This window comes from Anas acuta, chromosome Z, assembly GCF_963932015.1.
Source record: "Anas acuta chromosome Z, bAnaAcu1.1, whole genome shotgun sequence".
Lineage (NCBI taxonomy): Eukaryota > Metazoa > Chordata > Aves > Anseriformes > Anatidae > Anas > Anas acuta.
Genome location: NC_089017.1, coordinates 58507029 through 58651207, shown reverse-complemented (window position 1 = coordinate 58651207; position 144179 = coordinate 58507029). Strand labels below are relative to the sequence as shown.

Genomic DNA, 144179 nt, shown 5'->3' with positions numbered 1-144179 from the left:
TATGCACAAGCTCTGATTTACTACTTTTTAACTCCTGCTAATTAAAACACTGAATCTGTTTATCCTTTCTGCTCAGACATGAAACAAAGGTTATCAGAAAATGCATGGGGCAAAATTGGTCACAAATTATAATATGTTAATTGTACAATCACACCAATATATACTCGTGTTGAGGGAGAAGAAAGCTGACAGACTAGTGGAAAAAATATCTAGCCCATCCATATGAGATTTGCACTGATGCAAAATATTGGCAAAGTTGCTTTGATTTTGACTGATAAGACCAAGATTATAATCAAGTCCAACAGCTAGACTGAAAGTCAAGTGTTACTCAGCTGTAAGAACATATAAGGTGTAGTTAAAATCCCTAAGAGACCAATGCTGGTTTTACCTGCATAATGACCAAAGTAATAGTGCAGAAATTATACTGTGAGATAATAGAAAACTTTCTCTTACAACCTGTGGTGGAAATACTCTGCAGATCGAAGTGTGTGACATTGTGAAGGACATCTGTGATTATGAGAAGCTGCTTGTGTTATGTAATATAAATCACTCAAGCATGGGCATCCAACCAGAATATGACTTTCCAGTTCATGTGAGGAGTAATTAGATTGACGAGAGAGCGTCACAGGCAGAACAGTGAAATAAAATAAAATGCACCAACAGTGCTTGTGGACAAAACAGAAAATAAGGCTGAGCATGTGTTACAGGTTCTCTCTGTAATGTTCTTACAATTTTAAGGGTGATTCTCACATGACTTTAGCCTGTCACAACTGCTTCATTTCCAAGCTCCACAGCACTAGCATTGTAAGTGCTCTTATAAACATATGTATAATGGGTACTTTCAAATGTATATTCATGTGCCAATTTGTATTACAATTTTACTCTTCTTCATTCACGACAAATTAAATTCATTCCTGTGCATCCTTCTGGTAATGTACAATTAGCATCCTGAGACTGCAATCTATTTTTTTCTCTTAACTTGCAGGCGGGTCTGAAGACAGCAGGTAAAACCTACCTTATCCCTTTAAAAATGATCTTTAATATGGATCTGAATGCCACGTAAATCAATCTATCCCATAAACTGTGTCTCAACCTCTTTAAGCATATCTCTGTGTTAGTTTTAACATCATTATGTCCCATTGTGATGAAAATGGACTTTCTGTGTCCTATGATAATGAAAATAGCCACTTTATGCAGTTTTTGCCTGCAATTATCCAGGCTTTTCTCAGACTCTAGAGAAATCTAAGCTAATTGCTTTGGGACATTTGCTACATTTCCATAAATTCTTTGTTAATTTTTCATGAGAAACTGTTATTGCAGTTGGCCTTAAAGTTCCCATTGTATTCAATAATGTAAAGAAGTCATTATGAAAACATAACCAATTCACTAGTGCCTCCATCAAAGCTATGCTCTTTTTATCTACATGTATTCTCAGGTGAGACTGAATGACTCATCCAAACCCTTCAATGGATCTTTTTTGTGTTTTGATGCAGGCTTTTCTTCATCTGAGCTTACTCAAAGCAAACCTAAAAGTGGTTCTATGTGGTGCATGACCTTGTCATTATAGGACATGATTTGAGTCTGCTTTATCTGACAGTTGGCTATGGAATTGCTTTTATACCTACTCGTGAAGCCAAAGACAAAGAATTCTGTTTTAAGTGACATGGTAGTAATAAAAATGAGGCACATTTCCAAGGGAACACTTCACCACTTGTGATGTTGTATTTGATTTATTGATTAGTCTGAACTCAAAGTCACGATTTCTGTAGACTAGAAACAACAATAAAATATTAATCTGAATCCATTGCAGTGCACTTTGTGCAGATATCCAGTAATACAAACACAAGTTATATTCCAAGCAGTATTGAGCACTGCTTATCAAGATTGTTTTTTCTTTCTTTACTCACCTAGAGTACAGTACACTGGTGTATGTTTTCCTCTGCAACATTCTCCTGAAATGAAAGTTTATGAAAGATTATGAAAGTTGTTATATTAATTAGATGAAACACTACAAGACAGTGAGGAAGAATAAATTCAAATGAGGAGTTCTGGGGTAACTGCAGGTCGTTGCGGACTTCTGAAATAACAGCAGCTGTGGGCAGCTGGCTACAGCTTGTCAACTATTTTGCAGAAATAATACTGCACAAATCAGAAAACAAGAACTTTCAAAAGCATGGTTAAAGTTGTGTTATCGACTGTGAAAAAGTATGCCACTGTCTTCTGCAAGATGCAGAGTAAAAGTAATGACTGCATTGAGGACAAGCTTCTCAATATAAAAAAAAAAAAAAAAGAAAAAAACAGATTTGCTTTATTTTGGTGGTGCTGTGCTAGTTTTCACTCACTACAACACCAGCCTTGATGAGGTTTGAACAAAAGCATCAGTGCAGTCCAACAAGATGCCACTTAAAAGTCCCTGAACTGCAAGAAACCTTCTTGGCTCTCCTAGAACCCTGAAAAACACTAACTCACAAAAGTAAAATAAAATAAGTAAATAAAAAGAAAAAATGCAATAAAATACAATAAAATACAATAAATAAAATACAATAAATAAAATAAAATAAATAAAATAAAATAAAATAAAATAAAATAATAAAATAATAAAATAATATTGAGCCTGTTGCATTTGCATTTTACAGATTTCCACCATTCAGCTCTTTCTGTTGTGATCATAAAATATTGACATCTTCGTAATCAGATATGTGTCACTGCCATCTCTGAAGCAGTTCATATAATTTTCAGTGAAAGACACACTTCTACAATGATTTTCCCTGACATATTTTAACAGAAGAGAGAGTGCATTTCTGAGGAACAAAAGGAAATGAAGAAGAGCAGGGTGAAAAAAAGTTGCCCTGAAAAAATAAGGATAAGCTAGTGTTTTCCTAGTTAGAGAATATTGCTTAGTGATATGATTAATGGAAAGCACAGGTTTTCTTGATATCAATAGCAACCATTATATGCTAGAACTGGATCATTTAATGACCTATATTTCTCTAAGGTCCTCTAATGTCTGATTGCTGAAAAAGGCAAGGGATTGTAAGCAAACCTCAAAAATCTCTAAGGTTTGACTCAGAAACATGCTCACAAATCCCATTGCTTATCCTAAGCTTTTCTAAACCTCTTTCGTGTGGTAATGAAGCAGAGGATCATTGTATGATTGGATCTCTTTTTTCTCTTGTGGGTAGGTGGTCTAAAATAAAAGAAAACCAATACTGCTTGTGATATTTATCTTAATCTGAAGAAAGTAAAATGCAAAATTTTAAATAAGTAACATGGTACCACTTTTTACATTTGCACAAAAAAAAAAAAAAAATAGTACATCTGGCTTCAGTATTGTTTCCAGACTCAGGTTTTTCACGTTTTTTAGTGGATTCCCTGTTCTGAAGACTATTGATTCAAGAACCGTGCCCTTCCCATGCTGCTCAGGGGCTTTATTCTCTGAGGAATAAACTGACTTGAATGGGAATATTGGCAGCATATGGCACTGCTCAGGACATCTGAAGTGGATGGTTCGTTATATGGGAAGAAGATTTACTCTTCTTTAGCTCTCATTGTTGCATGCGCTTTTGAGCAGCACACGCCCTCTAACTCTCCAATATGGCAATTTTACTGCTCCCGTTTTTCTAGGATTTGCTGCCCTGATGCTAATAGAAGTGAAAGAAACAGTACAGCAGCTTGTAGGCTGGGATTTTAACTACTAAGCTGTTGGGGTAATTTGTTTTCTTTTGTTTTGTTTGTTTTGTTTTTCTTTACTGCAGTGGTAGCAGAAATAGTGGGGGGGTGTTACTAGGAAGATAAATCTTCTGTGTATTTAACTTCTAATATATGTGAACAAGGAGTATCTCTACTTTATCCAGAGCGCTGGATGTGTGTTTTTGCCCAAGAGGTACAACCACCCTCTCCACATTCTTCCATTCAAAATATGATGTGCTTTGAAAGAGAGAAATGACTGGAAGGCCTTCTGTCATCCCCAAAGTCTACACCTGCTGAAAGACTAATGGACTTACCAGCTGGTCTGCCTTTCTTTAATCATCTTCCCGCCAACATCTGCTCCAAGCAGCAAAGCCAGCTCCATGTGCTCAAAATGGCCGAGGGAGGAGGGAGGAAAAATAGATCTGCTGGTGGGGTAGGGGACTGCTATTTCACATGGGGTGTGAGAGATAGGAAAGTACAGTTATGTTTTTCCCTTTGGGTTTGAGCAGAGTGAATTTGATGAAAGGGTGATTTTGTGTTAGAATTGGGCTAAGCAAAGTATTAACTGAGAAGGGTGGGACAAGGATCAGTGGAAGAGACATGGGACACAAAATTCTGCAGACTAGGAGACGAGATACAAACTTCTGTGCCTTCATGAAAAGCTGTGAACATCTGTGTGTTTACAGATGATTGTAGTGGGAGCCAAAGGACAGAAAGGAAAGAGGAGTGGGGAGGTGCAAATGCAAGGAGCAAATCCAAGTCTTCTTGCTCAGGAGAACAAAGCCAATGTTTCTTGTACAAACACTGCTTCGGTCATGCAGGAAAAATGACTCTTAGCTTCTGGGGACTAACTGAATGTTTTGGCTGTGCTTCCCTAAGCAAGTCATTCTGCTTCATTTGTACATGATAATTGCAACAGGCTTTACAGCTTGTAGTCCCCTTACTGTTAAAGAAAATTTCACATGGACCAATTTAGGCCAGAAGGCCAGGTTTATTGTATGTTGATCATGTTCGCAAGCTCATATACAGGCTAGATAATTTCTTCTTTGGTAGCTGAGTCTTAATGGTGTTTTCTTTTACATGCCAGCTATTTTCTAGCTTTTAAGTATTTTGTCACTCTGATATTGCCTGAACCATGAAACCTAATGAAGTGATTACATAAGCTAGTGAATATGGCTTGGTTCTTCTCTCTTTTCTTTGCTAGAGTATCTGTTAAATACATGAGCAAAAAACAGCTCTCTGACCTACCAGCGAAAAATAATAGAAGCAGGAGCATACACACTCGGTAAAGTAGCCTTAGATTTTTACATACACGTTAGTGTTTAATTTCAGTCTGTCAGACAATTAAGAAGATTGTTTAGGTAATATTTGTATAAAAGGCATGTATAAAATTTTCACTGAATCATTGGCTGGGTACAAGACTGATCACCAAAAGCAAAGCAAAACCCAAACAAAGGTTTCCATTCTCACACCAATTATTCTATTCTGATCAGCTGAGTGTATGGAAATATCCCTTGACATGCATACACACAGTACTGATTTCCCTGTAAGTAAGCGCAGTCCACCACTATCACATTCCAATTACATAGCTGTGCTATGAAGACAATTGTTCACTGAAAGCTGTTGGGAAGGCAAAGTTCACATGCCTTTAAAAACAAAACAAAACAAAATGTAAACTTTTGACTGTTAAAGTTCATTACGCTTCCCACTGCTCTTCACTTCAGTGAAGGATCTCACAGGAAAGCTGTTACAGCAATGAAAAACCCATTGCTTTACATGGTGCTGTGTTTGCAAATTCCCTGTGGCTAGTGCATTTCTTTCTCAAACTGAAAGAAATGAAGTGTCATGTACATCACGTTGTTCTTCATTGCTCACATTCCTCTTTGTGTTTACCAGAATTTTTCATCACAAGAATGCAAGAATGGCACTTTACTTAAAGATGGTGCGCTATGTTAAGCAGACAGTATTGTCATTATTTAGCTGCTATGGTAGACTGTGGATGCAGTCCTGTTGATTTTATTAAAGAGGTTGTCAGGATCTATAATTCACACATCATTAACCGCTTCATTAAAACTACAGCAGCTCTGTGAGCCCTAAACTTGTAACAGTTTCAAGACAATACAAGTAAATGCTCACTGTCTGAGACATGCAGACATCTCCAGTGACTTGTTCACTGGATAGTTAAAAGACAGTGTTGGTTTTTAGGAAATACTTTTTTTTCAAACTATAAGCATGAATGCATAAAACATGTTCACTTAGAATTTATTTAATTTAAGTTAAAAGCATTACTTTGCAATGAGGTGTGCATTCTCACATCATCAATCAAAAAATAAAAGGCAATAACATACCAAAATGTACAGTCATTTAAGCATTTTCATATGGTTTAAGTTTTCTTTACTGGAATATGAAGCAGCCGGTGTCCTGAAACAATGTGAAGGAGAACACTAACAGTCGTGAGCAATGTGAATCATATTTATTTAAGAACTTAAAATTAATGGAGCATTAATTATGTAGAGATAATTTTTATTTCCCTATTATTTTCCCAGAGTCCTTCTATATTTCTGTTTTGCTAAAGTCAGTGTCTGTCCCTTGTCTTCTCTTTCCCTCTTTCACTAGACACCTCCTTCTCTTTCCCCACTTTCTTTGCTAGAGCTACCCACTCAGACACAAGAATATACCATGGATTTTTGAGCTGTGCTTTGGAGCCTGGTCAACTTGAGCACATTTGGAACCAAGCAGAAAGATTTGCACTTCCACCCATAAGCTGTGGAAGCCTCATGGGTGGGATGCATGTGCAGCTCTCACAGCTCTTTCACCCCTCTTTTCAGAGCCACCAGCCATCCCCCCTTACACTCAGGGAGGCTTTTGGTAAAGCTCTATGGTGTCCCCATGAATTCAGATCCTGTGCACCTGTCCTATAGGCTGCCAGCCTTCTCCCACACTTCCATCACCCTGAGCACCCCAGCCCGATGGTCAGCCCCACAGGCACCCCTGCAGATGCCCTGACTCAGAGCCACCAGGATGCTCTGAGCTTGTGTCCCAGTAGGTCTGGACCTGCATTTCTGGGACCAAGCGTGTTGCACTGTGGTTCTGCAGCAGACTGGCATCCATAAACCAGGGTTCTACTCAAGCTACAGGCACTACCTTTGGCATAAAGAGCCAAAATCTATATTGTTTGCAAAAAGCAAGCAAAAGCTGAGCAGATGTCTGGAAAGCTGGCAGTCTTGTGGGAGTCTCAGTCCGCTGTTATTGTTAGAGGTAGGGTCAAGGGAAGAGCAAACCCAGAGCTATCACAAGAGTAGGGCTGCCCAGGGAAATTGACTGTTCCCTGGCCATCACACTCTATGGGTTTTTATCACCTTCTTTTGGAAGGCTGCTAAACAAAATAAATAGCCCTTATTGTATGTCTTATTATCGGTCCAGGAATGCTATGCAAAGCATAATTGATTGATGTTGTCCTGAAAGTCCATTTGAGTTTTGCTAACTTTGAGTTTACAGCTTCACTGAAAAATTAAATAGCATATTTTTGCCATAAAGTAAATCTCTGGATAAATGTACTGTCAGCAAGCATATTGTACCTTTCTTGGAGTCAGTATGTGAATATCTCTATTGACATTTTTGTGGAGAAATAAGTCAAATTTTATTTTCAGAAAGTTTTTCTCTTCTCCTTCCCATTTACCTAGACAGATAAACAGATGTATAGATAGCTTTCTGATCAATCATGCTAGATTCTTTCAAGGTTAAATCCCAGGTCTCCAGGGGAATGCATTATTCTCTTTGCAAGATGTCAATATTTACAAGAATGATCTAAAAAGGAAAAAAAAAAAAGGCATTTTTTTCCAACAGCACATTGAATCATAGAATCATAGAAGATCCCAAGTTGGAAGGGACTCATAAGGATCATCAAGTCCAACTCTTACATTCCATTCCATTGCTTACAACTATTTTTGCCGGGACAGAGCAGTTCATGATGGTCACCAGCTATAATATGCTCACAATTTATTGGGATGTCTGGGCAGTAAAACTGTGGATTGGGTTGAGATTATTCTTTCCATATTTTGGTATAGTAGTAGTTACTGAGAAATAAAATCAGCTAGGGTTAGTAGTCTTTGTCTTTAGCCCCTTCAAAACATGTCAAATATGACAAAACTGGCTTTTGTAAAAGAGGAATGAATGAGGAACTCTGGTTTTATTTATTTATTTATTTGTTTATTTATTTATTTTCTGTAATTATGACTGGTGAGTATTTGTGCTCTCGGCAGAAAAAGTGCTTGTTATGTTGGGAACCGCTAGATCTTGACATACCAGAAGGCTTGTCACTGTGTAAATAGTTAGAAGCCAAGATTTTTATTTATTTATTTTTGCCATGACCTTGCACTGACCTCAGCCTTGAGGTAGGAACTTCTTTGCAAGAGATAAACATTAATGCCTTCCTTTCTGTCCAGGACAGATGGCCTAAGACATGGCAGTAAATTCAATCTGCTCAAGGACATTCTCTGGCAATGAAGCCAGCCTACAAGGAATGGCACACATCCTTTCCTTTAAACTATCTCACTGCTCATGACAAGTTGGCCAAACCTGTACCCACAGGTTGTGCAAAGTCACAAACCATGCCCAGCACAAGACTGCTAGCTGGTACAGACTAATCTGGGCTGAGGCAGCCCTGGTACCGTCCGTGTGGGTGGCTGAGCCTAGTGCCTAGATCTGTTCCCCAGCACTCTTTCATTTCGCAGTATACCATATACATGTAGCAAGGGGGCTGCTTCTGGTGCTGTCCATTTTTTCTGGGGAGTAAATCTACCCATTCCATGTTCATTTTACCTAGAAAACTTGAAGGAAATACAAGCAGTGACCTCTTAAAGGAAGGTCAATTGTTACCACAAAAGCTTCTGAGCAGTCAGATTGTATTCATACATTTTCCCAGCACAATTAGTACATTCCTTTCACAGCCTTATCCTTTCCCTGAAACCTGTATTCATTCTTAAGCTAAAAGGAGATTTAAAAGAGAAGAGAAGAGAAGAGAAGAGAAGAGAAGAGAAGAGAAGAGAAGAGAAGAGAAGAGAAGAGAAGAGGAAGAGAAGAGAAGAGAAGAGAAGAGAAGAGAAGAGAAGAGAAGAGAAGAGAAGAGAAGAGAAGAGAAGAGAAGAGAAGAGAAGAGAAGAGAAGAGAAGAGAAGAGAAGAGAAGAGAAGAGAAGAAAGAAAAGAAAAGAAAAGAAAAGAAAAGAAAAGAAAAGAAAAGAAAAGAAAAGAAAAGAAAAGAAAAGAAAAGAAAAGAAAAGAAAAGAAAAGAAAAGAAAAGAAAAGAAAAGAAAAGAAAAGAAAAGAAAAGAAAAGAAAAGAAAAGAAAAGAAAAGAAAAAAGAAAAGTCAGATATTCCTAACTGACCTGGCAGTGTGGAGGGTTGTTTGTGTCTAGAGTCTGGATGACAAGAGGCTTGTATCTATGGCAAATCAACATGTTGTAAACGCTACAAAAAGTTAGCAAGGCTTAATTAATTAGTCCCACAAGATAGCATTGTTGACTATCTGGGCAAGTCAACAGTAAAATATTTTTCCTAAAAGATCATCCAACTTTGCAAGAGCTGAAAATTCAACAACTTGTGATTATGGGCTGCAAACAAAAACTCATAGAACTCATCATGAGAAAATCTTTGTCACATATAATTGTAAAAAAAAAAAAAAAAACAAAAAATGTGTTTGAAAAATAACAAGGAAAAAAATGTCTTTCCAATAAATAAAGAAAAAAATAAAAGAAAAGCTGCCTTGTCCCTCTCATGCAATTCCAGAAACCTGCATACCTAACACAAAGATACTGTGAAACAGGCAAGTACATCTTTTTTTGACTTTTTTTTGTTGTTTTTTTTTGACCATGGGTCATTTTACTCAGCACCCGGCCTGATGGCTGCAGATGGGTCCCTATCTCCAAGGGGAAAAAGGATCCTGGGCCAGGAGCTGGTGGGGCTCATTGAGAAGGCTTTAAACTAGGTAAGATGGGGGATGGGGCTGAAACAAGGCTTGTTGGAGTTGTGCCAGGGGGAACAATGGCAAGGTTGGGGGATAAGGCAATGGCCCAGCTGAAGTGCATCTACACTAATGCACACAGCATGGGTAACAACCAGGAGGAGCTGGAAGCCATCATGCAGCGGGCAGGCTGTGACTTGGTTGCCATCACGGAGACGTGGTGGGACCACTGTCATGACTGGAGTGCTGAAATGACTGGCTATAAGCTCTTCAGAAGGGACAGGCAGAACAGAAAGGGTGGTGGTGTGGCTCTCTATATTAGATAATCTTTTGATGTTATGGAACTCGAGGCTGGGAATGACAAGGTAGAGTCCCTCTGGGTTAGGATTGGCGGGAAGGTCAACAAGGCTAGCGTCCTGGTCGGGGTCTGTTATAGACCGCCAAAACAGGACAAGGAGACGGTTGAGGAGTTCTACAGGCAACTGACAGAAGTTGCGAAATCGTCGGCGCTTGTTCTCATGGGGGACTTCAACTTCCCTGACATATCCTGGAAGCACAACACAGCCCAGAGAAAGCAGTCTAGGAGGTTTCTGGAAAGCCTGGAAGATAGCTTCCTGACACAGCTGGTTAGTGAGCCTACCAGGGGTGGTGACCCGCTAGACCTTCTCTTCTCAGACAGAGAAGGACTGGTGGGAGATGTGGTGGTCGGAAGCTGTCTTGGGCAGAGTGACCATGAAATGATGGAGTTCTCTATTCTTGGCAAGGCCAGGAAGGGGACCAGTAAAACCGCTGTATTGGACTTCCGGAGGGCTGATTTTGAGCTGCTGAGGACACTGGTCGGTAGAGTCCCTTGGGAGGCGGTTCTGAAGGGCAGAGGAGTCCAGGAAGGCTGGGAGCTCTTCAAGAGGGAAATCTTAATGGCGCAGGAGCGGTCTGTCCCCACGTGCCCAAAGACGAGCTGGCATGGAAGAAAACCGGCCTGGCTCAACAGAGAGTTGCAGCTTGAGCTTAGGAGAAAAAAGAGGGTTTATAATCTTTGGAAAAAAGGGCGGGCCACTCAGGAGAACTACAAGGATGTTACGAGGCAGTGCAGGGACAAAATTAGAAAGGCCAAAGCTCATCTGGAGCTCAATCTGGCTACTGCCCTTAAAGACAACAAAAAATCTTTTTACAAATACATCAATGCAAAACAGAGGACTAAGGAGAATCTCCATCCTTTACTGGATGCCGGGGGAAACCTTGTTACAAAAGATGAGGAAAAGGCGGAGGTGCTTAATGCCTTCTTTGCCTCAGTCTTTAGTGGCAATACCGGTTGTTCTCTGGATACCCAGTACGCCAAGCTGGTGGAAGGGGATGGGGAGCAGGATGTGGCCCTCACTATCCACGAAGAACGGGTTGGTGACCTGCTACAGCACTTGGATGTGCACAAGTTGATGGGGCCGGATGGGATCCACCCAAGGGTGCTGAGAGAACTGGCGGAGGAGCTGGCCAAGCTGCTTACCATCATTTATCAGCAGTCCTGACTATCGGGGGAGGTCCCAGTGGACCGGTGGCTAGCAAATGTGATGCCCATCTACAAGAAGGGCCGGAAGGCAGTCCCAGGGAACTATAGGCCTGTCAGTTTGACCTCAGTACCAGGGAAGCTCATGGAGCAGATTATCTTGAGAGTCATCACGCAGCACTTGCAGGGTAAGCAGGCGATCAGGCCCACTCAGCATGGGTTTATGAAAGGCAGGTCCTGCTTGATGAACCTGATCTCCTTCTGTGACAAAGTGACGCACTTGGTGGATGAGGGAAAGGCTGTGGATGTGGTCTACCTTGACTTCAGCAAGACTTTTGACACTGTTTCCCACAGCATTCTCCTCAAGAAACTGGCTGCTCGTGGCTTGGACTGGTGCACACTTCATTGGGCTAGAAACTGGCTGGATAGCCGGGCCCAAAGAGTCATGGTGAATGGAGTCAAATCCATTTGGAGGCCAGTCACTAGTGGCGTTCCCCAGGGCTCGGTGTTGGGGACGGTCCTCTTCAATGTCTTCATTGATGATCTGGATGACGGCATTGAGTGCACCCTCAGTAAGTTTGCGGGTGACACCAAGTTAGGTGCGTGTGTCGATCTGCTTGAGGGTAGGAAGGCTCTTCAGGAGGATCTGGAAAGGCTGCACCGATGGGCTGAGGTCAACTGCATGAAGTTCAACAAGGCCAAGTGCTGGGTCCTGCACCTGGGGTGCCATAACCCCAAGCAGAGCTAGAGACTGGGAGAGGAATGGTTGGAAAGCTGCCTGGTGGAGAAGGACCTGGGAGTATTGGTTGATAGTCAGCTGAATATGAGCCAGCAGTGTGCCCAGGTGGCCAAGAAGGCCAATGGCATCCTGGCTTGTATAAGAAGCAGTGTGGCCAGCAGGGCTGGGGAAGTGATCATCCCCCTGTACTCGGCTCTGGTGAGACCGCACCTCGAGTACTGTGTTCAGTTTTGGGCCCCTCACTACAAGAAGGGCATCGAGGTGCTTGAGCGAGTCCAGAGAAGGGCGACAAAGCTGGTGAGGGGTCTGGAGAACAAGTCCTACGAGGAGCGGCTGAGGGAGCTGGGCTTGTTCAGCCTGGAGAAGAGGAGGCTCAGGGGCGACCTTATCGCTCTCTACAGGTACCTTAAAGGAGGCTGTAGCGAGGTGGGGGTTGGTCTGTTCTCCCACGTGCCTGGTGACAGGACAAGGGGGAATGGGCTTAAGTTGCACCAGGGGAGGTTTAGGTTGGATGTTAGGAAGAACTTCTTTACCGAAAGGGTTGTTAGACATTGGAACAGGCTGCCCAGGGAAGTGGTAGAGTCACCATCCCTGGAGGTCTTTAAAAGACGTTTAGATGTAGAGCTTAGTGATATGGTTTAGTGGAGGACTGTTAGTGTTATGTCAGAGGTTGGACTCGATGATCTTGAGGTCTCTTCCAACCTAGAAATTCTGTGATTCTGTGATTCTGTGATCTACAACAGTTACGCGAATACATATCCCATTGGCAAGGTATCATCATCATATCGTTCAATAAAGGAAGTAAAGTCCATGCTTAATCAATGTAAAAGTAAAGTGCAGCCCAACACAACCTTTTTAATTACAAACATATAATAATAACAATAATTAAAAAAATAAAAAATAAAAGGTTAAAAAGGTATATGCCATATTTTGGCCAGAACTCAGCATGTAATGTTAGCCTTCAGCGCTCAGACCTTACTGCTGCATAGGTCTTAGCTCTCAGGTCACTCAAGAATCAGTGATGGTCTAGATGACCAGTATTCTGGGCTAAAAAGACTTTTGGTATGGCCTCATGTGATAGCCCTTAATCACCTGCCTTTCTGATGGGCAATGTATATACCTCCCTTGCTCATTCCTTAATTCTCAGCTTATTCATAACAGCGAGGAAGTACAAATTACTTTCATTTTTCATTTTTATTTTTATTCTATTTAAGACTTTTAGCTCTGATCAGACTCTTCTCAAAACTGAAATCCCTCATTTCTGACCATTTTCATTCCACATCTTGAAACATAATGACCAAAACAAACAAACAAAAACAAAAACAAAAACAAAAACTACAGGGCAAGGCTGACTGACTTCTTCCCATTGCTCTGTAGAGTGGGATCATTACTTCATGTTTTACAGACTTTGCTGTTTCATATCCCAGCATGGTGTGTTGTTGCTTTCACAATAGCATGTCATTGTTGACATTGTTCACTTTGATCTGCAATAAATCCCTACAATACCTATCCACTACCTCTGCAGTTTATTTTTACTTACCTAAGTACTTCATTTTGAAAATGTTTTTCAGTGCTTTACCTGTTCTGTTATGATTATTTAGCATTACTAGAAGGACATTAAACTCCAAAAATGAAGGCAAAATGTGAAGATTCAGCTGAAGAAAACAGCTATCTCAAACTCAGAAGTTTTTAACTTTTACTTAATATTTTGTGTGTATTTTTTATTCCTTGCACATCCATGAGGCACTAAATCAATCCAAACATTTCCCAGTGTTGTCAAACACTGTATATTCTTCATATATTAAAAGTAGCAAAGAAACCTTGTCTGAAATCCATCAACACAAACCTGTTTTGCAACCAGTAGACTTTTTTTTTTTTTTTTTCTGTTCTAGAAACTATAAAACGGTAAAAAGGGAAAAATATTTTAAAATTAACCCCTTACAGGAAGGCATTAGTCATAGCATAGAAATGTCATTAAAAAAAAAAAAAAAAAGTAAAAATAAAAATAATAGAACAGAAACCTCTTACTGGAAAATTTTAGACAGTAGAGTACATTTGCCTCTACTCTAGGTCTTGTCATAGCCATATAACCTTCCTAACAGTAAGTTTGTGGTCTCTTGGGTAACATCAGAAAGATGTCTAAAGAAGCCAGGTGAAGAAAGGAATCCAGAGATGGTGTTTAAATTTTTCTCATTATAATGAGTTGTGAATAACTATAAATTAGGACGTACAGAACACAATTAAACATACATAGTGTTACTTCTCTTACATTTTAGCCTAGACTAGAAGCACCTGTCTTGTGAGGACAGGCTTCTGGCCTGGATGACCTGGCTTCAATATGTTTGCTATTGGTTCGCTATTGTCTTTTTGTGGGGAGGTCAGCTTGTAGGTATGCCAATGAAAGCAAAGCCAAAGAAAGAACTCTTTCACCTGGAACAGATCTTTTTTTTTTTTTTTTTTTTTTTTTTTTTTTTTTTTTTTTTTTTTCCGACTTGGAAGGAAGCCAGAGGGAGGTATTTTGTGGGGCATACGATGATTACATTTAATGCATATGCTGACACAGAAGGTGTGTCCATGCTCCTCTTCCAGTCTCCCAGCCCATGGCTGTCCAAGCCCTTTGGCCAGCACCCAGCCTGCAGGCCCTGCGGAACTGCATCTCATGCAGCTGCCAGGAAGGCAGGCCATGCTGACAGCCCCATCCCTGCTGTGCACCCCAGCTGGAGTGACCGAGTCCTTGAACAGGTTGCCCAGAAGGGTGGCAGCGCCTCCATCCTTGAAGAACTTGAGAATCTCAGCGTGACAGGGTCCCGGGCAACGTGCTCCAGGAGGCCCGTGCTTGAGGAACGGGCTGGACTACGTGATCTCCAGGGGTCCCTTCCGAGCTCAGCTACTCTGTGCCTCTGTGAGCCTGTGATGAGGTGACACTTTTGGACTCTGAAGGTGGCTGAGCTTTGAGCAACCAAAGCTCTTGAATATGTACACCACCTCCCCACCTCCACCCCCTTAAGCAAGAAGAGATGAGGAGCAGGCAGAAAGCTGTTGGGTTAGGACGAGCAGTTAAGCAGGGACAGGTGACCTTATCGTGGGGGTCTGCTACAGGTCAGTTGACCCTGAAATCCAAGCAGTTGAGGTCTTCTGCAGGCAGATAGAAGCAGCCTTCCTTTTAGAAGCCTTGGTCATCACGGGAGATTTTGACCATCTCCATATCTTTTGGAAAGACAGCACAGCAGAGAATAAGCAATCCAAGAGATTCCTCGTATGTGTTGATGTTAAATTCTGTACTCAAGGAATAGAGGAGCCAAGGAGGCGAGGTGCCATGCTGTATCTTGTTCTCACCAAGGAGGTGCTTGTTGTGAATCTGAAGGTCAACGTCTGTTTTGGCTGCAGTGATCATGAAATGGTGGAGTACAAGAGTCAGCAAGGAGGAGTACGGCAAGCTCAGCACCTCAGTCTTCAGTAGAGCTGCCTTTGGGCTCTTCAAAATTCTGCTTGGTCACGTACTGTAGGATAAGGCTCTGGAGGGAAGGAAGAAGGGCCTAATAAAGTCAGACCACTTCCTGCAGGCTTAGGAGTAATGCATCCCAGTAAAGAGGAAGTCCAGCAAAAATGCCAGGAGGCCTTCATAGATGAACAAGAAGCTCAAACGCAGGCATAACAAGGAAGTGTACAGAAGGTGGAAGCAAGGACAGGTGATGTGGGAGGAATAGGGAGACAACGTCTGAGCAGCCAAGGATCAAGTTAGGTAAACTAAAGCCCAGATAGCATTGCATCTGACAATTTAGGGACATCGAGGACAACAAGAACAGCTTCGACAGTATGCCAATAACAAAAGGAAGGCTGGGAAAATTGTGAGTCCTCTCCAGAAGGAAACAGGAGAAGTGGTTATCCAGGACTTGTAGAAGGCTGAAGGACTCCACATTTTTTTTTCATTGCCTCTGTCTTCACTGGCAAGTGCTCTAGTCACATAGCCCAATTCATAGAATCCAAAGGCAGGGAATGGGACTATGAGGTACCACAGACTGTAAGAGAAGATCAGGTTCAAGAGCATCTAATGAGCCTGAATGTACAAAAGTCCATGGGACCTGATGACATGCATCTGAGTGTCCCAAGGGAACTGGAAAATAACGTTACTAAGCCACTGTCCATCATCATATTTGAGAGGCTGTGGCAGTCTGGTGATGTTCCCACTGATTGGAAGAGGGAAATCATATGCCCAATAATTTAAAAAGGGAAAAAAGGTGAACCTGAGGAACTACAGTCCAGTCAGTATCACCTCTGTGCCAGGCAGAATCATGGAGCAGATCCTCCTGGCAACTGTGTTAAGGTACATGGAAGATCAGGAGGTGATGGGTGACAGCCAACATGGATACACTAAGGGCAGATCATGCCTGACAAATCTAGTGGCCTTCTGTAACAGGGTTATGGCATTGCTGCATAAAAGAGCAACTGACACCATCTACCTGGACTTGTGCAAAGCATTTGACCATATCCAGCACAACATTCTTCTCTCTAAAATAGAAAGAATAGAATTGCCTTTTGAACACTTGCACACATTCTAAAAATCCAAAGATTTTTAGCACGTTACGATAGTTAGCTGTTTCAACCCAATGATTTTAACCATAACCAGTTTACTCAACTCTGTTCTTACTGCATGTTTTACATTCAATCTTGGGGAAAACAAACAAACAAACAAACAAAACCAAACACTATCTTTCAAGGCTGAAGCTTGGGAATAAAGCAAAAATCAGCAGCCGAATGTAAACTTACATATTATAATCTGTTATCCAAGTCCTGGAACTATTCTACAATTTATAAATCTAAAATGCTTATGGGGTTCTGTCTATGTGGAAACTGGAGTCCCAAAGTAGTCTGAACTCTAAATCAAGGGTAACCTGAACAAAGACACATGAACTGCTGTAATCTCTCTGCCATATGTGCTTTATAAAATTCTTCTATGGCACCAGTGTGGTAATATGAATCCAAACTATTGACCTACTGGATTTCAGCCGTTTCTCTAAAACAAGAGATGCCCTCTACTTTTAACTGTGTCTTCACCATCAACAAGTTTAATATCACACAGAGGTGTATAGATGAAACTGCTCAGAATACTTTTAAAGATTGCAATGAAAGACAATCACTATAAATATTTTTATACATCCCCATCACCAGGTACTGTGCACTGCTGTTTTTCTGGAATCCTGCCCAGATTTCTAACCTAATCCTGGTGCCTGACAGCATACACCAAATTTATGTATACATCCAAGATGTATGTAATACACAGAACATGCACACTAAACAAAGCATTTCTTACACATGGCAGTGGGATAGCGTGACCCTTACAAGTCTGAATAGTGTCATGATTTTTTTTCTTGTAAACTAGTGGCCTTTGTGCTTTGAATCCTTGCAATTGGTTTTTGGATTAAGGTTAATCTAACAGAGCAATACTTTGTCCACAGGTAAATAGGTTTTAGACAAATGAAAATAGCAGTGGCTTTAAAAGTGCCTTTTCTGTCATGGATGTAATGTGAGGACAACTAATTCAAGGTGATAATGTTAATGGAGGTTGATAAAGTGTTTGAGCAGACATTTGTATGGATTTATCAAGTGAAGCATGCATCTGAAATGCATTAGAAAATGATCATCTCACACTGATTAAGGATGTAAAATTTCTTTCCATTGAGACGTGTTTTACACCTGGGAGGCTGCACTGAGTCTTGCAAATAGCTTAAGTATTTCACAGGCAAATTATGTGTTTCTCACTTCTGCATGTTCTGTCACTAACTGAACAGAGATGCCAGAAATCTCAGCTCTTGAAAAGAGAAGAAAAGAAAGGAAAGGAAAAGAAAAGAAAAGAAAAGAAAAGAAAAGAAAAGAAAAGAAAAGAAAAGAAAAGAAAAGAAAAGAAAAGAAAAGAAAAGAAAAGAAAAGAAAAGAAAAGAAAAGAAAAGAAAAGAAAAGAAAAGAATAAAACTGTCATTGTTTTTCTGTCCAAAACAGCCTTTATATTATGAACCAGCCTTTTTGCAAGTGCTCTGATACATTTTGAGATGTTTCTCTTGTATTCCCTTAGCAAGCTATGACACAGCTAGATAGACATGAGGAAACTTCAGCCTTGTGAACACTTGCCCACGAGAGACATGTAATCCCTGGCAGCAGTGCTTAATCACATTCCTTAGTCAGGTGTCAAACAGAGCAAAGGCACAAACACACAAGCAAGTTTTGTTTAGAGGACCTCAAAAAACCAGCCAAGTGGCAAATTTGGACATCTGTGCTAGACTGTGGCTGTCCTGTTTTTCCAGTCTAATCTGTCAAGATAACCATTTCCCCATTCTCTTAAACAAACACAGACTTCCTTGTTTAAACACTGCAACAGTTCTAACAGAGCACAGGTTTTAATCATTCTCTGCTAAGTACACTAGCAAGAGACTGCAAAAAGAAACAAAACATCTTAAATGTGAGCTGTTGATTTTGCTCTGTGCAGAAGAATAGAGCATGCAACCCTCAAATTTCAGATGGACTGTAAACAGTGTGCTGTAAGAAAAAGCTGCAGCTTAAAAAGATACAAGCTCTTTTTTTGGCCTTTCAGTTTAAAGGAGCAGCTGAATTCAATTCTACTCTGACAGAATAATTAGAATGGGGGGAGGGGAGGGTTCATTTTTCTTTTCCTATAGGGTACACGTTCCTACAGATTTTCTCTTCTACTCAGATTATATTAATGTAGCATTAGTGAAAGGTTTTCCATGAGTAATATAATCATAAAATATGATAAATGTTGAACTATAATCATTCATATTTAGTCACTGCTTTTAATGCCAAAATCTAGGAAGAAATAAGGTGTCATTCACAGGAAATATAGATACACAAATGAATCCAATTAAAATCAGTCCTTTTTTTTTTTTTTTTTTTAATAAATATATATTCAATATTGACTTATCTTTTTTATTCTCTTCAGGCTTTTTCCCTCCCTGTTCTTTTCTATTAGTTCTGGTTTATTTTATTCACTTCTGTATTATTTATTTATTTATTTATTTATTATTTTTTTTGTTCTGCACATTGTTCTCTTGCCCTTCTCTTCTGTAACTATTTGTTCTTTTTCTCTTTGAAAGGAGCATTTCTCTTCTCATTCATTCTTCATTGCTTTTATGCCCAGCACCCATTACTGACCCACACACACGCTTCTCTCTCCTTTTCCTATGATCTTACGCTTCTTTTCTTTTCTTTTGTCTGTTTCTTTTCATTGCATTCTATTGTCTCTTTCTTACTGTCCCCTATCACGTTCATCCTTATCCTTTATCCCCAAGGTCTACTTTTTCTTGCCATTGAATCTCTCCTTTTAACTCTTTCTCAGTACGGGATTTCCCCACATCCTATTTCCAACATATGGTGCTTCTAACCTCTCATTCCTTATGAGGTCTCTCTTCCTGTCGTGCTGCAAAGGAAATATTTCTACTGACAGAAATACTACTCTCCCATCTTTCTTTTTCACCTTTTGTTCTATTTACACTACAGCAACAGCTGAGTCATATCACATGCTTGGAAATCAGTCTGCACAGGGTTTGGATCTTGTGATTTCCCACACAAATAATTCTGATAATTTTCCACCTGTGAGTCACCTGGGTGTACTCTGGGTGTGGGTTCTGGTTTGCGAGACTCCTTTTCCCTCGACAGAAGAAGGGTCTCAGCCAGGTCCATGCAGCAGCCCCCCATCACAAATTTTCCCATATAGCTCATACAGACTTCCAAGCGCTCCTCTTCTGTGGCTCTCTGGTTGAAAATATTAAAAAAAAAAAAAAAAAAAAAAAAAAAAAGTCTGCAGAGGGATTTTTAAAATACTTTATTCTTGGATAATGCAGAAACCACACCAATCCATGTACAAACATGAACCCTGCATATATCTCTTGGCCAGAGTTAGTTCTTCCCTCTTCAGTTGTTCTTCAGGTTCAATTTATGACTGAGGCAGCTGCACACCTTTCCTCTTCTTTGTTACTCTCCTGTTTTACAAGGATGGTTCTTCAGTGGGGTAGGGAGAGAGGTCAGATAGGTCTGAGAAGATATCTATCTTCAAGTAAGACCTGTTCACCCTTGTCAGGTTACTCACCACTTTTAATATCCTAGCCAGATGCCCAGCTCTGACTTCCATTATCTTAGTCTGTTGACAAAATATGTCATTTCTCCTGTATATTCAGGATAAAAATAATTAAGCAACTGGTTTTACAGCACAAAATGGGATGAAACAATCCAGAAGTAAAGTGTCATGTGCAGTGAATCTGAAATACCGTGTATTTTGACAAAATGAGATGCAGGTAAATTCACAAAAATGTTGTGATTTCTTGCACAGTAATGTATAGAAAATGCTTCATCACTAGTGTATGGACACTGGAAAAAGAAAGGCACATACCTGGAAAATGTTTCTCCTACCCAAAAGGTGCAGTGTGCTGCTCAGATCAGTACTTCAGATTAAATAAAATAATAATCCTTAGGTACTCCAGTGGTATAGCTACCATTCTTGCTCATCGCTAAATAATGCCAATACCCAAACAAACACTAAGGAAAAAAAAAAAAAAATTAGTAGCTAAGGATCATAAGTAGCCCAGATCTGGAAAGAACCAGAAGCTATTCATCACAGTCTTAGCAGGCATAAAGTCTTAAAGACTTGGACACTGGAAATTAAAAGAAATTGTAGTCATATCCCCATGAGACAGGAGTGAAAAAGAGATCACTGAACTAACTGGAAAAAGGACCTAAAGAAACAGCAAGCCCTGGTTCGGGTCTTTGTCCTAGGTCTGACTGTCTCAAGGTAAGTTTCCCTCACATGGGAAATCCAGACTTGTTTGCTACAGGGGGTCCCTTTTAGGGACCAAGTGTGGAACAGCTGGTTGTCCATAGTCTCAATTAAAAAACAGACATTTTAGAGCTTCTGCAAAGAATTTTAGCAGCACCTACATAGAAATTCTTTTTGTTGCTGAAGTGTGACCATCCTTAGAAAATCCTTGAATCCAGAACTTATTTAAAGACAGACTTTAAAAATTTCTAAAATTGCACTGTACTTCTCTGTGCTTGCAAAGATGTCTGCCCTTGAGTCTTCTATACATGCTATAATCTCAGCATTGTACAAAATAAATTGCATCCTTCAAAATTATGAGGTCTGCTTTGGGAAACCTACTGTAGATTTCTCATGTCTACTGTTTTGAGGTCATCCATTGAAGCAACACGTCACGGGTGAGTTGTTTTCCACGTAGTGTTAGAAATTCTGCTGAGGGCTTTTATGTTTATGCAATATTGTGGTGTCTTTCCTCAGTTCTGACAAGGAGACTAACAAAACCATGGAAGGATAATGAATTAGAGACACAAAATCCAGATTTCCTTCCATATTTTCCTGCTAATCTTGCCCTGCAAAGTCGTTAGCTAAGCAAGTTCATAATCCTTCAACACTTGCACATTCTGCAATTACTAATCACCTGGAGGAATTTATAGCTTGGGGAAAAGAGCATAGTTCTAAGAAGAATCCAAATATTAGTAACATCAGTGAGGACTGATGTTACAAAGCAGTTTCTCACAAAGGGAATGAATATTGTCCTGAAGGTTTAAATGTCAGAACATTATGTGGGGAAATGCAAATGGCCATATCACTCAGTGAAAAGATGAGGTTTTCATAAAACTAGATGCAAAGTGTGTGAAGCGAGGAATTCAGAGAAAGACAGAACAGACTGTAAGCAAGAATGAGAATAGAAATAAAAACTCCAGAGGCATCTGAATGGAACTAACATCTACAAAGGAGAAATGTGAGAATGAAGAAATAGGACTCCAGAGCACCAGGGCTGTCAGACATGGTATGTGACACTGACCATCCAGATTTCAACCTGGTGTCCAGTCTAGGACAGAATTTGGCCTGATGTGGCCCAGGACTGGCTTGCATTCCTGCTAGGGCATGCTTCTGGCTCATGCTCACAGTGGTGACCAGGGCCTTTACACAGTCTGACTTCAGCCCATGCCTTTGCCTGAGATCACTGTGTCCCAGGTACAGGACTTAAAGCAAGCTTTGTTACACCTTGTGCCATTCTTTATGACCAAACCATCCAACCTGTCTACGTCCTGTACAGCGGCTCTTCCTCCCTCTGTACATAAAAGCTGCTACTACTTTGGTGTCATATTCAAATGTTACCCTTGGTAAATATATGTTGGCTTTTCCCAGTTGCATTCTTGTCCTTTGGGTGCTTGAATGCAACTCACCACGAGATCTGTACCACAGTTTTTTCAGGGAGTGCAACATCCTCTTCTCAGGCTTGAAACATCCTGGATCTGTATTTGCTCTGACCTGCCTCTGATTGCCTGGAACTGTTATCTTCAGTTTAACACCCTATGTATTGGAAGGACACAAATGGGGTACCTCTAAAGTTTGTGTGTATCACTTGGGAAGATGACATGCAAAATGACATTCTAGAAGCAGGTGCTCCTGTGACTCATTTAGTCCCTAAAAAGCCCTTTAAGAGGTTCATTTGGGTCTTAGAGCATCCTGTATTATAGCTCAAGGCTGAGCTTACAGTATGGCTTTTGGAGGGGAAAGAGAAGAAGCTACCCAAGAAGCTGCGCAAAATGTCTTCAGTACATAGGCCAGGTCAAGCACTAATTGTACCTCTCCCTTTTTTGTCATGACCCAGTATGTGTCCAGCACTGTGTTGCCCACCCACACAGGCATACATTATCTGAGCGTCCTCTGGTGAGGCCCTTAGTACTTATAACATTGGTACCTTCACACGCATGCCCTGTTAGGACAACATACACATATACTTTGTGGGTTTTGTCTGTGTATACATCAGGCTGTGAGTGAGCACTCTGACTCACAGAGCACTCTGTAAGGCTGTGAGTGGCTAGGATGTTCTGACTTGCACCTTGTCGTGGCTGTTTCTCTCTGTTGAGAGAAAGAAGGTAGAATGAATATTTGTTTGATAAACTCAACAGAAGAGGTACCTGAAGGCATGTCTTATAAGGCAACACAAAAGGAATCATACAAAATACTAAAACCTACTTTGAATATTTTCTAACAGAAGAAATAGGTTTTGCAGCATAATACAATAGTAAGGGAATAAAGTTATCACTCATATATTTCTACCATTGTATATCTCTGCCTTTACTTTCAGGCAACGTAATTTAAACTGTTATACTGTACAGATACCATGTAAAGTCACAGAAAGGCTGCGTTCTTTTTCAAAAGGTGAATTTTAGCACTTCAACAGTAAGTCAGATTCAAGAGCCATGTTGGCACAATCAATATAGTTTTGTGAATATTTAGCTTATTATCAGCATGAATAATTAATTCAATCGAGGTAGACTCCTTTAAAAAACAATTTACTAAGCTGTCAACCAATACGGCAACAAAACACTAGGAAAAGCTTGCTAGGAAATACTTGCTAAGAGGTACAACTTTAAAAAAGAATTAATTATTAGATTAAAAATATGATAAAAATACTTTTCTTCTGAACAGTGTGGTTCAATTGCCGCACTGTCTTCACAAAAATTCACAACTGTGAAAGATGTGTGGAAAACAAATGATTTTGTTATATATATATATATATATATATATATATATATATATATATATATATATAAATGTAACTCCCTACAAGAGATATTTCACACCTAAAATAAATGTTAAATGAATGTATTGCTTACTTCAGAATGATTTAAATATTCCTCAATAATTAATGTGCTGCTGTGCTAATGTGGCATTATAGAGAAGAACTAATTCAAAGGCAATTAGTAGTATCAGATGAAAGTTTTGCTTTGGGGACTTTTATTATTTAGGAGCTATTTTTTATCATTAATTTAAACTCAGTGGCTTACATTTGAGGCCGTGTGGCTGTGGCTGCCTGCTACATGCATGCATGCTCTCCAGCCCGCCAGCCCGTACAGCCCAGAGACAGGGACCCCAGAGCAGCTTTCTGCATTCAGGCTATCGCATGGGTGTGCAAACATTTTTAACCCTGCCACCTCCTTGCTATTGTAGCTAAGATATAAAGGAAGAATGCAGCGTCCTGGCTTTGTCTTGCACTTCAGTCCTATGGAGACTCCAAAGGTTAAGAATGAGGAAAATTAGGCAGACAGTCCTGTGTGGCCCAGAGAAAGACATGCTCTTCTGTGGGGGCCAGGTCCCTTTACATAAATGGGAGAAGGCTCTATGAATGAGATCATTTTGACTTCCTCTGCTCACATGCTAATGCGGGCTTTCTTTCCTTTGGCTGAAGCAGGTCAGCCATGCAGCACGGTTCAGCGCCGCATTGTGAAACGTTTCCGAGCCCCTGGTGCCCGCGCTGTGACTCAGGCCTGACGAACGTGACGTGAGAGGGCTTCTCCCAGCAGCCCAGCATCCACGGAGCCCACCTTGGTTTTCCCACTGAGATGTCTGCAGACCAGAGACCAGCAGGATCAGGAGGAACCATGGGTAGAGGGTTTGATTGCAGGCCACTTCTCAAGGGCTTATTAAAATGAGATTTGTGTGTGCCCTGCCCTCACTGAGAGCAAATTAAATTTTAACAGGGTGCAGCTATAGCGTTTAGGAGTGCCAGCCATCACAGACAAGTGACGGAAAAATCAGACAGACACACTCTTTTTCCTGGTGTTTACTTGGTGGCTTTTTTTAATCCTTGGATGACTTTGCCCTCAAATTCCTGTACAGTTTGCTCACTGAGTTATGTTCACTCCAAAGACGGGCATCCAGTTTCCTCTGCTTCCACAGCAATCATCAATTCAAGCTAAAATGAAAGGGTCAAATTCAGAGGCAAGCAGACAGTGGTGTAAATTTCTTGTTAGTGAATCAGTCCAAATTTGTGAAATTCTTTGTTATTGCACCAAAGTCATCCCTGCTTTAAGTGAAAACAAAGTCCATTAATTTCTTCGGGAATGGCATGTTTTTTACCCTCTGCTTGATTCTTTGGGTCAGATTACCTCTATACCCTTGACATGACTGTGAATTTGGATTAATTATTAATTATTAATTGTTGTTAATTATTAATTACTTATTTGAACATAAATCTGTATAATTCACTGCTGAGAGGGGAATGGGGCTGATGTGGGAAAAAAGAAAGCAAAAGACGAGTTTACATCTATGTATGTGTGCATATATACATACATACAGATATGTATGTATATATTTATACATATGAAATTTTAAAAAGTATACTTAAAAACAGAATATATCACACAATAAAAATAAGAGAAACAGAAAGGCAAATATATGTCCTTTACTGTGGAATTACTTCTAACCATAAGCTTTTTTAATGAGCCTTCGTTCATGGAAACTTTGCATCAGCTGCAATTTTCTCCTCTTTTTCAAAAGACATCTTTAGAGACGCTTTATCATATTACAAAACCACTATAAGAGTCCTAAATCCTTATGAAATGGATGCATTAGTCAGGGTAGGTCACTTTTAGCAGTAATGTTGTCAAGGACAGCCTCAGCTGCTCTTTTTTTATTATTTATTTTCACGCTGTCCAGATTTGCTTGATATTGTTTTGCATTTTTAGCCCTGTTATCTCTGAAAGCCAGAATGAAGCATTATACCACAGTCATGCTATTATCTCTGAAATATATGTGAACAAAGGCATATTCAGAAGTACATGCAGTTTGGAGGAAATACTATATTCAACACTGGAAATATTTAATGGATCAGATTCTGTTCAGTCCCTTTAGGCAGTACCGTCTCTTCCCCACACATGCATAAAATTAATATATTTTTAAAGGAGATTTGCAGGTATTTAGCTCTACGTGCTTGCCTGCACAAGAGCCTTATAGAAATCCTGTTATGCCTAGAATTAATTTGTGAACAAGCTGAAACAGGATGTTAGCACCTACAGCTGTAAAGACCACTGAACTATACGCTTTATACATGAGGAGTCACTCACATTTCCTGCAATAGAGACCAATATACATTTGAGTGGACTGCAGTCTCTGAACTAAACACTGGAGCTTGAGCTGCTGTTATGTATCTCTGCAAGAAAAGCTAGAGCCTGGTTTGCAGTCTGCCACAGTGCTTCCCATTCGACACTCACTAAACATATGTTTTTGAAATGGTGGAGAATTGTAATAAATTCCAGGGCTGTAGATGGGAGGACGCGCAGCCTGGACTCAAATTCTTGGCTCTGAACACTTTGGATTTCAGATTTGGATCATAATCTAAGCAGACAGTCAATGTCAGATTTGCTGTGGTCAGAGTCTCATGTGAGCTGCCAATTGTATTTCCTATCAAGAGACCAGGAATTTTATGAAAGCAGCTGTTCTGGAGAGATTTTTGCTATTCTCCAGGCTGATTAGAGCTGATTTGTCTTTATCTACTTCATACCATACTCAAACTTTGGGAAATGTACTTCATTATCCTCTTTGGAGTGACTGAGAGAGTAATCATCTGTGCTATCACCAGCAGACTGGTAAGACTCAGCTCACCTTCCCACTTTGCTCACTGGTAGACTCGCATCTGTGAAATAGCAAAATGGTGGAGGAGATTTGCATGGTGTTGTGCCTCACATACCATCAGACAGAGGAACAGCCACTCAGTCCCACGCCAAAGGCTCCCTCTGCAAGGGAAGGCTGTGCTCCTGCTGTGGAGCCCTGTCTCTTCTGCCAGAAGCCATGAGGACATCAAGAGCCACGCACAGGCTTTGGAGGGTGTCAGACCTCAGGTATGCAAACCAGCAGTTAAAACCCCAGCTGGTCTTTGCAAAACTCATATTGTGCACACTGATGGATCATAGTACTGAAATCACTTCAGTCCAAGCTGATGAATGCTGAATTGCTTCAATTTCTGCTGGCTTTTAATGGTGCCCTTGGGGGCCACTACTCTGTTTGGAATGAACTTCCTAGCACACACACTGTCTACCCAGCGTGTGCTGTAAATACAACATCAGTCAGACAGTTCTTAAGGAATTGTTAGCCACTGGCTGATTCTTTAGATCTAATCACCTACTCTTGAGAAACCTAATTAAAAAAACTTGTTAAAAATTTCTTCCAACGCCATGTGAATAGCATCTGTATCCTTCCCCTTGTATTCATTTGTAGTACAATGGCCCCAAATATTCATTTGTAAGGACAAGATTTGAAAAATGCTGCTGCTGCTGTTGAACCAATGTACACCCTCTTTTTGGCTAAAAGGCACTGTCTTAGTTCAACTTTCAGAACAGAAGGCTGAAGGGAGACCTGACTGCTGTCTACAGCTACTTAGTGGGAGGATATAGGGAAAGCGGAGCCAGACCCTTCCCAAAGCTGGACAGGAGTGTGAAAAGAAACAACAAACACAAGCTGGAACATGGGAAACTTCAACTAGGTAAAATAAAAACAATTTTCACCATGAAGGCAGTGAGACACTGAAAGAGAAGCCTGGAGAGGCGTGGGATTTTCACTCTTGAATATATTTAAAACTCAACTGGACACAGCCCTGAGCAACCCCATCTGACCAGACCTGCATCAGGCTGGGTGTTCTGTGATTCTAAGAGCAAACCAAGGAGGTGGGTTTAATAAAATACAGCTGTGGGAACCTGTTTCTGATCTTTGTTGGGCTCCAAAGAGTGTCCTAAGACAGTTGTGCCTCATCTGTCTATACAAAATCACATGACATTTCATACTGCTAGATTAAAATGTCCAAATACCCATCATTTAGCAACTTTAATCTCTTCCCTGCTGTATGCAAACACAAAAGGCACTTCCACACTTGGAATTTCTGTCAGGGGAAGTCCTGCCTTACAAGCCTCTTAACACAGCCTTTTGGGGGATCAACAATCATATGGAAAAGGATGATTCAACCAGATCACCCAAGTGATATTGCCTAGTTGGTTTTCCAAGAGCTTCTTGACAGGGTTTTTCATGCTGCTGTAGTTAAACTCAGCAGGCAGCTAAGTGCCCCAGCAGCTCATTCTACCCACGTAGTATGGGGGAAAGAATCAGAAAGGTAAAAGCGCAAGAACTCATGGGTTGAGATAAAGACAGTTTACTAGGTAAAGCAAAAGGCGCGCACGCAAGAAAAGCAAAACAAGGAATTCATTCACTGCTTCCCATCGGCAGGCAGGCATTCAGCCCCTCCCAGGAAAGCAGGGCTCAGCACGCGTAACGGTTCCTCAGGCAGACAAATGCCATCACTCTGAATGTTCCCCCTTTCCTCCTTCTTTACCCCAGCTTTTATTGCTGAGCATGACGGTATATGGTATGGAATATCCCCTTGGTGAGCCTGTGCCAGCAGTCCTGGCTGTGTCCCCTCCCAGCTCCTGGTGCACCCTCAGCCTCCTTGCTGGCAGGACAGCACCAGGAGCTGAAACTTCCTTGGCTCTGTGTAAGTGCTGCACTGCAACAACTAAAAACTTCAGTGTGTTATCACCATTATTTTCATCATAAATCCAACACACCGCATTGTGTGAGCCTCTACAAATAAAATTAACCAGCCAAAACCATGACAATGTCCACCCCTTGTTCCATACCATTTATGTCATGCTCAGGTCCCATACTTTCCAATACATACTCATTAATCACCACCCTTGAATAAACAGATATTATTTTCTTAGTCTATGGACCACCCATATGAAATGTCCATAAAATGTCCATTAAAAGTCCACTGATTTCTTTTAGTCCACGACTTAGCTTCTATCTGTTACGGTGGTCGCTCAGGACAGGAGACGTGGTGTGTTGCGTGGAGTTATTGGACGCCAAAGTCAGCTCAGGTCGGGTCACTGCTGTACTTGCACTGCTTCTTGTGAGGCTCATCCTCTCTTGATTCGAGTGTTTCCTGCTACAGGAATCCTGTGATCAAGGTTTACAACAGTTTGAAGGCATATCCATCACAATCTCCACCCCTTGTCCTTTTGGACCAGGCCGTAGGGTTTAGCATTGCAGTGAACTCATCCCCTTGCCCCTGCTCCAGCCTGGGCTTCTCCACTGGCCACTGTCCCTTAGAGGTGTACCTGCTCTGGAATGGCCTCATTCAGGAGCCACAGTCCCTTCCAAAGTCTACCTACTGTGTTGTGGACTTACCCATGGCCACTAATGCCTTGAGGTCTACCTGCTCTGGTAGTAATGGGCCACACTCACTTTGAGGTGTTCCTGCTCTGGCACAGCCCTTTTCACTGGTCTCAGACACCTGTTCTGTCATGGTCTTATCCACAGCCACAGACTTCTCAGGGTGTTCTGGCATGTCCTTATCCATGGGCCCTGCAAGGTGTACCTGCTACACAGCATGGACTTCTCCATGGCCGCAGACACTTTGGGGTGTATGTGCTCCCATGTGGACTCACCCACAGGTCACAGTCCCTCTGACGTGAATTCAGTCTGGAGCTCCAGCCTGCCTAGTACAGCAGCAATGAGAACGAAAACAAGAACAGCAGCAATGATCTGGCCATCCAACAGCCCCGGAGAATGGTCACGGCTGATATCAAAATGTTCCCAGGCACAGCAAAGCAAGATACTAAGGAGTAGAGCAAATGGCAGAAGCAGAAGCAGCCACTGACAAGCACTGGACTCTAACATAAAGTAAGGCAAGCAAGCCCCATGGCAAGCATGGGAGCCAGCCAATTAGCAGCTAAACAGCTATAATATTTTCACACTCCAATCAAATCTGTCATCATCTCCAACCTTTCATGGCATATGTTGGGCTCCAGAAAGGACTGCTGTAGTTTAACCTAGTGGGCAGCTCAGCACCACCCAGCTGCTCACCCACTCTCCCCAGGTAGATGGGGGAGAGAATCAGGAAGGTAAAACTGAGAGAACTCATGGGTTGAGACAGAGACAGCTCACTTGGGAAAGCAAAAGCTGTGCACACAAGGAAAGCAAAATGAGGAATTCATTCACTGCTTGCCATCAGCAGGCAGGCGTTCAGCCACTCCCAGGAGAGCAGGGCTCAGCATGCACAGCGGTTCCTTGGGCAGGCAAACACCATCACTCCGAACATCTCCCCTCCCTCCTTCTTTACCCCAGGTTGACCATGACACCACACAGTATGGTACATCCCTCTGGCCAGCCTGGGCCAGCTGTCCTGGCCGTGTACCCTCCTGGTGCACCCACAGCCTCCTCGCTGGCAGAGCAGCACCAGGAGCTGAAACGTCCTTGGCTCTGTGTGAGCACTGCTCTGCAAAAAGTGACACATCCATGTGCTGTCACTGCTATTTTCATCACAAATCCAAAACACAGCATTGTGTGAGCCTCTACGAAGAAAATCAACTCTGTCCCAGACAAAACCATGACACATGATGGCTTTTAAAGAAACTCACCAGCGTAGAAGTGCACAGAAGGAAAAACTGGCTAAAACCCAGGAAGCTAAAGGTATGAATAAAAGGGGAGTTCTCACAACGGGAAGATGGATATGTGTCTCCACAGCTTAACAATTATATTAGAAATTAAAAAGGTTCAGGGAAGGATGGCAAGAATGATTAATAGTCTCCATATAGCAGGGAAAAAATAAAGGAGAAGAAAAAATGGAAAAAAAAAAAAAAAAAGATTAGTCTGGAAATCTTCAGTGAGGGGAAAAAAAGATCACTTAAGGGAGAATATATTAAAGTCTATAAAATCACAGGAGGTGTAGGAGGAAGATGATTAGAACTGAAATTGGTTTTGTTACTTCCAGTACAGGAATCCAGGTCTACCAAATAAAGATAACAGGCATTGCAGTCAGAGCGCACAGAATGTCTTCATGCAATGGCCAGCACACATGGTAAAATCCTTGGCAAGGGACACTGTGAACACAAGAAGTTTCTATTGCATTCAAGAGGGGAGGGAAGAAGCAGCTTAAAAATGTTTGTACGTTATTACATAGAAAAAACACAAGGGGGTCGGAAAATACCCTGGAAGAAAACTGCCAGAAAGCAGGAGAGTGTTGGCATGGTTGAGTATCCTCTTCGTGCTCTTTCCCATGCATCTGTTTGTGGCCACCAGTGATGACCAAGCTAGCCAGATGTTTGGCCCCGTGTTCCTTGACCTCCTCTCTGACCTTCCTTCACCCCGGGTACTGCAAAGAGCACCGAGCAAGCAGGTTCCCTGGCCACAGGGCCACCCCGCATTGCTCAGCATGGACGTGTGCCTGGGGACGTTGTCCTTCTGCCTCCAGCGCCTTCGTGTCCTGGGGTGGCCTCCTGGCTGTCCTCCTGCGCAGCATGCACCTGAAGGCTGCTGCAACTCTCAGCTTTGCATTTCAGCCCTGGAGCTATACCTTGTCAGACCTGACATGCAGGGAGAGGGGAAGTAAGGCAACTGTGTTGCCTGGACCTTTCTGCTGCGGAAGCAGCTGGAGTTTCAAGAGCATTCACGTGCCTAGAAAGCTCTTCAAGGGAATCTCAAAATGTGCTTTGCTAGATAGTTGCCAGATGCCTAATTCCCCTTGATTTCACTGTGATAACACTTGTGGAAATATGTATCTACCTATCTACATCTTTAGGTGCTTAAATCTCTCCAGTGTGCTGACCCCATGCCCTCCAGAACTTAAAAATAACTTTGCCTAATTGGACCCCTACTTGACCCCATGTGGCTTGAGGCCCGCTCTGCCTGCATGGGATGACAGGGCAAATGAAAATGTATTAATCTGAAGTGAAAAGCACTTATTGCAGATGGAGTGGGGTCCCTTGAGGAACGTTTCTTATCCCAAAGTTATGGACAGGCAGAGCAATTTTAATATTAATACTACATTTTAAATAATAGAGAAGCTGTGAGATGTTCAATTCATGGCCTAACAAACTATGAATCACGCTTTTGTATGCCAGATTAAAGGACTGCAATCCATAACTTTTCAAGGTTCTCTAGTACAACAGCGCTATCGTATTAAGCAGGAAGCTGCTATCCATTTGCTTTTTGTCCTCAACACAACCAAAAAGAAAGAAAGGAAGAAGGAAAATGACTGGGACAGAGCTCCGTTTTTAAGCAGGATTGAGTGGACCATGCTGGAGTATTTGGAGGGCAGGGTAACATACTTTCAGTGGGAATACTAAATCCTGACACAGAACAAAAGAGCTCAGAAATAGAAAACACAGAGCGGGAGACACAAAGTCCACCACATGTGCACGCGCCAAAAGTGACCAGGTCACTGGGAGACACACATGTATGTGTGCTTGTTCAAGGGTTCTGCTGTGTTCTTCTCGCAGGGAGCAGTTTTGTTACCGGACCTGGCCATTCCCATGCTCAGCACATTCACGATTCATTCCTCTGCCTTTGCGGTTTTTTGCTTTGTTTCATTTGTCGCAACGTCAGCTGCTGTTAGCACATTCTCTGGCTCCTGATCTGCTGGAGATGTCTTCTAGTCCAATGCACCTGCCCTTGGCAGCTCTGAGCTACAGGTTACAGCTCTGGAGGAGAGGGAGGCATGGGGGAAAGCCTCCTCCTGCCTGGCCAGCCGACTGCTCGGCGTGCAGCACCAGGTGCAAACCATGTGTCTTCAGCAACGCAGGCGTTTGGTTAGCTGTCTGGATGAGCCTACGCCAAACATTTGGATTCAGCAAGTTTGTTTTCAGCCTTTGTGGCTGCAGCCCTGCTCCTGTCCAGTGCTCCTCCCCCCACTATTTATTCAGCTAAAACACATAAAACTCTTGTCAGTGCAGCAAGGGTGGGATTAGTTCCTTTCTTCCCTCTTCCAAGAGAAGCATTGTTTTACAAGAAGAAACAGCTTGTGTCCAAAAGTAAATAGGTTAGCAAAATTGCTGGTGTCAACATGAGAATCCTCCCTTCCTGTGCAAAACAGCTCATTCATTTGGGTGGTTAAGAAAGAAATTAGGTGCCTGATTTTAGATGCCCATGTCTGGAATTATTGGCCTAAAGTCTCAAACTAACCCTTCTTGTGCTCTAATTCAATTCATATCAACCTTTTTTTGCACAGCAGACTGGTGAATCCTTCAATCCTTACAACGGATGTTTGTTGTAAACAACAACAACAAAAAAATCACTACTGCAACTTCAATTACAGTTAGCTAAGCTCAGCAGTGTGCTGCAGGTATCTTTGCTTGATATTTCCTAACTAAACGGACACGCACATGAAAGGGAAATAAAGATCCCCACAAGCCGCGCCAACCTCATTTGAACATTAGATTATTCACTTTCCCAACTAATCAATAATTGTTATAATTAAAATTGATAGCTGCAAATAACATGACAGAGTGCTGCTGCCAGAATACTGATTGTGTATTTGGCTTGGAAAGATAGGCAGTAGCGTGGAACACTTATTTTCCAATTTGCTTTTAGCTGTGTGCAAATTGCTTTAGCTGTATCCAGCTGATTTAGACCTTGCCTGGAGGTACACTAGATTAATTGGGAGCCACACATTCATTGCTTACAGAATGGACTCTGTAATTGGTGAAATTTGTTAGTGCCAGTTATAAAATAACTATATAGTTCTGCTTTTTAGTTGTCCTTTCGTTACTCTTTCAGGAAGGGGGAAAAACAATTAGAACCTTTCAGACAATCAAGATTGCTTTTAAGTCTTTATGTAAAACTGCCAGTGTGACCACAGTCAATATTTTATGCAAGCAAACATTAGTGTGAATATGGTATTGATTTTTTTTTTTCAGAACTGAAAAGCTCTTCAGCACACACAAAGAGAGATTTTTTTGTCCTTGTTGTGACTGAACTTTAGATAATGAAACCATTATGTTGTTACTACCCAGAGCTTTCAAAAATAACTTTTTTTTTTTTTTTAATTTTAACTAGCTTGTTATTAAACAGTAGAAAAATTCATTGTTATTTGTTGACACCCAAAAGCATTAAAAAAAGACTGTGGCCACAGCTTTCCTTAATCCATACTCCTCTGTTGCTTGTGTGTATGTAATTGGTACATGTAAAACCTACAGCGAAATATATAAATAACTCTACAATGGATTAATTCAGAATTATTCATTCTTGCAATTACTGATGAATCTAGGAGTCAAGAGCCATGACCTACATTTATTTCAGTTTCCCGTGTTATTCATGGCTTTAGCCTTAAAAGGAACAAGCAGTAAACCAGCTACTTCTCCTTACAACAGCTGCAATCTCTGGAGATGTCCTGCATCCTGCCTGTGGTGCAGAGCACGATGCAGTTTCACACAGACAGGGCTCAGGTGAGGCCCCAAACACACCCCTTTGTTGTGAGGGGAAAAGATGTGGCTAGCCCACTGCCACCTTTAGGACTAGGTTTTGATTGCTCAGGACACACAACCAGGCTGCAAAGACGAGAGCCTTGCACAACTCTCATTTACAGTTCCTGTGGTCACACCTTTCCCTTGCACACGTCAATCGAGCCTGTTGTAGTTAAGCTCCAGATGCATGCTCCAAAAACACTCCATAGCTTCACAAGTACTGGCAAGCAGGCAAAGGAGAGGCAGCCTGTTAGTGGCCTCAATTAGGAAAAAAAAATTACAAAGTTCACACCTTATTGAACATCTGAGAGTCCAAACAGGCAAGAAAGCCATTGAAATCTTGTCTTTACTAGCTGCAATTCTCATAGAACTACTCGTTCTTTTTCAAGTCTCTCTTTCTTGGTGATTAGTTAGCAATTTACTTTTGATGGTGTTAGAAGATAGGGGTAATTCAGCTGTTGATTCAAGTACAGCATCTGACCTTGATGCTATATTAGGGACTAAATACACCAGCTGAGCTAGGGGCAAACGCATAGTTTAAAAATGGGGTTGGGGTGTGTGAAAGGGGTGAAGAGGTCCCTCACTGCCATAAATGCCCTGATAGACCTTCTCCTGAAACCAGTGTCGTGTTTGCTTTACAGATGTCACATACAGAGATTTTCAATGCTCATCCATACACTAGTCAAAAGAGCTTTAGTGCAAGTTACAGGGGTAACTGCATTGATAGATAACTCTTTGAAACCAATGACCTGGGCTGAAATTTCTTTTCCTTTGTATCTGGTACCAGATGCTGCCAAGAATCTGGATGGCCTGTGAATGCATTTTGTCTTTTTAAAGAAATAGGGGGAAAAATGTGGAAGTTGAACACCTTGAAACTTTTTTCTCCTTTTCACATGAACAAGATCTCAAAACAAAACAAAACGTTACTAAATATACATGGCACTTAATCACAATATCACAAGAAGTGTTGAGGTTGGCAGGGACCTCTGGAGGCATCTGGTTCAACTCCCCAGCTCAGGCAGGGACACCTAGAACTGCTTGCCCAGGACTACAGACAGCAGCTTTAGAGTATCTCCAAGGGGGGAGTCTCCAGAGCCTCCCTAGGCAACCTGTACTCAGTCACACATACACCAAAGGAGTGTTTCCTCCTGTGCTTCAGTTTGTGCCCATTGCCCCCTGTCTTGCTACTGGGCACCACTAAAAAAAGCCTCGCTTTGTCAAATGTTATGATAAATAATACGAAAGTCTAATATTAATTTTGAAGATTCAGCTGAGGCCTCCTTTAATGCTGCATGCTGAAGTCCTAATTGTCCAAAAATGTAGCAGCCAAAACAAAAGCGTCTAGTAAGATCAAAACTATCATGTCTCATTACGGAAATACACTTCTTAGAGAGAAAAATACTCTGGATGGATTCTCAAATGTTTATCAGCCAATTAATGAGGAAAAATACAGGTCCTTTGTACTGGTGGCTAGTAATCTAATACTGCCATTTCCCGGGTCCCCCAAAAATATAAGAATTAGATCTACTTAACAAGAAAACACAGAGAATAGTACCAAAGTTTTCAACTTACTGCCATGACAGGAAGTGCAAACGGACAAACACACTTCTGGTTTGACAGATAGGTCTCCTGGCTGATAATGTTCTCCTCTGTGATAAAGTTCTTTCTCTCTATAAAAGAGGAACTCCTGTCTTCATATGGCAGACAGAAAAGACTGGTTCTTGCTGTAAAGCAGCTGGAAAACAAGTGAAATCATCTTCCTCTGAGAGAGGGGAGTTGCCTGTTTGTAACATGACAGGTGTAGTGCCTTCTAAAGACAAAGCTGTCATGGCCAAGCTTGAGCTCTGAGGTTACCTCATGCTTTATCTTGTCTCATTTTCTGTACATTGTTTGGACTTAATAACCCTCACCACTCTTGAGATAAATACCACATCTCTTGATGCTGCAGACCTGTACCACTGAAGAAAACAAAGTGTACTGAGACGGCAGCTCAAGAGCCAGTAAAATATGAGCCTGCAGCGGGTGCCTGAGCACTTTACAAGAGTCAGATTGGCTCTGAGGGTGCTTGATCCACATTAGTTACATAAAAAAGATCTGCCTGTCCAGTGCCAATGCTTTACTATGAGGCATTGCAGCCCTTGGTATCAGCATTTGCTCTCTACACCCTTGGTGCTCACCTGTGCTTGCTCAGGTGACTTGTGCAATGCCACTCACTGTTCCCTGTGCTGCTTGGGTGACCCTGCTGGACTTGTGACTATCCAAATCCCTGTTCCAGTACAAAGTTTACCATGGGAGTCTGTAGGGCAGACTGAGAAGTTTTCAGTTGGGTCACTTTTATGTCAGTCCTGTCCTTCCTACACATCAGGGCCAGTTTTAGTGATTCCCTCCTGTTTCTTTATATATGTTTAATGATCTACCAGCCCAATGCACAGACATGTGCGCTGCTCTTCTTTAACAATACTGAATTTTGGTACATCCATCACTCAGGAAAGCAAATCCACTTATAAGTGAGACATTTTTAAAAGCTCATGATCAGGTGCAGAGATAAAAGGCCAAATTTGAGCAGTTATTACTAACCTAGAGAACTATTTTATTGCCAATGGGCTTAAAAAGAAAACCATAAGAAAATTAATATCAAATAATGCATGTGTTATTTATACATGACCCTTTAATGAAGGAGATAGTACATAAACATCCGAGTGGACTTGCACGTGTATATACTCAAGGAAGAAATAAAGACCTATAATGAGAAGCAATTATTGATCTGTCTCAAGGTCCCAAATCCTTATCTGAGTTGTAACAGCAGAACTCACCTGGAACTAATGAGAGGTACTCTAGCATAAAAGACAGAGATCTCTTTCCTGTGATTTTTGGTGTTTTCTTATATGATAGTTTCATCCGCACCTTGGTTCTTTAGAGCAGTAACTTGCTATAGCAAAGCTGGGGACAGACTTGACAGATATATTGGGCTGACATGGCAAAGTTTTGATAGCAGGGCAGCTGCAGGGGTGGCCTCTGGGAGCAAAGCCCAGCAGCTGCCCCATGTCAGAGCAGAGCCAGCTCCAGCTGCTCCAAAAGGGACCGGCCATGGGCCAGAGCCAAGCCAATGAGCAACGTTGCTTGGGCCTCTGTGAGAGCAGATTGAAGAAAGGGAAAAAATCTGCTGGGCAACAGTAGCTGACAGAGAAGGGGGAGAACCAGCGTTGCAGACACCAAGGTCAGGACAGGAGGTGCTGCAGGCAGGCAGCAGCAGTTCCCTTGCAACCTGTGCAGGGAGAGGCCCCTGGTGGAGCAGGCTGTCCCCCTGCAGCCCATGGGTCCCCCATGGAGCAGATCTCCACGCTGCAGCCCCCCCATGGGTGGAGGAGCCCCCGGTGGAGCAGGTGGATGTGGCCTGGAGGAGGCTGCGGCCCATGGAGAGCCCCTGCAGGAGCAGGCCCCGGGCCGGAGCTGCAGCCCGTGGAGAGGAGCCCACGTGGAGCAGGGAGTCTGGGGGGAGCTGCCCCCACCAGTGGGGGACCCGTGCTGGAGCAGTTTGCTCCTGAGGCATGGATGGACCCCGTGGGACGGAGCCGTGTGGGAGCAGTGCTTGAAGAGCTGCTGCCTGTGGGCAGCCCCCAGGCTCAGTTGGGGAAGGACGGCATCCCTGGGAGGGACCCCATGGGGGTCAGGGGCAGAGAGGGACCATGAAGGAGCGGCAGAGACCAAGTGTCAGGGACTGACCGCAGCCCCCATTCCTCATTTTCCTGCACTGTTTGGGGGGAGGAGGTGGAAGAAGGTGAATCAGGGGGAGTTTTTTTTAGTTTTAGTCCTCCTTGCAGTAGTCTGTTATTAGTTGGCAATAAATTACATTAATCTTCCTTATGCTGAGCCTGTTTTGCCCATGATGGTAATTTGGGAGTGATCTTCCTGTCCTTATCTCAACTTATGAACCTTTTTTCATCAAATTTCCTCCAACACCCCTTCTGAGGAGTGAGAGAGTGGTGTGTTGGTACTGAGCTCTCCACTGGCGTTAAACCACCACAGTATGTAAAATGGAAACTGGCCATCTGAATTCAATGAAATCACAAGACAGCTACAGAGGCTGAGCATTTGGCAAATTCTCTGTTAAAGGAAGCCAGATTATTTGAAAGCAGAATGATCATGAAAGGGCTCAGCAGACACTTGAGGCAAAGCCTGGTACTAAATTGTTACGTTTCAAAGCATGGCATGGGGAGACATATTGTATCATTGACATTTCAATGACCTTTTCTGTATGGAGCTCTGCTTAAAAATCAGTGGCTTGATCAGGCTCATCTCTGTGAGCATTTAAACTGATGTGGAGATGGAGGTGGGGAAAGGTGTGAAGAAAAGGCCATTAAAAAGCCTTGCTCTGGCATGCATAAGCAATGGAATAGCAGAACCGTCAGCCCTTCCTGCAGTCCATCTAGCCCCTTGATCTGCTTCTTCCCACTGTCTCCTGTGGAACACAGAGACCCAAAGGAAGAAGGTAGAGTCAGGTTTTTGAAGCGACCAGCAGCGCTGAATAGAGACTTATCAAGGAGAAACTGGTTCTGACAAGGAAGCTACCCAATTTGAGCACACATATTAAAGGCCAGCTCCTGTTAAAGCTAACTGCAAAGCTTATCCCTTTCAGTCACCTGTGCTGGATATGGAGAGGAAAATTTTCCCCTCTCCCCTCAAGTTTTTTCTAGTGTCTTGTGGACTCAAGTTTATATAACAGAAAATCAGAAAAAATGCAAAGAAAAAGAGGAACTTTTTTTTTTTTCATTGCAGCCTGTTAACTACATAAGAAGTTCTTCAATCAGAAAACTCTGGGGCTTTTTATCCCACCTCATTTCCACTGTTCTGTAAAGAGTCTGACTTGAAACACACACGCAAAATTCCTCTTTCAACTTTCTTTTGACTAATTAAGAAAATATTAACGAGGGTCTGACTGAAGCACATTTCCTGCATATCCTTCTATTAGAAACAGCCCCAAACCAAGTCCAACAGCAACTACACGTCCTTGTTCACCACTGCCAGGGTATGGCCAGCAGCAGGGGTTCCCCTGGGGCCATCCTGGTCTCATCACACCCTCCTCAGCCAGGAACTACAACCATTTACTCTGCCCGTCAAGATGTATACCTTAAAATTAGTCTCTTGTGTTTAGGGTTTAAACGAGCTTTCAGAGAATCTTTGCTTCCTGATTCGTTTTTTTTTTTTTTTTTTTTTTCCCTCCATCAGGCACTGCTGTACCATTCAGTTTCATAAAGAAATTCTGAAGTATTATGCTGAAAGCTATAAATAAGCACTGTTTTACCATCAGCAAACTCGAACAACAGAAATCATGTAACTAACATACACCATTATACCACCCCAAAATACTTCACAACGCTACTGAAACTACTACAAAGCTACCAAAACATTACTACAGGTACTGGCTTCGTTTTATAGCAGTTCATTTGTCTATAACAACATATGTATTCAAAGTCCCCAGAGCATTTTTCTTTATTATGGTGGAGAATAACAAATTTTCTGCTTGATAAATATTGTCAGGTAGCAAGTAATAATTACCTTTGTGAAATCCTAAGTTTGTTAATTTATCAGCCTAGACAAGAAGTTTCAGAGTTGCCACTGAGGTTGAGAGTGCTATTTAGCATGTGCTGCTTAAAATTACTAACAGACACCATGAGGATTTAAATGGTATTCTATAGGCATTAAAATTCCTTACAGAAATGGTTAAGGAAGTGAATAAATAGTGTCTTTGAAAAGCTTTCCCATTCCTCAAAATGAAACAGATTCAGCTAGTAAACAGTGGGTATGCCAGAAAGGACTTTCCATGCTCTCTGGTAAAGCAGAATGTTTACTGGGTAAGTAAAGACATCCTGAATATGAGCTGAAACACACAAGTTATTAGACTTCTTTTGTTTTCCACTTTCTGTAAAAAAAGAGTATCTTTTAAAGCTTGTGCTCTAAAGAAAGGGACAAAGAGAATAATGAAAACAATACAAATCAAGACCTAGGGTTTTTTCCACATTAAACTGAAGTGGATAGATTATTCTGCTACCAAAATTCAAATGTACACTTGAATTAAATCATCATGTATTTCTAGATAAAAGTAACAAGTAGGACTTCCTCAAAAAAAAAAAAAAAAAAAAAAAGCTATCTGACTTTCTGAGTTTAGACAATATTGACCTAATTAAAAACCTACATCAAGAAAAACTGTAGTTCATGGTAATGCTGTAGAGCATTTAATACAGAAAGCTAGGTAAAGGTTAAGACTGAAACAAATGAAGAAAACACGTCTTTCTCTAAAGTAGAGCAAAGCTGGCTCATTAAGTAATGACTATGTACCTCCAGTTCTCTCTGATTCAAGGAAGCTTTAGACTTCCTATATAGGCTTGATATCATTCCCAGTTTTCGAGGCAGTAATGGTTTTAACATAGCTCTCAAAACCATAAAGTCTTTTGTCAGTTATCTTAAGCTCCTTGTTAGTAATGGTCTGCTCTAACTACTCATGACATCTTGTACTATCATCTACCTGATGTTAGAAGCATCCATTGCTATTACTCAGAAAGAGCTATACATATGACCATATGACCTACATTGTGGGAATTTGAAGTGAAGCATGTTTTGTGTCCCAAACACTTTATACTGAAGAGACAGGCTACATTAACACAGCATAAAACAGAAAAGAAAAAAAAAAAAGGTCAAAGAAGGGAACATGATAAAATAAAAGATCAGATACTAATGAAGAGCTGAGATTGCAAATGTATGCAGAAGGATTTTAGCTGCACAGATAGAACAAGTAAGTTTTGATGATATCAAATGGAAGTAAGCTAGAGGACTTATTAAGTGGCCAAATAAGGTGAAGGGGAGAGAAGGAGAGAGATGTGGAGAGAAAGAGGAGTAAGAGAGAATGGCAAGCAAGTATTAGAATGAGATTTTATTGCAGAATGAGGACGGTACATCTGTAGTTGTGATAAGAGTGCAAGACCATGATGCCAGAAGGAAATAAGCACTAGATTCCTTGCACAACTCTCCCACTCCTTCCGTGAAAACAGACAGGGTGGAGAATTGCAGAAGGGCACCATGGTGTTGTTTATGCCATTTTTTGTGCTATCAGTGATACCTGGTGTATTTTAGGATGTATTAACAGATTCTCTCATCTTATATCCTCTGAAAGCACATGCACTGCCAGCAATTGTCAGAGACTTAATGACCCGATGATTACATCCAACCAACACACCCTTCAGAAGCAAAGGAGGGGATGAGATGGCACAGAATTAGCTCTATGAGTTCTTAGGTGTTCACTAAAGTGACCAGGGAATCTAAAAATATGAAACTGGAAAAATGTTTCAACTGGGCTCCACTTTCAATGGTTCCCGTCTAGCCCTGCTAGTCACCCAACACAGTCAGTTAGACCCTTGTCTTATCTGAGCGTCTAGACCTGTAAGATTAATCAAACCAACAAACCAACCAACCAAGCCCTCTCCATTCACATCTGTTTTCCTCCCAGTGCAAGCACCACAGGCAATAACTCCCTGGCTGGGGTTTTGGGTTGGTGTGTTGATAGGCTCCCACTGACAGACTTTTCTTTCCTCTAACTGCATGCCATGGACAGGTTAGAAACTCACAGAAGTCACTGTAATACTAAAGCCCTTGTTCACCTCTACGAGACAGCTGGCAACACCCGAGTGAAAGATAGAACAGGGTCACTGACTGCAGCTGCTAGCAGAGCAGAGTGGTAAGGGTGTTAGCTGGAGGTCACAAGGAGCACAAGCCCTGCCTGTGGAAAACAACAGCACAGATACATCTGTACCATGCTGCTTCAGCTGCCCCCTTCCAGTGACCAGCTTCTGTAGCCCTAAGTTCCCAGGTTTATAAATTGTCTTCCTCATACTGCTGCTTCAGTTTGCTCATCCTTTGGATACACAAGGATGAAATGATTACAGCAGCTGCATGTCAAACTTGGACATGCAGATGGATATCTTTTGGCTTTGGGGAGTTATTGAGCCAGCTGCACAGCCTTTAAGGAGGTCAGCATGGCAAGTGCTAAATTAAAAGGAAAGTTATGAAGACAGAGGGAAAAGAATAACCTTAAGTGGAGGAAGACAATAAATGGCAATGCCTGTTAGCCTCTCTTACAAATTTCAAGGATATAATAAAGTTATAACATTAATTATAATTTTAACTGCTGCTTACCCCGTATCAATCAGAGTAATTCATTCCAGTTACTTACAACACTATATTAAACCACACTAAATCAAAATCACCAATAGTGTGAATTTATAAGATCTGTTTTGCTGCAGAAGCATTAATGGTCTAGACTGAAAAGAAATCAATGGTACATTTCAATACAAAAAACGTCTAAGTTTTTAATATAGAAGTAATAAGGCACTTATTTTTCAGGAGTTCTGCATTCACAATATCCCCATCCACAAAAAAAAAAACAAAAACAAAAAACAAAAAAACACCTCTTCCTTCCCATTTTTGATGAAGTTAATTCGTAGTATGTCACCACTGTGAAACTTCTGAACGTGTTCAGAACAAGATGATAGGAGTAAGCCATAGATGAATAATGTGTAGTAAAAATCAATAAACCTTATTACTAGTCACTATGGGAACTTATTTTATGCCTATAAAAATAAAACAATTATACCAATATGAATGGCAGATTCATCATAGTAATATAAAAAGTCCAAGTGTGCTTGTCTGCTGGGAATCTTTAATTCATCCTTCTGCATTAAGTATTCACAAGGCAGGAGAAACGGAACCGACTTCATAAACAAGCTCTAACTTCTAGTAATTCACCCTGCCAAAAAAAACAAAACAGTAAAACTTTAAAAAACAGTTTTGACTACTAATATAACTGGGATACGTAGGAAAGGATAGAAGTTAAAGCCTCAAAAACCTGACCAGTAAATCTGACTTTTTTCAAGTCATAATTAGTGTTTTCATATTACTGTGTACTGTGTTTAGTGCAATTAAACAAACCAGGTGGTATAGCCACAAAAAATATTTATTTTGTGGTAATACAAGTACCAATGGTTAAGCACAGCAATGGCCTTTTTCTTTTGCTCTACATGTCCTCAGTTTTTGTGCATCTATTCATTTGGGGGGGTGCAATACAGATATAACAAAAAAAAAATCACCTGTAATTTATAGTACACAGAGCTGTGCTAAAAAAGGCAAATCTCTAATGCCTTTTGGAGTACCTCTAATATCACCCGAGGCTACTATGGGCCTTTTCCAAGCCTACTGGGGTCAGCAGAAAGAGGTCCAGCGCTATCACCTGGCTTGGGTCCCGCATAGGCCCTGGGAGAGGAGAGCACTGCGGGCCCGACAGGGCAGGCAGAGGATCGCTGCAGGGGCACACTGGTAACTGAGCCCCAGGGAGCACTTCTGAGACAGACCAGCAGTGGAGTGGCAGCTTCAGGCTCTGCTATCTACACCTACGACACATCTTTCAAAGTGGCCCATAGACACCAAGAAAGTACAAAAACAACTTTTTTTCTTTATTCTGATTGCCAAATTATTTAAGGCAGGTATAAAAATGAAAGCATTCAATATACATTTTACATAAAATAAACTAGATTACAGCATAAAACAAGTAACCAGGCAATGGCATTAAAGTCTCTCTTCTAAAACTGGATAATTGTAAACATTAAAAAAAAGACTGCAGGACTATTCAAGTAATAGAACAATCACAGATGTCTTCTGTTATGCAGGCTATTGGTTATCTGCCATTCAAGATTATCAAAAAAGACATTTCATTATTCACAGATGCTCATTATTTTCCATTTAAAAATTTTACATTATGTACAACACAGTTTTTGTGGTACTAAGATCCCCATGCCTTCCAAAGGTATATTTTTCACAATACACAATTACAATGAAACAGTGAATACAGTAACATTTTACACTGATGCATCTTAATAGGAGCCACCAAATAGACATCTACATTGTACCAAAGTGTCATCACAGTTAGCCTCTCTGAGAGCTTGTGGGAAATATCAGAAGGGTACGCAAGGTTCAGGCACACTGATACATAACATTATTTATTTACAACTTGAAAGAAAAAAAAAAAAAGAAAAAAAAAGAGAAAGAAACAAACAACCTTTTGCGGTTAACACTTTCTAAACATGACAAATACATTTCTCCTTTTACTATGTGGTTTGCAACTTAGCAGCAGACCCTGTGTGCGAGCCTGGTTATTGATACAAAAAAAGTAAAGAATATATATATATTTTTATATATATATGTATATATATATACGCATATATATATATAAAAACAGAAGTCTAATTACAGCAACATTTGTTACTCTGTGATAAAATCTGCAATTTACAAAAATGAAATGACTGGTTTTTGCCTGCCATTAAGGCATTTCAAATTAACACCATGGAACTGATGTCTGTAATAAAGCGCTTCCTCATGTGATCCAGTCACATGACAATGTACATCTCCAAACTCATCATTCTCTGAAAAGAGAAAGAAGAATGTTTTAGTATGCGGTGTCCTCTTTTCCTAATGTTTTCTGCACCTTGGACAAACACTGTGAAATGAGACCTGCACAGTGCTCTCAAACCCAAGCAGGAAAGACATCTAAGCCACGTCCTTTTCCCTCCCCTGCCAGGAACAACATACTCGCGAGTAACATGTGCCGAGATCCATCTCCTGGGCTCTGAAACCCTAGCATGCATCACCTCTCTCAGAAGTAGAAACCCTTCTCATTCGAGTAATTCCAGGTGAGAGCCTTACATGGCCACTTGTTTTCAGAGTCAGCATTCAGAAAGACATCCATAACCACAGAACTTTATAGTACTACCTAGTACATCAAACTCCAAGACTTAACATGGCAGTAATGAGAAAGACCCTACTGTTAAAGGCGTTTTGGGATTTTCAGTTGAAATGGGATCATTATTATACACAAGAGTCTCTTTCCTCTTGAAGGATAAGGATAACAGTTAGAGGGTTACTTCTACTGAAGTAACTTCTACCTAGTAAATGCCTGAGAGGCGAGAGTACAGTACTGGTATGTAACTTTAAAATTATATAATCTTTAATGGATACCCAAGCAAACCTCTCTGACAGTAAAATCAGCAAACCAGGCAGACTTGCAGATTAGATAAACTCTTAATTTTTCCTGGATCTAATACAATGGATCTGATTGAATACTACATTTAAAACCCTTTAAAAATTACAATAAACAAACAAACGAAAAACCACAACTTACAATTTCACAAAATTTCATTTTACCTTAATAATACCAACACTTATAGTCTATGTAAAATCTCAGAAGGCAGACTACTTGCTCCCTGTTCATGATCTATGTTACAATTAAAAGACGCAACATGACAAAATGAAGAGAAGAAAACTATGAGAATATGAGAAAACTATGAGAATATGAAAAAACTGTGAGAAACTTAAAGAGAATAAAACTATGATTATCCCAAAGTCCCAGCCAAGTCCTTCCTCCTTAAAAACTACATCACACAAGGAACTTTAGACCAACAGAGGTTGTAAAATTTATTATTTGCTTTCTCCTCTCTATGTTAAAAAAAAGTAACTTAAGATTTAGTGGCTATTTACCTTCTTTGTGCAGGAAACATACCAGTTGCAGATGCCTGCGCAGCCACCTGCTGAGTGGCAACAAGGGCAGCAGAGGTCAATCCTGAGGGAAGAAGAAAGAAGGAATGTTGATGTACTTCTGGATTTAATGCATTTTTGTGAGAAATGGTAGGAAGCATCTCCAAGACAAACAGATAAACAAACAAACAAAAAACCACCATCTGAAAATGTGTGTGTGTGCGTGTGTAACACTACACGAATGGCAAATGTTTTGGGCAACAGTATTAAGGAAATCTACCCAGTATAATCAACTTGGCTTCTTATAGTATACCAAACTGTCCTTGATAGATATTTTACAAGAAAATACAGCATTCCTACTGATTGTATTCCTTTCCAAGTACTGCACTGCATGCTGCTAAATGGTTTGTATGAATTCCTGAATAGGAAGCTCAGCAGAAGTAATAGGTACCAGGAAACAACAAGAATCAAAAGTCACAGTGAATTACAGAAACGACATGCCAGCTGCTCAGAATACAATACTTTCATAATAACTTATCATTTTTACAGTTTTCCTACTGAACAAGCATAATGCATCCCATAGCCATATGGAATCACTGAATCAAACTGAGAAATTTCAAGACTTTTACACAGGAAAAATAGCTGCTGAGGCACCAAGTGAACATAATGAATTAATGTCATTTTAGCCAGCAATTGTGATAGCACGTACTTTGCTGCATGGGAGGAAACCTCCTTTTAATTTAGCTAGAATCCAGGCTTAGTGAAAAACAGTCAAAGACTGGTATAAAACCTAGGGAGAATGAATCGTGTCTTACTGTGCTGCTTTTCCCTGACTGCAACTTTGTGCACTGCATTTGCAAAAATACAAAGAGTTCTCTTTCAGACAATCAAATTATAACACACGCAAGCCCTTGTGACTCCAATGCCTTGTACGTAAAATATGCTCATTATCAAACGCTTCTGTCTTTGCTATATTTCTTCCATTCCTTACACAACTCTAATTATACAAAACCAAGGTTGTTTGGTTTGTTTTTCACTGCCTTTCAGCCAGTTAATGTCAGTCTGCAGTAGGAATCAAAACATTCATGTGAATGACAGCCTAACTGTTACATCTTCACTAATGTTCTAAAACCCAGCTTTGCTAACAAAACTTAGTATTTCTCAGGCATGAAGTTATCTATTTGCTGTTAGCCCTCACTGTGAGTTTCAAAGCCTTCTTCCTAAAGGTAAAGCATTTCTGATTTAACAAGGGGATTCAAAATGCTTCATGTAGGTATGACTTGCAATGTCAAGGTAATGACTTCACATGGTGAGCTAATGCCATCACTGGAAACCTTCTTCTGCTCACCTTGAAATGGGTCATACTGTCCAGGTATAAGTGGGTAACCCATCCCAACATGTGTGTGATGGTGTGTATGGAGATGTCGCTGGCTAAAAGGAGAATGACGGTCTCTTTCCCTTTCTGCTTCCCGTTCACGCTCAGCTGCTGATTTTTCCACGGGCTGGCAATAAAAGGTGAAAGCAAACTGATATAAGACTTTTTCTTTAAAAAGGATAAAATCTCAACAAAAACACACTCACCAATATTATGTGGCAATGACATTCAAATGATGAAGCTTTTTTTTTCTGATGAAGAAGTTTATATAACATTTTATTTGCATTTGTTTCTAATCTAAAGCTTGTGTCTCTGACTAATGGAAGACTTTCTATGAGCAGAAATTTCGAAGCAACACACTGCAGCATGAAGGCTTCCACCTTGCTGACCTCTAGTTTTGGGCACCCTTATGCTTGGCTGACTTGCCAATGCCTGAACAACCTATTTAAGCTGCTGAGAGCTGATGTAAATGAATCCTCAGCCCTCTTTAAAGCACTCAGGGGATCAAGCCTGCCTGAATAGCTAGAAAGCCCTTTCAAAAATAGAATCAGTCAGTGACTTGCTCACAGTTAAAACCAGCACCAATTTTTCTGGAAGTGACATAGCAGTGTTTGTGCTAACACGGAAATCTTCAGAAATTGGAGCTTGTAATGAGCTATTTGGAAATACGGCTTCACCAGCTTCATGGTAAATACAGCAAATTGATATTATGAGATCCCACAGCCCATCTTCTCATTTCATTATCTGTTTCCAAACAGGAAATAATTATTAACTGCAATAAACCGTGCACCAGGAGGTACCTCTGGATCTTGGTTTCTATACGAGTCCATTCATTTAAGTCAGAAAGACCCTGAGCACAGAACCCTGTTATATGTGTCACTTCCAATTTGCCACAGAAGCACTGTGACTTTAAATTGGTTTTATTTTAAGCAATACTCTAAAGAAGCATCATGCATTCGAAGCCTGATGTCCGACTGTGTGCTTCTTAAAATTGTGCTCTTTACCCCTCCCCAAAAGTACTGCTCCTTGGTAACAACAGATGAAGCCTTACAACAGGGGACTTGCTGCGATACTGGTTGGCATGCTGCTGGAGCAAATCCAGTGCTTTGGACTCAGTGGTTGATTTTGCGTTGATGCTCGGGCTGGTATTGACTTTCTCTGCCTCTTCTCTCCCTGACATCTTCCCGTAAACTGGGTAATGAAATCCTGGAGAGAGATAGGCCCCTGTAGGTAAACAATAAATAGCACATCAAGTTACTGTTTTCATATTTTGGATATAGAGAGGTAGGAGGAAGGGATACCAGGACAGGGGGTAACATCAAAAATGAATCATGTGACTATCAAATGGTATCTTTGCTTCTTTTTTTTTTTTTTTTAAACCTACTTTACACTGATGAATGGAGGCTATAAAGAGGGTTGAGCTGATAGCCATTTCAGACATTTATGGGTCCTCTTTAAGTGAAAGGAATAGTAACTATAATGGTTCTGACAGTAAGTGCTTAGAATATTTTTATAGGCAATAAACTATCTGTCAGTCTAACAGCAATAGCAGACTGTCAAGGGTTGGGGAAACTCTGGCTGGAAATGGTGACAGTTCATAAAAGGAACATCTTGTATTAAATCAGTTTCATCTACAGAACTTTACCTAGTGGAAGCAGAAGCAATACAAATGTCACCCACAAAGCTTCTAATTTACTCAAGCTACTAATAGAAATAGTAAAATGCAAGCTTTACTGCACTTTGAGCGTGTAAATCTTAACTAGTGTACAAGGCAAATTTCAGAATACATACCAGGATAGCTGTGCATTAGGACAGGAGAGACTGCACGATAGGCTGGATGGTTGGGATCGTACATCTGTGGATAAGGATAAGCATGCAAGTACTGGATATATGACTGATGCTGACTCATTGGTGAGGAAACTGCTACTCTAGCACCCCGAGAGTCCTTCCAATTTACAGGAGTCTTTCGATCATCGTTTTTTATCTTGCTCTCATCCACTGATTGAGAATCAGAACGCTTGACCTCTTTAGGCTCCTCTTTAATGCTTGCTAACGAGACAGGAAGGTTAGGCAGGGAACTTTCCTTGTTAGGTGTTTTTCTAGGGCTGTCTTCTTTTAACTTTTTCTCACGATCAAGTTCTTCTGATTTTTGCTGATCAAGGTATTTGGGCTGATAGACATAATGATGCCATGTTCGTGAATCTGGATCCTAATATGGAGGAGAAAACATTTTTTTTTTTCTGAACTTATATACTGAAATAAAATTATTATTGATATTCCCATATTTCAGTTAATGTACTTTTAATAGCTGTTTTAATAACATAACTGTATTACACAGAGGAGAGGTTTGCTTGCTACAGGGTGCCTTGAGCTCAAAGTCAAACCAACATTCCCATGAAAGAGCAAAAGGCTATTATCAAAATTTAATTCAATTTCTTCATCTTCTATCCTTCTTCATGCCTTTAACTAGTTTAATCATGAAATACATATGCATTGTATCGAAGTTCTGAGACCACACTGTTCATAAAACATTTTAATTAAAGCCCACAGAGATATTTTCCCACTAGAGAGCAAAAAATATCTGTGAACCACAAAATTAAAGCTGCCTAATGATATGCCAGAACTCTTAGATTACCTGGAACAATGAACTTGAAAAATGTATCTAGCTGGAAAGATGCTTGTGCTGTCCCTGATATTACAAACATTCACGAATCAGTGGAAGTCAGACATTTAGGCAGACTTCCTCATCTGACAGTCTTACTTTAAGTTTGTAAAACTACACATGTTAAGTATTTACAGGATCAAGACCACAAGGTTTAGGGAACACATACAGGATATCACAAATACATTTTTGCTTAATACATTACACAGAGCAGTTTATAAACATGTTACAGAATTAAACAGATGAGTTCTTTACCAGACTACATCAAATCGGTATTGAACAATAACAGGAAGACTTTGTTGTGTGTTTGTTTGTTTTTTTTTAATGCAAGATATGCAAGAGCTAATTGCAAACACTGTCTCCAACAGATACACACTCATGGCACATGCAACGGAAACATAAGAACTTGACGCGTGGACTGTCTGGTTCAAAAAATCATTTGAATCAGCAGAAATCTTCTCCTACCCAGGCCTGTACCATCCCACTTCCTTTAGAGCTCCCTAACTCCCATTCACCTGACCCCACTGTATCTTCAAAGGCAGACTGTTAGGGTGAAGTCTGGGATGTACCGTACACCAGAACATGAAAGCATTGAGCATTGAGGCTCCAGTTCAGAGCACAGAGGCAGTAACATTGCCTGGAATGAAGGAAATCTGACATCTAGGAAGGTCAGCATGAGCCACTGGATGAAATTCTGGTTCCACTGAAGTCAATGGCAAAACTATCACTGACTTCAATGGAGAGATGATTTCATCCATTGTGTAGGTCTGTAGGGGCTGGAGGTTGGTTGAGGACAGAAGGGGAACTTAACTGTTTCAAAAAGGTCACCTTGGGTTAAGATAAAGAGCTGAGCTTCAAGCCAACTCTTCAAAGAACCAGCTCACCCATCTTTTGTAAATGCCAACTGTCATTTAACAAAAAAAAAGAAACACTTCAAACCATGTTTCGAATCTACTTTAAGTCTTCTCACAATGAAAGCTGCTTATGTTGCTTGAAATTTCTCATTTCTGAACTAAGCAAATTGCTTACAATTTACATCTAAAAGAGAAATCTAATTCTATTTTATTCATGCATGTAATTTAAAATAGTCTATTCAGGTCTTAAGCCTGGGTTCTGTCACCACCTTGCTAGATTTTTTTTTTCTTTTCAAACAGCTCAACTGAGATGTCTGTTGGTCTATTCACAGACTACATTACTAACCAGCAAGAAAAAAAAGGATGGCAAAGCTTGTTTGACTGCAAAGGTAGAAGAACATAGCAGAATCAGATACAAAATCTCCCATGATTTAAGGATAAACCAAGACACTCTTGTTCCATTTCCTGTGATCTCACCTGTTTAAATCTCGTGGTTGGATCCACTCCTGTTTGCTTCATGGAGTCCATAACAGATTTCATCTCCACAGCCTCCTTTATGAGCTGATGGTTTTCCATTTGCTTGGCTTTGAAACTGTCAGACTGAAGCTGCTGCTGGTGATTGGAAAGGATCTGTGATTTGCTCGTCTCCTCAGCTTTGTTAGGGACTGAAGACCCTATTTTAGTGTTATTTTTGCTCGACTCTGGAGTTGAAGGGGCCTTTGAAATAGTAGCAGATGGAATATTTTTCTGCTTGTTATCGTCCTTTCCAATTTCCTTCAAGGGGGGTTCATTCTTCCTTTCACAGTCCCTCCCAGTTTGTGCCATTTTCTGTTCTGCTAGTCGCTGGTCCTCATAGTATTTTTCATACTGCTGTCTGTAAGCAGGATTAGAGGCCATTAAGGACTTTTGGTCCATATAGAGCCCATAGGCATACTGTCCATAATAAAGTGACTGAGCAAGTGCAGGGTGTCTTTGCGTTATTACTGACTGATGTTGTGGCTGCAAATTAGAGGAACTGCTTTCACTTTTCTTGGGATCTGACAGTTCTGCCTTCTCTTTCTTTTCAGCCTCTTCCTCAGCCTCCTTTTTGATCTTCAGTCCCTGTGGGGTGCTGCTGTTCCCAGCTGCTGGGGTGCTGACCTGTCCAGAGTGCATGTAACTTGGAGAATAATAAGGATCGTAGCCATGGTAATAGGGAGAATGGGACTCTTTCGCTTGAGCCGATTGTGCTGTGGTTGAAGAATGTCCTTTTACAACACTGTCCTTATTAGAAATAATATCCGAAGGAGAGCTGGCCTTTGACCTCATGCCCTCTGACCGGCTGTCGGAGCCACCGTCATCAGCCGCATCAGAGATATCCGAGTAAGCAGGGCTGTTGGTTTTAGCGGCAGCGCTATCTGCACCATTTTGTGTCAACACATGCAGTGGCGCCATCGAAGATTGTCCATTCACCAAAGTGCTGCATTCCATCCTGGAGGCACTCCCTATAGAAGGGCTGGGAGCATTGTCTGTGAACGTGTAAACCTTATCAGCTTCAGCCTTAATACTCGCCATCCTGCTCTCTTGAGACTCGGAAAGTCCATTAGCTAACACTTCATTCTTGTTGAGATGGTCCTTTAAAAAATGTCCAGATAAATCTTTCCCAGACCCTTTTGAATCCTCTAGCTTTCCCAGCTTAGAATCCATCTTAGGGCTTCCAGTCTCTTTGCTTTCTTTGTCCTTTAGCTTTCGCTTCTCCTTTTTCTTTTTGTCTTTGAGTGATGTGAGAGCTGGGTTTACAGTGCTTGGCTCTCCCATAATTGTGGGCTTTGGTTGAATAGGTTTTAGCGGAGGGCTCTTTGGTGTAGCCTGAACAACAGTAGTTGTTAGAGAGGGCAGTCCCGGTATTGTCCCTGTAGTGCTGGTTGTAAAGGCTGTAGTAGGTATAGCTATTAACTGGGGAGGAGTCGGTGCTGGCGCTGGGGCAATGGGCCTGGCTGTTTTCAGTTTGGAAAGGTTTTTATCCACTTTGCAATTATTAGCTTTCTTGCCTTTATCACCCATACTCTTCTTGTCTATTAGCCCTTCAGCCTCCAGTTTTGGCATTTCAGTTTGCAAATTGCCATCTGCTACAGAGCAATTATCCAGTGTGGCTGCCATATTAGAAATTACTGGAAGGCTGTTCAATTCACTGTTCAGACCTTTCTTTTTGCCAGAATTCTTGCCAGTTTTGGAACCGATAACTGAACTGGGGCCATTGCTGGTCAGTTCCCTTTTTCCCTTGGGGGTCCCTGGGGTAGTGATAGAGGAAGGAGATGTCGGTGCTTTTAGCTGATCAAAGCCTGGCAAATTTGTGCTTGGCTCACTGCATTCAAGTGCCACATTACTCAAAGCTTCTTCACAGTCTGAAATTTTGTCTTCACTGTCAGGCTCAAACTCCAGTTTGTTTTCTGGGTCTAAATGTGCATGAGCCTGGTGGTATCGTAGTCCATTAATGTGCTTGTACTTTTTGTTGCAGTTGGGGTGAGGACAGTCAATCAGCACTGGAGAAGAGCAGCCTTGGTCCAAAAAAGTAGTCTCTGGTTTCCCCTGTGGGGTGGTGGGAGTGCTTCTAGAGTTAGTACGAACACGTTTTCCACACTTACTGTCCTCCGAACTGGAGTTCAAGTCTAGCTCCATTGGAGGCTTACTTTTTCTCTTGTTTGTGGATGAGGGGCTGGCTTTGACTTCATCCACAGCGCAGTTTGGGGGTGTCCTGCGCCCACTTGAGTTAAGGCTGCCCCTCCTTCCCTTCCCATTAGCACCACCTCGATTCTTATTCTGAAGTCCTCTAGACTCGGTAAAACTCGTATCATTTCCAGGTACAGCTGCAGCTGCAGCAGACCTTGCCCTCTTTCCCCTGCCCCGTCCTCCTCGCATTTCCAGGTCACTTGTTGGAGATTCACAGAACCTATATATAAACAAGAGCAGATGTCATCAGCAGGAGCTGTGAACTGAACAGATACCAAAACAACACCATTTCCCATAACAAAACCTTTATTTGCATTAAAGGAAGGATGTCCTTTTAAATGAGAATGTAACAGTCTCAGAGGGAATGTGATAAAAAAAAAACAAAAATGGTAAAAACAAGACCAATTAATTAGTTGAAGAGAAAGCTTTTTGAAATCCGCAGAAATGTATTTTTAAATTGATTCCCCCTTTGTCTGAATCCCATGTATTTCCCCTCACGCTCAAAAATACAAAACAAAAGGAAATAAAAATGCCCACCCGCATGTCCCCACTTTTCAGCGTGGAAAAGAGAATTACCCATTTCATGGCTGTATGTTTTCAATTATATCCATTTGTTTTTTATTAATGTCCACATAGTCTCTGGGCAGAGACCGAGGGTAAAAACACAGCAGAGAAAAAACAGACTCAGAATGATTGCCTACCTGGGAGGGGCCCAGTCATGCTTCGTGCAGTCCAGCAGCGTTCCCACATAAGTCTTGTTCCTCCATGTAACGTTTACCACCAGGACACCTGCCAGTGGGAGAAAAACAAAGTATTATCACAGTCAGAACAATAACTGAGAGGGGTTTTTCGTTTTGTTCTTTTTTTTTTTTTTTCCACGTTTTTTCTTTCCCACAAAGCAAGAGCTTTATTCTCATTCGCTTTCAAACACTGTGGTCTATACTCTTCCTCTTTTCTGGTTTCAGTGACCTCAAGTTAAAACCCACAGGAAAGAGAGCAAACGATAAAGAACATGAATGTGTGTATAAATGTGTGTGCGTACGTGTGTGTGTGTGCGTGCACGCCTATCTGTGTGTTCAATCAAGATACAGCTGACAGAAGGAAATGGTTTTTGCCATGTCCTGTTGTAAAACGGCAACACTCACCTCTTAATTTTGCTATTATTGCACATAATTGCTTTCGTTTGGCAGCCAGCCAGCATAAACTGAGCACCAGTTACAGTGTTTAAATCAGTAGGTGACTGAGAAGAATCTGCTCTGCTTTGAACAATATGATAATGACTCTTCTATTTATTTGAAATTGCATATATCCAAACACACAAACACACACACAGATGCATTATAAGTTTTGTTCATCAGACAGAGATGTTTATTATTTGCCTTGCCTTTACTCTGTGCGAAGTGTGGGACTAGACATGAAATCTCAATCATGTAGTATGGCTAAGAGAAACCACTAAACAGATACGTAGAAAGAGGACTCCTTTTAAAAAACGTACTGTCACTTAATTGCTTCTCCACTTATGGCTTCTTTTAAATGCAAATACACCTGTCCACCTAAAGCTGACTTTGAATTTTGGTGGAGGGGGATGTCATTTAAACATTTTCAGGCTCCCCTCAAACCCTTGCTCGCACAGATAATTTATGGCCCTGTGTACAGAGCAGCCAATACAATGACTGCCTTACTCCACTGGCCACCACCACTGACAAGCACCAGGTAACAGCTCTCTCTTCTCATCAGAAGGTAACACTGAAATGGAGCGGCGGGCACTATTTTACCCAGCTGATTGGCACGGTGCAGCCTTTTGGACCTGTAGGAGGCACTGAGGCTGACTTGCAGCCCCGTGACTCGTTTTCCCTTTGTGCTGCCCATATTCTGGCTCTAGCTTTTCCATTGCAGCTATAACAACGGCCCCGTGCCAGGTGTCCTGAGCCTGCCTGCTTGGTGTGATTCCTAATTCTGCACAGTTAGGAACCACACCGGTAGGGAGGCTGCCAGCAGTGCCTGGTCCCGATGCAGAGCGCTGCAGCCTGGCCTCATTTCCTGGCCTGGTGCCGTGCCAGCAGACCCGGGCACGTGCCATGAAGGAAGGCCTGCACATGGAGCATTATTTTGGGGCAACACATCTCCCAAAAGGGCACCCTCAGCGCCCCATCTGGTAGTACCACCATGCCCCACTCCCTCAGCACGCTTTCCTTTTTCCCCAGCTAGCTCACCTGCCTCCTGTTGTTAAAATGCAATGGGCACTTCAAACAAAATAAAGGTATACCTCTAACGAGTATCCACCTCCCTCAGTATCTGAATTCTTGCCTCTCTCTGTATGCGTGCTGTATTTGTAAATGAATTTATGTAAGAGCTGCTACCCATTAGAAAACACATAGTTTGTTACCTGTTATTAGAGCAGAGGGCAAAAAAAAAAAAGACGTGGAGCAGGCGTAACAATAAAACCCTGAAATCAATAAGCATCTCAGTAATTCTTAGAAGACATTCAAATGACCTTCAAGTGTAAGAAAGTCAATATTTCAAAGCAAACATAAGTAAGTTCCTCCCTTACAGTCAGTTGCATTTAGCATCTCATTAATTTTGTTAGTCTTAGTGAAGGTCCCAGTATGTAAATAGGAGGGAAGATTGATCCCCACGCCGTGTTAGAGTAACCATGGTACAGAATACATTTCCCTTCCCTAATGAACAGCACATTACTCAACCACAGGTAAGATTCTACAGAACAGGCAGTGAAAGTAGCTCATTTAATCTTCTAAAATTATCACAGAAATGGGTCAAAAGAATAGAAGTAACGTGGGAGGTAGAACTGACCCCTAAGGCAACATGCAACTGGCAGGCTTATTAGACTAAAGCACTGGGAAATGAAAACGGATATGAAGCAGGTAAGTAGTCTACTCTGTATGCTAGAGGCATGACCAAAGAGAAGGTATTATTCTTGCTGCACCAGTCAGGGTGTACTGTTACAGGCTTCTTTGATCCAAAATTCTTGTCCTAGCACAGAACTCGAGCACAAAACAAGAGCCTCTGCTGGCACTTCCTTCCAGGTCTCAGAGGCAGCAGACAAATTGTACCACAGCAGTCTTTTGTTCACCTCCAAATAATGCATCTGAGCATACAGAGCAGGAATTCATAGGCACACTGGCCATTCTCTTATCTGAGCATGTGTGAGCTCTGCATGCACTGCTCTATCTCATGAGGTAAGCAGTGTATCACATGCAGGATCAAACCTCTCTGGGGCTGCACCAAGTCATAAATGTAAGGAGCCCCTGTAGTGAGGAACTCCCCAGTACATTACACTGTACATTAGACTGAAACAATCTTTTAACACTCATTTCCTTAGCATTGTCTGAACAAGACTGAAAATGTGAGGGCAGTCTGAAAATCCCACAGGTTTCATAATACCTGAACACAGCAATGTATTTTCACTTGAGGAAAAAAAAAAAAAAAAAAGCCCCGAAGGCTTTAACTACTTAAAATAAACACTACTGAAGAATGGAAGAAGAAAAGAGATGTTTGTAATGCAGTGTTAACAAAGGGTATTTGGGCTAAGACTCTAATTAAGGAAACCTGGTCAAAAGGTCTAGTCCAGTTTTTGTGAGGTAGAGTCAAACAATTGTGAATATACATACATAATATACAAATGTTTCTTCTACCAAGTAATGTCATCAACTCAGCTTGAACAATTACCAGAGCACAATTAACAAGATTTGGATTTAATAGAGAGAAACTTATCCCAAAACAGGAATGTAAATTTCTTGATTTAATTCATTTATCATTCCATGCACAAACTACTCAACTATTCACTTGCAGTATTCCTGAAATTAGCTGTATTCTCCACAGTCCTCAGTGTGAAATATGCTAAATTAAAGTAGCCAAGAATAAGAAATCATCTTCTGAAAATTTCAAAAGTTACTACCAACGCTACTCTTTATCATCAAGGAGTGGGCACAGTAACTGGTTGACTGATAATGCTCAGGGATTGCCAAATGCAATCTAATACAGGGAAATGGGGTCATGTTACTTAGAAGCTTTACAATTCAATTCCCCTACCAGTCAGTACCTTTTCTGCCAAAATCCATTATTAGCCAAGATAGGATCATACACAATCCTTAATGTAAGGTGACAGTCACACAGAATGTTACCTAGTGCCCACTGCTGTCAATGGATGTTCCTCCCTTAAATCAAGGGGAATCTCTGTAGCCTGTTAGCAATAAAAAGGCTTTATGTATTTTATTTTTTTTCCATGTTGGATGTATCATTATGAGCTTTTTTTCTTCACTCATCATATTCATAATCATAACTCAGGTAGCTGGACTCCAGGCAAAAAGTAAGCCAATGCTAGCTGGGAAAATCTAACACGTGCCTAGAGGACCAAGAAACAATTTTACATAAGCAAGTGACAATTTCTACTCAGATTTTATTAAGGAATGAAAGGTCACATGTCACAAAAGTGATTAAAATTACTTTCAGAAAGGAAGAAGCACTTTTGAAGCATTCTGTGAATGTGATACATCTTTCCTTTCCCTACATTTCCTTCTTTTCAATGACCGAACACCAAAAAGCAGCACTAAAATGTCATTGGCTATTTACTATTAATTATATCATAAAAATTTGGAAACAAAGAAACCAATATTATTACTTTGCTGTTTAAAAAAAAATAGCCATGTTCTTTTACATTTAATCTAACAAATGCAGGTGCACCGTCTTAACATAGAAAAATAATTAGTACAAGAGATATTTAGCACCAAGCCAGGATGGTGTGCATGTTAACTACCTTGATATGGCATTTCTAGCAGCTGTGCTAAGCTTGTAAAGATCTACCCAAATCTCTTAAGATACATGTACACTGTAGTAGATGTTCTTTCACCTAAAGAAAAAAGGTTTTGTAACTTCATTTTCTGCAATTAACACAAACCAAGGATTTTTATGCTTCGTAGTCAAAGTTCTAAAAATGAGATTACATGGCTAGGAATCAATTACCCTGTTAATATCTTAAACGCAGGGCACAATTTTTTGAAAATACTGGCTTTAGAAAACAAACACATTCAAAGTCCAGTGTAAGTAGACATTAATTAATCAGTCTGGAAAGCCTGACTTAACGTTTACAGCATAGGCTACTTTTGTTTTCAGATCACAGCAACTGCTAAAAAATTCTGTTTTAGTTCAAGCTGGTTATTTTCCTAGAAAACTCAAAGATCAGTTATCTGAAAGGGTGAATGGGTATGTCTTCACTTTTTTAAAAGGAGCTGTTCCCTCTATTCTTAGTAGAGAATCTGACCCAAAATTAACTTCTAAATTCTGGTGAAAACTGCACAAGGTCTTTACTGAACACTTCTGTAACTGATTTACTGAAGATTATCCAGAAGATCTTCCAAAACTAGGAATCATTTGTTTGTTGGTGTTTGTTTTTTTTTCTTTAATTTTTTTTTCAGTTACCAGAAACTACTGCTTAAACCTAAAGGAAAACTTGTCCTAAATTCCCATTCAGTTAACAGTTCTGCCTACTGCCTATACTATGCTATTTATTTATTTTAGATGATTTTGCTGATGGCAAAGGAAGACCTGCCAAAGTATACAGTGCTTTGCAGTCATCATAAGATTATTTTTTTAAAGTTTAGTATGACATTCCTGCAGCAATATTCCTGTTGTATACTATGTCTTCAAAGTTGAGATGCAGCTCTCAATATTGACAAGGCATTACATCATCATTTGACACAACATTATAACAAAATCAGTTCCTCCTATCTTTATTATCAGTGAATCCACAAATTTGTTTGCAAACCAAATTCCATTTGACTTTTGTCCCAGCTTTAATAAGTACAAATAATACAGACATGCACAGGGTAGCCAAACCACAATATATATCCATCAACAGTGAGCACACCACCACCAAGGATTAAACACATTCTATTCTGCATCTGGCACAACGAATTTTTTAATCCCACAAATATCTGTTTGACATCACTGTTCTAACACCAACTGAAGTATTTCAAGTGCAAAAAGCAGGCGGATGAAAATCTACAACCTTAGGATTATCTCAAGCTTTTTTATTACTATTTGTTTAGTAAGAGCAGCATAACTCATTTGCCTCACAATATCCACCACATCGTCATAAATTCCTGATCCACATATACACCTGCAATTCATTCAGGCATGAAAAACACAGAACAATGTTTATATTAGACTTGCAATGCAAATGGCTTATATTTTCCTGATTGCTTTCATCAAGAAAGTAATCTAAAATTAACAGTTGAAACACTCTATGTATAAAGTCAAGTCTTCTACGTTGAATGCTGATCTTGTAGACATACAGTTTATTTACTACTTTAATCACACTGTCTAGCATGGCACAAGAACTTAACTGCATCTACAGCAGGTGCACATGTAACAGGCATCAACATCAGGAAGTCTGAGAATGTAATGACTGTCAGGTGGCCTAGAAATGCAAGACTTCTTTTTTTTTTTTTTTTTTTTTAAAGTGCTCTACTGCTGGGCTGGATGTTTGAAAAGTCACTTTAACCACATCCTGTAATCAAACCATCTGGAGCACAGATCCGCAATTAGTCATCCTGGACATTGGACTTTATCTGAACAAATACTGTATAGCAATGAAGCTGAGAAGATTGGATAGCATTAAGGAAAAGATGCATAATGAATTACTGTTGGTGTAGTCATAAACCTCTGAGACACTTAGCTGTGGTGTTAATTTAGTATTTTATGAAAGCATAGTAAGCTTAAAGGTTAAAAGGGCTGAAAGGCTAAAAACTGCTATTTTAGATCATGTTGCCCTGCTGGTGGCTAAAGCAGGCTGGTGTTATTCTGGCCACATAAATTACAGCAGCCTCTTCAACAGCATAACAAACTCAGCTCACATCCATGTGACTTCCAGTAAGTTCTGAGTAATGTCAACCTAAATTTGACACATACTTTATTCAACAGCATGCCCTTTCCTTCCCTCTTTAGTATGAAGTCATCAGTACAATGTATTTAAAGTTGCAACCACCACCTTAGATTTAAAAACTGTGTTATACCTTTAATGAGATACAGGCAAAAAATATATTCCCTGGACTTGCATGACTGTCATTTGTATTCAGAAAATAAGCATCAATTAATCAATTACAGGGTGAGTACCTCTTGAAGCCATGGAGTCAGGCCAGCAAGGAGACAACCTTTGCATGCCACCTAATAAAATGTTATTAATAAGAAGGTTTATCCCAGAGCGTATAGAAGAATAAGCATTGAAATAAACGAGTAAGGCCTGTTCCCTCACAAGCCCAAGTGCTTAATACGCAGAAGAACACACAGCCACTTCCATCACTGTCACATCCCCTGCAGCCTTTGTTCTGAAGTCTGATGAGCTGTATTGATTTGGGAAAATCATTTTGCTTCTTGGAAAACTAGACTCTAGCTTATTCACTGCCATCAATTTCTTTCTCGTGAAGACAGTTGGTCAATATTCAGTTGACTGGTCAGCTACAAGAAGCTCTGCTTTCTTTCCTTTTTAGTGCCTCCCTAGTAACGTTATTGTTTTTCAGCTTTATGATAAAAGAAAATAGCACGTTAGAAGACTTCTTGCTAGGGGTGACCTGAAATGGTAACGCCTCCAGACAAAGCAATGACCAAAATGCTAAAGATAGGTTGGCTCTCTAAGACTGGCAACATCTAATCAATAAGATTCATTATCAGTAATAACAATAATTATGGCGTTGTATTTTTTTCAGTGTATGTTTCTTCTAAAGACTTTCTGCTTAACAAATAGGAACAAGCAATACCTAAATACAAATGGACAGCTGAAAGAAAACCAAATGGTCCTAATCAAATACAAGGCTATACTCATTAACAGAGCAACAGAAGATGCAATGAAAACTGTGTAATACCCTCACAGAAAGTACATCAGATTGGGTCTCACATGGCTTGTAGGTTTATCCACAACTGAATAGTTCTACTAAAATACAAGCTACTTCGAGTGGTGACTTTGAAAACTATGAAGCCACAGAAACCAACATAATTTTCTCCTGTCAAATTTATATGAAAGTGATTAGATTTTGGCAGGACTAGAAAAACTTGTGGATAAATTGCTGTTACACCTCTTGAATGTCAGACCACATATGTGTTTACAGGAAAAAGTGCAATTAATGTTATTATAAACTAACCATGGGTTTCTGACCTCCAGAGTACAACTAAGGATTTGTTTTTATACAAACCTTACCTTTTCTTTGGCCAGTGTAACTGAACCACCTCACTGTTCCAGTGACGCTTGAGAATAAAACTGCAGTCTTACACTATTTCAGTTGACACTAGAAATCTAAGTTGAAAATCCTGTAACATCTGTGTGTTCTGAGGAAAACCAAATCTGTTTCAGAAATAAAGTATTTTGTTTCTAGCAGATTCTTTTTCTCTTTTACTTCAGTAATCATAACTGTGATTCACATACTCTGACACTAAAAGATGTCACTTAGTCAATTTTAGAAGAAAGAAATGCTATTCTGTAATCCCGTGAATTTCCCGCTCCCTTCTCAAGGACTGTTATTTCAGCTCCTACGTTGTGGTACTGTGGAACACACAGATATTCTCCTGCCTTCTCATAGAGTGAAACAGGAAAAAAAAAACACATGCAATCCACTGCTTGTACTTGTAATGCTAGGACCATATGTCACTTGAGATAAGCAACAGAACACAGGGCTTTTCAACTCATCTGTCACACTTACTTCCTGCAGTTTATATTAATTACAGGATCTCTTCAGCTAGTTATTTCTCTCCCAAAACTCTTTCACCCTTAAAAGCAAGTAAATAGCAAAGCAAAACCAGAGTGAAGTGTAGGGCAAATCGTTATTGTTTAAATATGAGAAGTAAGACCAAAAAGAGAAAAACATTTCTTCTCACCCTGACAAACATTCAGGAGTTCCTTTAATAATTATCTGCCTTCTTCCTATTCTTCATCTCTGACTCTAGACCACAGAAATACTGTTTTCATCAGCAGACAGACTGTTGAGAAGCAGCTGCAGAAATAGGGAAGCTGGTATATATTTATGTGTGCATGCATCAATGCATGTGTGTGCATCTATCTCAACACACACACACAAAGGAAGCCTTAAAGAGCTTACACTTTTCTTTCTTTCCTTTTTTTTTTTTTTCCTTCCTTACAGGAGTACTAGGACTTCTTAATAGAAGTTTGTGTCCCAGCTCTGAACTCTGCTTCTGCAGGAACCATTCACTTGGCAAGTAAAAAACAAACAAATTACAGATGACAAAAGGCACCTATAAAGCGCCAAGTGTCTCTGGTGATTAGTCCTCCAGTGCTGTACATCACGATAAAGACCTGCCAGGTGCAAACAGTGCTACAATTATTTATCAAACAGTAGAGCAGCTAATGAAACATTAAGGAATGGGAAAGGGAAGAGAGAGAGTTTGTGGGAAAGAAACAGCATGGATAAAGAAACAATTCCAAGCCCAAACCATGAAAATGCTTCCAAATCTGTAGGCTGCAGATACCAGAATTGCAGTAGAGCCAGGCAGACAATTCTGCTCAACCTCAAAGAGCTGCTGCTGATCCATATACCTCATTGGGATTGAGAAGCAGAGCCTCTTATAAATTATGATGCTTTATTTAAAGTCAAAGCATTTATTTGCTTTTGTGCCAGCTTTGGATCCTTTTCATCTCCAGCTACCAGGCCCAAGAGAGAACACATTCCTGTAGCTCTGCTGGCAGCCAGCTGTGGCCTCAGTAAATCATAAAGCCTCCTAACAAGCCATTCTTTACAAAGGCCAACTGCAGTTACTAGACATGATAACTTCTCTATTATTCCACTCACTGGAATTTAAAATAGTAATTTTAAGCTGCTGGCTGAAAACACTGAAATCTACTGACCTGCATTCTACCTGTGCACATATGCACGTCTGTATGTGTGCCTGCGTGAAGCATTGCTTACTGCGTGAAGATTTCTCCTCAGGGTAAGTAAGGGAAAAGGATAAGTAAACACCTGAGGTAGACACACCCAAGACAAAGGGGAAGAAAAAAGGCATTTGGGATTTATTTCACAGAACTCCTTTAAGATTTCTTGCAGCAGCTAGCAGGAGACAAGTACCTCTTCATTTGTTCAGTTTCTGGGGTTTGCAGAGACATGTTTTATTTTTGTGGAGGCAAATTTCTTTAAGACCTTAATATAGGGACACCCTACTGTGAAATTTCACAGTAAAATTTATACAACTAAAATCAATGTATATTCAAATATGGGGCATGTATTAGAATACTGCAAATATAACCGAGAATTCTCTCTCTTCTACTTCCTTCCCACCCATGCACCTAAAAGGAATCACTTAACTACGTTATGGTGAGGCCCACCATTTCCTCTGTGTAGGAAAAGCAGATTGAAAACAAAACAAAACACTTTTGAAGTCTGATGCCCTCCTTCATATACAATTCTTACATATTTGCTTCACTTTAGGGTTTGGAGTAACATTACTTTAAGGTCTGTTGTTCCTATAGTTAGTGGATGAAAAAAAAAACAATGTCTGAAACTCCACCTTCCAGATTTCAAAACCGCAAACAAATATTATGCATTGCCAAGCTCTTAAAAAAGGATCTCAAAAATGAAGGTGGCTAAGTGCTACAATTTTTACGGATCCTTTCCCACAGACTACTTTTTTTTTTTTTTTTTTAATTCCCTTCAAAAACATCAGGCAGTGTTAAGCTTCCTACTATAAAATTCTTATATTTTACTAGGGGAGAAGAAGACCAGAACATGTACAAGTATTTCAGTAACACACGTAAAACACCAGTTCTTTTTGGTAAACAAGCCTAATGAACTATGACTAATAGCGTTCTCCTTGAGCAGAAGAAACGTAAAAGGGCTTTTGTTAGCATCTACTGAAGCGAAGTAGTCATTTCGCTGGGACAGAACAAAAGTTAGCTACTTATCAACTGACCAGCTTCAATAGATGTCACAGTTCTGCAGAGCAGTTCACTGTGATTTTCTTTTCCCTGTTTTAAATTACCTCCCAAGTGGGTAAACTAGTAAAATGTCTGGTTAACCAGTTGACTTCTCCCAGCTGTTCCATCACTACTGAAGCAATGCCAAGGGAAGTTACCAGCAAACAGATTTCCCATTAGTGATCAGTACACTTTCTGCTAGGCTTCTCTCATTTTGCCAGTCATTGCATGGACGAATTTCCTTCAAGTGTCCTTCATGCAGCACGTCCCAGTTTCTCCCCTTACTGCTAAGAGCTAGCCTGGTTTTCCCTGATCGGCTGTGAACTATGCCTGCTACTACAGCCTCACTTGGCTTTTTTCATGCACTAGATCTGATCCACCTTTGACCTTCTTAGGTTTAGAAACAAAACCATTCAGACATAGAGTACAAGCCCACGTTCCACAAAATGTAAATAAAATCTTAAGAGTTCTAGGAATCCTAACATAATCAGCTAAAATTTCTTTTGGCAATGAAACATCCCTCAAATGAGCATCACAGGCATGCCCTCCCTCATTCAAGTACAGCTAATGTGATGACAGAATCACATATTTCAGCATTATTAAACTATTTTCCCATGTCATTAAAAGAAAAAAAGAGGTTGGAATGTCAGACATGACTTAATTCCTTCCCTGGTCAGACAAACAATATCAAGATAAAGCTCGCTTTACTTCAGAATCCACACACAAATTTCTGTATGAATTATAGACTGCACTTTGGCCTCATCTGAAAAAACGCTGGCCCCCGAGGCTGATAAGCTGTGACCCCAGGTGGCACATCCAGCCCCTCACAAGGGGCAGGGACATTATTGCTTTGCACTGAGGACTGCAGCGTGAGAGCCGATCCATCACGCTCCCTGACAGCTTTTACAGCCTCCTCACATTCGGCCCAAGTCAAACTCCACGGCTCCTATTGTTCACATGATGCTTTTTTTCCCTGCTCTGATGAAGTTAGGGCAAGTCCAAGGCTTCAATGAGAAAGAAAGGCTATTGTGAGCTGCCCAGAGTTTATTGACTCTGAGCTGTGCAACAATGGCCCAGAAGCCCTTTGCCTGAAAGTTACACATTCCTAATTGCTAATCATCATCACGATTCTGTACATCAGCACTTAGACACAGATTTGCATGAAAGAAAGGTGTAACTAACATTCAAGCAGATAGCCTCATCATCTTTACACAGTAAAAAAAAGATCTGCTAAAATGCACAACGAGAACTATAACCTTTCAGCCTCACAGAGCTGTCATACAAACGCCGGTATGTTCCCTAACATTGCAAGTGTATTAGAAAACCAGTGACCAAAACAGATTTGATTAAAAATATCCCTCGTGGAATCATGATAAGCTAACTGCAGACAAGCGGGTTATGTTTTTCTTTACCCTTTCTACAGCATTGTAAGATCAGCATCATGTTGTGCTCAAAACGGAAAAACAATTTCAGAACTGACTTGGTGTCATTGCTTCTCCCCAGCGTTCTCCTGAGGTCTAAAGATCATTTAAATGCAACAATGACAGAGAACAATACTGCACTGTCTTTGAAAACATTCACCCGTAATTATTACAATTATTTTTAAATAACTATGTATCACTTTAGTTGCATGCATAAATCTTACTACCACCAACAGGCCATTTACACTGTCATAATGTGCCGTCACCACATGTTCAGAAAACCCTTTTTTGTCTAAGAACTTCAACATTGCTTAACATGACCGGATTTTACAGCTGGCAGAGTTCCATGCCTTTTTTCCTCTTTATCAGAGTTAAAACTGGAAAGAAGAAAAGGAAAGGGAGGATAAAACAGCTTGCAAAGGACTTGTTTTGATAGGAGTGGAGCTCTTGATCAACTACTAGCAGCCAAATACAGTAACTCCAGAATTCAATTTTCCTGGATACTGAATAAGCAGAAGGAAGAGACTGTTTCTTCTTTTAAACTTAGCTGTAGCTTTATATGATTCTGCCATTAAAAAAATAAATAAATCCAGCCTTTAGAAAGGTTAATCTCATTTTAAATTACAGAATAGCATTTGATAGACATATGTAAATATTTAGTTACTTTCTTGAACTAAAATATCGCTATTAAGATAGTGAGGGGCACTTCCAATTAAACTGGTTCATCCACGTATTTGTTCATGCACTGACTTCACAATTGGACGGGAACTGGTACGATACTCAGTTTGAAAGAACAGCAGCTTCCTTCTGCTAAATCCCCTGATACAGCAGCTTGCTCTTTCAGCTGTCATTCAGTCCAGCACGGCTTTTCATACAAAACCAGAGGAGATCAAGTGCAGACTAAAGGCTTGTTTCAAATGAAGGATTCCCCTCCCTCCCTGGATTTCAGCTGAAAGCATATTTACACCCTGAAGAATAAGAAGAACTCGTAATTTGTAGTCCATCAAATAGCGCATTTTCAGATTCTGGTGAAGATTAAGTTTCACAGGTATCTAGGTGGATACCAGTAAGCAGTAAGAGAAGCACAAAGAAGCCCTAGTAGTGCTGGAATAGCATAATAAAAAATAAAATACAGCCAGCCTTTCAATTTATTTATATAACTACTGTGGATCAGTCACAGTATTAGTAACTCAAGTTTTTACCTATACGAATATTCTCCTATTTCCTTTCTTAAAAACAGTAACAATGCATGCAACATCACACTTCTTGTCTCTACAAGGAAGTAAGATGTGGCTGAGAAAAAAATAGCAAAGAAGTGTTAAAAGGTAAGTGCTGTAGCACCCAGAACTGCACTTGCAGTGTAGGTTAAAAAAAAAAAAAAAGGATTCATGTTTACAGTGCTGTCAATTAGATATCACTCACAGGCACTGCATTCAGCTCCAGATTTTTTTTAAATGGAAATAAATGTAATGCTATTCTTGTCAACTTACAAAGCTGAGAAGTAATGCTGCTATATTTAATCTAAACGATGTTTTTCATGGGTGCTCTGTAGGATGAATGATATCTGATTTAGAAAAATGACAGTGATTTCGCTGAGCTTTCCAAAATCAACACCCATTTTAGTTGAACAAAACAAGAGGCTGCTGAAGCACATTTGTCTCTCTGATGATGTATATTCACTAAGTACAGCCCATAACCCACCTACTCACAGCAGCTTCAGACAGTTAGCCTCACCCACAGCTCCTTGCAATTTAATGAACAGTCATATCCAACAAATCTCTTACCAATAGCCTGACAGTAGTTATTCTTTTAGACTCTAGGCCCAAAAGAGAAATTTGTCATTGCTTAAATAAATTTTACAGATGTAATAGATAAAGGCAATAAAGAAAACAGGGCTTTTATAAAACAAAATTGACAGAGCAGAAAGCTGTTCCTCTAGAATGTGCATTTGTGTGCGCAGGCGTGCTGGGCTTGTGTGTACTGAAGGGAAATAGACAATGAAGGTTAGGAAGCACGAAATTACAGCCTTCTTTGCCTTCCAGGGAACGTAAATTTTATTCGCAGGGTAAAAGCCATGGTTTTCAATCTGCATGTGTGATCAACAGAAATTGATTTCAAGGAGATTTGGGGGTATTTAACTTATTGCTCAGAGATGCAAATCCCATCTTGTACAACCATTATTGTAAAAATAGAGAAAAAAATGGGTGATGTTTCAGGGCTCTGCTTAGACATTTTCATTTTTCAGATGTTCACAGCTCACTAAGCTTTCATTTCAAATAAGGACCTGTCTATACTGAAGAACCCAAATAAAGCTGTATATGTTCCGTATGTTTTAATCCAGTGTAAAACTCTTACTCAATAATACAGCTTAAATGAAAGAAATTCTTGAATATGTTTGCCACTACGTAGCACACCCATGCTAATGTTCCTCCTTAAATGAGGAGGAAAACAGTGTTTAAATGCTTCAGTAAACATGGCAGCAGCACTAATGTGGATGCAGTGCTGAAAAGTTTTTGGAAATGAATAAAAAGATTCCTTGGCTTTGGCATGTCTACTGCATTTCACAGAGGCTTTCTTAAAATTTTGTACCTCTTTTTTGATACTTCAACACTTATCGTGAAACCAATCAGGTAGAAAACTGTTGTTGTTAAATTAAGAAATCACAAACCACAGATTCTTGAGCGTAGTATGTCATGTTAATACATTATAGTATGAAAAATCTCTCTTAAGTGCAGCCTTTTCTAACAGAAAACAGATCTATTCTTGAACACAGATGAGCTTCCCCTGTGTCAATAAACACAAATTGACTCTCTTTGAAACACAGAGGAAACTGGTTAATTTCTATCTCAATAAAATTTATGAAGCAATAAAAACTTTGTTGTACAAGCTGTGTGGTTTGTTTCACTTCCTTGTCACATGAATTAATGAGGAGAATTCTTCCCTTCTCTCAGACTCTTCACTGTTTCACAGGCTCTCACTGGAAAGGGCACCTTACAGTGATCAAGAGACCCTGGAGTACAATTCTACTTTCCAGTCCTCACCTCAATTTCTTCCTAGAATTTGGCACTGAACATTTTAATTTCCCATCTTTGTGATGACAATATTTGTGAACTTGATTGCCACTATACTGTGAATTGTGCTTAGTTATACAGTCTGAATGACACAAAAAGAAATGGCATGTCTGAACTATGTAAACATCACCAGAATGAACTAGTACAACCCTTAATCCTACTTATGATACTGAAAATGTCAGCTAATTTGTCCTGCAACCCCTGAATAAGATCAAAGGGGGGGGGGAACTGTACTGTCTGAAAATATGTGCCTATAAGAGCGGGAATAAAAAAGTCCGATGAAGATTTTATGTATAATATTTAGTCAGATTAAGTACAACTCTTCACTACATGTTTTATTGTCGTTTGTCTTCTCTCTGACCACATGAAGAAAGCCGCTTTTGACAGGCCACAAAAGCAAGGCTTCTGGGAATGTTTTGTTCTCTCTCTTCAAATCCTCTGATGCATTAATTTCCTGACCTCTCTCCTAATACAAAACTACAGCTCACTCTTTACACAATCATCTTTGTCAGAATAACTTCTGCTCAGACAGCAGCTAATCCACCAAAGCTAATGGCTTCTGTCAGGAAGGAAGCAAGTGAAATGATGCTATCACTACACTACATGGATAAATCTACATACCTCAGGTGGACCTCTCCTTTTGTCAGACAGGAGCACCATGTACCAAACACATATGTAATCTAGCTCTCTCAGTCCCAACATGGGAACATGGTTCCATTAGCCAGTGCATTTTTTTAATGGTGAGATTAAACCACTGGAGACTGTGGGCCTCACTGGGGTGGGAGACAAATGTATGAAAGGTCTTCTCCATTGCTCTTGATCCTCTACACTAAAGGTGACCATCTGAAGCCACAAAGAAATCAGCAAAACCAATACTGCCTTCCCCCTTCCTTAAGTACTTTCTGTGTAATGTTCATCAAGAGATTAAAGGAGCTTAGAGGGAAGGACAGAGTGGAATCATGCAGAACCAGGAACAGAAGATGGCAGCGCTGACAGAGTGCTACCAGGTCAGCCCTCTGTATACCTCCACCCACCGCTCCCAGCAATGGGCCATGTCTCTGAACTGCAGACAACCAAATACACTAACAACAGATGTCACAACAAGAAGTTTGTAACGCTTCGGGAAGGTGTGAAAGGAATGACAGTTGGCTGCCTTTCGCATTGCTTCAGCAGAAGCCCCCCTTTTCGCCATGAAGGCAGCCGAGGCTGTGGCACCATTTCCTCACAGGTTCGCCTCAGCTACATGGATTGCAAAGGCTAGGTTTCCTCCTCACGGTCACTCTTCTGACAGAGACTGAAAAGACAACTACAGATTAAGGTAAAACCATGCATTTACGGTAACTGCTGAGGGCACACGAGAACACGGAGATCCTTCTGCCTCTTTTTGGGAACTTAACAAAACTAAAACTTTTGCCCATTACTGAGCAGTTGTTTTCTCCTGGAAGATTTTTCCTGTTCTGGCTGAAGAGCCTCTCCAAAAGTCATTTTGAGAAAGAAATGTTAAAATGACCGATGAAAAAGCCACAGGAGAGGGACAAATTGCTTTTGAAACAAAGATCAACAACAGAGATAGAGGACTGCAGATTTAGTAACAGGAAATGATATATTCTTCTCACCAAAGACCCAAAACCACCTAAAATATGTACCAAAATACTCAATCAGAAGTATAACTAGATTTTTAATGAATGTCCATGAAAAACATCTGTAGAGGATACGCAAAATGCCTTTTTCCCTTCACCATATGACAGACAGTCCAGTTACAGTTTGCATCTTTTTTAGGAGACATCCTCATTTTCTTTGCAGAGGCTGATGCGCTATATACATAGTCAGAAACAGCCTCTCTTAGGAGGAAATCCCTTAGGGATAGGCAGATGTAAGGCTGCTTGGCGAACTGAATCAGACTTCAAGGGAAAAAGGCTTGAGGACACAGAAAAACTGCTGCAAAGGAAACCCACAACCTCAGCTTTTTGTGGTCTCTTCCCAGCTGACAGGATTGGTAGGCTGGTAGAAAACTACTGCCTTTATCCTTTCATTTGTGAGAAGGGTGAGAAGATTTTGAAAACTGAAGGAAAGGGATACCATGAAAAAACCTCTTGAGCACAGATTCTCTGTTACCAAGCAGCTCCATTCTAACTTCCCTTCAGTTTTGCAAACTCTTTTAAATTTATGTTTCTTTCCTCTGAAAATGTCTTTCCCCCTCTTCATAAAACTACTTAGTGACAGAGAAATATTTCTGAGAACACAATAATCTGATTTTGGTCCATCAGAACTCCAAGATTTACCAAATAATTTATGAAGAGTATTAATATAGGCTTTTTTTTTTTTTTTTTTTTTTTTTTAATTCTAATAAGGTCTTGAAGGCATATCAGAATCATAGCTTGAAGCAATCTGCTTTTCCTCAAACAATAATACACTGAATTACTATTCCTTTTGGTAAGTTTCTGTTGTTCTGAAAAGAAAATTCTTGACCAATGGAGAAACTAATGAGAACCTTAAACTTCATAAAACTTCATGGAAAAAAAATAAGGAAAGAAAACTTATTATCTTATCATTCGTTAGTACTTAATACACTGATATAAAAAGACAGGTATTTTATAAAGACATGAAAGAAGGACTAGTGACTTCACAGCCTCTTCAGGTTTTCTAAGATTCAGAAAAGGAGGTTTGTTTCCAGGTTTGTTTACAGGTTAGGCCATAAACAAATCCACTTAAATGGACAATTCCCATGACTGTGTCTTCTAATCTCAAAGACAGTGCAAAGGAGACCTTTAGAAAGAGCCCAAATGAGTGATGAACAGGAGAGAATATTGTTTGGTAAAGCTCCCTATGAAGTCTCTTTGTCTGCCTTATAAAGTCATTCATGGGGAAAACACCACAAAAACAGGAAATCTTAAATACTGTCCTGATAGGTGACAGGAAATAATGGAATGTATGAGAAGAGTAGGAAGACTCTGAGTGAAAGTCTGTCTTTTTATGGCTGGCTGCCAACTCTATTATGGACACCATAAATAAAATATACCTGGCCATATATTTGAGACCTTGAAGACATTTTTTTCTCCTCTCCAACTAAAACTCAACATACAGACAATAACCCTCAAAAGAAACAAACAAAAACATGTTAACACATATTTAGTGCTGAAAAAATATTACATTGAAAATAATTTGAAAAACTGAAGGAGATGAGCAGTATATCTTTATTACTCTCCAAACTGAAACCAACAGCTGCCCTCACAGAAGGAAGATTAGCGTTATTTATGCACCTCACTCAGACTCAATGGTACTCTTGGATCTCAATAGGCTGTATTATGTCTGTAACACTTCGTTCCCTCATTCTTCATCAGACAACTCTAAAAGATTGTTACAGCAAAGCAAAGGTTACTGGAGAAGTGTCCTTTGAAATTATGAGATATTTACAAGCTTCGTATTGGTATGAAGAACATAATTTTAAGCCAAGCACAGAGGTAACTTTCCAGTCAAGAACACCTCCGCAGTCTTTTTTTTTCCCCTTCAGCTGTATAGATTCAACAGTTGGTCTCCTCATTACTAGGCTGTCCAAAGGAGAGTCGTTCTCTGTTCCATATTTGGTCCTCATGATTAATAACTGACTGCTATAATTTATATATAGCCCTGGTTTAGGCAGCATAATTTCCTTTTTGCTGACATTTTTAAATGTTTCACTAAATGCTGTTCAACTAATTTTAAAAAATAAAGGTGACACTCCATGTCCTAATTTCCTAGAAAATTCCTGTGTGAAAAATAAAAATAAAAATAAAATAATAATAATAATAAAATAAACTATAGATTATCTTGCTCTAGGAAATACAGAACTATAGAGCTGAGAAGTCCAGTTAGTCCACCCAGTTGGTTCTTGACCAGCATCAGCCTCTATCCTGAGAAATGTTTTCACAGTTTTTTCCTCTAACAGCAGGTTTCACAAGCCACCAGACAAGCTATTCCAAAGCCTCATTACCCTTCCTGTTAGAAATGCTTTTCTAATGTCTGACTTGAGTCTCTCTTGCCACAATTTAAGGTCAGTATTTCCTGTCCTTTCTGTGATGGTCACAAAGAACAGAGCAACCTGTGATACACCACCTATCTCAGATCTCAGCTGTTTCAATATTCCCCTTCCCTCAACCTCCAATCAAAACAACAAAAAATAGCAAACAAACAAAACCCTGAATTAACTTATTTTCACATTGAACATTTCACTGTTATGATGTATTTTCCAACCTAAGCTGTCTTTTGACTTTGTTGGACAAGATTTGAGTATAAATAGAGTTTGGGGCAAAATGGAAACTAATTGAATCCTGTGGTTAGGAATATAACACTATTAACTAATTTATTTCCACCAAACCTGTATTTCCAACAAAAATACAATGTAGCTGGCCTGAACTTTCTGTTGTAAACACTTAATGCTACAGCAACAATTAACTAACGTATATTTTTTCAAAAAGGTTTTCAAGGAATGGGTTTAGAGGGGAGGGTTTTTTAAAAAAAGACCAAAGAAGAAAAACTTGCACAGTCTTTTTTTTTCTTCTTCTTTTCTTTTGCACTGCTTAGAACAGAAACCTCTTGTGAGGTCTTCTAAAATAACAATTCAGCAAAAAGTGAATGCTGAAGCCACTGAGTCAGCCCTTATAAGCCCTTTTTTCAAAAAGCCAGCTTTCAATGAGTCTATTTTAAATGTTTCCACCATCCCCCCCAAGTTATTCTTATATAAAAACTTTCCCTCCCAACCCTTTCTCTTTGGAAATTTGGTAACCATAGTTTCTGTATCCTGCTGAGACTTGATATGTAGAGCTGTATTCTACCTGCTATTAAGCTGCTGATAGCAGTGTTTCTGTTGCAATTTATGAGAAATGTCAGTTGAAGGCAGAGAGTATTGTACACACTATATTTTCCCAGCTGGATACCTCCGTGAGCAGAAAGCAAAAACATGAATACACATGCTCCATACGTTTGGGGAGGGGAGGGGAGAGACTGCAGGGAATAAAGGCTGCAGGTTAGGTGTGATGTTGGGTGGTCTGAAACTGGTGGAAGATGAACGTGTGAATAGGAAGCTACCTCTAACAATATCAGGAAACACAGAGGTTCTTGGTGCAGTTGTTGATGCTGTATCACCAATAGGGAGGTCACTCTGGAGATCGCTCAGACGCCTCCCTTCCCTTACACAAACTGAATTGTTGGATTTTGAACGCAGTGACATTCCTCTGTTTGTTTCTCTCACCCAGGCCTGCAGCTTCTTGTTTAATGTTTAGCACGAAGACCTTTTAATCCTGAACGCTGCTTAGCCGTTTCAGCGGTAATTGTATCTGAGGGTATTGTGTTTTCTTTCTTTTGTTTTTCAGTAGAGTGAGAACCAAGTCACCAAACACAGGATATAAAATCATGTCTTAACTTGCTCTTCAGGATCAGTTTGCTTACTTCAATGATAGTGATATAGCAATATACTCAGTGGTGAAAATATCTGAGCCTTTCCTGGATAACAAGGACAGCAGCTTTCATGTTTCTTCATCGCACAGACAGCTAAAGGTAATGGACCTTACCAGAGAGAGGAATCAAAGTCCAATTCAGCACAGAGTGAATGGGAATTAAAGCAAAATGCTGGCTCTGTCTTCTAAAACCACCACAGGGCCATAACACTTTCTACACCAGAAAGCATTGAAGATTACAGATGAAAGTATTCACTGAAGATTACTACTCTGCAAGAACTGCCTCCCTGGAGATCAGAGTTTTGTGGCCAAGATTTTTCCTCCAGAGTACAGTATTGAAATGAAAGTGTTCAGGCAAATAACATAACAAATCCCTTAGTTTATGCCTCCACAGTCCACACTATTCAGAAACATTCATCTATTGATGAAGAACTACTCCAGATTTAAAAGTCCCGAGTAAAGAAGACAATGATTGTTACAGCAGCAAAATGATTCGTTATGGAACATGCGTTGCTCCCATAGCATGTGTCTTCCCCAAAGTTACCAACTCTTGCCACTACTAACTGGCTTCCAAATTTGCAATTAAACTTTGTCATCCCCCAAATCACCTCCTCCATTAGAAGACTGGAACTGAAAATCCCAAACCTACTAAAGTTAAACTGCTCACAGTCAAACTGAGGATAGAGCCAATTACCATTTAAATAACAACATGAAACTCTTTGAAGAAAAGGGCTTTTGATCTCCAAGTTTCAAATGCTGAACAGTTTGAATCCGAGTTCTTTAAATTTCCAGGGAAAAAGCTAAAAAAAAAAAAAAAAAAAAAAAAAAAGGGACTCTGACCCAGGCTGTCATTCATGTACTTAAATCCCTAACATTTTTTACTGTTAAATGTAGCTGTCTTGGCATGTAATTAGTGGCAATATCATCATCAATATCACGGTTATTAAATGCTTAAGTAACTTTTCTTTCAGGTCATTCTAGTGTGAGGGAACAGGGAGTAGCAAACAGGGAAAGGAAGAAAGGCCAAGAGTGAAATGCAGGTTGTATTTTTCATCTTTCTCTGTATGGAATGATAAATTTCAAATTTCCAAGTATTCATCAAATCACACTTTGCTGTTAATATGTATTTTGCAAATTTGAATGCCTTGTTAATTTCAAATTCAAAATAGTGTAAGGTCAAATGGCATTAAAAATCTCATTTGGGCAGAATGATGAATGCTGTTCCTTTTGAGTGACAGAGTCAAACAAAACTGTATTGAACTGCAGTTCAAATTTCTGTCATTTTTTAATGCTTTCTCTGGAGAGCTCGGAAGGAATGATGCTTTAAAAAGTGCTTTAGCCTTTGACAGCCTATGGAGTTTGCTGATGTCACACTTCCTAATTGACACAACACAGGGTCTGCACAGCACATTGCTACAACATTTGTTTTACAAGTGCACATTTCACAGGAAACCAACGATTAATTTCCCAAAGACTTACAGGCATACATTTCCAAAAAGGGAAAAAATAAAACTGTTACATATCCACACAAATCAAAATTCACAGAATCATGGCAGCTAGCCAGAGAAACTACTCCAGGTCTGCTCTCCCATCTGCTTGGTCTGTTAACTATCAGAGAATAAAATCAAATTGCTCCTTCTGCAACTAATTCTGAGAACTCCTTTAAAAAAAAAAAAAATTCCATGATGCAACTTCAGTAATGCAGAATGCCTTACCATGATCAATAAATGCCCTAGCACAGTGCAATGTAGACAAAACAGCTCAGAAATAAATTCCCTCCCCAACCATGGAAAAGGTGCCGCAGCAAGCCATCATCGCTGATCACAAAAAGACCTCTTGATCCCTGCAGCAGACTGAGCCCTCTAGCAGATGAGCTCAGCCAAATCTTGATGCAGTGGGAGATGTTACCTGCTCTTGCATATCTACCCCCACCCTTTGCTTGAGACTACAGCCCTTGGAGCAAGAAGGGTAGAAACAAATACATGCCAGATCCTTGGTCACTTCCAATCACATTATTAAAGTAAAATGAAACTGTCACTGGCTTATGCAGGTTTGTAAATTTGCTGGCACTGGGAAGCATATGCAATCCTTGCTGTTGCTTCTCCTAAATGGGAGGTAACCTACACAGATCAACAGGCTGAGCAGTTGAGGCTGATAACACCTTCAGCCATTTGTCTGCTGGAGCCCTTTGACAAGTAATTCTCAGTTTATGGCAGTGTACCCTCTCAAAATCATTATTTCTTCTTTTAATCTATAAATTAAAAGCCCATAGACTTGCATAGCTTTTCTACGTCTACCATTGCAATGGTTTACAGTAATTAATATACTACAGGTTTCTACTTCACAGATTAAAAAATAATTTGACTAGGAGCACTTTCAACAGCTGCCCATAAATCAGCCTGCTCTGCTTGTAAAGTTCAACTCAAGAGTTATTGTGTCTATTGTGCATCTTAAGGTTCAAAGAAAGATTATTCATGCATTCATTCATAGCCAAGAATGTATCCCAGCAATGAAATTTACCCTTCAAAGCTGACCCAAGCTTAACCACCAGGCTGACTAAATAATTTAATTGCACAATGATACGCTATATCCCTTTTCTGAAGATTGCGTTTTTGGTGAATCAAGCTAGGTTTACACCAGTGGTATGTTAATGGCACAAATTCGAAAAGTGTAAGCAGCTGCTGTCCACAAACATTGCCAAAATGAATAATAGGAATGCAAACAAATCTCCTGGTACACAGTTAGGTTTTTTAAAGTATTTAAAAATTGTAGGGTTATAAAATTGCTTCTGTGGAAGAAAGAGGCAGAAAATAGATGAAAGCAAAGCTGTTATTTACAGACAGCCCCTAATAACTGAGTAACGTTGCCAGTATAAGAACATTAATTCTGTCACCTACTTTTCATACCCACCAATTTATTTTCCTTTCTATGTGGGGTTTCTGTGACTAGATGTAATCACAAAAAGAACAGCGAGTGTTCTTGTAACATTCAAAAAAGTCAGAGGAGTCCCGGAGCAACTTTCAAGAGAAGCTGTCTGGTTCAGCTAATTCAGTAAACATTCCAGCCCTTCCTAGCTACAACAAGCCAATGCAGCTAGACTGAAGATTAAGCAGAAGGATAACAATTACATTGTGTGCTACTGCCAGCGATGCAAAGACTCTAAATCTCCTTGAAGCTGAAAGCAAATTAGCAGCTTTGCCTGCATCAAGCTGTCTGTCCAAATGGAGGTTGGTTTTCACAACAGTATTACTAACTGTGCCCCTTGAAGACAGCTCTTTGGGGATACAAAAACATTTTCTCTAAGTTATTTCCTGTCAATTCCTTGTCTAGACCAACAGAACAATTTGTAACCTGATCACCACCTACAGTCTTGAAGCAAAACCCCTGAGGAGTCCCTCTCCCTCCGTATTTTTACTCACTTTGTAAGTAACTTGATTGGACAGAATCAAGATAAAAGCAAAGAAATTGACTTAGTCTTATGGTTCCTGTTTCATAAAAACACACCACCAATTGGTAAATCTGGGCTTCTACAGTGTTTCTGGTCGACACGAAGCTGTACCTTACAACATGGAGGTTGAGGCCTCCAAATCTTCATGTTCTGGAGAAGGGAAAACTCAAAGAAACGAGTCTGAACAACTTTTGGGACACACACAGACAAAGTCTAGGAGACTACTTTCAAGCAAGACATGAAGGTTTGTTATGGGAAGTTTGCAAAAGAACTATGCTGCAAGAAAATGTGTGTTGTTAAATGGGTGCCTCAGGCTTCCACACGCTGGATCAGCCCAAGTTGGAAGCACTGGGGAGATGTCTCTGCCTTGTACCAGCATTTGTGAGCACAACTTTGCTGCCTTCTTTTCCCTTGTCAGTAAAATGATGTTTGAACATCTCGACTACAGCTGTTGCCAAAACAGGCTGACTAGCCAGTTTAATTAGAAACAAAATATGCCATTATGTTTCAAAAAACAAGGCCTTTCCTTCCCACTCTGGAGGAAACAGGGCTTAGCTGGGGTGTGCAAAAAGTTGGCTGTGTTGAGAAAGTTCAGAGAGTGGCTACTGTCAAAGAACTAAACTATATAGCCACTTAAGAGATCTGATGTGCTTATAAATACTGAATTCTTAATTTTTATAAGACTAACAAAAGACTTTTCTTTCCTTCATACAGTAAAGAAAAAATGAAAGACTTTTCAAATCCATGTGGACCATGAATGAAATATTGTTTCCCTATTAAAGAATTCATATAAAAATAATCTGCATTTTCATTAAGTAACAAACAGTAGCTTCCACTGATTGACCTTCAGGTTTGATTATGGCTAACACAAGTCCCTAGCAGGGAACAGTTCCAACCTTGGATGATTTGTCCACCTCTCTTTTTTTTTTTTTTTTTTTTTTAATTGCTCAAGTTTATAACCAGTGCTGCTTCTTAATCTCAAACTGAATGAAATTAACTGATAGCTGGAGGTTCTTTTGATGAAACCGGCTTGGAGGCAGACAAACTTGTACCGGTTTCATAGCCAACAAGAGTGGCTTGAACAAAATTTCTGAAGAAGCAAAAATTAATTTCTTGCAAAACATTTTCATTAATGACAGAATCTACAGAAACATTTTTCAGAACTTTAATAAAATTGTAGTGAATAACCTACATAGCATACCTTTTTTAAAATCAGTAACACACATTAGAGCAAAATGTGTTACTGACTCCTCTACAAATTGACATCAGCTAATCCCTTCCCTAAGGAAAACTGCTTCCTTAGTGAAACCTGAGACTGTTCTTTCTACTTCTAAAATCTCCTAACTACGGGGAGGGGGGGTTAGGGGGGGTCATACAGCCTCAGGCTTTAAAAGATCCACAAAAGCCAGCTCTGTGTGAATACAAGGTTAAGAAGTATAGGTTCAGTCACTGTAGGGGAAAGTAAACAGGCAGTAGAACATAATTACTTGTTTCAACCTACTTAAATGCAGAAGTTTTAAAGTGAGTGGGGGGAAAAAAAAACATCTCTAGATTAACTGAAGATTGATCTGGAACTGCTTCTCCACAACACTCGTCCTCAGTGTTAGGAGCAAACATCTACCTACAATTAACTTCAGCTCCTTTCTTTTGGAGACCTCTATACCACTGGCTAAGTCACTGGAAAAAGAAAAAAAAAAAAAATAGGCTGTTCTAGCTGTTATGACTATACAGAAACAAACAAACAAACAAAAAAACTCAGACAAAACAAAATCACTTAAGTACACTAAAATATCACATAAAGCAAAGCCCTAAGAAACTTCCCAAGGAAGCTTAACAACTAATTGACATCTGTCAAAAAAAATGTAGGAAAAAAAAGGCTTTTCTTAAATATCTCTTAATTAATTTATTTTTTAATGATTGAATCCTTAGTCAGGGTAGTAAATTGACGGTGTAACTAGTTCTATGACTTTTTTTTTTTTTTAACCAGGCGCTATTTATTCCCTTAAATCTCACAGAGTTTGGAGATATAAAATTAATGAATCTCAATTGTGGTTTCCATTGCAACACTAGCTTTAACAAATCTAGAGCCAGTTTTTCAGTCTAAATCAAGAAAGCTATTTCCCTTGAGCTTTTCTTTTTCGATATTCTACTCTTTGTCTTCACACTCAACCTCTACCTTTCCTGTCTACCTGTCTCAGAACAAAAACATAAACTGTAATCTTTTAGTAACCCTGAAGGCCAAAGGCCTTTTCACTGTTCAAAATTCTTAAAACGAGGTTTTTGTTCCATTTTTTGGGATTGTCACCAACAATTCCAGACTGGTAGCTAGTTACTACCACATCATAACAATTGGAAAGAATTATGAATATATACTCAGGGTGACAAAATTTAAGTTTCCACTGATTCTAAAAAATGAAAAACTGCATGTTAGGCTACACGCTGGTCTTGTGCAGGCAAGCTAATCCCAATGCCAAAAGCATCTTTCTGCTACACAGCTTAAACATATATATGTATTTTAAAAAAAATTTAGTTCTTTTATTAAACTGGTATTTATCTGAGTTAGTGAAAACATAGTCCCGTAACAGAGAGAATTCTCATTCACCACCCTGTACAACATGAGCAGTACATAGGAACACAGCAAAACTAGAAGACCACAGCTTGTCCGAACTAGTTAAACTATGTACAAAATTTGAGTGACTGTGAGAACATCTTTAAATAAGTGGTTTAATCCCTGAGCCACACCAGTTAAAGGTATCATTTCAGTTGTGCTTTTATTCCTCACTCCAGTGATATTTATTCAGTAAGAAAACACTTGCACGCATACACGCTTTCTTCATTAGCAGTCAATCTCTCCCCCCTGCTATCCACAAATCCAAACGCCACATGTTGCAAGCATTTTGTATTGGAATGGGCTCACTACTAAGCAATCTGCTGCTATTGAGATTTTGCTTTTGAGCAGTAAATGCTCAAAACTCTTGCTTTTCTTAAAGCAACTCCTTCAGTCTTCATAACCTCACTGCTTGAGCAGGCTCAGTTTCACATTCAAATAGCTCCAAGCAAATGTTTCCAACCTCAATTATCCTCCTTCCTTTTTCTATGCACCCTCCCTGCCCCCATATGCTTGTTTGTAAAAGGGATAGTTTTCTATGTATGTACAAGCAGAGCAGGGAGTCTTCCTCTGTAGCAGTCTGCCAAGACACAGCTTTTTATGTAAGCATTGTCTGGAATTTGGATGGTTTTGTGTTTGGTTTTTTTTTTTTTTTTTTCATCCTCTGCCTGGGGTTATACCAAGATGGTTGCACCCAACCTCACTGAGCTGTAAAATGTGGCATTTGCCAGCTCTCTGCAAACAAACTGGCTGTTACTAACCCGGATAAATAAGACACTTAGGATACTCTCGGTCAGTTACTGCAACTGAACTGTGGCTATGCTCTGCTTAGCATCACATCTCTATCCCTAAGAGTGGAGCAACAAGACAAGCACTGGGCAGTAAACAAATTACGCACCCCCCGAGCCGCAGAGATGCGCCGCGTCTATAAACAGTGCTGTAGGACTAGCGCTACTTACAGCCTGCAGTGTGCGTATGTTCAAGGAGGAAAGCTGACATTTAGAAACCAAATTTAACATTTAACGTAACAGCATATTTACACGTTCGCTGATCTGAAGCGATGGTGTAAGGAAGGAATGGAAAGGGGCAATGAACTAGCTGGATTTCTCCACTGTGTTAAGAAAGATGGAAATTCACAGTGGTTCTGTTTTCATCTTTTTTCTCTTTTTTTTTTTTTTTTATTACAGAAATTCACTAATATGTGATGCACTCTATTACCTAAACAAATAGCCTTAAACTTAAATTACTGTTCAAATGAACAAGTAGTTGAGCATTTCTGAAAAAAGGCATGTTATGTAAAAGAAACAGCATTAAACTTGAGGTCAAAATATCTCCTCCTGACCTACAGCTCTGCCAGCAGGGAACATTCATTATCTATTTTGCATCTCTCTTTCACTGAGAAGGTTTATACTGACATCATTTATCTACTGTTTGCTGTGAACTAAGAGCCTGCAAAGGTTTGGTTATCGTAGGCTGGCTGATTCATGGCAACTCATTAAAGTCACATCAACTCAGCTGTGTACACCTGGCTCGGAAGAGCTGGTCCCAACGGCTTGAAAACACTTTAAGTAGCTTCTGTGGATAACACAGGGGTTTGCCTCTAAAATTATTATTCGCTCCAATTATTTAAGGTGAAAACAATCAAATAGAGGAGAAGTAGCAGACTAATTGGGAAACTGAAGGGTGCACGTAACAGTTTGTTCAGTCAGAGAGTTCCCTTTTTGGTTGTCTCAGCATAAGCATTTTTGCTACAGACATGCCACAAGAATAAAGTATGTCAAAATGCAGCTAATGCCATACTGGCTTAGTCCAAGCACTCCTTGCCTCCCAAAGAGGCCTGCACTACGTGCTGCAGACAAACACACGAGAAACACTGCAGAAGCCAGTTATATGGCAACATCAGGATTCACATCCATTAACAAGCACTACACCGTAAGGACAGGCACAATGGTGAGGTGACCAAGAAGGTCCCATAGACACAACAAACCTCAGCACACCTACTCCTAAACCCCTCTCATGGTCCAAGTCCTATAAAATTATACTCTTAAAAAAAAATTTCTCAGATAGCCTCCTTTGGCTCTAGGACACAAAGCATGACCTCCCAAGATGTCTCTTGCAACACAGGTACGGTTTCCATAAAACACAACACTCTCTTTTCATCATTTCTCATGTGCTATGAGTTTCCACATGACACATGCCAAGCGTCAGACTTCATGTACCTTACCTAATCCACTGGGGCAGCAGAGCTCTACAATTACAGATTTCAGGCTTCGTTAAGTCCATTCATTTACTGGCTCTGATCTCACAGACAAGAGAAAGAGGAACAGTAAAACATAACATCTCAAAATATAAACACCTGTGCAGGCTTTTTGTGGTCACATACATTTTGATGATACTGGCTGGCACTCACACATGTCAGCTGATGGCTCTCCTAACAGCAGAAAAAAAGCTGGGTTTAGCTTTTTTGGCTAGCTACATGAAGGGAACATCTATCTCCTCCATGAGCTGCTTCTCCCTAACACAGACAAACCAAGCATGATGTTTGAACAGAGAACATCTTTGTGCTTCTGTCCCATAAAAATACCCGGTCTTTCAGTTCTGTACTGAACACGGTGGTTAAGAATACCAAGCTGCTACTTCCTGTATTCAGCAAGTTAATGCTCAACATTACACATAAAGGGCAGAATACAAATGCACCCGGCTTGAAAGCTTCTCTGTTTTTTTTTTCCAACTGTATTGCTTGGTTTAATAAATGACATTACCTCTCTCTGTAATCCTTGCCTGAGCTCAAGACAACAGTCTTGATTAACCACGTTTATCTGAATTTTTATGTATTATCGTAAGGTTCTTTGATAAAACATATTAGAAAAAACAACAACAACAACTGAATTTCTGCATTTGTTTACTTAGATATTTGACAGGGCTTTCAACATTACAGGTTTCATTGTTTCATCATGCCTTTGCATATGTGAAAGTAGGAAGATGTGGTTGTTAAACCACAAAAAAATTGCTAAGGGGAATCAAAGGCAGCCAGACTACTTCTCATTCTTCTAATGCTATTTCTATACTCACATACACACCCTTACTTATACACACATGTATGAACACATACATAACCAAAGACATTTAAAACAGACTGTGTTCTTTCAAAACAGCATTTTGCAAAACCAACACCACCTAGTACGGCAAGGAGGAATTAGCCTTAGTTCTGAGCAACAGGCATGTTTTCAAAACAACACCTATGCATATTAGATGCAAACATGGCTGAGAAAACCACCCACAAGTATCAGCATGTCTCTCTGGGTTATCTAAGTGTTCTCCTTTCTCCTGGAAATTTCTGCAAAACAGTGTCAGAACTGATGCTAGCGTAAATCTGGAACACCGCAGAGGTGATCCCATCACATTTCTGAGATCCAATATAATTAAATTTCAGCAAACTTCAGACTCCTGTTTCTGACACCTGCCAACTAGTCTTGAGTTATAAAATCAACAAGCAAACACTTTGAAAGATCCAACTCATTATTCCATTATTTATTACTGAACAACAACAGCAACTTTTACCCAAGCTGCACAAGAGGAAGAATGTTGATGCAGCAATGCGAGAACTCGAGCGCTGCGTGTTGACAGCTTGTTCTGCACACAAAGGCAGCAAGGTGACGGATGGCTGTCTCCTACACAGTTTTCAAGCAAACAAGACATCATCAGAACTAGTGCTTCTCACATCTAAAGGCTAACTCTATTACTAGACGCTGAACCAAAAACAGGACATGACCCAGGGCAACTGCGTGTGAGAAACAAAACAGAAAAGCGAGCTCTAAGCAATTTAGAAAGTTGGTCGGTGGTTTCCTTTTTTTCTGGGTCATTTTTATCTCCTCCAGGCAGTAAGAAACAATTACTGCTCTCTTCAAAACTGTTTTCCCAGAAGATAATTACACCATTTAGCAAGTACCTGATTCTAGATAAACCTTATTTTTCAGTATGGAAATACAGACATTTAGCAGTTGCTTCCCAAAGCATCACAAAAACAACCAAACAACAAAATACACTCCAGTAACACCACCAAGCTGCTTTTTATGACGGATTTTTACTGCTACTGGATGGTAGCTCTTGGCATCAAATGTCCAAATCATCTGCAAACTTTCAGGTTGATTTTCCCACAACCATTTCTCATTCCACTATTATACAATAACCCCAACTAGTTCCTTCCATACAATTTCTTTTTCAACCATTTACACCACTTCAGATACGTTTTCAAGTTATTTAAACAAGGATGTTACACTGAAGAAAATGTATGCATGATACATACGTAGAAATTAAACACTACACAACTGAATAATGCAACTGAGAAATGCTCACATGATAATAGCATTCTCAGGCAATTATATTAGTAACACCACAGCTGTGGTTAGTTACAAAGCCTTGTAATAAAATATGACAGAATTCAGATACCAGCTTCACCTATACACATCTTAAGACTAAAACACTCAGTGAAGAAGTCTGATTTATTGTATCTGCCGATTAAATCAACTGAATAGGTTATCACAGAGTAAATGAAAAGAGCTGTAGTAACAACACTCTCTTAATCAGCCATTATTTTGTCTGATATCCAAGGATGTTTTTTTTTCCCCCCTTTGGAGCAATTATCTTAAAAACACGAGTAGTAAAACCAAACATCATTCTTCTTGTGACTTTGAAGAAACAATGCAACAGAACTTCAACATTCCTAAAAGAAAACTGGTTACTTCAGATACTGAAAACCTTCAAAACATGCATTCATGAGACAATATCTTCTCTTCTAGAAAGCATGTGGTGGAATTAACAAAGAGTTCTATATAAACCATTGGATTTCACCTTCCTGTACTCACTTTACCTTTTTTTTTTTCTTTCTTTCTAAATAACTATGTTCACCACATCCTTTCTGTGTTTGCATTCCGAATGCTAGCTGCTGCAGCATATGATGTCTGCTCAGCAGCACATTTGGTTCATAGTTCCCATACGCAATAGTGGTTATGCAGACATCCTACAAGCCTATTCTAATCAGCTTATGACTCATCTTCAGAGTGGCTAAATCAGATACAAAATTCAAATATCTCAAAACACAAGCCAAGGTCAGAAATTTTCATACCTTAGCTTCTTGTTGTTGGTGGTTCCCTAAAACAGCCATTGGATTTATAGACAGCTAATTAGATGTCAGTCTGCATGAATGTTTTTATTAGGCTTTGGAAACCAGTGAAGGGAGTAAATATGAAAAAAACATATGTATATCACAAAAGAAATTCGTATTTCAATTGGACATTATGAACAACAAGATGGTTTTGTATCTCACGAGCTACAATGATTTCAGTTAGAGTATTCTGGATCTACACCAATTTTAGCAAAGGTCGTGTTCTGGCCTAATTAAAGTCAGAATCGTAACTGGAGAAAATGAGTATCTGATAATCATCCTTCTGTTAAAGGCAAATAGAAGACCCATCTGCACCCTGTTTTCTAAAATTTGGCAGAAATGGCTTTATGCAAGCTGCTACATAGTTGCTTTCATGAATGTGTCAGAAAATTTGAAAACAGCTAAATATATACATATATGTGTGTCCCAAATGTCAAAACCCAATTAAAATGCAAAACCGATCATTAAGAACTAATTTTTCATAATAGAGTCTTGATTGTGAGCACTGGTTTGGAGGAAAAACAGAATACAAGTTATGATATTTTCTTCAGTTAAGCAGAGTCTGAAACAATGCAAGACCACAGTACAAACTGTACAACACAAAATCCTATCAATTATCTTCAGTCGCTAAAACTACACGCTAGCATTTAAAATCCCACTGCTTGGATCACTGTACTTATTCATAGATGTAGACTTGCCAAACAGTATTTGTAAAGCTGTGAAAACAGGCACATTCAAAACCATTACACTTAAACATGCCGTCATTGAACTCTGAGTTGTTTCAGAAAATTGTTTTAGACAAACCGGGAAAAGGTTAAGGGAGTTAATTTCTATTAAATAACAAGAGCTTTTAAACCAGTGGAGTGCTGAGAAACTGGTAAATGGAATGTCATCCTGACCAGAATGCACTTTTTTTTTTTTTTTTTAATACTTCATTTCTGGTGCCAAACCTTTAACAAGACAGGCTTCTTAAATTCAGTGGGGGTCAGAAGTTTAGTTTATTCAGCAAGAATAACACTATTAACGGCTACTGCTCTTTCATGTCACCACAGTTAACGCCCACACATTCCAACTCCGGTTAATACAGGCCAGTCAAGGAAAACTGGAGTCGCTACAGGCAGTCATCTCTGCAGGGATATTTTAAAACAGAATTTATATTGTGCTTTAAAAACAATCTAAAAGGATCAATCTACCTTATGAATCTGCTGTAGACATACAGAGAGAAAGATGGATGGATGAAAGCATATACAAGCGAGTAAATCTGACTCTATTGATTTTTGAGAGGACAGTGCAGAGCACTTTGGTGAGGTCTTATGTATCACTGCAAAGGACCAAATGCCATTAAACGTACGTCTGCAGGATGTCAGGATTTATCACGAAGCAATGCACCGCTGTATTCTTTCATTACATCCCTTAGTAAATAATCTTGTTCTCACTGTTGATGGTGGTAGACCACTAACAATTAAATGATCCTCAAAACAAACGTAAGAGTAATCAAAGGAAGACTCTCACGCAGCTCTAACTGGAGAAATCCAGTACTGTCAAAACAAAAACTGCAGTAGTTTAGGGGATACATGCAGTATTTTTAATATTAACAAGAGAATAAAAATGAGTTTTAGAAAACAAAAATGGAAAAATCTGCATATCACAGCATAATCCTCTTTCTACTTTGTTCTAAATCATAGCCAATCAACATTTAGAATTCCCTGAAGCTCTCCAGCACTCCTACTTGGCCAAATGCCTTCAAAGGGTATTAAAGAAATCAGTCTGGCTTAGATAGCACTTCTTCACCAGATGGAACATCTCTCTTAGAACAAGGATGTTTTCCTCTTAAACCACGTTTCAAACAACCAAAATGCAAATGACTATCACAGCATCAAACAGAATTTCTGAAGGGTCTCTGGGGCCTCTATTATTATATAGTGGCAGATTTTTCGATCATAGTATCTGATATCCAAAATACTCGGCTTTCTAAGTTTTCATGTGAAACATTCACATATCCACTCCTCTCACATACACTCTCCTCATGATTTGCATTTAAACAGCATATTTTTGCTATTCTGTTAGATTTTTATTCATACGCATTTCTCAATACAGAAATAGGAAACAATTCCATTGTTTATCGGGGTTACATGGCAGGTCATTTGGAAAAAGATGACTGCTTAAATAATAAAAACCTGCCATTTGTTTTTTAAAAGAAAAACCCACTAGCTTAGCTAGCAGCTGTGCCTGCCACTGTACATTATGATGTCCCAATAGACGAGCAAGCCCCCGCACAGTACCCAGGCAGAATCTCCTCCTTGTTAACATATCTAACAGACAAGCCTAATGGAAAAAACAATTTACCTTCTTCGGTTTCATGCCACACAATTCCTTCCAAGTTCACGCTGGTCCCAGGCTCACAGGGTCCAAGGCATTCGGGTTCTGTTACAACTCCAATCTCGCAAGTATTTACACCCACTGAACGAGTCCGTACCAAAAGCTGCTCGACTGGTGCTGCAATATTGGATGAAGATGGGGAAAAGTAGGAAGGCAGAATCTGAGGTGTGATACTGCTGGAAATCGGAGGTGGAGGTGCAGGCACTGTAAACAGGGGATCAACCTGAAAACAATAGACAAACTTACTATAACGATGCTGTGAGATTTAAAAAAAAAAAAAAAGCTAAAAACAAACAAAAGAAAATCCAGTTTGCTTGGACTGCATTTGCATATGCAGGGATTTGAAGTAGCATTGGTAATTTCAGTTTTATGAATTTAATTTTGTCAACATCAGCCCAAATGCTGCACATGAAAAATTATGTACAAAAATATCTATCATGCTAAACAAGGCAAATTGCTACGTTTCTACAAGACTATTCCCTGTTGTCACAGACAGCTACTATAAAATAAACGTTTTTGGGTTTTGTTTTGTTTTTAAGAAGAAAGGATTGAGGACACTTTTTTCTTGGTGCTGACAGAGACTGATTTGTGGATGGAAATTAATTTTGCAAACTGGCAACTTCATTTTCTATTTAAAGAAAAACATTTATAAAGACAGAACAAAGACACACAAATGACATTTTTTTCATCTGCATCATCGAGAAATTAGTACTTGGAACAATTCTAATACCCAAATGCCATCAAATATAATCTCTTGTCTTCCAGCCACTTAAAATGCATTAGGATCACCCACCTAACAGCTTACAGATAACATTTATGTCTTTCCACTTGAAATAACAGATGAGGACTTTTACAGGAATCTATCAAAACCATATAATATCTAAGGGCTTCCAAAACACATACATGGAAGAATACAATTTGCCAGACAATCAGCCTGTACACAGAAAACTCATATACAGTCAATGTGTCTATATGGACTTTAGAAGTTATCTTTGCTGTATGACTTTCAGCGTACCCAGTAGTACATTTTCTGTACAAGGATCTTGCCTGAGTGTTCTTAGTATTTTACTATGGTCATAAGGTCTTTTGAAACTGAAAAGATATAAGGATTGTACCCACTAAACTAGCTGAAACAATTAAATGTGCCTCCTAAAATTCATGTATGTTTGCCCTCCTGGATCATAGACACCACAGCCCAAAATCCTTCTTCAGTCTGACAATTCAGAAAGATAGCTTTCTAGCTGCTTTCAAATTGATGATTAAATGTCTTTAAGTCTAGGTTTTTAATTCTGGACCTCTGTAAGAGGGCTTAACAGGAAAGAGAAGATGACTCACTTCACACCGTCATCTAGGTCTCATTCAAATATATGTTAACATCGATCAAAGTTAATTCTGCATTGTCTTAAAGCCCAATTAGCAAATGGGAGGCAACGAGGAAAAAGTACTAAAGAGTATTTATTATCCTTCTATCACATATCCTTTGGATCACATATCAGATCACTCATCTCATGGACAGTTTTGATAATGAGAAAATATAATGGAAATCTAAAATGATAAAGGTAAATGGCCTTTGTAAAAATTAATTCTTTTGCTTTAAGCATTATTCATACAAACAGAGGGCCAACTTTTAATTGTGCATGCAGGTTCTGAGTGAGCTAAATATTAAACAAAAGCATTTGGTATGATCTTTGTATGATGAGCCTGGACTGTAATCTTGATTATACTAGAACCAGGGAGAAGACAAGAGAGACCTATAGTCACATTCTTCCCCTATAACTTTTCTTCACTTGGGAGGAGGAGCTCTTCTAATTTAAGACAGTAATAGGACTTTATATAGGCCTTTTTATTTAGGAATAATTTTCAGGTTAGAGATAGAGCAAAGCAAAGAGGAAAAAAAAAAAACAAATCAAAACACGAATACTAAAAGTATCCATCAGGTGTAAAAGCCTACTAATACCAACAAAACACTACCCAGCACAAGCAGTTACTGTGGCACAAAAACAACACAGCGTTGCAGAGATATCTTCACTCTTTACAACACCATGCTTGCAGAGTCTGAGGACAAACACACGCCCCTTGCAGTGCAGACATGAGTGCACAGATGCAAATCATGCACTAAATGGCCCCCAGGAGCAGCAACTCTCTTGCAACATCTAGCAGTAAGCGCAAAACATTGACCCGTGTGCCTGGTCCGAGGGGACACGGGCTTTGTGCTATGTGGACAGACTGCCTCATGGGGCTCTGTCAGTGTCTTGCCATCGGCGTGTACCCTGGGGTGCTGTTTGGAGGAGTACTCAGCCCTCAACCCACGTCATCACAAGCCAGAGGAGAACTGGGATCTTCAACCAGCAGGGCAGTGCAAGGGAGCCTGGTGCTTTAGGAAAGCTAAGCCTTATAAAACCTTCATAAAATGAAGAAACGCTATTGAATGGCCTGCTTCATGGTTTACGTGGTGTTTTGTAATGCTGTGCAAAATCTCCTAGTCCGCTTGCAACATCATTCTTCCATAAAACATGCTCACCAGAAAGACAGAGGAAAAAAAAAAAAAAAAAGTTTGCTATTACCAAACTAAACTAGCAAATGTTTTAAATGGATGCAGACTAAACTGGAAGATGCGTCTTCTGCTTTCCATGTCTTTTAAACGGTAAAAAGCAGCTAAAAAGAAAGCACGGATCTGACAGTGTAGCCTATCAACTTCTTTGTTACGAGTATTTGTACTTGGCTCTGGCTTATTTAGAACTGCTGATAGATGTCCATGTTTTCCACGAAAATGACTCCTACGGGACAAGGCCAAAGAGTGGCTGCTACAGAGAAAGGGGCTGCTGCTGTGCTACATCCGAGCACCAAGCCTCTGGCTGAGAACTCGGTGGACATTAACTCTCCCTGAGGTTCGTGAGAGCTGCACGAGTACGATGACCTTACTCATACCACAAAATACACGGAGCGTAAATATTGCTTCAGTTTTCCATGTTTTAAAACGACCCCATCCTGTTTGATAACCGTAATGCCAGCAGAGTGGAGTGGAGGCTCTCAGTGATAGCTGTGGTGACATGGTTGCTGTCAAGAATCCTCCAAAGGGCACTGATGCGAGCTATTAGAGGCAAAGAGGGAGGCAGGAAGGCCGCCATCTCCAGTGGAAAACAGGCACATAAGACTAACATCTGGTGGTGGCAGACTGTCAAACTGAGGAAAGTTAATGTCAAGAACAGACGCTCTGCAGTTTCTCACTGTTATTTCTGCATGATTATTCCCAGGTGTTGGTGCATACTGAGCAGTAGCCTTTCTGTTTATCACACAATCCAATATGAGAATGAAAAGCTAAATCTGAGGAGGGTTATTTACATAGATGCTCTCTTTATACACATAATCAAAGGGCTCCAGAAAAGACTGAAATATTCAAGCAATATTTTCTTCATTCACCTAATTCCAAGAGCTTTTGAGAGCTGATTAGTAACAAAGGCTACAAAGCTGGAGTGTTATTCATGGCAGCTTTCCACTGCCAAGTGTTTGATTGTATCGGAGAGCTATGGCTCTCGGTAGCAGAAAGCTCACAGAAAATGAAGAATGCCTGCCAAGCACTGTAGTCAGTGCTCCATGGAGTGCTCCTCTATCTGAACATGACAAAAAATATTTCGGTGGCAGCATGACATTAGCCTGTACATGGGAAAGGGTCTGGATAAGAGAGGAAATGCCACTCTAGCTACTTTCTAATACACAGACCTTCTAATAAACAGGCTTTTCCTTCACTTACACAGCCACTTTAGATGCTGTAATTAAATAACACTCATCAAAACTCGTCTTTCCAATGCAATGCAAGTTTCCAAAATCATGTTTGCAAATGGATATTTGATATTCTTTGCAGACAATTTCCTGCGGACCTATGGGCAATGCTGAGCGCAAAGAAGGCAGTGCACAGATTTGAGGGGACTTCCTAGATGGGCAAGCACTCAGCATCCTACTATTGCAATCAACCGTATCATACTCTGATTCCTCCAGGGGTGGAAGAATGTCAAGTCATTCTGGGACAGACTCTCATGTATTCCCATGGGAAACCCACATGAATCAAAGAGAAGCAAAATCTCAGGAACATCTACGGTCATGTGCACCATGCCATCTATTTATCTGACCAGAAACAAATTCACAGTATTGCTCAAAGTAAACTCCCTTCTCAGAGAGATTTACGCAGATAACATTTAATCATACTACCACATGAATGTATTCTATATCTATTCATATCTATGTCCCATCCGTGGAGGCATTCAAAGTCAGGCTGGATGCGGCTTTGGGCAGCCTGCTCTAGTGGTTGGTAACCCTGCCTGGAGCAGGGGGGTTGAAACTAGATGATCTTTAAGGTCCTTTTCAACCCAGGCCACTCTACGATTCAATGATTTACTTCAAGAATTTACTTCATTCATTTCAACTTTGAAAACTTTCAGAGGGCATCTGTCTAAAGCGTGAAATGTCTCTGTCATAGTCATAAAATGACAACAAGTAAATAGCTGCCACACAGCCAGGCCATGTGATGTGAACCACTGAAGTGTGCAATCACATCTAGAGCCATGAAAGTATGTGTAGTTTTGCCTCACTAATGAAGATACATCTTTGAAGATAAATTTTAATGAAGATAGAGTCTACTGGCATAAGACCATACAGGGTCATACGCCACCCCAGTGTCACCCACCACGTGATTCTGAAATGCACATGACAAAAGCCATTCAATCCATCTACCAATATACAGACCAGAGAAAAGTCCAGGTTTAAGAAGCAACTTTAAGGCTCAGGATAACCTCTTGCAAGAAATTATTGCCTTCTAAATTGAGTAACATTTACTACAGGCATTGCCAAGTGGGAATGTCTGCAGTAGGAGAAACAATGCAAGAAGAACCTCTTCCAGACGTAATTTGGGGTACACCTAAAAAACAAAGACTGCCTCTTTGCAAAACTAAATCAGTCCTTAAAAAAGACACCAATGGAAGACTGAAAGAAATGAGAAACCTCCAACCTTGAATACTGACAAGATCTTTAGTGTTATTATTACTCCACATGTCTGAAATGAAAAGCAGGAAATAAAGGAAATCAGGCCTATATGAAAGTCTTGCTTCTCACCAAATTGCTTTTCCTAGATTTCACAGTATAGGAGAGATTACCTTGTTTTTATATAAAGTATGCCTGCTCTACCTTAATGCTCTAAAGCAACAATGACCTTAGAAGACCTCATTCTAATCTGATTTATGATGTTGTGAATGAGAAGTAATTCTAATGAAATCAATGAAAACTACTTTGAAAGAAAACAAATGTGGGAGAATCTGACATGGAAAAAATGTTGGTGTGCTCTGGAGTGTGTCTGCCCTTCTCAACATCTCACATAACCCTTTCCCCACGAGAACTTACGTCTAAAACATAAAGCTAGTCTTTCATATTCTAGTCTGTTATCTTATGCATATTTGTTACCCTGTAACAAAAATGACCTCCATAAAGAATATTGGTTTTATCTGAAAAATACCAGTTAGATCTCAATTTAGTATTTCTTTCATTCAAACTCACTCAAGAAGCCATGAAGAAGAATTTTTACTCTGTACTTAACAGAACTGATGTTTATTGTTGTTTGTTTGTTGTTGTGTTTTGTTTTTTTTTTTAAATAGTACTAAATTGTTCCCAGAAGTAATTATACCTTTGAAACATTGGTTAATAATAAAGATGCTGTATTTATTAAAACATACTTACTGGCTAATATAGGCATTTTAGGAAAACAAGTTTTCTATATCAAATTATTGGGGAAAAGGTCAGTGTTGTAAAAAACATGTTTAGAATATAGGAAAGAATAAGACACATGTAGAGATCTATTACAAACCTTACATGCAACATACAGGACAGTCAGAGGTAGTAAGGAAATTAGTGAAATTAGTTATTTTGGTCAACTTATTTGAGAATCACAGGAGCTTGAATATTAAGGAAGAATGAAGGAAATTCAGACTGACTAAATTGCATCCAAATTTTAGACTTAAATTCTCAATTCCAGAATAATCCATAAAATATGCTTTCCCAATATTGTAGTATATTGACAAGAAATCCAAGATGTAATTGTGTTAAACTGAATAACACAAGTAGCATCTAAATAGAGACTCTAAGTATTTCCTGTACTTAAAGTGAACTTCTCCACTGAACTCAACTGAAAGCTGGGGAAGGAAAAAAAAAAGAAGAAAAAAATAAAAAGAAAGAAAGAAACTGAAAGGACATTAAGGGAAAATAGCCCCTTTTTTCCCCATACATTATCACATCACTAACATCTGGAATAACTTCTGTATTCTGAATATGAAGCCAAAAAAAATCCACTTAAAACTCTTACATTATTTTCTGTAATGGGAAAAAAATACTGCTTCTATTCAAGTTTTTATATGCCACTCCAAGTAACTGCTAAAGAAGCAAACACAGTCCTGCAAAGACAGTACCTTTTGATAGTTATGTACTCTTTATGCATGCAGACCTTAAGCCCTTCTCACTCTGGACAGCACTGTATCTTTGGCTGTTCCACCAATACTATACAGGTAATATTTCTTAGGACAGCACTAACATACAATGAAGAGCATGATGAGAACTGAAAGCTTTAAGTAGGGTTTAGTGCAGAGAAAATGGTGCCGAACACCAGGCGTGGAAGCCACCTTGTCCTCTCTTGTACCTCCTGTTCTAGCTCAGATGCTTGGGATTTCCCAGCGACTTTCACCCATTTTACTGTGGGAAAGATGAGCATTTGACAGCTGCCAGAGATAGCCTTCTGCCAAGGGCTGCATCTGTGAAAAACTGTATGTCAACTCAAACGTTTGGCAGAGGCCTGGGAGGATGCCCAGATCACCACCTGCAGTTTTCTAGTGAAGACATTTCTCCTCTTTCAGCCCGAGAACACCACACTCATTGAGATAACTTTGCCCATAGGTCTCTAGAGCAGCCTTCTCCACTGCAAGTTGGTTTCTCCTACTCAGCAGCTCAGCCTGCACTTCCAGTCTTCAGTCACCACACGGCTGTTTTGCTAAGCCTTAACAGAGAACAAACAGCACTGAACCTCTCTCAAGATCCCTGTGTTGTCCACAGGGACACACACTGTTCCACTCATCAAGAAAGGACATTTCTGTGAACTGCTTGGATTCACAGAGCGTGCACAAGATGATCTCCAGTACCAGACAGTGTCATGTGACCAAATATGGTAAAAATCCAGGCACTGATATTTCCTAGTAAGGGATTAGGTATAGCTGTTTCTAGTTTTGTGACCATTTGGAAGAGGTAAACTATGACAATGATGGTTTTTGTCTAAACAAAATGACAATCACTGCTTCTTCACAAGTGTTTGCTTGACTCAACCCTGAAAAACATAAGGTATTTCCTTAGGGAAATGCATTGTACTGTTGCATTTCTTTTCAGGTTTTCATTCCCTCTCCAAGCAAATCTTACCACAACCCTACGACCCTGCAGCAGCAGTTAACAAGATTAACAAAAGATGGTTTCAGTTAGTCAACAGTGTCACTGCAGCTCTGGTGGAAGATCTGCCCTTGCAGCAATTCCAGTAGGGATACAAAGAATCAATCTAGTTTGGTCATTTTTGTTTCCAGGAATCTGCATTGCATAATCCGGACTAAAGCAAGACTCTGAAGAGAGCAAGAGAACCTTTAGTCAGGCTTCTTCACACTTCATTGACTTCCTGTACATTGATATGCCAGCATTACATTTTTTGTTTCCTTCTACCCATTTCTTGACTACTCTCCTTCGTGAGTTTGAAGCCTATACATTGTGATTCAGGCTGCTGATTCTTCAGTTCATTAATTCACCTCTATAATCCTCAAACAAAGAACTAAACTTCCCTGATGGTCTATGTATACAAAAACCTTTTATTTGTCTAACTAGATTCTTACAGACGATGTTTTTAGCGTGTTCTGAATATTAATCGTTTCACTTCATGGACCTGTATTTATCTGTGTCTACTGACCCCAAAACTTCTAACTTAGCTAGACCTTAGATGAGACAGGTGAATCTTCCTACAATATTGTCTTAGGTATCTCACTTGGGCTTTTGCATAGAATGTAGGATCCTGCCTTGGTTAGTTCTGCTCTCTCTCTCATACAACATTTCATGGTATTAGCTATAAACACTACAAAGCATCTGATACCACGCCCCAATACTATCTAAAGAACAAGTCATTATTACTGTCTTTAAGAATGGGACAGATGCATTTATGATTTTTCAGCAGCTCACTGAAGAAAACAGTTTTAAAATGACCTTTCAGCTTCCAATTTCAGCCTGGTAATTCTACTGAAAAGGAAGCTGAATCATTATTATTTAGCTATCCCTACAACTACGTGCTGTTGGAGAATTACAGTTAATAATAATAAAGTCTTACTCTCAAAGTAAAAAATAATAAAAAAGAACAAAAAAAAAAAACAAAACAACCAATTCTCCATCTCTCCCAATTTGGAATATTTACAATCTCTTAGGGAAAGTCAATTTATTGTAACACTTTTTTTTTTTTTTTTCCCTTTCAACTGGTGTATATCTTTACTCTGGTGTAAATCCAGAGTAGTTCCACTGAAGCAAAACTAATGGCAGAATTTGGATTGCAGTGTTTGTTTTTACCAGCTACAGGGGTAATCAGCATTTCAAGTAATTTTTTATGTGAAGATTTTTAAGAGGAAATAATCCTTGTGAGGAGGAAACTGCTAATACTTATTTCATTCAGAATGCATTTTTTTCCTCTTTCTACACTGAATATGGCACTGACACAAAGTGTCCAATAATCCTTAATGAAACTAAAGGATTAAATTTGCAATATGAAGACAAATATAAGATCTGCAGTTAACACTGAAGACTTCTGTAAATTTACTTACCTACTTGCCTCAGTTTTGAGACAATTCAGTCTTGGCAGAGAGTAGAAACCTAGGTTTAGCATTCTTTTAAGTCTTTTTTCATGAAACTATCTACACTATAGGCACCAAATCATCTGGTTACATGCCCTGGAACAGACAGCTGAAGCCTACTCTTCCTGTGGCTTAACAGCAGGCAACCTTGAGATGCCTCTTCTCATGTCCCTACCTCGAAGACATTTTTTCCTACCGATTTTACCTTAGTACCCAGGGATCCTCATTAGCATGTTCTCTAAGCACCCAGCACAGACAAAAGTTTACGTTTGCAGACTTTCAGCAAAGGCTTATCATTTCTGTCTTGCTGAGAAAGAACAGAGCCATGGAAAGGACATGGTTTCACTCCACAAATTCCAGATACCATTACTGAAACACCTTGTGCTTCAGCACATCAGTCTAACCTTTAACTTCCCCCTTTCACACGCTGTCTCATAGACTATTTTACAGTCTAGCAGTGATCAACAACTGCTGCAAATGAAGCTTCCTTTCTGTTCAAATAGCAGAGGAAAGCATTAGCTCAAATATTCCACATTTTATGTGGCATTCTACAGTCACCTTCTATTCTCTGCTCTGCCTGAATTGTACACATGCTTTTTACTCTGTTCACTGCATGATGAATTTATAACAAAAAGAAACATTTCTGTGCATGATAGAAACTCAAATATTTTGTTCAACTGAAATAAAGAATAAAACTAATCTAAGCTGTCATGAAATCATGAAACGCCCCTGGCAGTTCTATCAAAGTATATAGACATGTACAGATCCTTTGAAGAAATGAAACTGCAGTTTATCAAGTGTGATTTATAAGCAACACAGATTTAGCTAGGAGATAACACTGCTGTCTAATCATTAGTAGTCAGACAACAGCCATGTGAACACATCAATTATGGGCCACTGCCAAAAGCCCTTGAGATCCCAGAGATTAACAGCCAATCCTCTGTTTTACAAGCTTACATCAAAAAGAATATTAATAAGAGGAGGGGCGATGTGAAAGCTTGTCAGAGTAATTCACGCACTAAAACAAGGCATTTTTCCCTTTGCTCTGCCTTGAACTGGTCCATGAAAAAAGCTGGCATCAGCTACAAAGCGCAAAGCTGCCAATTTCTCAGAAAATGTTTTTCATTAACATATGGGAAGTTGTAAAAGGCTGCAAAAGCTCTATTTGGTGGATAAAGGCGACAACTTCTATGCATTCCTTTCCTGAATGTATCAATTATACAACCTCAATCATTATTCAGATATTTGGAAATGAACATCCACGCACAGGAGTGTTTGATGGCTTCTCTCTCAAAACCAGAGCCATTTACTATTATAAACAAATTAGCCAGCCTTACAGGCATCCATTTACTCTGTCTCACTAATGACTTACAAAAGCTAAAGCAGAAATACTACCAAATCAGGTTCACTTCAGTCTTCAAAGGTGTGGGAAAAGATCCCACAAATGTGCCTTTCTTTCTGACTTGTATGCAGCGTGGCTGACAAGAGGTTTATTTTTCTTCCAAGCAAATGAAGAGAAACAACATGAGAATACAGGAAGACAAAAGCAGCTACGTCTCTGTAAAAATGCAAACATGGCTATTGAGATGGACCTAAACAAGCCTACCACTGGCGTTTCAAATGCTGCAAAATGAACTGCCTGAAAGCACAGCATGCTGCATGGCACCAGGTTCTCAAAGATCTATCGCCCATGGATTAGCAGCTGACAGAATTTTAGAAATACTTTGTATGTTATCCTAGACATGGTTTGGGAACATGTCCACTGTTTTCAAAGAAAAGATTCTCTCTGATACATGTCCAAAAAAGATGTATGTCTTTTTTATGTCTAGTAGGGACTCCATGCTGTGAGAGGCCACCTTCAAAAAACCTAAGTCTTTAATTTTAGTGTATTCTCTTGTGTTTCATCTCTATTATTTTACGAGGACTGCCAATTTTGAGATGATTGTGTATTAGCTGCTTAAAAGCTAACCTGGGAAAACATTTATTGGGGAGATGTCATCTAAACCAATTGCTAACCTTCATAAGAGTAACATAAAATAGGAAAGTGATTCAGCCATGGTGAATGAAATATAAGCTGATGAAATACAAGAAGAAAAAAAAACTTCTTTTTTTTAAATGAAAATATGTTAGATTTATTAAGAGGCCGTGTTCTTGTTCAGCTGGCCGAGACAGGAAATTTATCTTCCAAGCATTCTCTCACATTGTTTTCAATTTTGCATGAACTAATGCAGACTAATACCAAATGTGGAACTTGGCGTGCCAAGTGGCATGAGTAAGGTTTGACAGGAGTAGCCTTCCAACATCTAGCAAATTACAGAGAGAGACTTTATTTATTTTTAGACTGAGTTCAAAGAAGCATCAAGATGTTCTAAATTTTCAACTTAAAGACATCATTTACGGAGAGTGATGAGCAGTCTGTGTACAAGTCTTGGACACCCCAAATGCCTCAAATCAGGCAATTAAGGATCTCTTAAATCATTGTTGGAAAAAAAAAAAAAAAAAAAAAACAGTTTAAGGGCACAAACAAATAATATGGTGCCTGGATCAGCTGGGTCTTAACAGAAGAGTAGAAAGAGTTTAACTGACTCATGACTTTTAGATTTGCTCCTGCTATGCCTCCTAACATGCTATCAATAAATTCAGGGTGCAATAGCTAGTGAAAACAAAAATTTTCATAAACCAAGTGCAAGGCAGAACTTAAATCAAGTAACCCATTTTTGGTGGTGATCCTGCACAAATGCTCTGCGGGTTTTACATTCTACAGTTCTCAAGGAAGTGTGAAAATGAGATAGATAGGAGTGCTGTAAAACATGGAATGCTTGAGAAGATAATAGTTGGATGATATCCCCAACACTGAGCTCCTGATGATGCATAACGGCAGAATCTTTCTTCCAAGCAACACTGGCTTCTGTTCAAATTCACTTTTAGAAAGTCGCTGATACACTGGTTTTCAGCACTGTGTCAGGCTCTAAACACTTATTTGATTTAAGACAGTGTTAATGACTTAGATAATCACACAGTTTTATAGTTCTATAATGTACTGTGCTATAAAAATTAAACCAGTGTTTATTACACCTCTGCTACTTTTACTTTCCTTCTTATTGCACCAACTCTTAAATGAGTTAAAGCAAATACTGTACAACAATAAAACATAAAAAGTGCACTGGTTGACAACGGTTCCCAATATGTAATATGGTATTTTAGTTCAAAGCCTACTCTCAAAGTAGTTCCAAACACTACTTTCAGATATCAAAAATGACAACATTCTTAATTCAATTTTGAAGGAGCTATCCAGTCTGAAAATGTAGAAAACACTATCAACACTTAATTACCTTAAAGTGATACACATTAAAAATGGAATTACCTGGCTTGTAGTACTTTAGGTAACTAAAATGTAATTAGATTGGATGGCTACTGTATTTATTTACTGCTGGAATTTCATTCCTGGCAGACACTAGAAACAATGTAGTCATCTTTCCTTTTCATGTTTGAAATGGTTGAAACACAATTCAATCTGTGTTTCTGCAAAATTATAGGTTTTTACATAGTCTCTTTGATGCCAACAAAATATTTATGTGACAGATCCTGATACTGTACTGTTAAAAATGCATTGAGAATAAAGCTTCCTTTATCACCTCAGTATCAATATGACTAATGGTCAACCAGAAAAAAAAAAAAAAAAAAAAATGACTGCATGATACCCAAAGACATGCTTGTATGTTGAGGACAGAGAAATGAGAAAAATGAACACCAAAAATAACCTTGGAAAATATGTGAGAAGTCATCTGCGGCAGAGATAGGGTCAGTGGATCTTTGAATACAAGCACAGAACTTCATACACACGCTTACACTGAAAACTAACATTTCTATTTAAAAAAGGGGCAAAAAAAAACAAAACTCTTCAATCTCAGTATACATAACACAGAAAATTCTTCACTCTCACATGGCAAAGGAAAAGGTATTTACTCTACCTTAGTCTGGATTAGTTTGAGTATTTACTTAAGACTGACCACTTGCTTTCATTACCGTTCAAAATTAGAAGAGAATCACCGAGCATTCTATTGAAATTAGTGTAACAACACTTAAAGTCTGCATAGTATTTGTTGCTGCCTGAAAAATGGATATAGCACCTGTCCCAAAACCAATGATATTAATTCACCCACCCAAATCATGTTAAAGAGTCTGATGATAATGCAGGAATGGATGCTGTCAGTGCTTATGGCATAGTATGACTACGTTGCATGCCATGGTGCCATCAATTTCCTTTGTGGTTCTAAAACTTTGAAAGGCTGAAATAAAAGACATACTTATCTGGGTCTGAATTTAGGCTCTAAAAGCCTCTTCAGATGGAGCTATTCAGTATGGAGATATATTGGTAATGTTCAGTAACTTCATAATCTTTCCATCTCAATTTCACTGTCTATAAAATGGCGGCAGCATTGCTATTATGAAGCTTATCACCAGCCTGCATACTATATTTAATTAGAACTTAAAACACAGACCTGATGGCAGATTTTCAGAATATCTCACGAATCGAAACAACAGGCCAGATGTTCAAAAGAACAAAGCACGCTGGGTGCACGGCTTCCCCTCAGATTCTCTTATAATGGCAAAGGTAGGTGCTAGATTGTTGAAAAATCTTACCATAGCTGTAGGTGTTAACCACATAAAAACCTGCCTTTCAGAAATGAACTCCTAATGACTACTTTGCTTTGAGATCCTTGGAAGAAGAATGAAAGAAACAAGCATTGAACTATTTAGACTTAATTCCTCTTTTCATTGCCATAAAAGGAATCTGGAATTTGGTCTTCCATCTGTTTGGGGGCAAGGAAGAGACTGTTTCTTGGCTTGCTTTTTCCTTAGTATCACACAGAAAGTCTTCTGTGTTGTTTTTTTTTTGCACCCATTCGTTCGAAGTAAAATGAAGAATGAAGAATAGAGATCGAGCAGGATGCCAGTGGATAAATATGACAAATTAAGCTACGCTTCCTTCTCCCACACACAAGCCTTCAGCTTAGTCCAGCACATCACAACAGCACAACAGAGGAGAATGTATTGGCTTTTTCTGCTACACTCACATTTGCATGAAAAGGAGCAGTCAAATGAAAATTAAGCACTTAAACAGCTTAAAAAGCACTGGTTCAGAATACTGTACTTCAATAAAACATTCATTGTTATTCAATGCTTGGCAAATGACATTGCCATCAAATACTAGTAGAAGAACCGTGAAGAATAAATGCTATCTGAAAAAGAGGCTTGTACTTATGCAGCGCTAATGACCATCTAAAAGAGCGATTCTGCATGGTTACATCCTCTTTTAGATTCGCAGCTGCAGTTTCACAAGAGCAGCCATACATCATAATCTGGAGCCATTTTAGGCTACCCTTGTGCTTTAAAGAGCAGTATGGGCAGCAGAGAATTCCTAATCTGCAGAGCAAAACTCCAATCAGTAACAAGTTTATTTAACTGCAACGACTGAGGATTTTAATGCTCCGCTCGTTGTAACAGCAGAGACAAACAGGAAAGAGATCTCCACATTTAGCTTCATTAGAGAGTAAACATTCTCATTATTAGATTTCATTCTAATTAATTATAACAGTGGCACAGAGTAGTACATAAGCCATATCTTTAAAAAGGTCAGATAACTGTATATTTTAAGACTGTAATACTTACATTTTAATTACTGTTTAATTTGTTTATTTAACAACATGCTGATCCTATAAACATCACTAATTAACTGATATACAGTGACTTTTCAGAAAGTTAACATCTTGGGAACAAACATCGTTTTACTGAACTTTGATTTGATAATCAAAGGCGATGTTAATACCCACTAGATTAGTTGTTGACTTCGTGGGCATGCCAAAGGTAGCCTTCACTTTCCAACTGCATGAGATTTACAGCCGCGCCCGCCGGAGCAAAGCATTTTCTCCAGTTATGCATGCTTCTCCAAGCTCAGGTTACCTGGAAGCAGCAACACTCGGGTCTCTGCCCAGTACATATTTGTGGCTTAGTAACACATCTCTTTAGGTCTTTAATTAGGACAGACAAAAATCAAACCAGTCTTGATGTTCTTTTGGCTACCGTACTAGCTTGCCTCATACATTATCTTTGTCTCGTTCTAGAACTACCTAAGGCACACTTCTCAGGCCACGTCGTTTCAAGCTAGCCCTGCATTGCCCTGAAAATGGCATGTGCCCTCATCATGGAAACTCCCAAGATACCTTTATGTACAGATTTGGGATAGGAAGTTCCAGCACTGAGAACCCGGGGCTGGTGCCAGTTCAAACCATCAGGAGCTCCACCAGAGGTTAACAACAATTAACCAGGAAACATGGTGGTTTGCTTTCAGCCCCCCGTACTAATGGAGGTGACTGCCAAAATACACTTCTTTTGCTTTTTATGCTTCCCTTGCTGAGATTAAAGTAATTTGAAATCCAAGTTACGACAAGCACAAGCATCTGTATGAAAATCCTGGCACACTGAGGAAAGACTAACCCTTTGGTAATTTGTTACGACCACATCCTTCTCTGCACTGTCACAGAGTACTCACGGGGAACAAGTTCACCCTAAATGTTCATCAATATATACTAGTTACTAAGAACCTACATTTTCGTGTCACACACCTTACTTACAGTATCATAACACAGGTATGAAGAGAAGGACAAGAAAGCCAAAATTCATGAGTTCCTCTAACCCCATGTTGAGAACACAGGCACTCAAGAAAGAGACTGCTCCCTTACTGATGACTTGCACTCTCTTCCTTCCTCTTCCCTTCCAAAAAGGTGGTTTTGTATTTCCTTGTCATGGGATAGCTCTCAGAAACCTAGCTAAGGTGCATTAAATTAAGACTAGGAGAACAACGCCCCATTTCCACAATCACACCACCAGCTGGCCTCCAGCCAGCCTCAACAGCACAGATTTGTCACATAAGCATGGAATCGATCAAATTAAATCACCTGCACAAAGAATCATTTGGTCACCTATTAGCACAGGTTACTGTAACTATTACACCTGGCACACAGGGCAATCAACAGGCCAATAAATATATTCCCAAAGGACTGTTCAGCACTCAAGAGTGACATAAAAACAAAGCTGTCTCTGTCTTTTGCCAGCTCCAAAACAATCTCTAAGCTGGAAAATGAGTCTTCCAAAGCCTCGTGGCAAGCAAGGAAACAGAGGCAAGAAAAATCCCTACAGATGTGGCTTAACATCCTCCCCCTGAAAAAAGCCTTCCCTGGAAGAACAGAGGGGTGAATCTTCTTTACCTGGGTGCACCTCATTCGCATGAAGAGACTCTGTTCCATCTCCTGCCACGACACCCCTAGCTTCCCTCCTCCTTGCTCTCCGTGATATTCCTCCTGGTGACTCTGGAGCACCTGACCACCAGACAGGCAGTTGAGAACCACCAAATACTGATAATGAGAGGGTCTGTATGGACACTTGGAGGACAAGGCAGTAAAAGACACAAAGATTTCACACTCAGGTTTCCAAAGGCACTGTCACTTCAGGCTAACGAAATCTACTGAGTTCCCCCAATAAAATGAAAACCCTGAAAGAGCTGTTCCACATACATGGCCTACCCTGGAGACTTTGCTACATTTTTGCGGTTTCACAACACATTTTCCTATCAATTTGGAAATACTTTCCTCTCCTTGGTAACTGGTTGATAAATCCACAGAAATGAGAGGGAAAACTATCAGTCTACAGCAGGGAACAAGAGATTTGGCTATGTATATAATCTGTCAAATGAACAGGAGGGTCTTAAGGGAAATTTTCTGTCAATATTCCACCTCTTCTGGTAACACTGAATATGGCACTAGATGGGAAAATGTAGTGAAAGAGGCACTTCACTGAAAGATTACACTACACAGAATTATTCTTACCTTTATTGCATTTGTATGATGCTAATCACAAATCTGGTGAAAATCAGGGGAAAGAATTACACATGAAGTAGTGATGACCATCCAGAAGAAAGACTCTAAATGCTCATGTCTCTTGATATTTTTTGTTGAATAAATTCCTCTGGTTAACCAGGAAATCAAAAATGTCAGTCTAAATGCCCAAATCCATTCAGTACCTTTACACTGCAGTCACACACCTGCAACTGAGCTAGACTGAAACAAAAGTATCAAATGCAGCTCCTTATCACCAGCCCCACCTCACCTCCTCTGGAGATCATCACTGTCTTCTTCTCCAAACTACCCACACAACCACACGCAGCCACCTTTTATCCCAACCAAGCTGGACGCTAGGTTCAAAAAGGCGTGCTATTTGGATCACTTGGACCTTTTGTTTGTTTTTTGGCAGAAGCTATCTGGGGAACAGCCCAACCTGTAAAAGCAGGAGGAAATGTGAGAAGGTACTCATCAGTGACGGGTGCTGGCAGCACCCTGGGCAGATGCAGTGGGAAGCACGCATGGGACCACAGCTCCCGTGCAGTTTTCAGGAACCGAGCAGAACTGTTACACTGGTGCTCGCAGGCTGGGGCGTGCTCTGGCAGCCAGCTGCCAGTCTTGTCCTGGCACTGCTCCACTCACACCCCCTTCACAGATACAGCCTCACTGTACATCCAGACGCAAAAGCTACATACAGCCATGACAAATCTGTAGACACTCTTTTCTATGAGAGCTGTGCAAAATCTCTTGCTAGAGAACTCAGCAAAAACATGACCTTTCATGTCCTTAAATCAAGAAAACAAGATTTACCATAGCCCACTTCCACAGTGGCAAACCAATAAAGATATCAAAGAATTTCAACAGGGCTGTAATAGGATTTCATCTTGGAAGTACTGGCTCTTCTAAGTGCAGCCTGACTTACACCATAGCACTACTCAAAAGACTTGTAGCGATGCTCTGCTCTTATGCTGAAAAACAATGAATTCTGCAATTCAGCTCTCAAGTGAGCTGCAAGTTTACTTTCAAATCAAGATCTAATTTAAAAGGAGAGTCGATTAATCTCAAAATATCTAAGATTTCCTCTCTGCTCACACACTGGTTTCTCAGAGAATGCTTTACAAATTTAGCAACGACTAAAACAAGTTAGTCTAGTATGCTGATTTTCCGTTCCCAGATTAGACAACCTTCTCTATGATAAAACACTGAAAATGCTTAAACTGTGGGAAGAAACAACACAGGTGCCATACTCCTCATCCAAGAAGCTGGTCTCCATTCACACAAGTAAGCACAGTGACTTCTTTGTGCCATAGAAGCAAGATCTGACTCAAAACACCTATGGGTCATACAGGACAGAGGAGAAAGGTACCGTGACCTATATGTTTAAATTTATCACCTCAAGTGGTTTAACCTGCTTTCCTCCTCTCATCCCTCATTCAACTCTGAAAGTAGTACTACATTTGCCTGGCTCTTTTTGGAAGCATTTGAAGTTGTTAAATGCAATTACAAGGCAGAGGGGCCCTTATACCACCATATATACTATCCGTATCTATTTTTTATCTCAATGAGTTCAGATCACGTCCACAATTTCATTTTGCTAACTATTTTACCATCCCTCTGGCTGGTATAAAAATCAAAATGAGCCTGTAAGAAATCTTGCGAAATCCTGCGATTAAGTAATTTCTTGGCCTTAAATTGCCAATTTAGAAGGCAAATTTCCTTTTGAATTTACAAAGGCCCACATTCAGGGCAACATTGCTTAATTATTGTTTTGACTCTACCAATGAGACAGAAAAGCTCAGTAAGCCTAACTTCACTACATTGATCAAAAAAAGTAAGAATTGGCCTGGGGTGAATTTGTCTCCTGATAGTTAAGACTCATACAGCCACAAAAAAGGAGTAATTTTGTCTTGAGAATTTATGGAACTTCAGCCATTATTTCAATGCTATCATTTTCACTGTGAAGTATGAAGACCACCCATGCGTCTGTTAGAGGCAGCAACAACAATAAAATTATACACTTGTAATTAGATGCAAAAAATATTACCATGTTGAGGCTATGCCTCCAGAGGAAACAAACTTCCTCTTACAGCCTGTTTCTGTGGCTGTGCCAGTTGTGCTGTGAAAATTCCAGTGTGAACATTACAGTGTGAAATCACAATACCAGAACACAGAGTTCTTCAAGGGTCACTCAGAACGCTGCTTTCAATCATGCAACATATGATGCCAGTGCTCACTTTACCAAATAGGCATCAGATAATAGAGGGTGGTTTACTGTTCCAAGGGAAACTGCCATTTCAGTGCTAATGGACAAAATGAAGGGATATCAACACGCTAAGAATACACACATACAATTAAAACTGCTTGTAACAGGCAGAATTCCTATCTAACTTCCCAAGCAGTATCCTCCTTGCAGAGATGTTAATGTTAATGTTGCCTCTCATTCCCAGGCAAGCAGATTCCACCTCTAAATGCAATTAGAGAAATGGACTGTTACTTGGAAATACAGCTGCGTGCACGTTACCATGTAGTCTCTCTCATTCTCTGGGTAAGGAAATACAGCAGAAGCTAATAGAAATAAAACAAAACAAATTATTGAGGAGAATACTATTCCTAGGGTTACTAAGCAGTACACTACAGTTTGTCAGGAACATTTTTAATAGCCCAAGCTCCTGGCACTGCTGCTTATGTTTGCTTAACAAGCAGAAGGAGTAATGCTCCATATAGTGTCAGACGTTTCAGTCAAGAGATACAAAAAGAAGCAACACACTGCAGTGCTAAACACTTAAAAGGCCACACCTAAAGCTCATTTAACATTTTTCTGTCCTCTTACAATTACACAGCATAATACACACTGAAAGCTTTCCTATTCCCTTACTGGATTTCATATATGAATAATTGACAATTTCTTTTTTGCCTGTATTTTTTCTTATTTTTCTTTACATGAGCTTCCTGCTAGTCAAAGGGATGAAAACCTCAATGCCTACTTTATCCTAATTTAAAGGAAATCAAAGAGTATTTTATAATGTCTTCAAACAATCAAACACACCATACTCACCTATGCCCAATTATTCTCTCACACAAACTTATTACAGCTACTGAGGATGTAAAATCAAGTATAGCCAAACATATAGCCAAATCTTCATAGGCTCAGCATAATCTTCAGAAGGTTCATAATCTGATCAAATCAATGCTATTTTTCTTATTAACAGTCATGAGACATTTTCCCCAAAAGCTCTGCTTCCCAAGCTACAGATGGCAGGGATGTTTTGTATATAAACAAAATCACAGAATCATTAAGATTGGAAAAGATCTCCAAGATCATCTGGTCCAACCATCCCCCTACTACCAATGTCACCCACTAAACCATGTCCCTAAGCACCACGTCCAACCTCTCACTGAACACCCCCAGGGACGGTGATTCCACCACCTCCCTGAGCAACCCACCCCTGTTCCTGACTGCTCTTTCTGAGAAGAAAAATCTCATCATTTCTAGCCTGAATCTTCCCTGGTGCAACTTGAGGCCATTCCCTCTTTTCTTTTACATGAGGGTTTGGTTTCCAATGTCCATATTTAGGCTTCCCAAATTAATTGTCATGTTGGTGAAAGTGAGAAAGTTACAGTAAAGAAGTCACAGAAAATTCAGCTTGAAAGGTGGAATTGTTGAAAGGATGCAAATTACTGAAAAAAAGGAGATTCAAACGAAAAAGCTTAAACAACCTTTAACTGTAGAGGTTACTCCACTTGTGCTGTAAGACTTTCCTGCCTTTAACCTTTAAACCAATGACTCATGAAAATGATATCTTCAAATTTACAGGCAAGCAGCTAGTAGGACTTTTGAAAAAATGTTGTACAACAATAAATCAGGAAGCACAAGCACTTTTGAGCTTTTTGAACTGCCTGCTAATTAATTACAATACTGAAACAATGAAACAAAGGCCCATTAAAAAAAAAAAAAACCTCTCATACAGAAAAAAATAGAAATTAAACATGTTGTCGGGGAGAGGGCTTGAAACAAATGAATTACGCTTGCTCAGATTAAAAGGGGCATTCCAACCGCCCCCCCTTCAGACAGAAAACACAACAGGGCAGGTCTTCTTGCCACCAGCGGGTGCCCCTTAGCTGGAAGCAGCTCCAGCTGTCAGGTTGCTGTCAGAGCATAAAGCGCACCAACACTCCCTTCTCCCACCCTTTTGTTCCTACTAAATACGTGCCCTGTGCTCAGCAGCCTCTGCTGTTAAACAATTCATTTTTCCTTGCCTCCTCTGTTTTAGGAGGAGGTAAAAATAGCAGGACTTAGTCACAAAATGTAAAGCTCATTTCCTGTACCTTAGTGCCTCATTCTTTCACCTCCTTGTCCATAGGATTTGGCTACCAAATAGGTCTTAATCTGTAAACAAATGATTTGCTCTACAATTAAACCATTCATTTCCTTTTTTTTTTTTTCTTTCTTTGGCTGTTTGGCTGCTGTCCAATGTGGAGGCTCATAGGTTCTTCTATTATTTAGTGCTGGTTAAAAGGCAATAAGCTCATTTAGAGTTTATAAAACTATAAGCTATCAACAAAAGCATTTAATGCTTCTCACAAGCACCGTGGCTTTTGCCTGAAAAATTAATAATGTGGGATTGTGTGCGTGCATGTGTATGTGTACATACCTTTGGGCGTGGGGGGCTGTTTTTTATGTGCTGCCCTGGTTAAGCACTGCGGGTATCTTTAAGCCTGTTCCTGTAAGCTGTAAATACATACGTTTCACTTTGGCTTCAATTATCAGTGCGCTTTTTTTCTCAACAGCTGATAATCATAAGAACTGCAATTCACCTTGACTACAGAGCTGGCCCTCACAGACTTTGACGTTGCATGAGAAAAGAAAAAAGGTCATGCTGCTGCAGCATTTCACCATGTTTGCAAATACTGTTTCCTTATAAAATGATGTTGTGAATCACAGGAGTCTACAAGAGGAAGTGAAATCTTTAGAGAAATAAATAACATTCTAGGTTTCTCATCTCTACAGTGAAGAGTCATTTTTGACCCAAGAGAAAACAGGGTAACATCAAGGTCATTTTCCTCTATCTCTCCTTTTACATTTTTGTTCCTGCTGGAAAATACTTTATCAGGAACTGTGAACCCAAACACAATGTGTGTGCGTGTTCACCTCCCCTCAGATATTCATATATATATATAGCATGGGGCTAGCAGGCTACCAACTCAACGCGGGATGGTAAAGACAGTGAAACATTTCAAAAAAAATCTGTCTGAAGTAAGTGAATTACTGCAAATGAACAGCTAAATTTACAGGTGCAAATCTCATTTAGAAATGACAGGTACTTAGCAATATCAACTTCAGCAATATACTCCCAATGAAATTCCGCAAGCCTATTTAAAGTCTATTACGGCTGCTGACATCAATCTGCCAAGCTGCAGAGTGCTAAACTCTACCGAAGATTTGCACCTATAAATTTAGCTACTGGTACATTTGAATTAAATATACTGTGTTTCTCCATATAGGCAACTACAGACATAAGGCTCTGAGGCAGAAGGGCAATCAAGCAGAACTGTCATGGAGGCTTCAATACTGGTTTTGCCCAAACAAAAGTTCAGCCTGCCAGCAGGGTTTAGATTCCAGTCCTTTCTGCAGTGAATTAATCCAGATCTCTGGACTTTCCATCCAAAAATACACTTCTTTCCCAGTGAACTGTAAAAGCTGTATCCCTAATGAAATTACTCCTAGGAATACAAATGTTACCTGAGAAACCCAAAACTCCATTTATGTCACGTCTTTGAAAGATACACCCATGTACTCATGTAGATACACGTATACACAAGTACAGACACCTATAGGGGGATGCACACAAACAGATTGTGATTAGCTCTATGTACAAAAACTCACTAAAGACCAAACACATCTCTGTCTCTCCCCTACCAACCTTTCAAACAAATGATGACTTCTGGAGTCATGGATAATAAGTCGCTTGCACACAGGCAGCAACTAAGTATGTTCATTCTCAAAAACTACAGTAAAGGTAAAAAAAAAATTGTTGTGCTAGCCCTGAAAAAAAAAAAAAAAAGTGCTTCGTATCCTGCTTTGGCATAGTAGTCACAAATTTAACCCTAATTATAAGTATTGTTCATTTTTAGAATTTATCCATATGTGATGCATCTTCTGTAATTACCAGTCAGCTGAAAAGGTTTTGTAAACATAAAGCAGTAAGAGGCATTTTAAGTCTACAATAAATATTACAGTTTGAGGAAAAAGGTAAATCTTGGAAGTGCTTTGAAAATAGTTGGCAACTCTTCCAGCATAAATCTGAAGGCTCAAAAATAAATATTCAAGAGCATTAATTTGTTTCTAGATGTGTGCGTGCAAGTAAAACAGCAGCCATAATGTGGAAATTTGAGTCACATTTTGCAACTAATTGGAAGCAGATTAGAATTCTGCCTGAGGGGAACATTGTCAAACTAGAAGCTGGAGCAAATGAAGAAAGAGGTGAAAGCATCGTGAAGAGCTGACAGATTTACAGTGCTCAAGGCAATAAACGGGTACTAGATGAAAATGAATGTGCCTCACTGTACTGCATGCAGTTCTCAGTCATATCTCAGCAGTAACAGCATACAGCCATGAAACTATTATTTTCAGAGAGATGGTGAAGGAAAGAGTAAGAATGAGAAAAATACTATCCAGGTGGCGTTGAAAAAAATTACGAATCATATTGAGACTCAAGTTGCTACAGGAATAATCAAATTGGTCATAGTAGGCCCTGTTCTGTAACCTGGACTCATCTCAGGCAGGACTTACTCAGACATAAAGTAATGAACTACTTATTCGAGTTGAGCAAGAGTCAAACCATTAAGCACGTAGCAGAGAAAAAAAAATCTAGCAGGTCTGATATTTTTAAAGCTAAGAATAACACAGAAGCCTGCAGACAGATACATCAGAGGCAAAGGGAAAATTCTTTTTTAAGGAGTGATTACAAAAGGTTGGAGGGGAATATAAAAATGAAAATAAAGCGTAGACAAAAATGTACCAATGCTGTAATGGAAACAGCTGCTAGCTTTCTCCTTCAGTGTTTGGCATCTGGTTCAGCATCACAGGAAAGACTGTTAAAGGATCTGGACATGAAATGTAAATAAAGACTATTAGCCAAAACTCAGCTGATGTATTATAAAACGGTAGCATTTCTTTATATATGTGTTTCTGCATGTATACACCCAATATACATACATATGTATTTGTTTATATGCATACGTGTATACAACCCTATCCTTAAAAGGCAACTAGCAACACTAAATTTATTACATGAGACTACACCTTACTAGCGGTTGAAGAGTGTCAGATGAGTTTAGCTTTATAGGAAAGCAGGGTGTGCCAACAACAATCTTCACTGTTCTCAAATTACAATTTTTTTTCCTTCAAATTCCTGAACTCCAGTGCAATTCAACATACCCTGTGTAACACTAATCCCAGGGCAAAAGTAACTGGTAAAACTCTACATCAAGTATGTTCAGTAGAGCCAGCATGCCTCTGGAGTATTAGATCTGTATCTTCAGTGTGCACTAACTAAACAACTCCCTCGACATTTACTAAATCAGATTTAAAACTTTTAGCAGCAAAACACAGTTGCATTGAGGTCCATTTCTAATTTTATTTGCTTCTATTACCTTTTGTTGCAGAGATACAGATCTAGTTCCATTCTCTTCCTTCAAAAAGAAAGAATTGGCAAGAACGTGAAGCCCTGGAACATGCAACTACTGCCATTACCCCACTGCTTTAAGCCTATAATAAAGCACAGATTTGATAGTCCTATCCATGTAGTGTGGCGAACCACACACAAATAAACAGTTCTCCATGAAGAATGAAAACCCAAAGACCAAACTCTTCCAATTCAAACATTATTGTTGCTTTTAACATGAGCCATCTGCAGGAATCAGCCAAGGAGGTGACAGGAAATCCAAAAATAATTTGGTCTGGCCCTGTGCACTATGAGAACTGAGATTACAAGTTGCATTTAACTCTTCTCAATGGTTGAGGGAAGCAGTGAAAACTGTAAAATCTGTGCTTGTGTAATGCAGACCTATGGGCACACAGAGATACACTTCTACCATAGCTCAATGCAGTATCACTGAAATTCACCAATGAAGGTGGCATTTGAGTAGTGTGAATTTAGGAGTGGGGGATGGACTTAACAGGGCCCCTGAATTAACTCAATGGCTAATGCAATAAATTAAGTGTGTGCAAAACCAAAGCACCTTGTGCATCAGAGGCCAGATGCACCTCAAAATTTCCTGGGAAACTCAGCCTAAACTTGAATGCTGCTTTTTATCAGAATAATAGAAAGTGAATTCTAGGAGTTTACATAAGTGTGACCAATTGGAGCTTACTCTTCTGTTGCTAATTGAAGCACGAAGAAAAAAAAAAAAAAAAGAAAAAAAAAAGAGCCAGTTTGTGAGAGCAAACTACAAATATGTTTTTTTATACTCCACCGCCACATGATAAGAAACAGAATCAAGCTGACTGGTAGAAACTTGACTGGCAACCAAAGACCAAGCTATTATTTCAAACTGTTTTGGGAAAGCAATAAAATTGCTACCAGGTCTCCTCATGTTACTCTTCAATAAAAAGAAGCCATCAGGGAAATAAGAGGAAAAGAAAACACATCAAAACCTCTAAAGTTCCTTTAAGTAAAAGTATACTTTTGTGGCATAATGCCATCTGCTTGCTGGTTAACATGACAAGACAATTCAATAACTAGAATACCAGTGTTCCGAAAACACCAAGTAACCACAATCAATAGATTTTTAGTTTGCTCTTTTGACTGCAAAAAAAATTGTGTTCGTACACCACTATTGGCATATGCTTCAAGTATCCCCATGGGCACATTTTTCTTGTGTTATTATTTGACAGTGGAGATTCCCAGGAGACTGAATCACCTCAGCCAAGCTGGGTTTGTGCCCAGGAATAAGATTTAGTCTAGGACGAATCAAAAACTAGGAGAGGAAAATGGGAGAAGATTAAGTTAACCAATGTTAAGTGCTTACTATTTCTAAAAACAATACTAAGTCATACTGGTTGAGGAAGGTTTATCATAAAGGACACAATTCAATATTGCCCTTCTTTGCATTAAAAATTACTTAACAGAAAAAAAGGAATTTCAAATTTAAATTTCCAATGTTTTTTTTTTTTTGAATAGCCTCTGTGGAAATTACAGGTAGATGTTAGAGAAGGTGAGATTTAGCAGCGTTTGCTTGCCTACTAGAAAAGCAGAGATAACACACTTCTCTCCATAAAATGCAACTCTTTTACTGGTAGTGTTGTGATCAAACACCATAGCTACCCTTCAGGTCTTAAATCTAAATACATGTACAATCCTCAAACCTCTTTCATTGCATGCAACTTACCCTACTCTCCCTTAAACCTTTCGATCAAATAGCCCTGTTTATAAACAGAGTGTGTATGTATACATGCACACATACACAAAGCCATAAGAAGCAACCATCTATTCCTACCCGCCTGAATCTTCTTTTAGTTTTTTGAAAAAAAAAAAAAAAAAAAAAGGAAAAAAGGGAAAACAAAAATTACAAAGAACGTGCTTGTCAGTCAAGTCACTCTGAATAGTTTTACAACCTTTCATTCAAATGTAAAGACTTTGTTCCAATTGCCAAGACCATTTAGCCCAAATTAAGACAAAATGCAAAAGAGAGGCTTATTGAAACCCTGGCTACAACACAACCCAAAATCACAGTCTGATCTTTGCATTTGCCCAAATGGCTACTCATAGCCTGCAGTGAACTGTGGGTTTAATTAATGAACATAATCAGAAAAATCTTGTGATTTCAAATCTCATATTAAGAAAACCCCAGAAGTCCTTCTATGAAAACTGGTTATTATCTTTATTCAAATTATCTTATTTCAAACATATTTTTAAGCAAATTAAAAAATGATAGCTTGCATTATTATTCACTTTGGTTAAACACTGCACCACAAAAGAGCATGGGCAGAAACATTCTGATGTGAAAAGGGAAAAGTCTGTCAAATAGAAAAAAAAAAAAGAAACATGAACAAGCTTTTACGAATTTTAACAAGATATTTACATTTTGTATTTACATCATAATCAGAAATTTTCACACAACCATTTTGTTATCTTTCACCCAACAGGGAATGTTGTACATAGACCAGAGGTTTTAGAAGATCAATGTATTTCCTGTGATTATTATTAACAAATAAAAATAACTCCCCAGTATGAAAATATAGCGAAACAAACACAAGCTTTTAGCAGAACTATGGCCAGCCCTTCAACAGAAGTGAATGCACCCACAGCTGTGACCACCATCTGAGGACCCATGAGAGGATGTATTTATTATAAGCAATAAAGCACAATCAAGAAGTCAGATAAGCTCTCTGTCCTTCCAGGAAACGCAGTGACATATTGTAGTGTACACTACAACATTACGTAAGGACAAGGTAAAGCCAGCATAGCATCAACCCTGTTAAGAATAACCTGTCTGTTGGATCATCTGTACTAAGTACATTAGCTCAGAGCAAGGCAGACTAAAACCTGATTATACTGGGCAATCTCACCTTTATACCGTGGAACAAACCTGGAATATGTAGCTGACTGGCAACGCAAAACCTGAGTGCTACAACTGAGGAACACTGAACATCCAGCAAGTACATGCCAAGCCACCCAAGTATCCCTGGAAGTGACACAACCTGTTTCTAAGAGTGGATGATGGAAATCCCAAATACCTAACTCAATGTCTTTATCGGAAACAGCAGTGAAGGTGGTATTTCCAATAGCAGAAATGTTAGTGTTTCCGAGTCTGCCTTCCTGACAATGCTTGTAAAACGTGCTCAGGTACCATGTGCACTGGTAACACCACCCCAGGCTGCCAGAAACACATCCTGTAACTAAAAGGAGCACTTAAAAGACTTGCAGCAAAGGCTATGGGCAGCTGGGTCAACAACAGTGCAGTCTGTCAAGACACACTGGGCACTCTCAAGGCAGTTGTTCAAGGCCTCCTTGGCCTACGCCTCCCATTCCATTTCCTTCTGTCCTCTGCTCAGGAAGGTCTTCTGACCTACTGTTTCACAGGCCCCACTTGGTGACCATTAATCCAATTCTGGACAGGTGGGATCCTCCTGGCCCAGAAGAGAGAAAAGGGTGCCTGTATGCAGCTGTGTGGTGCACTCAATAGTCAGCACCATTTCAAGGGTGTCTCAGCTTGCCCACTCTCCCTTCTACCTGCCCCCGGGCTTTAACCATGTAGCATGTGGTCTGGCTCTCAGCTGGAACAACACCTCCAAACACTCTGCAGAGCTGACAAAGTCACCCCTCAGGACACGCTCAAGCGTCCTGTGCTTTAGGGACTCGCCATGGAGACCACAGCAAATCTGGGAAGTCCAAGCAGGGCACTGGGGCCAAGCAACCACCAGGCATGCAGGTACGGAACAGACTGGATGATGGATTTTCTAAGGACGAGTCCTGCCGCCACTGACGTAACAGCGTTTAGCCCAGCGTTACGAATGCAGATTGCAGGGATGGTAGAGCAAACTGAGGGGAACGCTGCCTTCAGGATGTGTTCAATTAGCAGAAGGCAGCCCAGGCTCTCCTGTAAACACCAAGGGAAGGATGGAGGTGGCACCTCCTCAAAACTGCATCATGCACAAACCACAACAGCTTTAGCATGCAAGAAAACCCACACATCCCTGACTTCCAATTTACGTTGCCATTGTCAAAACACTTTTCCAACAGTCAAGGCCCTCAGCAGAGGAGCAGGAACGTGGCCGCAGCCTGGGGTCCGGGCTTCACCCTTCAGCCTGGACCGTGCGGATCCACCCCGCAGCCCGCCATTAACTTGTCTGCTTCCTGTCAGGCCACGCACAGATAATGCCATTTATCTCGGGGCGGCACAACACCAGTCATTAGCTTCAGTCAAAGGCCTCCAACAAAGGCCGGATGGCGTTTTATCCAGGGCTCGCAGGCTGCAGCCGGGAATCTCACTGCCAGACAGGTCAGAACTCAAGTTATCTTTAAAAGAGTAATTTTCCTGCTATCAACGATCCTAGAACAACTCTCCCAAGTCTCTGCATGGAAAAATTTCGTCAATGGTTTTATCGTATGTGATTAGGTGACTGATAAGAGCTTGCTAAAGTTATCTTTGGAGAGTCTTCTTTTTATTTTTTTCCCCTCCTTCCTTTTACCTCTTGGGGAAAAACTGACAGAATAATTCAGGTTCTAGCTAAATAGTAAGATCTTTGAAGAACTGACCCTTATTGTGTTTGCCTGCAGGAGGTGATTCACTATTATAAATTCTTCAATGACTGAGCTTCTGGAAATCTCTTTAAATGAAAGTGGAACCGCTTAACTGTATGTAGGAACATGTGTTTTCGCAGTCTCTCCTGTATTATTGCATTTCAGAAAGCTTCTATAAAGTGCCAGGTGAACTTTTTAAAATAATGATAATAATAATAAAAAAGGAGAGAGTCTCAAAAATATGGGCAAATCTCAACTATTCGATTCCTGGTTTTATGCTGAAAACTAGGAACAGATGGTACTTTCCATGTTCCTTGAATCTGGTTATTGAACACCTCTGTGGTTACGGGAGATTTTGCTTAGCACTTTTAACATACATTTCATTTATTGGACTATAAAATGCTACTTTGGAAAAACAAGTCTTTATATAGCTATAATTAAAACAGTCTTGCAGCAAAGCCCTTTAACATGGAGAACATGGTTAACCTCATGACATCTGGACAATCAATCCCTTCCTTTTTACTGGGTATTTATGAAGTTATTAAAATTGTAAAATTACTGGTGCCGAAAGCGCAGCCTTTTCCCAGCAGTCCCACGCCGTGCCCCAGAGGCTCCGCGCAGGGGTGCCGCAGCAGGTCCGCTGGCGCGGCCATGCCAGGGTCAGCGGCTTCACGCCCACCGCCTCCCTCGGCCAAAGGGCAGCACCTCTTCACCCGGCTCAGAAAGCACCGCCACGCTGCGAGGCTGCCCTACAGGACTTTGAGAACCCTGAGCCGTGCTTATTGTTAGGCACCCATAGTTATCACTGTTTTTAACAGCTAAATCCCTTATGTAGCTTTCAAAACAGTTTGCTGTCAAACAACAATAGACTTTGTTCTTTAATTACAGCGGGTGACCTGCTTGCCCTTTTATTTCACAGTGAATAAACTACACCCAAGGCCAGTGAGGAAAGTACATGAAAAGCATATCGCCATAACACCATTAATCAAAGCGTGTACCTCAATGATTTACATCAGTGGGTAAAATGCACACAAATTTCCTGACAAAGTGTAGATCACCCTCAATCCTGCCACGAGAAGCGAAGATAAAATGAACAATACCAGCCAACACGTTAATTTGCTGACGACAACGTTCAGATGCGAAATGCAGTCTTAATCCAACACAACGTGCTAAGACAACAGAAAAATCCAATCCTGGAATATCACTTGACATTCATTTAAAAACTGCACCTGACTACAGCTTGAGATCTTCTGTATTATTTTCAGTTAAACACACAGATTTTCATATGCCAACTACCATTTTCCCATATCTCAGAGTACATTGTGACATTGTGTTTGAATCCCCACATCTTTCTGCAATGCACAGAAAGTAATTTTTTGTAGATAAACTGAACTCTTTTCAATGTAACAGCTGTTAAAAATACAAAAACATAGCTAAAACAGATGAAGAGTTCATGCTGACAAACAGTAACTGTGCTAAAAATGGTATGGTATGGATAAGGAATGGAAAATGGAGACAGGTTTTAACACCAAAAATCTTAGGAGTGGTTAGCCTACCTGTCAAAGCTACTTATTCAGACATGTCACTGGTGGCTTAACCACAAAATGGGCTGCACGAATATAGCTCAAACATCTTAGAATTACAGCATACTTTGACTTTATCCACATATTAGGGGAGTGGCGACTTTTACAACATACTTGCGGTTTCTGCATAAAAGAGCCAGCAGAACACAGTCATTGATTTAATTAGGCTTCATAAGATCCTATTTATCATGTTTTACATGACTTTCTGCAGCAAGGAAACAGAATAAATAGACCAAAAATAGACATTGAAGCATGCTGTGAAAACTAAACAGTGACTACAACTCCAGGGAATCTGCTCCAAGCTTTTCACAAATAGTAAACAAACGCAATTCTGTACCACATACAAAAAACCTTTAGATTTTGACTCAGCAGGCATTAACTCATTTCTATCTAGTAGGACGCATCCAGATTCATGAGACATGTCTTTCACAGCATTAAGATAACTGAAAATTGATTTTAACATGCAGGCTTGAAAATTATCTCTCTACAGACACAAGGTGCTTTATCCAAGTAAAGCACATCCAGCCTCGTCTGAGCACGAATTTAAAACCCTTACAGGAAAAAAAAAAAAAAAAAAAAAAAAAAAAAAAAAAAGCCCTAATGGTTATTAACCATTTGGGAAAAAAGCCAAAACAACAAACATAAAACACTGAAGTTTCACTACTGCCACTGTCAGCAATGAGGTTTATTATTGTCGTATGTCAAGAAGGGAACATTCTCTAGGAAGAGAAACGTTAAGGGATGTTATTTAAGACAGCAAGCAAGCACACCAGTGTGCCAGACAATGGCCAACACTGCACGACTCTAATGTGCGAAGCCTGTATTAAAGTCACTGTGTGCCAACAGCACTGGCTGTTAGCAGAAATCCACGCTCCAACCCTCCTATTGGAGCAGCAGCCACAACGCCAAGGGTACCACCGGCTCTAAAGCACCCCGTACGTGTCTGCTCTGAATTTACAGACCGTCCCATTTACACTGCACATACGATTACTCGCACGTATGTGAGTTCTTCATACAATTTCCTGTGTGACTCGAGACTGAAAAGAACACAAAAACTGGAGAAACCACACCACTCTCTAATCTCTGTTGCCATGACAGCAGCCTTTGAGATACTGAAATGTTCAGATTGCCAGCTAAACAAAATTGTTGAATGTGAACATTTGGCTGAAAGATTAAAAGGCTAAGGGGGTTGCAAAAGGGCAGTACCTCCCACATTCCAGGCAGCCACTGAATCCAATCAAATGGCTCTGACTCTTTAACCACAACCATTGTGAAGACTGGATTAGGGCAATTTATCTAGATAGTTAAAACAGATTAGAGAACTGCAATTTGAAGACTATTGGCAACAAAAGTAAATGCCTACTGTACTAAGTTAATAAAGAGAGCATGAGATTTTAGGACACCTTCTCACAGTGAGCAGAACTTCCATAAATCAAAGTGCAAACATATACATATGCATTGAATCAATCTGGTTTGCTCTCATCTGCATTTAGAAAAGGTCACAAGGCTCATTCAAATTCATCTGTAGATACGCTATCTTAAAAGCAGTAATATGCATACAATATGAAATTTGATTTGTTCCTTGCCTCGAATACAAGCCCTTGAAATTATTTTCAAGTTTTCACCAATATCTCATGTCACAAACGCCCAAACCTAATCCTCAAAAGTCGACTTTGACGTTACAAAACCTTCAACAGCACGGAAATGCTAAAAAGCCGGTAACAGGTCATAAAGAGCCGTAACTTTTCCCTGAGACCTACAGCCCTCCCAGACGCTTGCAGACCATACCATTAACACCAGCCCGAAAGTTTTCCCATCACTGAGCATTCGCTCAGGGAAGCAGTAAAAGCAAATAGCAGACAATGAGGTCTCAGTCTAACACCCTGATACTACTCGCTCGTGGGGCATTGACTTGCTCCACTTTTTGGGTAGGCTGGTAGGTAGGTAGGTAGGTTATCCATGCTGGACAACCTGTGGAGTCCATCTGACCCATGATCTAGCCCCCCCAGACCCCACGACAACACCGTCTGCCCTGGGACGGAGCAGCTCCCGCTGACACCAGGATCTCCTCCAACAAGCTGCTACAAAAGCCGTGCTCTGCCTCCACCCTTCCCTCCGAGCACAACGGTGGGCATTTATTCGTACAGAAAGCATCCTTGGCTGCCTTAACGGAAAGGAACAAAAGCACACACCCCCGCTTGGTGCCTTTCACACATTTCCACCACTCAGCACACAAGCAGCGCACGTCCAAGCGCCAGCAGGGCTCAGACCAGCGAGCTCCCCTCTGCTCCGAGAGCCCTTTGGCACACACGTACGTGTGTGTCGGGACGAGGTGCCTCCCCTCCTGCCAGCCTCCGCCTTCCAGCAAGACCAGAGGCACCGCCTGCCTGCCGGATCATTCCTGTCTGCACCAGCACCCGGGGGCTGCTGCCCCACCACAGGAGCCCCCCTGTGCGACCAGCATCCCTCGTCCCCACAGAGGGGCACGGCACAGCCCAGGGGCCTCGTGGCTGCCTCCCTTTTCCCACCTTTGGCTCCTGAGAGCATGACTAGGATGTGGGGACCCTGTGGCCTCGTGGCAGGGCAGTTAGCACGTGTCCGAGCTGCTGCTGGAGCTGGAGCTGTGCACCCCCCGAGGCAAGTGGGGGCACCTCCAGCCTGCCACCCCACGTGCCGTCCCGCCGGTACCAGCACTGCTGCTCTCAGCTGACACCGGGGACAGCTCACCCGGGGTCATCTCAGGGCTTCTCCTCCTGGGCAAAGGCCACCAGAAGGCAGGGGCAGGATGGGAACGTTCTCCGTGTCTGGGTACAGCGGGGGAAATCGTGTGGGAAAGGAGCACACCCAAAAACGTGGCGTCCCCCACCCAGGGGAGGAGGTTTGTGTCTTTTTTTAGAGGAAGAACAGACGCATGTTACGAACACAGAGCAGAGGTAACGAGACAGGAGCCAAACACACAGCTGTGGGAAGTTTATCATAGACACGGGGTGACACGGAAGAGGAGGTGGAGAGGAGCTTTGTCCTACCTTTTCTGTCTTCAACTTCTTGATTCGCCTGTGGCTCTCTTCCTCCTCCTCTTCCTTCTTTACCAAAATAGAGTTCCCCATTAACCCTGAATCCGGGGCACTTTTGCTCACCTCCCCGACGGCGGCGGCGGCAGCAGCGCAGTGGAAGGGGCTGCCGCTCCCACCGCCCTTGGACCCGTAGCCATAGAGGTGCCCTGGGGGGGCCTGGCCACTGCCACCCCCGGGGCCGTTGGGGTGGCCGGGCTGCAGGTCATGCTGCTTGTCCTTCCTGGACTTCCCCGCATCCTTATCCCGCTTGGAGCCTCTGCTGCCCTGGTTTTTACCTGGTTTCTCCTCTTTGTTTTTCCCACAAGAGGCAATAGTGGTGGTGGTGTTGCTGGTGTTGTTATTATTGCCGTTCGGGTTACCGCTCACGCTTTGACCCAGTGCTGAATTCATGCCAGTTGCCTCTCCAGGGCGCCCTTGGACTTCCTGCCTCTTGCCAGCACTGCTGATCTCAGGAATCCCATACAAGGCAGCAGAAGGCAGAGATTTATTAGCATCCTTAGAAGTTTTACTCCTTTTCACTTTTGATTTGCTAGTCTCTTTGTGAGAGGAATTCCCCTGGGGAGCAGAGGGCTGAACAGAAGCAAATTTTAGGCCATCAGCTAAGGCTGAGGTAGTATTAGCCCCACTGGAAGCCAGACCCCCGCAATCCTTGGAGCTGGTGTTGCTGCTGCTGGTGGTATTGGTAGAATTATTCATCTCAAATTTCTGTCTGTCCTTCTCCAAATCGGCGTCCAAATCGATTATTAAATTCCCAACACCGATTTCCCAATCATCGCCACTGTCATAAGTGTCAACCGCGTTTGGATCCACACCTTTTCCTGTAGTGGAAGTGTTCAATGACATCCTGAAGATGAGATCTCTAGAGTTAAAATCCGATGAACTTTCCTTTGGAGATGTGGGGACATTCGTCTATCTCCGCTGGGCTTTTTTAAGTTTTAATTCTTCTTGCCTTCCTTCCCCAGGTGTGTCTAGGTTTATAACCTGCAGTCCACGTCCACCTCTTCCTGTGAGAAGGGGAAAAGTCGGATATTTCTTGTCAGGGTCTTACCAGAATACAACACAACTAATAAAAAGGGCCAAGGTGGGGGGAGCGAAATCACTCACTGTTTCCCCATTTTCCCCCTTAAGTTTGTTAAACCAGAGGCAATGGCTGTGATGCCTTTACAGTGAGCATCTTTAATCTAGTTGTATCCCAACATCCACAGTCTCTCTTTAAAAACATATCCACAAATAGAAAAGAAATTAAAAAAAATATATTAATAACTGCATGATTTAAATCCACAAAGCTCAGGAAATACAGTCTTAGAAATGGTGCCTAGCTGTTGGAGCACATGTTGTAATCTAACCCCTTGGACCACCACCTAGGCACGAAAGGGAGAAAAGGAAGGACACAGATTCACTCCTCGCTGCATTCCATGGATTTCGTGGCTTTAAACCAGACCCTTGAAGTTCTGTGACTTTCCTATGTTATCTTTTACCCCTTTTCTACTTAATCTCTTTTTTTTTTTTTTGGAGGGAGGGGAGAGAGGGGGTCGAGGGAAGGGGGAAACCTAATTCTCCTTGACACGACACAGCTTTCTATTAAAAACCGACAACCCATAAACACAAATGTTTACTGAAAAATATTAAACTCTATAGGCAAGAATAAAACAAAAAGGAAATAAAGAGATCTTTCTTTAAAATCTATGCTCAAGATAACAGTTCTAAAAGCAGTTCTAACGCACTCCTAGGTCACACAATTGTTAGGTCTGTTAAATATAGTATTACTGACTGTACAGGAAACTGATTAAGACATACACTTTAAGTGATCTGCACCAAGGTGGCCTCAGTGACCGCAAATGAGTGTGTGTTTGACAAAGCTTAGTTAAAACGATTTTTAAAGGGATCTCTCCCTTTTACAGTCGACTGTCGAAATATTTATACATATATACGCATAATGCTTACCTTTAATCCTTTATCATTTTTTAATTAAACCAGCAAATCAAAGTGCTGTTCCCACTCGTCTCAGCAACAACTCTGTGTCTCATTTTACTTAAAGAGCAAGTGAACAAGAAGTAGAAAGCAAGTATCATCTCAGCCAGTATAAATCGGTCAGTAACACATCTCCCCCTACTTTGGCACACGGATCAGAAGTCCTTTTTTGTTTGTTTGGTTTTTCCTCCTCGCTTAGAAAAATAATAAAAATTAAAAAAAAAAAAAAAATTGCTGCTGTTCCTCACAACTTTACAAGCTGGTAGGTAATATTTCACATTCAGAACTGGAGCATCAGGTTTTTTTTTGTTTTGTTTTGTTTTTGTATTTTTTTTATCCTTTTAGCTTTTTTTTTTTTTTTTTTTGCCTGTTTGCTTTCCTGAGTAAAAGCACGGAATCGTAATAATAATCACAGTAATTTAAAAAAATAAAATAAAAATGTTATCCCCAACTTCCCACTCCGTCTTCAGCCCCGTGCTCGGAGCCAGCCTGAGCAGTAAGTAATGATCCCGTGCAACAAACCTACAGGCGTCCGGGTGTTACGAGACAGAATGTGCTAACATCGGGATAAATTAGTGAAAGGGAGGAAGGGAAAAAAGAAGAAGAAAGGACTGAAAATCTGGGCTGGATTCCGCCTGTTAGTTGGGAAGTGGCATTTTTTTCGCCCGTCCTGACAGATCTGATTTCTTCAAGTAACTTGAGGGGGAGCAAGGGGGGGAGGGGGAGGAGGTGTGGGGGTGGGGAAGGGGGGGTGGGGAGGGGAAGGGGGGGTAAGCACTGATCTGATAAACCGGTTATCAAAACACTTGGGGGGGGGGGAGGGGGGGCGCCTTGACGGGGGAGGTGGGGGGGGGGGGGGGGATGTGATGGGGGTAGGGGGGGGGGGGGGCGGCTTCAAACCCGCCGCCGAGGAGAAATATCGTAATATTAAACAACAAAACACACGCACACGCACACACACAACGCGGGAGCTAATCAGTCACGCGGTAAGTAATTCGGTAATTAGAGCCCGAGGAGATAAAGCAGACGACCTTTTCTTCAGGACAGACCGCTCCCCCCTCATTGTCTCCGCCAGCCTCGCGGTGCGGCGCAGCCCGGCTCCTTCCTCCCCCCATCCCCTCACCACCACCACCATCCACCACCCTCCTCCTCCCCCCTCTCACCCCCCCCCCCCCCCCCACAACAAGTCAGACAGCCGCGGAGCTTTAAGCTTTAGTATTTTTAATTAGCCGGCGATGGGAAGCTAAAAGCCGTAATGAATTGCCGGCGGCGGGGGGGGGGAGGGGAGGGGAGGAGGGGGTGTGAGGAGAGGGAGAAGGAGGGGGGGGGGGGTGCTGAGGGGAGAGGGGGGGGGGGGGGGGGGAGGGCGCTCGCGCCCAGCAACCGCCAACCCCCGCGGCGCGGCGGTTCCGTTACGGCTCGGGCGGCGCGCGCGCGCGCGTCACGTGACGCCCGCCGGCCGCCATTGGCTGGCGGGCGGGCGGCGGAGCGCGAGCGCTGAGGGGGGCGCGCCCGGCCCCTCGGCGGCGGAGGGGGAGCCGCTGCCACAGCCCCCCCCCAAACCCCCCCCCCACCTCCTCCTCCTCTCCCGGCTCTGTCCCCGTCCCCGTCCCCTCCACGCCCGCCCAGCCCCGGTGCCCGGCCTCGTCTCACCCTCAGCGGCGTGTGAGGGAAGGGACGGGAAGGAAGGAGGGCAGCGAGCGCTGCGGCGAGGCGCCTTACCGGCCGCTCCTCGCCTCGCCCTGCCGCGGGGGGGAACGGGCGGGCAACGGGGCTGCCCCGTGAGGAGCCGAGCCCAGCCCAGCCCAGCCGAGCCCAGCTGCCCCGTCCCGTCCCGTCCCGTTCCGGTCCCCCCCGGGCAGCCCGGACCCCCGGCAGGCGCCCAGCCCCCTTCCCGCAGCGCACGGGGGGTGTGGGGTGGCCGTGGGCACGCTGCGCTCGCCCCTCCTGGCTCCATCCACGCTGCGCCGGGGGTCGGCCGCTGCTGTCCTCAGAGCCCTGCCTCAACTGCCCAGAACTCGCAGGGGGGAAAAAAAATAAATAAATAAATAAATAAATAAATGAATGGATGAATGAATGAATGAAAAATAAAAATCCCCCTCCGAGTGCTGCGGACACCACGCAACCGTACTTACGGTCTGTATGGGCGCGGGTTGACCTGTTTCCTCCTAACTGCATAGGGGGTGTGTTTGTTGCAGCCGCTTTTTATTATTATTGTTATATTGTTATATATTTATTTATTTTTTTGGGGAAGAAGAAGAAGAAGGAAAAAAAAAAAAAAAAACACCCCTAATGTCTTCAACAGATTTATTGTGTCTGGGAGAGGAGAAGCACCAGATACCATGAACCTCCCTTTCTAGAAACAAAATTAAAACAAAAAAAAATAAATAATGAAAGTGTGTGTGTGTGGGGAAGGAGCCCACCCCCCTGCGGGCACACAGCCGCTCTCACAGCCCTGCACACCCACACACGCACACGCACACTCACACTCACACGCGGGGCTTTGCACGCGCACACGCGCAGGGGCGCGGGGCGCGGGCGCGCGGCCCGGGCCGGGTACCTGGAGGGACTTTTCTTTGTTCGCGGTGCCCCCGCGCCCGCAGCCAATCGGAGCCCGGCTTTGGGGGAACCGCGCGCTCTGATTGGCCGCCGCTCCCTCCCTGGCCTGCCGGGCGGCGGTGCAGAGGGGCGAGCGCGCACGCGGCGCCTTGCAACGCGCGCACCCCGCCCGCGCGGTTTGCACGCGATGCCCCCGCCAGGGTGCAAGCCCAGCAGGTTTCCCGTTTTCAGTTATCCCGCGTGACATTTTGGGCTTAAAAACAGAAAAAAAAAAAAAAAAAAAAAAAGGAAAAAAAAAAGAAAAAAAAGAAAGAAAAAAAAAGACACACAAAACAAACAAAAAAAAAAAAAAAGGAGAGAAAGAGAGGAGGGAAAAAAAAAAAAAAAAACAGAACCCAAGGTGTATCACAGCTCTGCCAAGACTCACACGCTGGGAGGAAGGCTCCCTCATCTCGCTTCTTTAATTTAATTTCAGGGCAGTTTTGGAAGCGGCGATGAATGATTTTTTTTTTTTTTTTATCATTATTATTTATTTATTTATTTATTTTCCCTGTGCCGGTTTCAAAGAGGCAATTTAGGCACCTCGCTCATAATTTTTAAATGCCCCCCTAGTTCGGGATTAGAACAGCTTGAGGCCGGCGAGAGGGGGCTGGTAATACACATGTGCGATTATTCCCCTGCTCGGCGGAGGGGAAAAGCAAACAGTGTCTGCGGGAGGGGGCTGGGGCTGGGGGCTGGGGCCGGGCAGGGCAGGGCAGAGCCCCCAGCCCACCGCAGCCCACCCCGCACCCCATCCGCAGCGCCCATCCCCTGGCCGGCCGCGGTCCCTGCTCCCTTCTGCAACATGGCTTAAGTGAGGCAGGTCGGGTGGTGGTTCCCCCCAACCCTTCCCCCCCCCCCCTTTTTTTTTTTTTTTTCTTTTTCCTCTTTTTTTTTTTTTTCGGAAGGAGGGGGAGCAGAAAATAACCCTTTTGTTCCCAGCCCCCTGATTTACTGCTGCAGGCACTGAACTGTGAACGCCAGCGACCATATAACTACCACGTGAACATCCTTTCACAGGAATTAGTAACACAAATCTTCCCTATCGGGCTTTGTGTCGCTCCGGAGCGGTGCCCCCCCCCCCTCACACACACACACACACACACACACATCGCCACCCCCCTTTGTTTAGCCGGGGAGCCATTGTGCCACGCCGCTGCCTTCAATCGCCTTTAACCCTTCGCAGCCGGGCATCCTCGGGGGGGGGGGCAGCGGAGGGGCAGCGGGCAGGGCCGGGCAGGGCCGTGCCACGCTTGCACCTGGGCGTGCAAGGCGTGGGAGAGCGGTGGGGCGGCGTGTCACACGGGGTTGTGCCACACGGAGATGGGGGCTGGAGGAGGGGGTGCAGGGGAGGGTACAGAGGGGGGGTCCCCCGGGGAAATCGGTGACCCGCAGTCAGGGCAGCGAGGCCAGAGCTGGGGGTGCGGGTGTGGGGTTTGCACGGGTGTGCGGTGGGGTGTGTGTGTTTTTTTTTTTTTCAGCCTACTTAGTCGCAGATCGCTGTTCCTGTTTCTTTACGATATGTATTTTTCAGATTTAGGTAATAGCCCTGATTTTTCAATATCGACCTCTGTTTAGACACGTTTCACTTTGGGCTGCTTCTCGTCTGCGAAATTACAGTCATTTTCACATTATTATACAGTGAGTAGGAGACAGTTTGTATTTAGCATCGGGTGGGGGAAGGGGTATTATGGGAAGCGATCTGCTACGGTCAGCACATAATTTCAGCCCAAAGAAAATTGCTTCTGAATAGATGGTCTGTTAACTAGCCAAGGAACAGTCGCCGGGAGAGATTGCAAGAATGCCTCTGCTTTATCTGCCTCACACCATCGCCTGAATTCCCCAGAGCAGCGGCCAGCGCAGCGGCCTCTCCTGCGGCCGCCCAGGGATGGGTAAAAAGCCCCGGCAGCCCTGGATGGGTTGGAGGATCGGAGGGCTGTGCCGCACTGGCCCCAAGCAGGATTTTTTTTTTATATATATTTTAACTTATTCCACCCTTTTTGCCCAAATTCACACCGAGGTGTCAGGGCAGAAACCTCCCCACTTCAGAGGGGCCTCGCCCGCCCGCCCGCCCGCCGAAATACATCGCGCCTTCGTGCTGCCGCACGCTTTACAAGACAGACAGCAGGCCAGTAAATTAGCGGTGTTTGCCTAAAAATAGGAAATCCGCTTTTAATTGATGCGGCTGAGAAAACCGCCCCCCCCCTCAGCCCCCACTCCCCTTATCCTGCCAGTCGCCCTAGACAAAAATCACCGGCGAGCACCAATGCACAGCGCCAGGCCCTCCTCGTGCGCTGCCGGACAGCCTAAAACCCTAAATCCCCGTGTGCTGTGCGCCGAGGCTTCCTTATTCCCACCCCCGCCCCCACGGCCGGGATAAATCACGGCTCGGCCGCGGGCACGCGCAGTCCCGGGCCGCGGCGGCGCGCCTCTCCCCCAGCCGCCCGGCGCCCCGGCCGCGGGGCGGGCAGCCAATCAGCGCCGCAGAAATCGCTTTCCCGGCCTCTGATTGGCTGCGGCCCATCAGAGCTCTCGTGCTGCTCCGGCCGGAGCGCGCGGCCCGTGGCGGGGGGGGGGAAGGGCGGCGGCGGGAGCGCGCGCGGGGCGCGGTGCGGTGCCGTGATTTCGGATTTTGTTCGCTCGTGTGAAACTCGCCAACGCCACGTGTTTGCTTGTTTATGTGTTTCTTTATGTATTTATAACGCCTGGGTGCCCGCAGGCGCGGTACCAAGCCCTGCACGTCCGAAACGGTGGTTGAAGCCAAATTTTCCCGTTCTCCTCCACCTTGCACCCAAAGGACAAAAATCTGTTCCACCCCCACCCCCGGATTTATTTACCGGGTTAATTGGGCAAACAGCGGGCGGCGCTTCCTTTGTGTACACGTACACATACACCGTTTCCCACAGCAGATGTAAAAGCGGTGCACAGGACGCTATCACGTTGATCAAAAAAAATTTGGGGGTATCACCTCCTGAAGGTCCCCACAAACTTGTCAGAGCCTGTCCCGCAGTCTCCTGGTCAGGTCTGCAGTTGGTGTGCGCAAACCACTGGCGCTGCAGATTAGTTGTGGATAATTTATTACAGCTTTGCAGCCTGCCAGTGATCCATAAACTGAAGTGTGGGAACTGGTGATACAAACATACAGACGAGTCATTATAGACTTGGCAGATACTTATGTTACTTTTTTTTTTTTTTTTTTTTTGAAAGAGGCAAGGCTAAGAATCTTTTCTTCTTTAGAGCAGTCCGTAGGCTCCTTTCCATTTATCTGCATATTCACAACGACTCTCAGTTTGATATCTACTCTGAAGGTCACTATCTCTGAAGCTTCGGCATATAAATACAAGTAATGTATGAACACAAAGTACCACTGTGTTGTTTGTAGATGAGAGGCAAAAATGACCTGGCAACTGGCAACTGTAGGGAATGATTTATGAAAGAGTCTGTGTGTATATTTGTATTTACTCGGGGGATAGAGGCACAGTCTAAAGGGTATGCAGGACAGAAACCAGTACACAGGACATAAACTATCTAAGAACAAGAGGGATAAAATTAAGAAATACAACAATTGAAGATTAAGAAAAATAAAACTGACAAAGGATTTTGCTAACTGGTGAAATAAATAGCATCCCAAGAGAAGTTCTTAAGTCCCATTGCATGGAACTTTAACATTAGTCTGGAAAATACACTAAAAAACAAATACTATCAGTAATCATTGTATTTTGGCATTGGAATGGACTGCATGACCTAGCTAGTCTCTCCCATTTCCTAACTTAACAGTTCTGTGAAATTCTGCTGTAGAATTTGTTCTACAAACCTTTGACCCGGACGTGAAAGTAGCCTTCAGCTTGCTGTATACTCAATTTCCCCCCAACTAATTCAAACAACAGCTTACTTATTTATGTAGTACATTGCGTAAACATCCAGACAATATTTAAAGACATGTATTTATTGTTTAATAGCCTGCGTGTGATAGGAAACAGGCAATACATGTTAAAATCTGTTACAGCGTTTTGTCATAGTCTTAGCACTCTATTGCATGCTGTATTTTTTACAGCTACTTTCATACAAAATAGCATAATGTTTCACAGTCGATTATAATTTGTAATAGAAATGATGGATGAAGGTACAGTATTTTAGTCAGGCAGCATCCACATTATAGTACTGCTAGGGAGAAAAATGTACAAAAGGCCAGTGGCTGGGTGCCATACTTCAGATTTTCAGAGAGAACAAATGAGCATGGGGAAATGAAACTGAGGCTTAGGGAATAGGATTAGATTGTTTTATTAGAGAGAAGGCTAGGAGTCATAGGCCAGGGAGAGGGAAGATGAGTCTTGAAATGGAATTTGCAGAGAAGTAGTCAGTCAGACGTAAGGAGTCTGCAGCAGAAGCTGTGGTGAGAGTAATTTGTTGTCCAATGTGAAAGAAGGGAGAGTAGGCAGGAGCCTGACATCGGGTAAGCAGAAGGAATCAGCCAGAGATAAGATCAGATAGTACATATTAGGATTAAGATAATGGTGACTAAGAGGCAGAGTGTGTGGAGTGAGGAATGAATCTGTGAAAGTTTTCGAAACCAAGGTTAGGTATGCCAACCTCAGGGGAGGAACGAGGAAAACATGCTGCTACAGTTTTGAGAGAAAAGAGCCCTGAAGAGGACGACCCTGAAAAATCACCACAGAAGTTATCAGAACGTGTCTGGGAGTTGCTATCTGCTAGATTTAAAAACTGCAGCGGTGTGGAAGGAGAAAATAAGTGCTCTAGGAGAAGATGAGTGCCTGAGATCTTGATAATCAGGCTGAGAGGCATTTTAGTAAATGAAGTATATGTGCCACTGGAGCTACAAGTGAAGAGAGCGTGTATGTGTATACCAGAGCAGGTAGCTATGGCCCCTGGCTTTTCTGGCAGTCCACATTGCTCTCCTGCTGTTTCCTTTGCTGTACTGGAGGCAGGAAGAGAAAAACCCCAAGAGACCTACCTACCTTTAGCTGCACAAGAAAGGACCTGGTGGAAAAGAAGCATAAGGAGACAGAGATCAACACAATAGAGAAAAAAAAATAAAAAAAAATTAAAAAAAATAAAAAAAATAAAAAAAGAAAGGTGGTGGGGAGGGAGGGTGTTGAGACCAAGAGTGGGAGACAGAAAAGGAGGACAGTGCAAATACAAAAGGGGAAGAATGATCTCATTAGCGCAGAGGATGGGGGATTGGATGTTCTTTTCTCAGCTGTGTCACAATTATTGTCTGACCTTGGGGAGGTCACGGTACTTCTCTCTGTGACTCAGTCATCTTGCCTTGAAATGGTAACAAAAACAATGCGTGGATGTAAAAACATCCTTAGTTCCTCAGGCGAAAATAATGCAGTTATTTTTTTTATAGTGAAAAGGGAAGGTGGATCAGATGAGACATTACTCACATTCCAGGCTTACTCACATTCTCTCTGGATCTACCTGAATGAAACTGCAGAACTGCATTCTTGGTGTCTAAGAAGAAGATCCATCCAGCCTTTAGACAGTAGCTGCATAGATATAGGCCAAAAAATCACAGACAGGTCTGAGCTATATCTGCATTATGTAAGGAATCTCTGTGCTTTCAAAACCTTTAAGCAGGGATGACTGCAGACATTTTGTCTTATATGCTGAATCAGAGAATAATGAGGCTTTTTACAAGGGCATGTAGTGATGGAACAAGGGATAATGATTTTAAACTGAAAGAGGGTAGATTTAGATTATATCTGAGGAAGAAATTCTTTACTCTGAAGGAGGCGAGGCACTGGACCAGGTAGAAGCTGTGGATGCTTGAACACCCTGGAGGTGTTCAAGACCAGGTTGGATGCGACTTTGGGCAACCTGGTCTGGTGGGATGTGTCCTGGCTCATGGCAGCAGGGGTGGAACTGGATGGTCTTGAATGTCTCTTCCCACTCAAACCATTCTATGGCTCTACTAATAGCTACAGATGTGTGGAAAAAAAAAGCCATGCCTCGTACACCAGCATCCTGAACAACCTCTGGGACAGAAGATCTCTGAATGGAAATTCTAAATGAAGAATTGTAAATACAGAATTTCAGAATTTGGAAATTCTAAATAAAGAGGTCTTGAATGATAGGAGATTCTCAGGGATACTTTTGGAGCCCTTTGTTTTCTTTGGTGTCCTGGAACCAGTGGTGCTATTTTTTCAACCGTTTTCCAGCTGAAATGCTAAAAAAAAAAAACAAAAAAAAAAAAAACATGTTCTGAGGGTCATTCCCTCATTACTTCTCCAGAGTATATTCTAGCTCATATTCATCAAGGATGCCAAAGAGAACCTTTCCAAAGTGTATTTGAATGACAAGGATACTTTTGAATTACTCTGCACTGTGGACTGTGGAAAAGTACTTTTCAGAGTGCATACTCTTCTTCCTTTTCTCTCCCAGATCTGATATTTAAGAACTAGTTTTTTATTTTAAAATTTCCTTTTAATTTTACACTTCTGTAGTTTTAAGTGCTCAAATATAACACCCTCAGAATTAAAACACTGGTGTTAAAATTTTGCCTGGGGCAATGTTTTATAGCTTTTAAACAGTGTTGTTGATTTTATTTTTAATTATGGTATTAAAGGATACCTACAAGTATATTGATATTAGTAAGAATTATTAAAATGCATTTTTTTACTTTGGAGAAACGAATTTGTGTGAACTGTTTCTAGCTGTAAATCTTTTTATCTAGCACTTCATAGTTTGCTGGTTAAAAGCATTCCTCTGAGGTCAAATAAAATTTTGTAATCAAATGCAGACCAACTTTCTCTTGTACTGCTGTTCAAAATGGGGAATTAGTTCTGAAATATAATCCATTAACATATTAATAATAAAAACATTTACACACTGAGGTCAAGGCTTTTGAAAAAAAAAGTTGTTTTCTTTTTTTTTTTGGTGGGGGTGGGGGGAGAATATCTGTTATCTACTCTTCTTACTTGTTCTTTGTAATAAAACTGGTTTATAATTTGTCCTTGCTGGAGAAAATGTTGTTGACAAGGCTGTATTGCAAGTGCATAAAGTAAGTGGACAATGGCTTCTACATGGTTACTTTGCAAAGACGAGGTGTGAGAACTGTGCTTGTGTCAAGTAATACCGTTATCACATCAGCAGTTCCACAGGCTTCAGTGTGAGGAAGAATGCCTGAACGTGACCCTAGGCAGAAAATATGAAGCCCCAAGTATTATCTGCCCAACATTTTAACATGTTCACATACTTCAGAATGATCAGAAAATTCCAAGGATACACTGCTGTATTCACACACAGTGTCACAACAACTCAGACTGCAGATAATTGTTCCTAAGTTCAGTTCTCCAGAAGGTATTTATAGAAAGAGCTTTGAGGAAAACGTGATTGTGTTCCTTTTATTTCTCTCTATTTTAGACTTATTAAAAGGAGAAACTATGCATCTGAAAAGAAAAACATGAAGAGGAGACCCCAATGTCATTACTTTGGAGTGCTGAGAGGTGGAGAATGAAAAAGCCATTGGTCTCAGTTTTACTACCACAATGGCCTTTTATGAGAGGGATTAGATACGCCTAGAGCTGGTGCAGCATTCAGTGCTGCCCTGGACAACAATCTGTAAAGAAAGATGATAAAAATCAGTTTGTCATAAGGTTAAATCACCACAGACTAGCTAGATTGGCTTTTCAGATTGTTTTTCATTTGGGGAGATGGGGAAAAAACAGAAAGAAGGAGAGAAATATGGCTTAAAAGCTGTTTTTACATTTTTTTCCCTTCTCTCTCTCCCCCCCTTTTTTTTTTTTTTTTTTTTTTTTTCCTTTCCTGCAAGATGTAGCATTCAGAAAACATGTTGAGCGAGTTGAGGCATTAAAAAGATCAGTCTTTGGTTGCTGAATGAAAGACTGTTGTGCGTGTGACTCACATACTAAACAGAAATCTGCCTTCAAAGCCTATTTTACTGCCTAATTATATATACACAAAATGTAGCTGTCTGTTTCAATCAAATCGTAGGAAAAAGAATAAAACTCCTCTTAAGATGCAATTTTCATGGTTTGTCATAACCTTAGAACACACACTGTTAATGCAAAAGGGAGAAGTACAGCTGCAAGGTCCAGATAAGGCACCAGTAATTGTTTTTCTTTTAATTATTACTTTATAAAGACATTATACCTCCTACTCAGAATGAGGAAAATTAGTGTCCTCTCATTTTTTTTTTTATTTTTTTTATTTTTTCCTTTTTCCAGAGAAAGCTTGTTATACAGGAGCAGCCAGCCACTATGGAAAGTACTTTTAAGCAGGCTCCACAATAATAAGCCTTCAGGAAGGACCTAGGAATCCCAATCCCTACAAATCTTTGAGTTGTACTGAGCATGCCGTATGAACAAAAACATATACAGACTGAAAGAATGCACTATAAAATATAAAATAATTGCTGGCAATCAGCTCTCTTGGAAACTTTCAAGCTGGACAACATGTGTGAGCCATTTCTTTTACGAGAGACAAAAAAAAATAATAATTTTAGCTCTTCCTGCAGTAATGTGAGTATGTGCATGCATGTGAGTATAAGTACATACATACATATATATCATTTTTGAAATCTTCTATTTGCTGGTCTTTTTGAATAACTTGAACTGTAAAGTTTAATAAGCCATTACTAATTTACATCCTCTTGCAGATACAAATCATTAAAATGAAATGATGTTTTAATGGCTTATCCAATATATATCTAATTGCTCCTTAAAAGTGTCTTACTCTGAAGACATCACTGGGTATCTCCTGAGCAGACTGTAAGGGTAGAGATGGACATTCACTCAGCAAATGGCTGTGCCAGTGGAAGAGGTACTGTTTGTAAGCCTCCTGGGGACGGCACGTCGCATTTGCACTGACGTGATAGTTCCCCCAGACTATTTCAGGCAAAATGAGACAAATTAGCAAAACTATTATTCCCTGCATTTAAGCAGTTGAACCCACTTAGACAGAAGTGAGTGAGAGGGGGCAAGCTCAGTGGGTAGAGCTGGCATTCGGTAGCTTTTAGGAGGAGATGTGGGAGGAATGGCAATGAACAAGTCCCCGTAACTGTAGGAACAACTTTACCTCCTCAGCTTTGGTTGTTTGCAGCCTAATTAATAGCCATATCCTGAACCTGCCCCCACTGTTGTTAAGCCATTGATTCTAGTAGAAAATTCTTGCTAATTACTAGGCAGAGTAAGGTCAAATTTGGTCACGTAATTCCAAAACACATTTGCTGTCCCAGCCACGGGTGTTACTTATCCTTAAAAACAAAAACAAAAACAAAAACAAAAACAAACACAACAGTGATCAGTGTGCAGTGACTGTACTTTAACCAGGTGATCTGTGTGCTGTTTTGGGACCAGTGAAGTCCCTGTGAGGCGGGCAGGGCTGTTGTGACTTCGCAACGCACTCACGACCACGCTGCTCTTCACACAGGGGCACCACTTTGGGTGCACCCCAAAGGGGGGTAGTCCCACTCCCTGGGCCCCATTCTCCCTCTTTTTTAAGCTGTGTTATCTCATCCTCTTCACTGCCCAGCCATTTGACCCTTAAGTGAGGTGGACTTGAACCAGTTGCTGGCCTGCTGAGCTCCCTTGGCTCACGCCTTACCATAGCCGGTGTGACAAGAGCATCACCCCCATCTGAGGCACAGGCAGCATGTGGGAGGATGGGAGCACAGGAGCAGGATGTGGAGGGACAAACACCCCTCTTCATGGCAGGGAACGATGAAGCTGTCTTGTGCCACTTAAATTAACCCTACCCCAAAGACACAGACCTCTCGGGCTGCTGCCCTGGCTGCCATCAGCAGACCTTCCGGCTGAATCGCCAAAACACCTCAGCCAATTCACCTTGTTTTTCCTTGGATAGACTAAGACAAAGTCATGAAGGCACCTAATTCAGAAAAACAGGTAAAAACTTTCAGCACATGGGGATAGACACCACTTCCACTGACACAGATGCAGTAAAAAGAAAAGATCTGCCTCTGTCCTCACAAAATCCGCAAGGAATATAGTGCAGAAGAATGGCTGTGCTATAATTTCACAGCAGTTCACTTTGCAGTAACTTCCTGATGTGAAAAAAGAAAAAAAAAAAAAAAAAAAAAGCACAGAAGTCAAGGTGTTGGGACAGGGATTCATGTGGACTCACAGAGACATATGGGAAATCCCAGGCAAATGAAGGGAAGAAATAAACCTGCTTTCACAGCAGAGCAGAGAGGTTTGGCTGTTAGATCAACATATGTAAGAGATGATGAGCTGAGCTGAAAGCAGTAAATGGTTTGAAAGACAAATGACTTGGAAGAGTCACACATAATATTTTGGCCAGGCCATTGACTGTAGAAGAATGCTCTAAAATGTTAGGAAACTGGGAGTAAGAAAATAACTGTTTCTTATCTTTGTCTGTGTATTTTTGAGTGGATTGCAACACAGTGAGTGATTTAAGAAACCCAAAGCAAAGTAAATCTCTGCATGACTTCTTCCAGATACAACGAACACAACACAAAATCATCTAATTTCTTGCTGTGTTACCCTCTGGTTTCTTCCCTCATTAAGACACATTCTGTATCCTAGGTCTGGTAAAGACTCAGTATGAATTCCAAATCAGTAATGGGAGATGGGAGATAAATCAATAATAATAATAAAATAAAATAAAATAATCAGATTTTTATGGTGGTAAAACTTTTAACAATGGTTTTACTACCTACATGATAGAATATTGCAGCTTCACATAAAGCCAATGGGATTGTTACTGGTGCAATCTAGTCTCAGATCAAGCCATCTAAAATGAACCATGAGGAAGACTAGGGATAATGTGGGTCCCTTGCTGAATGAGGCGGGTGTCCTGGTAACGGGAGATGCCAAGACAGAGATACTGAATGATTTCTTTGCTTCAGTCTTTGCTTCAAGGACTCCCCCCTGGGACTCCTCAACCCTGGAGCGAGGAGAAAGAGTCTGGGAAGTGGAGATCTCCCCCCTTGTTGACAAGGGAGTGGTTTGGAAGTGTCTGAGTGGGCTTAACGCACACAAATCCATGGGTCCCGATAGGATGCATCCACGTGTGCTAAGGGAGTTGGCAGAGGTGATTGCCGAACCACTTTCTATCATCTTTGAAAAGTCCTGGAGAACAGGAGAGGTGCCTGAAGACTGGAGGATAGCCAATATCACTCTGGTCTTCAAGAAGGGCAAGAAGGGCTTTGGCAGCGAGGTTGGACCCAATGATCTTTCAAGGTCCCTTCCAACCCCTACAATTCTGTGGTTCTGAGATTCTGTGATTTCTGGAGGCAATGTTGTATACACATTCATTTTGATGTACTGCAAGGTCCTACCAGTTAACTTTAAACTTGTCTTAATGAAGGTTTTGGAAGCAAATATTCTCAAAGACAGAAAACAGGGAACTTTAAAAAAAAAATCATTTTTTCCTCTTATTTTAGAGTTAAAAAAAAAGAAAAAAAAGAAAAAAAAAAAAAAAGGAGGAAGTTTGGTGTCTTTTGTAAACGGATATTCATAATATTCCAGTTAAAAGTATGTGGCAGAAGCCTAAATAAGAGGGAGATACCTAGTACACTACTAACTAGATAGGTAGGTCGTGTAAAAGGATGCAACTTCAAGTATCTTGCCTGAAGTCCATGGCAGAACTAGGAGCACAATCTAAATTATTGGACCTTTTACCATTTTGTAAGAGGTCACCAGAGCAGACATTAAGAAAGGACATTTTCTACTACAAGTCCAAATCTCTGCTGTTACAGAAAACCATGCAATAAGTGTTACAGAACATGCACAGAATGTTCAGCACGTGAATGGTTTTCTACATACTACTGTATTTCTACATATATCGTCGTCATAGGTCACAGAATTAGTTTCAAAGTCCTGCAGCAAACACATGACCTATTTCTAAACGACAAAAGCCATGATTATAATATGTCTCAGGAAGCGGAGTGGGAACTTGTTAGAGAAACCTCCCAGATGACTGATGGGAAAAGACTAATTTTACAGAGGAGTATCAAGAGTACATGCCAATCAGATCTGAATAACAATTGTTTCCTGACCTCAGTTTGGTATAAATTTGTGAAAAACACACATGAAAAACATTCCTGAAAAATTTCATTTCTACTAAAAGCATCTTCTGCCTTCAGCTATGACCAATGTCCCTGTTAATCCTGAAGAGGAACTCTTCTTTCAAAATGCAGGGAAGCATTAGACTTTCTCATTGCTTTCTCCACTTAAATCAAAAACAAAAACACTTTTGGCAAGTGAAGGTTCACTAGGAAAGTGGTTAAAAACTTAATAATGTCTGAAATCCTAGTGAAATATCATTATTCTGAAGCCTATAGAGTTTGGTGTTGGGGGTCCTTTTCAGGATAAGATTCTTTACAAAGAAGAGATGCTTCCCCGTCAGAGACCTGACGTGCTGATATGCCTCCTGCACACCACAAAATCAAGGTAGGAAGTGTGCGACTTTACAAGGAGGAGAGGATGACTCCCTACAGTATTCAGTCCATCTAGCAATAGCCAGGAATCTATTTTGTGTTTTGATGAGGCTACCAGGGGAGAGCATGTTTATCTACTTGCTGTGAGTATGGTTGGCCACAACAGTACACAGCTACAGCTGGGGCCAGTCTTGATTTTGAGGTTAGGTGTACTGAACAAAGAGAGCATTTGTTATTTCAGACCGTTGCTAGGCCATTGCAGAATGGCAAAATAATGTTAGTCTGCATTCTTTTATAGTTCAGTAGTTTAGTTTCCACTCCTGTTGCTGCATTGCCTAGTTTCCTAAATTTTCTGAAGCATGAATTTAATTTTTTTGACACTTCAATATATTCTCAGGACACAGATGACTGACTGTAAACCCCATGTCACTAAATGTTTTTCTCCTTGGGGGTTTTCAGTGGGAATTATCCGTGCTTTGATTACCCATTTATGATAGTGTAGCGTAATAGAAATAAAAATAACTTAATGGAAGTTTACAAAAATAGACAAAGGAATTTTTACAATCTACCATGCAGTGCATACAGGCAGAGTGTAAAATGCATCTTTTGCACTTGCAACAACATCAGCGTGAAATATGAAGCACTATGGTACTGATATATATGCACATACAGAAAGAAAAGAAAGTGTGAAATGGTAACAGATTTTAAATACTCTTTGACTATTAACATTGCTGTCTTAAAATATTACAGGATTCTATCACTTTTTTTTTTTTTAAATCCCAGAATCCCAATTTGAGTTATATAAGAATACACTAATACATTTTTAAAATATATGAATAAGTAAAAGAAAAAAATCTTCTCTGCAATTCAGAGATGTTAGTGTTTTTATTCAAAAGTTCTAAAAATGGGTTAAATAAAGGAGACAGCAACAAAGCCTTAAATATAGATGAGCTGACAACATAGTAGGAAAAATCTCATATCATTCTGAAAGCTTGCTACAGCACTGCTAACATATTTTGTTACAGTGCTCTCTTAGTCCTTCACCAAATGTCTAATTTCAAATCCGCTTCACGTGCTTTCCTTGCAGGGTTTAATGTACGTGATTAATCTTTACTCGGCTTAATACTGCTAGGAATGTGGCAATGACCTCAGCTGAACACTGGCAAAGTGATTAATGTTACATGAACTGGGATATTTTTTACCCAGGATCCTGAATAAACACAGACATGCTGTATTCCGTTACAGACCTTTGCTCAATTGAAAATGTACCGTGGTTTCAAAGAGTAATGTTTCAGATGCAATAAACAATGTTAGAGGAAACATGGCTCTTGTTAAAGAAAATGCTGTTTCAGGCTAAAGTCCCAGTGATCATAAAAGATATATGATGCAATAAACAAAATGAACCACAGGCAAGACAGGTCCATTCGACGACTAACCACTGATTGAATTTTCCAACACTCCTAGACATTCTGTGAGATAAACTATTCACAAAAGGTCCCTATTAAATATAAGGTTGTCATTTCATTTTTATTTTTATAGTGAGGTCCAAGAACTCTACGAATTTCCCCTATTGGTTGTTTGTGTTTTTGAATTTTTTATGATATGGGAAGACAGGCAAACAGTTGCTATGATTGTCAAATGTCTTAAATCAAGTAGAGAAAATGCAATAAAACACAGTTTCCATGGCAACACATTGTAACCTAGTACCTCTGGATTATGAACCAGCTCACATCTATGATCATTATTTGTTGACAAGCCTAAATTGAGCCTAAAAGCATTAATTTCAGAGATAAAACTGGAATGTTGAGCTAAGTAATAATAATATTTAAATATTTCAAAGGTAGTGGCAGCAAATCAAGGGTAGTTATGTTGCCATTTACATATCGTTAATAATCTAAATGAAAACACTTTTATTTTCAAGCTTTTCAGGAAAGATATAACGAATATATACATCTCCAAATCTGGAAGTAGTAATTGACACATACTCCACACAGCCAAAAAAATACAACAGGAGCAATTATACAGGATGATATACAAGACACTATGGTCAAATAATGTGTTTTTGATTTGCAGGTGTTTGACAAAAAATGAGAAAAAGAAGTATTTAAATGCTTATTTACTAAGACCATCTCCTTCTTCTGAATGCTGCTTTCTCTATTGCCCATTGGACGTTTTTGTAGGTTGTTGTGAAGCGTGAAATCAGAAAGGGGGAGATGAACTTTGTTAGTAGAATTTATGTAAATCTGTCACCAACATATACATTTCAAAAGCATAAAGGTGATTGCTTTGTCTGTTTTTCACAACTCGGTAAGACTTGAACAAAACAATCAACAAGGATAATGAATCTGTCATTCCAGAGTGCTTCTCACTCTTACTTCTAGCATTCAAATAATCTCGGAGCAGGGGTCTGTGGAGTTGCAGGTCTCCTTTCACAGAGGCTCCCAGAGCACTTGTGGGAATCTCAACACCAGGCATGTCAGATCCAATTCCCATTCCCCATAAAGCTACTCTGCAAACCTGCAGACACCCCTGGTGCTACCAGTGCACTGAGGCTGCACTACCTTCAGAACCAATGTCAGGTATCCTCATGCACGTTCCTTCAATTTTACCACGTGTACAGAGAAAATATGTTCCATGCTTTTCACTTATTTGAAATCATCCTGTTTCTTGAGAGGGTCCACTTTGTCAGTTGGTGGCTTTTATCTACAAAAGTTATGTGAACATCTTCTGGTGGCTTATCAACAGGCACGAATGGATATGAATGGATATTCATCTTTGTTGTCACTAAAACAAAAAACACCTGTCACTCAAAGTCTTTGCTGTAACTTTCTTTAGGGTCGTATGTCTTGAATATTGCTTCCAGATTGATTTTAGAGAAGAGCCTTGATAACTCCTAAACATAGATTTGTACTCCCTGTACCATAGCTCTATTTAAAGAAAAATAATTGTTATCCTTTTAGTTGCAAAAACTCAGATGTGCCCAGCTCTAACCACTGCAAAAGGAAAATTTGACAAACATATGCGAAAGTTTGGGAGCAGTGAAAGCAGAGAGTAAAGCTGCTTATATCTTTAGAGCCTAGCATATGAATGAAGGAATACTTATTTAAATGAAAAATCCTTTTTTTTTTTTTTTTTCCTAGCCAAATGGCACCAACTTTATAGGGATTACAGTCACATTTTGCAAAAAGCTCTTTGAAATTGCAGAGACAAGTTATTTACAGATATTTTCATAGCAGAACAAACCTATTCCTTCATACTTATTATTACATAAATATCAATTTGAAGACCTTTAAAAAACACATTTCTTGGTCTTCCTTTTATAGGACTATTGTTGTGACATATTCTAATGTCTATAAATAGCTTAACAAGGGCTCTGATTCTGATGGTCATTACACCTTACGCATGTTGATATTTTCTGTGGCTTAAGAAAAAATGCAAAAGTGGCTTTCATACAAATAAAGTCAAGATGGAGTTCTGTATTTTAAAAATCATAGACATTCCCAGGCATTCCCTGTGTTATTGAAGGGCAGTACCAATTCCTTAAACTTCTGGGGTAATATTGAAGTGAGAAAGCTAGTTACATCTATTTTAGGAAAATTATGTACAGGCCCAATACTCTTATAAATAGTTCAGTGATTCACAGAATGATGTGTTGTGCTTGAAAAGAATCATCAGTACAGGGAGAATAAAATTATATTTAAACACAAGAGTCATTTAGTTCTTTTCACTTTAGCAGTTGCCTACCATAAATACACTACAAGAGGGGTGAAATATTGCAATTAATCATAGTAATTATCGTATGGGTACAATCTGACCATGCCCCTTACAAAAGAAGAAAATTGGAATCGCTGTGCAAGTGCTTACCATTGAAATGCTTACCTTTTTCTCTTGACCTTCTGTGAGATGAACACCTTGTACATTGCTTTAATCTTTCTGTTTTAGACAGACTAAGCATCCGACTTAGATTATAGCTTCCATATGAATATCTGCCTTGGGTGCTAGGTGACCTTTACCTTGGCATCTCTGCAGCTAGCAATAGCTGAGATGTGCTTTCCACAGCAGGAGCCACATTGCTCTGTGTTCTGCAGCTATGTTGGATCTCAACAACTTCATTTGTTTCATGTATTTCACCTTGTTGTAGTTCACTAATTATAAGATGAGCTCGGAGGTAATCAAAGCTAGAGATTTTAGATAGAATCTGAATTCAATTTGATGGTGAATTCTGAAGCATATTCTATCCAAAGCAGGTATCCTGCAATCTAGGATGGATCACAGAATCATAGAATCACGTAACAGTTTGGGTTGGAAGGGATATTAAAGATCATCTGGTTCCAACCTCCCTGCCATCTACATGCTACCCACTAGATCATGTTGTCCAGGGTCCTGACTTTGCTCTTCATCAGGCCCTTATTCCTTGACCAGAATCAGGAACTTAGTCAGGGTACAGTTGCTGCAGCCCAGACTGCCTCCAATCCTAACCTCTTCTCTGAGTTCATCCACATTGCTGAGCAAGAATAATGCTTCTCTTCTGGTTGCTTTGTTGGACCAGGAAGTTAGGTTAAACATATCTCCTGGATTGCTTACAACCTGCTGTCTAGCTTTATCAGCAGACATCAGGGTGGTTGAAGTCCCCCATCAGGACAAGAGTGTGTGAGCATGATGCTTGTAGCTGAAGCAAGAAGGCCTCATCCACAGGCTCTCCTTGATCAGGTGGCCTGTAGTAGACCCCGACCACCTCGTGCTCTTTATTGGTCCCATCCTTAATGTTTACCCACAAGCTCTCAACTTGTCAGTGTCTTTTTCTCAGAGGCATCTCTTCGCAACCAATCAATTTCCTAACATAGAAGGCAACACCCCTACCCCTCCTTCCCTGCCTATCTCTTCTCATGAGCTTGTAGCCCTCAGTTCCAGTGTTCCAGTTATGTGACCTGTCCCACTATGTTTTTGTGATAGCACTCAGGTCATAGCTTTCTAATGGCACCATGGTTTTTAGCTCCTCCTGCTAGTTTCCGATGCTGCCTGTGTTGGTGTAGAGGCACTTCAGCTGAGCTATCAGTGGCATCACCTTTTTATAGGAGCCCTTTCTACTTGCTTTGGGACATTTCACAAGTATTACCTTTCTGTTTCCTAAAGTGACAACTTTCCCAGGTTATCTCCCATCTCTCAGAGGTACAATCCCTTCTCCCACCTCATCTAGTTTGAAGCCCTGCTAATAAACCCAGCCAGCTCACTGCCCAGAACACTTGCCCCACCTGGTCAGGTGCTTTCCATCTGGGTCAGCATGCTTGGTTTCTCAAAAGTATGTCTAATATCACAGAACCCCAAACCTTGATCATGGCACCAGCCACATAGCCAATCATTCAATTGGTCTGTTCATCTCTTTCTTCTTGGGTCCCAATTACCAACTGGGAGGACAGAGGAGAACAATACTTGCACTCCTGATCCCTTCACCATCTTCCTGAGGGACACACAGTGCCTTTTGATTTTTTAGTCTCTGAGTTTCAGCCTCATTTGACCCTACATTAAAGAGTAGGAATGAATGGTGTCTTTTGGCCCTACCAGGTTTGTTATCCTCTCCGTAACATCATGAATGTGGTCCCTGGGCAGGCAGCAAACCTCTCAGGAGAGATTATCTAGATTACAAATGGGTGCCTCAGAGAAAACTCTTCAATTACTAACCTGTACTTTTTTTTTTTTTTTTTTTTTTTGTGGCACTGTTTCTAACACAGGTGGCTGACAGGGCCAAATCTGCATGGTTGCCTTTCCTGGGTCTTAACTGTTATTAAAACTCTGCTTTTTCCAGCCCCAGAACATCATATCTGTTGTGCAGGGGCACTTCAGAGACAAGGGGGAGACTCCTCCTCCTGCTCCAAACAGAGAGGAGGGTCCATCTCCTTTGTCTTGTGAGTCAGGCAAGTTTTGTCACT

General features: G+C 40.7%; 1 protein-coding gene across 9 annotated transcripts; it reads right to left on the bottom strand.

Moving 5' to 3' along the window:
• Positions 1 to 27849: 27849 nt before the first annotated feature.
• On the bottom strand, positions 27850 to 125843 carry ZNF608 (zinc finger protein 608). 9 transcript variants are annotated; one of them, XR_011091010.1, is made up of 11 exons: positions 125387 to 125843; positions 121233 to 122284; positions 87548 to 87803; positions 53829 to 53916; positions 50896 to 53347; positions 48694 to 49111; positions 47954 to 48126; positions 46876 to 47029; positions 45531 to 45612; positions 35526 to 42750; positions 27850 to 32319 (listed from the first exon to the last, which is right to left on the bottom strand). XR_011091010.1 is itself a non-coding variant. In XM_068665878.1 (10 exons), the coding sequence occupies exons 2-10, from the start codon at positions 122121 to 122123 to the stop codon at positions 44413 to 44415; spliced, it is 4521 nt and encodes a 1506-aa protein (XP_068521979.1). In that variant the 5' UTR covers positions 122124 to 122284; positions 123225 to 123934; the 3' UTR covers positions 43433 to 44412. The 9 variants fall into 9 exon arrangements, 2 of the variants coding, with proteins under 2 accessions (XP_068521979.1, XP_068521980.1); XR_011091012.1 differs by lacking the exon at positions 125387 to 125843 and adding an exon at positions 124974 to 124993; XR_011091011.1 differs by lacking the exon at positions 125387 to 125843 and adding an exon at positions 124905 to 124927.
• Between the last annotated feature and the right edge of the window lie 18336 nt (positions 125844 to 144179).

Excerpts from the sequence above, each read along its gene's own strand:
- ZNF608 (XM_068665878.1), bottom strand. The coding sequence starts at position 122,123 with ATGTCATTGAACACTTCCACTACAGGAAAAGGTGTGGATCCAAACGCG. Across the intron at positions 49,112-50,895 it reads CAACCACGAGATTTAAACAG|GATCCAGATTCACGAACATG; the intron begins GTGAGATCACAG and ends CCTCCATATTAG. Across the intron at positions 48,127-48,693 it reads CCTAATGCACAGCTATCCTG|GGGCCTATCTCTCTCCAGGA; the intron begins GTATGTATTCTG and ends GTTTACCTACAG.